The sequence below is a fragment of the Marmota flaviventris genome, chromosome 4 (genome assembly GCF_047511675.1).
Source record: "Marmota flaviventris isolate mMarFla1 chromosome 4, mMarFla1.hap1, whole genome shotgun sequence".
NCBI lineage: Eukaryota > Metazoa > Chordata > Mammalia > Rodentia > Sciuridae > Marmota > Marmota flaviventris.
Window position 1 is genome coordinate 24257797 of NC_092501.1, and position 121896 is coordinate 24379692.

The 121896-nt window shown below is 40.7% G+C and overlaps 2 protein-coding genes across 2 annotated transcripts; one reads left to right on the forward strand and one right to left on the reverse strand.

The window, feature by feature from the left end:
* The first annotated feature begins 12492 nt into the window (after positions 1 to 12492).
* Col17a1 (collagen type XVII alpha 1 chain) lies at positions 12493 to 58050 on the forward strand. The gene is made up of 56 exons (XM_071611703.1): positions 12493 to 12523; positions 15555 to 15617; positions 17154 to 17198; positions 18145 to 18249; positions 19199 to 19330; positions 21558 to 21605; positions 22580 to 22615; positions 23118 to 23165; positions 24615 to 24758; positions 26034 to 26192; positions 26828 to 26899; positions 28733 to 28810; positions 29588 to 29659; positions 30802 to 30963; positions 31350 to 31430; positions 32769 to 32813; positions 33752 to 33937; positions 34521 to 34742; positions 35083 to 35112; positions 35475 to 35501; positions 36306 to 36332; positions 36444 to 36506; positions 37147 to 37251; positions 38106 to 38168; positions 38857 to 38892; positions 39504 to 39557; positions 39797 to 39832; positions 40329 to 40364; positions 41015 to 41077; positions 42202 to 42237; positions 42506 to 42577; positions 43691 to 43717; positions 44575 to 44610; positions 45429 to 45464; positions 45749 to 45829; positions 46891 to 46926; positions 47449 to 47526; positions 48440 to 48493; positions 48605 to 48646; positions 48828 to 48881; positions 49466 to 49525; positions 49847 to 49873; positions 50282 to 50347; positions 50577 to 50627; positions 51101 to 51223; positions 51668 to 51805; positions 52230 to 52298; positions 52692 to 52832; positions 53338 to 53427; positions 53522 to 53632; positions 54143 to 54289; positions 54581 to 54946; positions 55521 to 55658; positions 55905 to 55967; positions 56108 to 56188; positions 56530 to 58050. Exons 1-56 carry the CDS (start codon positions 12493 to 12495, stop codon positions 56580 to 56582), a joined length of 4545 nt encoding a protein of 1514 aa, XP_071467804.1. The 3' UTR covers positions 56583 to 58050.
* A 754-nt stretch (positions 58051 to 58804) lies between these two features.
* On the reverse strand, positions 58805 to 120046 carry Slk (STE20 like kinase). The gene is made up of 18 exons (XM_027930077.2): positions 119322 to 120046; positions 93680 to 93844; positions 91772 to 91820; positions 91118 to 91267; positions 88264 to 88336; positions 87893 to 88087; positions 86764 to 86845; positions 84901 to 85029; positions 83205 to 84593; positions 80936 to 81066; positions 80696 to 80819; positions 78965 to 79144; positions 69504 to 69633; positions 68253 to 68377; positions 67565 to 67753; positions 66894 to 67019; positions 65799 to 65912; positions 58805 to 62385 (listed from the first exon to the last, which is right to left on the reverse strand). The coding sequence occupies exons 1-18, from the start codon at positions 119469 to 119471 to the stop codon at positions 62239 to 62241; spliced, it is 3648 nt and encodes a 1215-aa protein (XP_027785878.2). The 5' UTR covers positions 119472 to 120046; the 3' UTR covers positions 58805 to 62238.
* Positions 120047 to 121896: the final 1850 nt, after the last annotated feature.

Below are 121896 nucleotides of genomic sequence, written 5' to 3' on the forward strand. Positions count from 1 at the left end.
ATAGGGGTGAATCACAGGAATTAGTGATTACCCATTAACTCAGTGAGATTCAGATGTTTATATCTCTTATTCGTAGAGGGATGTGGGAATGTAGGTAGTTTTGAGGGATAGTAAATGATTATTAGGGGAACAACTGCCCTAAGAGGCGGAAACCAACTTGTAAAACGATTCTCTCTGGAATTTGAATGAGACCAAGGGGCAGACAATATCTTGTGACAAAGTCCATCAAGGTGTGGTGGCACTCCTCAGTACTCTTTTCTGTAAGACATACTAAGATTTCAAGGTGAAGATGGAATTCAACTCTGAGCTCTGTGGCAGTCTGGTGGGCTTCATTCAGATGAGCAGAGGTCAGAGTTATAATAAAGTTTTCCCAGATGAGAGCACGTGCACACGCGAGAAAGAGAAAGAGAGAGAGAGAGAGAGAGATGGGGTGGGGAGTGGTAGAGACCTTGATTCTGAGACTATTTTTCCAACTCAGCATGCCAAAGCACTGTTCTTTGGGTCATTGTTTTCTGTCCCCCAACAGTACAAACACTTCAGAAAACAGTTTGCCAGGTTCTTATTGTTAGACCAGGACGCAAGAAAAGACCATTGACTCCAATTAAAATCAAATTAAAGCAAGCTTATTATTTCGACCGGCCGGGGCTGCCTTTCCCTCCCAAAACAGCGGGAATAAGACAGCAGCCGCAGCTTTCCTGAAGCCCAGCTTTATAGCCCAGAAAGTTACACAAAGGGGTGTTACAGATAACAGAACTCTGACAAGCCACACTAATGGTAGTTTACATTTTTTGCTGGCCCCAACATCAGAATTTATGAGGACCATTAGAGCCTCAGAGAGGGTCGTTGTCTGGCCAGGGAAGGCCGATATTTATGAGGTGTCACTAAAGTTTCAGAGAGGGCTGCTGTCTGGTCAGAGAGCCAGGCATGGGTGAGTTCAAGGCACAGGCAGGCATTCCAAGCAGGTTCAGAATTTGCAGTAATTTATAGTAAAGCCGAAATTATCTTTTCATGGCTTTGGGCGAGATGGCTCCCAATTTTAAGAAAAGATCAGGTTGGGTCTATCACTTATAAAGTTAAATATGTATTTACCTAGGCCATCGTTCCTCTCCTGGGTACTTACACAAGAGAAATGAAAACTTGTGCTCACAGAAAAACTGTATGTGAGTGTTTATAGCAGTTTTATTTATAATCAGCAAAAATGGGAAACAACCCAAATGTCCATCAACATACAAACATAGGAGAAGTATATACCATAGAGTGGAATGCTACTCCGTAACAAAACCAGACAAGTTAATGATGCACCCAGCATGGCTGAATCTCATATACTAAGTTGAAAAACCCAGACACATATACATGCTTCCATGTATATGACATTCTGGAAAAGGCAAAACTACTGATGCAGAAATCAGACAGATCAGTAGTTGTCAGGGGCTAGAGATAGGAGTGGACTAGAATGGAGCAGAAGGAAATTTGGGGATGTAAGGATTGTTCTAACTTGAATATAGTGGTGTTTGTACAACTATACTCATTTGTTAAACTCCCAGGGGCTGGGGGTGTATCTCAGTGATACAGCACGTATTTAGCATGCACGAGGAACTGGGATCAATGCCCAGTACCAAAAACAAACAACAAATGAACTCCTAGGGGAAAAAAAAGGGTAAGTTTTATTGCATAAAAAAGATCTGATTTGCATCTCATTCTGGTGAATGGTTAAAACACGGGGGTCCTCACAATTCGAGTGGGAAACCACTGGCAGAACATCAGTACAGAAACTTGTAGACCAATGCTATAATCAGTGGAATGTGAGTCGATGAGTCTGTCAGGCCACGAGACCTGATGTTCAGTTTGAGTCTGTGTACTGGAGATATACCCCTGAGGAATATTCTGGCAACCACAAACCAGATAATAGGGTGCGGCCTTCATGTTAATGAAGACAGTCTTTGTGGGAACATGCTTTGTGGAAACCAAGCCCATCCCCTGAATCATGGCTTCCAGCACAAGGGAATGTTCTTCACCTGACGCAGATCTTACAGCTCTGGGGCCCCAAAGCCTTTCAAATCCAGTAATAAATCCAGCTGTCAGATAGCTTCCTGCTGTTTTGTTGGACTGTTTTTTCAACTCCTCAATAGGAATCAAGCCTAACACAAGCTTGAAACAACTGATCTACTTTTGTAAAATAATGCATTTACGAAAGCTCAGCTTTTTTGTAAGCAGTATTGAACTTTTCCTCTCCTCCTTGCTTCTGATGTCCCTCCTCTGGCATTTATGAACAAATCATGTGCAGATGACTTGCTTGCCCAAGTTGTTGGAGAGGCTCAACTCTGCTGGGGTGAGCAGGCACACATTGTCAGGAATAAGGTTAGGAATGACCTTCCACCCCAACAGGAGGATTTTTATTTCTTCTGCTAAGAGGGGGAATCTTTGGTCACCCAAGGGATATTTTTTACCTTATTATGAAAATGGTCTTGGTCTGTTTTGTGCTGGTATAACAGAATACCAGAAACTGCATAACTTATAAGGAAAAAGAGTTAGTTTCTCTGGAGGCTGGGAAGTTCAAGATTGAGGGACCAGCATCTGGTAAGGGCCTTCTTACTGAGTCATAACATGGCAGGACACATCACATGGGTGAGAGAGAGGAGGGGGCCAAACTCACCCTTACATAAGGGTTTCCTCCTTCCTCCAAGGACTGAACCAAGAAATGTTTACCACTGAGCTACAACATCCCCAAACACCACCCCCCTCCCAACCCCTTTTTTAAATTTTGAGACAGGTTCTCAGAAAGTTGCCCAGGCTTGGCTCAAACTTGTGACTCTCCTATCTCAGCCTTCTGAGAAGCTGGGATTATGGGTGTGCACCACTGCACCCAGCCTCAGCCTTTTATAAGGAAGCTACTCCAACAATAATGAGCCTGGCATTAATCCCCCATCTCCATTAGAGAGATCTAATCATCTCATACAGGTCCCACCTCCCAACACTTTTGCGTTGGGGATTAAGTTTCTAACACATGAACTTGCTGGAAAACCTTCCAACCACAGGAAGGAAGGAGTGAATGCTAGAGCTCATGCTTCATCTATTTTCCTTGAGCATTGTTGTCTTTTGATAAAGTTGATTTATAAATGCTAAGCAATTAGAAATAGGTTCAGATAATTTAGTAAGGTACATGTTAGAAATCACATATGGTGGCCAGAAACAGTGGCACACACCTATATTCAAGAGACTGAAGCAGGAGGATCACCAGTTTGTAGCCAGATTCAGTAACATAGTGAGACCCTGTCTCAAAATCAAAAACAAAACAAAACAAAAATGACTGGGTATGTAGCTCAGTGGTAGAGTGGCCTTGGGCTCAAGCCCCAGTACCCGAAAGAAAGAGAGAGAGAAAGAGGGAAGGAGGGAGGGGAATGACGGCAATGTTGTTTTTGGATGAATTAAATGTTTCACCCATGGGTGACATGTTCTGATATTTTTCTATGTCTTAAAATCTAAATTCTTTTTTTTTTTAATTTTTTATTGTTGGTTGTTCAAAACATTACAAATTTCTTGACATATCATATTCCACACTTTGATTCAAGTGGGTTATGAACTCCCACCTTCACCCCATACACAGATTGCAGAATCACATCAGTTACACATCCATTGATTTACATATTGCCATACTAGTGTCTGTTGTGCTCCGCTGCCTTTCCCATCCTCCACCCTCCCCCCTCCCCACCTCTCCCCTCCCCTCCCCTCCTCTCTCTCTACCTCCTCCACTGTATAACCCTGAGGGTCTCCTTCCATTTCCATGCAATTTCCCTTCTCTCTCCCTTTCCCTCCCACCTCTCATCCCTGTTAAATGTTAAAATCTAAATTCTTAAGAGAGAAAAAGGAACCATTATTTAAAGTCTCCCACTTATAATACGTTAGGGATTGAACATCAAGTAAAATGGGAGCAGGGAGGAGTCTTGCTGTTTTTGGATCGTCCACTGGAATGAAGCTTAACACATGGACTTTTGAGAAAAGCAACTTGGCAGGAAGGGGAAATTGCTGTGGTCAGTGGTTGGCTTGGAAAAATCTCAGCAGGTCTTAGGCTGAGTCTCTCGGCCTACCAGCAAACACTGAATGTCCTTGTCTCCGGCCAGACTCGCTGGCACAGCCCCCTCGGTTCCTTTTTCTTTCCCGTCTTCCCCTTGCTGAGGAGCAGGCCCTGCACAACTATAGCTCCTGTGTTTTCACAGACTCACTGCCTGGTCTCTGTGTCCTGCTCCACTCTCTGTATTGTCACCACAATGATCCTTTTCTAGAACAGCTCTCATTTCACTTTTCCAAACTTCAATAAGTCCCCCACCTTTGGGTGATGGAGACACCCTGGGTCTGGCACTTCGGATTCCCCACGACTGGCCCGGCCCCATCTGCTCCTTGCTCACAGGATGTTCCACCCTCTGTACCCAAGCCCTGCTCTTTCCTATGTCTGTGCCTCTCATGCTGAAACCTGTACTTGAAATTCCATCTCCACCCTTGGCTTCTCAATGCCACCCATCCTCTACGGCCCAACTCAAAGGACGTTTATGGCTGGGAGTGACTTTTCCATAGTCCTTAACTCTCTTATGTTTTAAGGTTTCGTTTTATGTTGTAATTATTTGCATATGTATTCAATATATCCATATCCATATTGTAAATTCCTGGAAGTCAGGTTTTTTCCATCTCAACTTCAACTGTGTAAATGTCTTGCTCACAGTGGACACTCAGGAGGTGGGGGCTTACACCCTCAATAAGTATGCTTTATTTTTGAATGAATAAATGAATGAATAGAACTGAAGTTAGAGATGGAAGAAAGGAAGCCAGGTGTTCTGCTAATATAATGAAGGCAGCAAGGAACCCAGCAGGGAACAATTTAAGCAGACAGAGACCTTGAAGGGAAGGAGTTGATACTGTTTCTCAGCTACATCCTCCCAAAAGCCGAACTGCTCCAGGAACTGTGACATATGTCATTGTCATAGTTGTTTATAGAGATGTTTTTGTTATCCAGGAGCATGTGCTGAACAGAGACAGTCAGGCAGAATTAGGGTCTTCTAATCATAGAACAATAGTAGCAAACTATGGCAAATGATTATGGTATTATTTTTGTTTTAATATGTGCAAATTTGTTTTTTCCAAAGAAATCAGTAGATTTACTATCCAATAAAAGAGGTGAATCAACAATTATAGGTTCTAGGATTCTCTCATAAAATACAAAAGTATTTTGTCTCATCTCCCTCTTGATTAACTTTATTTCTTATTGTATCTTGAGGATAGAGGGCAGATGTGTCCCAAAAACTTAGGCTCCTTAGAGAAAAGTGCCAAAGGATATCCTATCAGTACGTTGTGATGTTCTATAAGGGAGGAAAGCCTCAGAATATGTAGAAATCTGTGTCCAGAACCCACCCATTTCAAGCCAGAGAAAGAAAACGTGTGCTTACAAAGATCATTGAGACAGTGACCTTTGATAAAAGCCCTTGCCCAGGTCACCAAGAACTGGCTTTACCCATTGTCTTTCAGAACCCATCAGCCACTCAAAAGTCCCTCTGTATTCATACCACTCAGCAGGTGAAGAGGCCTATCTGAGCCACACGTGAGCAGAAAGGTCCACCCAGACTTCTTTGAAGTGAACAGATAATTTTGGAAAGACGACTATTTTTCCGGTTGCCTTTTAAGGAACTTTTACTTCTTAGTCAATCAAAAATTCATCAATGTGACTCATTAACATAGCTCCAAATGCAGTCAGGAAGCAAGAAACACCTTTCCCGTGTCTTAGTCACTTCTATTTCCTAATATTTCCTTTATTTTAGCAAGAATTTTATTGTTTTCTGGTTAATTTAAAATATTTAAAAGTTAATTCCCTTAGTACCAAGCATACAGTAGGGATTTAATATATGAATATTGAATGAACATAAGGTTTCTTTCACTCCATGTGTCAAGAAGCTTGAGAAACTAGAATGTGAATATTTGAATGCTTTTCATTTTCTTCTCCCCCCAAAGTGCCTAGTACAAGGCTCTGTGTGATGTAAAATATGTGTGATTTGCACATGAATATAGGTGCAAAGGTAGGCTCCTGTGCGCCACACACACTGGGTCATTGACTGATGAGTTAGCTTACAGACTCCTCAATCAATTAACTTCTGGGGTTATCTATTATGAATCTATGAATATTCCATGAATGTGGAGAACCCCAATACTATTATGAGAATCCAAAGGGAGAGGAAAAAACCCACACTTACCCTGATGGCTGCTTAACACATTTGAGTTAATATAGTTGTAGTTGAATAGTTGGTTGTCTTAGCAAGCATGTTTCTATCTAATCTTTTATTATCAGTAAATTATACCAGCAACATAGGGCTGTTAACTGAAAACATCCCTCCATTCAGATAGTTTTAGATCTTATTAGGTTGTCATTTGTACTATCCCTATCTGTTTTCATATTGCCTATTTTCTCTCTGTTCAAAGCCACTGGTGCCCTTAAATTCTGGTAATGCCCAGCAGTGGGGAATGAGGATTTGAGAGTTGAAAGGAATACAGGCTCTGCTGCTTATGATAGAAGACCTTTGGCCTAGTCACTCACCCTCTTGGACCTTCACTTTTCCCAGCTATAAAATGAAGGTAATAATAGTACACACCTTTTAGAGTTGCTGTAGGGATTTTGTGAGATAATGTACATAAAATATCTGGCACATAATAGGCCTTAGAAAACATGACAGTTTCCTTCTTCCCCAGGATTAATAATCTAGACACCCACACATACTCATAAAGACTGTCAATTTAAGAATATTTGCTAAGTCTCAAAAACACTTCCCCACTGGGAAAACACTTCCCCACTGTGACCTGTGAGGCTCCAAGCAAGGTAGTCCTGCCTACCTTACCAGCTTCTCTTCCCCTGCCACCCTTGCTTCACGCCAAGTCCTTGAACACATTGGCTCATCCCGGTTCCTCTGCTCACCATGCTTCCCCTGCTGCAAAGCCTGCTCAACTGCTCTCCCCCTGTCCAGGCTCTAGAATGCTCTAGATCCTCCCTTCATCTGTGTAATGTCTACTCAACCTTCATCTATCAGTTTAAATGTCACTGATTTAGCAGGACTTTCCCTAACACTGTCCTCGTAAGAATGCACCCTTTTATGTGTCCTCATGTAGCATTCAGGACTCTTTCTTTGTAACAGTTTCACATTCTTTGTTTACTTGTTTCACAATGCTGGGGATCAAACCCAGGGCCTCTGCATGTTCCGCAAGTAAGTGCTCTACCACTGAGCTACATCCCCAGGCCTTCACATTCCTAACTATATAGTTTTATATATTTGTTTGTTATAGACTGACATGTGTCCCCCACCAAATTCCTATGTGAAGACTCAACCCCAGACCTCAGAATGTGACTCTATTTGCAGATGGGGCCTTTAAAGAAGAAATTAAGTTAAAATGAGGCCATTACAGTTGGCCCTAATCCAATCTGACTGGTGACCTTCTAAAAAGAGATTGGGACACACAAAGAGGGACATACAAAAGAGACCAGAGATTCGTGTACCCAGAGAAAGCCCACATGAGGACACAGCAAGAAGGTAGCCATCTGCAAGTCAAGAGAAGGGTCTCAGGAGAAATCGAGCCTGATGACTTGGGCTTCCAGCCTCCAGGACTGTGAGGAAGTAAATTTCTGTTCTTGAAGCCAACTAGATTGTGGCATTTTGTTATGGTAGCATGAGCTGATCAGTAGGTACTTAAGGCCTGTCTCCCTGTACTAAACTATGATTTCCATAAAGACAGAAAATTTGACTATATTTCACCACTGAACTTTCAGCATGTATTTCAGTGTTTTGCCCCAACCAGGAGCCATTAACATTTTGTTTAATTCATGAAAAAAAAAGAACAAATGAATGAATAATGCCAGGTATTTCAATTTTATGTTAAAAGCTCTGTCTTCTGGATTTTTCTATGAGACTGACAGCAGACATCTTGAATAAGTATTTATTTAAGGAAGCCAAGAACATCCCAGAAAGTGTCAAAACTTAGCTTTCTGAAAGTGTTCTCAAATACAGAATATGGGTGACTTATGGGCAAGAGCCCTGCAGTTGGTTCCTAGTGGCCTGCTGCCCTTGCATGGGTGTGAGATCCTGTAGCAGATCACAGATGTACACCAGGGCTATGCTGCAGAGATCCCTCATCTCCCCTCCTTAGGGTGATGCCTCAAAACTGGGAATCCAGAGCTGATAATGGGTCCTGTGGATATGCTATGGCCCCAAAGGACTGCATAGGCAAATTCCAGTTCAGACTCCACCTGTTACTAACACCACAAGTCTCAAGCTAGTCTTTGGGGGTCCTAGAAAGCCAGGTATTCTGTGAACACCCATCTCAGGATTGGTGCAAATTGGCCCTCTAGGGAAGCTTAAAGGCCCCATGTGAGGTAATTGGAGTTGTAGAGCATCTGGGGGTCCACATATGACCTTCGGTGCATGGAGACTCTGTGGTCACCATCTGAAGGATAACAGTGTCCTTACTCCTCCCCAATAGCATCTCCCTCCATTATTAGGTGACTAAATGCCTAAAGTCCCATCCCAACATGCCACACTTTTAGGTTAGCACTATGTATCTGGTTACCTCTTTTTAAAAATGAACCCCCACCCCTCAATTGCTCAACCTGTTCAGACATGAACATCTTTTCTTCCTCTTTTTTTATTTCCTTTTTCTTCTTTTCTTTCAGTACTGGGAGTTGAATCCAGGACCTTGCATATACTAAGCAAGTGCTCTGTCATAGAGCTACATCCCCAGCCCTTTTCATTTTACCATGAGACAGGGTCTTGCTAAGTTGCCCAGGCTGGCCTTGAACTTGCAATTCTCTCTCTTCAGCCTCCCAAGTGGCAGGATTAAAGACATATGCCACCATGTCTGGCCGTGAGCATTTTCTTAGGCATTAGTTGACTATCTTCTCTGGATGAGCTTGGCTTGGCTTGAGTCAGAATGGGAGAGGGAGGTCAAAGGTGTAGAAAGGGGAAATAAATCTTGAATATAAGTTCTTAGCAGTTTTTCTAGGGCTCAAGCACTTTGACTATAGCCCCCATGTGCCTAGATACCACTGGGACTCTATATCCCACAGCACCAAGGAAGAGGGATTCCAGTTGTGGTAGCTGTCTGGCCACAGAAGCTAAGAAGTTGTAGAGGGCATTTCCAGTTGCTGGCTCTTTGTTCAGGTTTCCCCATGAGTCTATAAATGGTTAATTACCTAAACTGGTAGGAGAAGCTTTCTGCCTCCTGTAAAGTTTGATTCCTGGAGGCAGACTTTTTTTTTTTTTTTTTTTATCCAGCAAGTGTCAGATAATTGGAAGGGTGGAGTAACGCAGTAAACCACGACACACCTTTGTCAGGACTTGTTTGGAAGCAAAGCGTTGAAAGAAACAAGGGGGGAGAAGGAGAAGCAAACATTTTTGAAAGATCACTCAGCTTTAACACACCTTGGCTGGGTCTGGATAAAAAAAAGTGGGCATCGCAAATCTCTAGAGGAAAACATCAGGGGAAGAAAGAGAGAGGGGGGATTCAGACAAAGCTGGTTCTAGTTCCTTCAAAATTGCAAGCCAGGTGAGTAAGAGGAAGACTGAACTTTCTCCCTTTTTTTCTGAGACTTTGATTTAAGTTTTGCTGTTTAGAAATTAAATGCTTGTTGGAGAAAATAAATACGACAAAGTCCTTTGGTTTCTAGAGTTCTGGGTGAAGTGATTAGCTGGTTGTAAATGATGACTTTGGTATATGTGTTCTGCTTAATTCAGGTCTTTGAAAAGAACACCAAGAAAGATCTGTGAGTGGGCAGGAGCAGGCCAGCTAAGATATGCTGGACTCTAGTAGCAGAATGTTTCTGTATTATTGCCAGTATTGTAAAGGGATGTGACAAGCTGATTATTTAGAATAGGATAAGGGTTAGTAATCCCTTCTCTCTCAGCCTCAATTTCCTCTCTCACCAGCTGGTTCTCCCCCTCCCTCTGTCTCCCTCTTCCTGCCAGACAGTACAGAATAGCTCAGAGGTGAAGTTGGAGTGCAGGTAAGTGGGGGCTTCCTAGAAGCAGCCCCTGTGCCGCCCAGGACTCTGTGCTGCCAGGTTCCAATTAAGCTCCAGGAAGTGGGCAAATATTGCTGTGTGTCATGTTGTAGAATTGCTGCTGCCCTGAGTCTAAAGTGAAATGTTGGCAATGGTCTAGTTGGAGGAAGAAAAATTAGGAAAATGTTGTCTGGGTATAGATTCTCAGTGGCCAACGTGGCTCCCCTCCTCCCCACAATCACTTTGGGGTGAGAATTACCAGTTTAGGTATCTAGCAGGACCACAGTAACTGCTAACTGACAAATTACCAGTTTGCTTTCTGAAGTGGAGGCGAACCTCTGGCACACCACTTCTTTTGAGAAGCAGCTAATATTGAATCTAATAATTGAATGTATTATGTCTGCAAAATGTTTTGAGATTTTAAGAAGGTATCTGTTCAAAAAGCGGAATTGTTTCTTCTCACCTCGGTGTGTTCTCTCTTGGAACTAATGCACAGATCTGAGGCAGAACTAACCTAAAATACAGCTTTAGCTGCTGATGGAGGCCCTTGAAGTAAGTGTCTGGGATCTGTTTCACCTTTGGGACCTGCAAAACCCACACATGAATCTAATCAGAATTTACCTGGGACAGTTAAAGTGAACAGCCCAGCTTCAAATATGCATAGAAACTCCTCCAATTGGCGAAACTGATTAGACTTAAGAATTAATCACATTCTTAGATTAGGACTGACCAAAAGAAGTCTGCCTTTGCAGGGTGTTGTTCATTTGCCCTTATTAATGATAACGGCCACAATGGTAAACGAGCATAAGTGAAAAGTGGGTGCCATATCCCGCCCAGCCCAGGGCATGGAAATCAGGGTGACCTGAACAAGCAAGTGGCAAACTCCTCTCTGGGTGTGGTAGAGACCAAACCTCTGAGGTGTCTACCTCGGGGCACTGGTTTTCCTGGCAGCCAACTGGCTTAGCTCATATGTGTGATCAGGTCACTAGGATGCACACTTCAGCACTTTTGCTGTTTGGTTCTATAATTTAAAGTGTATGGAGACCACAGTAATAGAAATTATAAAAATACTTGTGATTCCTTAGCAGAGTATAGGAATGTTTTGTTTCTAAGATAAAAGGAAAAATTAGAAAAAATTAGCTTTTTCATTGCTTTCATTAGGGACAAATGTTTCAAGTGTCTTTAGATTAAGATAAGGTCACTGTGATGGTTTGCTATTGCTAACAGTGGTTGGCCCTTGTGTGTGTGTTAGACCACATCATTGTCTGAATAGTTTTAAGTGGATACAGCATCGTTTAAATGAAGTGGAAAGGGAAAAACTCATAAAAGAAGAAAACTGATTTCAAATTATGTATTCCTGCATAAGAAAATGACATGGGAAGGTGGGTGCAGTATCACATGCCTGTGAACCCCGAGACTTGAGAGACTGAGGCAGGAGGATCGCAAGTTGGAAGCCAGCCTGGGCAATTTAGTGTCATCCTGCCTCAAAATTTAAAATAATAATAATAAAAGGGCTGGGGATGTAGCTTAGTGCGTAAGTACCCCTTGGTTCAATCTCCATTATTGAAAAAATTAAAAAAGGGAGAGAGAGAGACAGACGTGGGATCGCGGGATCATTTTTACACTTTCAAAAGAGCATTAGCTATGAAATAATCACAAAGCAGTCCCTTAGAACCAGAGGTGGGCATGTTCTCACTCATTTGCGGAAGCTATGTAAGTTGATCTAAGAAAAAGTAGAGAGAAGAATAGTGATTGAAAGAAGCTAGGAAGGATGGGAGGAAGTGGGAGAGGTTGAATAATATGTACCCAAATACAGTTAGACAGGAGGAATGCGTTCTATTGTTCCACAGTACAGTGGGTGTCTGTCATTTACAATAGCTTGCTATGTATTTTATAAGAAGGTTAAAAAAAAAAAGGAGTTTGTAGGCTCAGAACACTAAAAAATGATAAATCCTTTAAGGAGACAGAAATGGTAATTACCCTGATTTGATCACTACGTGTGCACATGTATCAAAAAACCACACTAGAGACCATAAATATGTATGATTGTTATGTGTCTATTAAAAATTCATTTTCCTGAGTCTGATGGCACATGCCTGTAATCCCAGCTACTTGGGAAGCTGAGGCAGGAGAATCACAAGTTGGAGGCCAGGTTTGGCAACGTAGCAAGACTCTGTCTCAAAATAAACTAAAATATAAAAAGGGGCTAGGGATGTAACTTAGTGGTTACATAAGCATCCCTGGGCTCAATCTCTGGTACAGCAGAAAATAAATAAAAATAAACAAATTAAAATGAAATTAAATAAATGAATCAATTTAACAAAAGAATTATGGATGGAAGTGAGTCTAATTTTGAAATTGAAAACTTGAATGATCCCCTCATTCTTAGTGCTAGTGAAGTGATCCAAACGTCCAAGAATTTAAAGCTTATGCTATTTGACAGAGCTTCCATTAAGTGGTGCTTTCGGAAGATGGGTGCACAGGTGAAGCCTGCCATGAAAGGCAGGCTCAGGCATGAACCCGGGCAAACCTTTCTTTTCCTTATGCTGCACTTTAAAAAATTACCAGCACTTCAACTGTTCTAAACAGAATGCTGTAGTTCCCATAGGATGATCCTAGTCCAGATTTGTGCCTCAACCCATCACTTTCTACTAAATAACTCTGAGATATTCCTTGTACATTTGGTTTAACGGGATCCATCTCCCAATTGTCTGGCAGAGAATTCTGTATGATCATGGGACACACGGCCATTTTTCACTTCAGACTGAAAGATAGGCACCTACCTGAAAACTACCTCAGCAGGCTCTATCCACACGGTGCCTTCCACTGAGGCATCCCAGGCCCTGAAGGGGCTTCTGATTTCTTAGCAGGCTGTCTCTTTGTGCCTTCTGAAAATTGGGGAACCCTTGGATTTTTGTTATAGAAATTGAGGCTTTGTCAATGAAATTTAGAGAATAGATGCCTGAGGTTTTTTTCTTTTTTTTTTTTTTTGCTTGTCTATTTGTTTTTTTGTTTTTTTCTGGATATGGAAAGAACAAGCGGAATTTATCAAGTTAGCTGTCTGGAGGCTAAACACTCACCACGCAGAGCTTCATGCATCTGCCTTAATGGCTGCAAGTGGAAACAAAGCCAGCCCATCCCAGTAGTAAATTTCAATGAAGGATCAAAATTAAACAATAACTTGTGGGTAGTAAATCTTTCTATTAATTGTTATAAATAGTTCCTTTCATGGTAATATTTCCTATCAACCTAAATGCCATCTTGGAGTTAGTCACCTCCCAACTGGCAACCAGATATATTTAAATGTTCAGTCTCCCCAGATGCCTTCTAGTCCACAGCTAATGACCAATTGGAGGAGGAAAAAAAAAAAAAAAGTCAGAGAGAGGCTTCATAGTTCCCAAAGGTGATTAATGCTTAAACTAAGGATGTAAATAAAAGAGGGTATCCAGTTGCACATAGGTTTGCATGAAATGGTTATATAGGTGGTAGTCACAGTGTGAACATAGTCACAGGCCAGGTGTGGCCCTTAATGAGTCCAGACACCTTTATTAAACTGTTTATGGAGCCCTTTCTCTTAGCTCCAGGAAACATACCTATAAAGACATCCTGTGGCATCTTAGATTCAGCTAGAATTTTTTCCATGATACTTCATTCCTTGCCTAGAGCTACATTTAAAAGACACCAATGAGCAAGAAGTTGGCACATCTGACCAGGCCCTGAAGCTAACTGTGCCAGTCTCTGTTAATTTCACCACAGAGTGGACCAGCTGGTTTCATGAAGTCTTGGTTTTCAACTGGGAAGTCCCCCAGAGATACATGATGACTTTCATGGGCCCTACACACTTTAGCTTTCATGGGCCTCTTATACAATAAAAGAAAAAATAACTTTTTTTTTTTCTTTTTCTTACTGGGGATTGAACCAGCTTCATCCCTAGTCCTTTTTACTTTTTCTTTTGAGACAGGACCTCACTTAGTTTCCTAGGCTGGATTCAAACTTGTGATCCTCCTGCCTCTGACTCCCAAGAAACTGGGATTATAGGCATGTGCATTGTGTCTGGTGAAAAAATAACTTTCAAAAATTATATTTTACAGGCTAGGGTTGTAGCTCAGTGGTAGAGCACTTGCCTAGCACACGTGAGGTACTGAATTTGAGCCTCGGCACCACATTAAAAAAAATAAATATATTGTGTCTACCAACAGCTAAAATTTTTTTAAATTATATTTTACAACTGCATTGTCATCGAGAAGAATATAATCAATGTTAGGGTGTGACCCATTTTAAGAAATTTTTTTATTTGTTCTAATTGTTTATACATGACAGTAGAATACATTTATGCATTTTGATATATCATACATAAATGGAGTATAATTTCTCATTTTTCTGATTGTACATGTTTCAGTCATTCTACAACCAGGTACAATCAGAAATTGATTTTTAAAAAATTTAAAACATTTTTGTGGATTCTACCCCTCCCAACCCCCACAAACACGTAGTGGCTCTCAGCACTGTGTCCACTGTGCCCAAAGTGGTTAGGCAGACAGAGGGTGAGCAGAGAGCTTCAAGCAAGGGGCATCTAGGATTTCAACCCTGGAATCCAATCTGAATCACAACAAGAATGGATTAGGGCAGGACAAGAAGATTAGGGCAGGGAAAAGAACTACCAGTAAGGGAATCTTCTGGAACTCGAGACTGGGCACCATGGCAAGAAGAGCCCAGATGGGATGCAGGTCCTTTCTGTGCATTCCTGTGTTTAGGCCTTGAGCTCCCAGCCACACTCCTCCCCATCAGCCCTACCTCATATCACCCATGCTTTCCTTTTCAGAAGCAGAAAGAATGGAGGAAGAGCACAGAATGCTGCAGAAGTGTATCTATCTACCCACACATTGCCATAGATTGCACACATATTTTCTTCATCTATTTTTTCCTACTTTGCATATAAGCCTCTGAGAGCTGGTGTGTTATGAAGAGAAAATTCACCTCTGCAAAGGGTGAAATTCTATGCACATAGAACAATTAAAATGATTTTCATGCTGATTTAAGTCCATCAAGCACCATGCTCACATCCAAACTCTAAATGGTACAGCATGATATATCCCTGAAGCTCCTTAGAGAACATCAAACACTATGGAATACATCAACATGAATTTGCTAATAACACACTAAGTGTCTTGAAAATTATCCTTCAATTATTTACTACTTTGGCAGAGAATAGAGGTTTATAGTCAGACAAGGATCAGGGTACCAAGACTACCATATAAGCTCTTTGATGCTCAGCAGAGAGCAGTCTGATCTATTAGATTTCAAAAAATAAGATCCCAGTACAAAGGAATAGAATCCAAAGCGGGACTATAAAATTCAGTTACAACTAATGGCAAGAAATCAGAATGATTCTTGTAAAAAAAAAAGATGCACAAGAAAGAAATCCAGTTTGAATTCTAAAAATCAAGTTCTCCGCTTGACCAGCAGCAACCTATACTTGCTAAAAGCAATGGTTAGAGACATGGCTGTTCATGGTTTCTGGCTTTTCCAGCAGGTGGCTATGGGATGGATGTGACGAAGAAAAACAAACGAGATGGCACTGAAGTCACTGAAAGAAGTAAGAGCATCTGAATTTTTTAAATTTATGATTGTTTCACTATAAAAGTAAAAAAAAAATAGAAACAGAAAAAATAACATTTATAATTCTACCACAACCACTGTAGAACTTACAAACATGTTCCTAAAGGAATAAAATTCCTTTCCTGAAGAGGGCTCTTATTGGTTTTGATTTGAACACATGTATGCAAAATAGGTCCTGGCTTTTCTTCCAAGATGAAAATTGCCATTTCCAGAGCTGGGGATGTGGCTCAGTGGTAAGCACTTGCTTAGCTTGTGTGAGGCCCTGTATTCAAACCTCACCACTACAAAAAGAAAAGAAAATTTCCATTTCCATGGATAGTTTTTGTAATGACCAGTAATTTTAATGACTGCATAATATTCTGTTAAATAAATCCACTAATTTATTTGACCATTTCCTTGTTTAGGGATATAAGGCAACAAAAATCTTAAAGTATAATATCCCAGTTATTTCAGGGCTAAGTTGAAATAACACTGGTGTCACAGTTGAAATCTACACTAAGGATTGAAAACAGATACATTTATTTTGTGAAACTGCCCAAATGATGAATTCAGAGACATTTAAACTGTCCCCCCTAGCAACTCTAAATTAGGGAGGCTTTTCACTTATTCTGTGACTTTCATTTATTTCCACTAAAAAGCTCCTGGGTCCGTAGACTTGGAACTTTAGGTTAGGAAATAATTTCTTTTGATGTGTCAACGAATCCCAAAGGTCTGTACAATGAGAGGTTTAGTGAAAGCTCAAGGACTATTATTCAAACCAAACTGCCACTTGCTCTGAAAAACCATTCCCTTTTATGCTTTGAATGCTGTTTCTGCTACATTCACTCGTGGTCCTGGTAGGTCAACCGAACTAATCAGGAAAATGCAGCATGAAGATAGACGGGCAAATGAGACGGAGCAGGTGCCAACAGCACAGCCTCCAGTGGCACAGAATGACCCTGTGCCATCTCCTTCCTCTCTTCTCCATTCACACCTCTACCCAGATGCCTGTGTGCCTGCACACCCACATACATACATGTGCACACGCACACACAAGGGAAGTCGGCTCTTAAAGACCACGCCCTTGAAACGCTTCCAACTTCTTCACGAGGCACCTAGTGACATCATCCAGGGTGTTGGTCCTGCCTGCCTGGGGCACTTTGGAAGGGAGGGCAGGAAGACAATGTTCCTTGAGACAAGAGGGCCTGACCCTTCTTCCAAGTCAAACCCAAGACTGGACTGGATCTCACTGTCAATGAAGAGACCTTGACACCTAGACAACTCATTTCTCAAATCAGTGCATAACGGCTTTGGGTTCCAAAGAGATATGAACTTATTTTCCAGGCACCCTGAAATCCATTGCTATTGCTCATGTTTTCACGCACAATGGATCAGATCACACACTTTAAGCCACAAATATGCAAAAACTATGTTGAACCAAATTTAATACGCTTAGCTCATGACAGAAAACAGGCCTTGCCAAAATACACAGATGTCAGTACATCCCCTAAAACCTCTTCTTTGTCTTTTCCAGTTATCACTGAAACAGTAACTACAAGACTTACCTCCTTACCACCAAGTAAGTAACTATCTCATAGCTTTCTTCTCAGCAGGTCATGTGGGAAGGCCCCGTATGGTAACCTTGAACCTGGAAGCTCACTCTTCAATGAACATATCCCGAATATCTAAGAATTTTCCCCCCTTAACAGCTATATTAATGTTGATATGTGGACCACAAAACCAATCAGTTTGAAGTGTGTGGTTCACCAGCCGTTAGTATATTTACAGAGTTGTGCAGCCATTGCTACAGTCTAATTTTAGAACATTTCCATCACGCTCCAATAAAAACCCTCATGACCATTAGCAGTCACTCCCCATTCTCCTCCTCTTCTCTTCTAGCTCCCAGAAACCACAAATCAACTTTTGGTCTCTACAGAGTTGCCTGCTATAGACAATAAAATATCAGAAATCCCATCTACCTGAGCATTGAGTAGCTTGACACCTCTCAAACTTCCATTGGACTTTTCTTTTTTCCCAGGAGCTCCTTGGGTTTAGTAGATTCTGTAATAGAGATAGGGCCCCAAGCTAGCCGGGATGGGGAGAGGCTGCCCCTCAGCAGGGGAGGCCAGAGCAAAGATGGGCTGCCAGATGGAACTGAGCGCTGCCATATGTCCCTCCAGCACTTCTGGCAGCCGCTCTGTCTGGACCTCGACCAGGCATTTGAAAAGAGCAAGCCCAACCAGGGCCTGGGCTCAAGGAGCCTGTCCTCCTCAGCTGCTTTGTCCTACTGAGAAACTTGCTGTGCTCCATCCAGAAAGCTTTACTTTCACATTCTGAGGAACATGCATTGCAGCTTTTGGTACCCAAACAAGCTGGAGCTGGGTAGCTTGCACCTTGTGGTGTAGGTGGGAGAAGAACTCAGCCAGGAGGGTGCTGGTGAGGTGCAAGGGAAGGCTTCCAGAGGGCAGGGATGCTGGCACCCTGACTCCACCCTGAAACTCTCATCTGGTTTTTGGTTCCGGCAGAAGGGGGAACCAGCAATGGCTACACCAAAACAGGCTCTCTGGGTGGAGGGAGCCGGCTGGAGAAGCAAAGCCTGACCCATGGCAGCAGTGGCTACATAAACTCAAGTAAGTGCCTGCAGGTGCCAGGGCTGGGGGAAGAGCAGGGGACAGGGACAGGGAGGGGGCCACCAACAAAGACCAATGAAGGAGTCAGGCAGATGGGATTCTGAATCAGTCCATGAGAGGGACAATTACAGCTACTTTTCATCCATTCCAAATGTCCCAAAGAGTTATCCAAATGACCCAGGACCCAGGGAAGTTGCCACATTTATATCATCCGCATTCAAAGCCCACTTAAACTGGATCCATTTGAATAAAGTCCCAATATAAATAACTATAATTAATTCAGAAGACTTTGGAGATAGGTGGCTGTTTTCTTAATCAGTCACTTTAAGCCACCTCTTTGAGGGAAGGTGTGCACATCCAGGGTTCACAATTTGAGTTACCAACAGCAACAACCAGAGAAACTCCATGATTGGGTTAGTGAGCTAAGAGAATCCGGTGACATGTAATTCCACACTGTGCAAGGTCCCCCTGGGCAAGCATCCAACACAGGCCCATTGTTCCCTGTGAAGCTCTCTTTCAAAGGAAAGCAAAACAAAGCAGAGCAAGGCAAAATAAAACAAAAAGGAGTGCACACAACCCTTGAAGCACTGAAGATATCCTATAGTGAAACTACAAAGGAAAACCCAAGGTAAAGAACCCGCCCTACCTGAGGACGGTCGCTCCACCGTGGAGAACATTCTAAGCCATCATGCAGGGCTCCTCGATTAAACATCAGGTGCTAGTCCTGGCCGTTTCTGTGCACTGTCATTAGTCCCACGAGGGAAAGGCAGTGGCAATGATCCTGCCTTCCCACTTCTGAGCAGCCCCCTCTCTCACCTGTGGTCTGCTGGGGTCCCCTGTGCCTCCTGCAGGGCCCTCCCTTAGTTGTGAGCTCCTGAGTGCTCCTGGCTAACGTCAGCTCATCTCTGCCGAAGGCCCATGAGGACCTACCCTTGTCCCCCGATTGCAGGTGGAAGCCTCAGGGGCAATGCCTCTACCTCCAGTTACAGGAGGGCACATTCGCCTGCCTCCACTCTGCCCAACTCACCAGGCTCCACCTTCGAGAGGAAAACTCACATCACCCGCCATGGGACATACGAAGGTATCAGCCCCCAGACTGCAGGAGAGAACCTCCTTCCTGCCTGTGACACCTCGCTTGTCCTCTGAAGATGCGTGGATGGGCCCCTGGCTTCCCCTGTGTCTGCACCCCACCCCTCCTTTCTCCTACTCCTTCCTCCTTGGTTTCCTTTGTAGACTCCCATTACTTGGCCCACCTGGTCACTTTTTCAACTAGCACCTGATCATGTATTTAGCATTGTGTGGAGCGCCTTTGTGGGTGTTCAGATGAATCAGACACGGATCTTGTCTTCAAGGAGTCTACATTCTGATAGATAAGATGACAGACTAAAAAGCTATATGGTGCAGAGTAGGAGGCAATTATCATCTTCAGCTGAGGAAATCAGGGAAGACTTTATGGAGGAGGTGACATCTGATTTGGGCCTGATGTGTAAGATTTTGGCCTCCAGAGATGGACAGCGGGGCAACCCAGGCAGAGGGAGCAGCGGCATAAGCACAGACAGGCAGGAGCATCCAAGGCTGACAGAGAAAGTGGCAGAGGCACTTATGAGAAGAAGAACAGGGCACCCGATTCAATGCTAGGATAAGATATTTAGACTCTATTCACACACAATGGGGAACCACGGAGGTTTTTATTTATTTATTTATTTATATTTTTATTTTATTATTTAGCACTAGGGATTTGACCCAGAGGTGCTTTACCACTGAGTTACATCCCCAACCTTTTTATTTTGAGACAGGGTCTTGTTAAGTTGCTAAGGCTGACCTCTCACTTGCAATCCTCCTGCCCCAGTCTCCCAAGTTCCTGGGATCACAAGTATGCACCGCCACACCTGGCTCCACATAGGTTTTTAAGCCAAATATTTGAGTTTTTCAGTCCATCATATTTGAGGTCCAAGACTAGAATTCTGTAAGAAATGTTGCAGAAAGAATTGGCAAGAAAGGGCTGAACACAGGTGACAGATTAAAAGGAAAGCCACAATAGTCCAGTGGAGGGAAATGTGCAATTAGGTTGGTAACAGTGGGGGAAGGAGGTGACATGTATTAGACGTAGAATCGACAGGTTTGGCAGTTGATCAAACATAAGGAGAATAGAAGGCAGCAATGTTGTTAGTGTTCCAAGCACAAGTTGGGCTAATGGTGGTGCCAACAACTGAGACAGGGGAGTCCAGTGGAGGACCATCCTTGAGTGAATTCAGTTACTTGGTCTTAAAGAGGGCAGCAAGTAGGCAGTGGGCCTGGGACCTGAGCTCGGGGAAGAAGTCAGAGCCAGATACCCAGTCAGGAGGCATTCTCACAAAGAGGTTGGTGGAAGCTGGAAGACCGAAGGGTTTGCCAAGGAAGGGAGTATCAGAGCAGGAGGGAGCCGTGGAAGATAAAGCTGGAGGAAGAAGGCTGAGAGAGGAGGAAGAGTCGTGGACTCTAGTGGAGAGGCCAAGAACTTGCAGCAGCGCTGAAGAAATGCTCAGTGCTCAGCTCAGGGAGGAGTGTGGAAGAAGCTACCCGGGCTCCATGATAAGGCCGTTGGAGTCCTGGTCATCTGCAGGAACAGCTTCAGTGGGAAACCAACAAGCCAGTTGGGTTTAATAGTGAGAGCAGAGAGGTACCAGTGATGGAGAAGCAGGATTAAGGGACTGGGTATCCTAGTAAGTGATAGAAGTGGGCTGACACCCCAAACTGGGAGAAGTTGTGCCTCTGGATGGAGCATGAGAGCTGCAGGAGGGCGTTGGGAAGCCCCTCATCAGACACAGTGACTTGCATAGCCCAGTGCTTACTGATCCAGGGCCTGAGCAGGGGCTTTTACTGTGCATTTGTGTAACAGGGTGTGCATTTCTTCACAAGTTCAGAGAGTTCTCTGGTGCTAAAGAATGTTTGCTTAATCAGAGGCAGGTCACTTGCTCTAGCATTGATACCAGGGCAGACTAAGTCATGCCATGATGACGTGACCAAAAAAAAAAAAAATGGAAAGGGAAGGGAAGGCAGGCCTACTTTCCTGTGTTCATACCCTCCCCCTTCTGAGTAGATCAGTGACCAGAGTATAGTGCTATGACCAAGTCCATGAGGGTCGTGTTCCGAATCATGGGCCTGCTCCGTTTATCATGGGAAATGACTGCTGAAGAGCACAGCCCACTCCCCTCTGGAGCACCCTTGGCTATCGAGGTTCAGGAAGGAGTGGATGGCACCACCCACTCTCTGGGAAGCCTTAAGTGACCAAGTGGCTACTTTTACCAAGTCTTTCATCCCCTCTTTAGGGAGCTCCAGCGGCAACTCTTCTCCAGAGTACCCCCGGAAGGAATTTGGTATGTTCTCTCCTTATTTTCAAAAGAAATGTTCAAGAGGGCAAATGCCCAGGAGACAGGGTGGGAGCAGAGGACATCATGAACTAAACGACTTCTTCTAAAGGAGTTGACCTCTGCTGACCTGTTGTTCCCTTGTTCTTCATCCTGAAGCACCTTTAGAGGACTATTAGTCACATTACTTGCTGTCATAAGCATTTGCTCCTGACACTGTTAAAGTGTTTATACAAGGTTCATGGTTGGACAGATACTCCCTGAGGCCAAGCAGTAATTGTAGGGATTCTTCCTTCCATTAGAGGCACAGAAAACTGCCAGCAGAGAGGAGCAGTGGTTACCATGCCCAATGCCCAACATCCCAGCCCCTCCATGACAGCCTAGTTCAAAGGGCCACATCACATGCCTAGTGACAACCTAGGCTGCACATATTCACTTGGCCTTGAGTCTTGGTTCATGTTCATGATATCTTATTGTGCAGTGAATTAGTGATATAAGCATTGATGATTCAGTGATTATCATTTTATTTATTTATTTACACTGGGGAAACAAAGGCAAGCTTTAGTGAGCAACTTAAAGGGACAATATGGCAGCCTCTTAAAACATTTAATTGGTACAAGTGGATCATGCTCCCAGATAGAGTGACTTAGCTAACAACAGCTAATAGCTAATGGTAGTTAGTGTCAACTAACTCTAATTTTGTGTGTGTATTGGCGGGGGCAAGAGGTACCAGAGATGGAACCCAGGATCTCATATATGTTAGGCAAGCACTTTCCCACTAATCTACATCCCCAGACCTCATTCAGTGACTTCAACACCCTAAATGTGCTAGGGCGTCACAAAATGTCCTCACCTATTGAGCATTCACTATCCGGAAGAGCCCCTGCAGGATATTAGACACACTATGAAACTACCTCCATGACAAAAGTATTCTGCATGCCACTCCTTACATATGCCTAAGATGACATTTCTCTGTTTCTCAGCATCATCTTCAACTCGAGGACGGAGCCAAACACGAGGTGAGTGCTATCCCTGGCTTCAGTTCATTTATTCGAGGAGCTTTTTCTGAGCAGCTAACATGGGCTAGCCTGGAGCCAGGCAGGGTGAGGCAAACAGGAGAATAAGGGATGGTTTCTGCTGTCCAGTTAACACCGTAGGTTTTAGATTTCTCTCACCAATGCCTGAGAGACCACAGAGAAAGGAGGGAAGCTTGGTCTGGCCATTGCGAAATGGAGAGGGGGAAGGGCATGGTTGGCGCTGAGTGCAACAGAGCTTGCTTGCTTAGACAGCGGTCTCTGGAGGAGGTCTCCAGGTGCCTGGGGGTGTGCATTTGGCAGGTGAAGTGAGTAGAGGGATGTCCCCTTTTTAGCAGCATTCTTTTTGGGAAACTTAGGTTTCCCAATCCCAAGACTTAGAAATCTCACAATAGCCCACAGATGCACCCACTGCTCAGAGCTCAGCTTCAGGGCCTATGATCCTGGCTCCTTCCCTCACAGCCTCTCCGTCTCTTCTCTTGTACAGAGAGTGAGATTCGAGTTCGACTGCAGAGTGCATCCCCATCTACCAGATGTAAGTGACACTATCTTGCTGCAAAGGATCCAGGAAGCCTTGAAATTCAATTACATGTGAATTTAGCATAATGTCACAGTGTGGGCTAGTGCTGAATGTGTGTGTGTGTGCTCATGAGCATGCCCTCAATCATAAAACATCTGTAAAGGCCTTCTGGGGGTTGGGCTCTGGGCCAGGTATTGGGGTTAAGTTGCTAAGTAAATTATGGTCCCTGCTGTTTAGTTGTTCGCAGACTAAAGGGGACATAGTAGACCAGCCAGTCATCACTGCTCAGTGTGGCCAGGGAGCAGGGAAGAGCTGCTCCACATCAGCCCAGGGGGCAGGCACGGGTGCCAGCAGCCAGAGAGGACTTCCTGGGTTAAGTGTCCCTTAAGGGAGACTAAAGTGGATCAGAGTTAAGATTAGAGGATGGGGCCAGCATGAGACATCCAAGGAACATCTCAGTCTGGTGACATAATGGCAGAGAAGTTCAGGTTAGGGAAGGGTCAGAAGTATATGGGCTTGAACTTCATCTCAAAGATCAGACATTCCCCACTCTCTGCATTGGGTCATTAGACTCCTGTGGCTGTTGCTAGAGGGTATTTGACAACATTTTGAAATGAACCCAACTTTTAGGGCAGGAGCCAAATACAAGGAATAAAAGAAGGAAGAGCTGAGATGATGGTTTAGGTCACAGACAGGGGGGTTGCCCGCAGAGTTTAGCAGCTGGGGTCAGGGGCACTAACTCCAGGCCTGATGCTTTGTCACAAATCCTTCCAGGCATGGGGTGTTGAGCTGAAAGGATGAAACTTTCCAGGCCAGGGAGGGAGGCTGGGCCCCAGCACCTATTGTCTCCTCCTATGCGCTACCTTTGTGTGATGTCTCCCTTCTCTCCTGTCTTCCACTTTGGGAGGAGGTCAGAGGAGCTGGCTCCATTGGTTTACCTTGCTACAAAAAACATCATCCAGACAGACTTGAAATTAGGTCACACATAAATGCAGCACAATGTTTTAAGATTTCTGGGCCACAAATTCCTTTTGACACTCCCAGACATACAAGGTCAGGACCTGACATCTGAGGTATCTTGAGCAGAGGAGGGAATTACTGTTTGTTTCAAAGGAACGATCTAATTAAGGGTAGAACAATCTGATCTGATCTAAAGTTCTCTATCTGCCTGATCCAAGATGACCATGTCCTCCAGCTACAGAGTCACCCCGAGGTGTCCGATGAGGTCTAATTAGAAAATATCTCCCCAGGATGCTGATCTCTTATGAGAGGCACTGTATTTATGAGATTATTGATATTACAAATGGCCAGGTTGATAAATCCTGTAAATTGGGAATATGCAAAAATTATAAAGCTAACCCAAGTCCTAGTGTGTGAAGCAGATGTCCTCAAAGTTCCTCCCACTGCAGTTGGACACAGGAAAGAATCCTGGGCCTAAGGATTGACTTTGGGATTCTTGTCCAGGGACAGAATTGGATGATGTGAAGCGTTTGCTCAAGGGGAGCCGATCAGCAAGTGTCAGTCCCACCCGCAACTCCTCCAACACTCTTCCCATCCCCAAGAAAGGCACCGTGGAAACCAAAATGGTGACAGCAAGCTCCCAGTCAGGTAAGCATGACAGCCCCCAGGCTGCCATGAGGGATGGGAACATGGCAGCAGGTTCATTCTGGCTGGAGAATTTCACTGTGCTCTGGCTCAGACTTTTCTGACATTTCCAAAAACCCGGCTCGTCCAGCCGTGTGAATTTGTGGGCCACACATTTCTTACCAGACTGTTCAGCCATCCCACAGTCACCCAGTGGCCCAGTTCTAGATCCTAGAGATTGTCCCCCAGAAGGTTTCCACATTGAATGTGTTGACCAGGTTCCCCCAGTGAAGAGAACTGGGGAAAGTTGCAGTGTCTTCATTCATTCTCTAGTGACAACTTATTATATGCCTCCTCTGTGCCAAGTGCCAGGCATTGAGGAAAAGCACGAAATGAGAGAGACATAGCCACTGTCCTTGTGGAGATGAAAGTCTCTTGGGGAAGTCAAAGAGGAAACAAGCTGTCCCCAAGTGTTTACCAAGGAGTGCAAGGGAGGTTCTACAGGTAACAGGGAGACAAATGAGCAGGTCTTTGGAGGGAGGTGAGGAAAGAAGCCAAGTCAGCTCCAACGGGAAGCTTTCCTCTCATTTACTCCTGGGCAATAAAAGCCTGGAGACCCTGACCTTGCTCAGATTTTTCCTAAAGGAGCAAGCCTCGGGTACTCCATGACCTGGCTGACTAGCTCGCTCTCAAAGAATGATGAGGCAGAACCGGCATCAAATTTAAAGAAACAGAAAAAGGCTTATCAGGGCCAGTACTTGCAGATCTGGTTTGCACACAGGAATATATAAGGAGAATTTGACCAGAGAAGTTCACTACCTTGCAGTGTGTCCTCAGACCTGAGGGCTCCCCGGCCAGACATACTGCACCCTTGCCGTGGTGCCTGGAGGTCTACTGAGATTAGCTTTGAGGGTCTTATTTTTTGCTCCTAAGGGAATGGCTCCCTGCCATCTTTGAAGATGAAGGAGCCAGCAAAGGACCGATAGGCAGATCATTGGTGCAGACAGCCCACCAGGAGGTGAGGAACAGGGTTTAGGAGAAAGGAGTAGACCCCAAGGAAAAATCAATCTTCATATTTCACTAAGAGCTGGCAAGAATTTCTAATCAAAAAGACCAAGTTTTTATCAACTTTGAGATTTCAGTCAAAAGTAGCCCCAGACTGCTCTGAACTGAGGGAGCTCCTATGGGACCCTCAGTGCTAAACCCAGGAAAGTCCCAGGAAGCAGAGCCAGCTAAGTCCCACGGTAGGGAAATATTTATTTGTCTGTCACTGGAGCAAGTGTGTTTTTTTGCTCCCAGTGTCAGGGACCTACGACACAACGATCCTGGATGCCAACCTTCCTTCCCATATGTGGTCCTCTACTTTGCCTGCGGGGTCCTCCATGGGGACCTACCACAACAACATGACAACCCAGAGCTCATCTCTCCTCAACACCAATGCCTACTCAGCAGGATCAGGTAAGTGGCAGCTGTGCTCACTGCTCTCATCCACAAAAATCACAATCGTCCCACCTCTACCCTGGAGCTGAATGACTCCTCGGGTATCTGCCATCCTAGGGCTCCTGAGAGGTTTCTAGAACCAAGTGTCTCAAGAGTTTCTCACTGGAACTTAAGTTCAATTCAGTCTAGAAGGTATTTCTCCTGCTGAGCCCCTAGTAGAGAGGAATATACAGTATAAGATATCAGAAAAAATATATAAGGATAAAGGATATAAAAAATGGATGCAGGAGAATTGCATCACTCCATGCAAATTGACTCTGGGATCTTGAGCAGTCATTTAACTTCTTTGAGTTTCAGAGACCTTCTCTGTAAGATTGGGTCACTAACAGGAAAGACTTTGGCTGAATCCACTGTCCACTACTGACTGATCACCTGTTGACTAGAACCCAACAAACACCATAGGCTAATGTTTGGTTCTCTGCTGGAAGGCAAGAGAACTGAATATTAAAGTTTTTCCTAAAAACAAAAATGTATACCGAAATATAAAAATCCAATCCTGGCATTTCTGCTGGTATTGCCACAGTATCCAAGTCTCTGCCTCTGCTCTGGGTTGAACATCCCTCTCCCCCCACCTCTCCCTCTCCCCATTACAGTCTTTGGAGTTCCAAATAACATGACATCCTGCTCTTCCACCCTGCACCCAGGACTCAGCACCTGCTCCTCAGGTCAGTGTCACCATCTTTTTTTTTTTTAAAACATCAGAAATTTATTAGTTGCTCAAAACATTACATTGATCTTGACATATCATATATCTTACATTTGTTTCAAATGGGGTATGATTTCTTATTATTCCCAGGAGTACAGATTGCAGGATCACATTGATTATACAGCCACATTTATACATACTGCCATACTAGTGTCTGTAGTGTCACCATCTTGAATCACCTTTTCCTGGCTATTGACTTTAAAATATAAGAATGTTCTTTCCTGAGGAAAGTAGAACAATTTCTAGAGAGGATGTCCTTTCTGCCCATGAGCACAAAGGACTTTTCTCCATGCATTCTGTGACCCATAGCAGAGACCGCAGCTGCTTTTAGAAGCTCAATTGCAGATAAAGCTCAGGATCCCAAGGAGAAGTTCTAAGGGAAGGGGGCCCAAGTCCATGCGGATGTGCTTATTCTGTGCTGATCCTTTATTTTCTGGGAGAGTTGGTGAAATGGAAAAAAAATGGACTTAGTGAGTCATAGCTTCGGACATTTTCAGGGTGAAAAGCATTGTTAATTTAGAGGATCTTATTTTAGATCTTTTAAAAAATATGGTAGTTCAGGGCTGGGATTGTGGCTCAATGGTAGAGCTCTCGCCTAACACGTGTGAGGCTTTGGGTTCAATCATGTGCCACATAAAAATAAACAAATAAAAAAAAGATATAAAAAAAAACTTTAAAAGATATGGTAGTACATCAGAAGAACCACACTATGGTAAATAATGTTACTACTTAGTTTCCAATGCAAGCATATGACAATTTTAAAGAAACATTTGTTTTCACATGTATCATAATAATCCATATGGTAATAAGTTGCCAGTCTTACCTTTTTGAAAACAATCTGCCTTCTTCCTGTGATATTGCTGCTAATAAACATAATGACAGGTCTTCTTTACTTACTTAGCTGGTATAGCTACAAGTGCAAATTTAACGATCAGATTTCCAATAACTCCAGTTGACTGGAATCCCTCCAAAGTCAGAAGACCCCAGTTTCATGCTTCCCCCCCCCCTTTTCTACCTTTGTATTTTGTTTTCCAAACACTTGACTGAGCCAGGCCCCCAGGTAATATTGGATCCATGATCCTGAGCCCCAAACTCTAGATAGGATGAAGGAACAGAAGCTATGACTAGGGAGGAGTGGGCTTCTGGACATTGGCCTTGGAAGTCCTAATGCAGGTGAGAGGAGTTCCATGGGTTTGAGTCAGGAAAAGAAAGAGCTGAAGGGAAAATGAAGAGCCTTTCACATAGTGTCTCTCAGCACCACTGTCTGCATCCCATGTCCTCGGCATCCCACACTGTGTACCACGTCACCCCAGGGTGCTACAGGGAACAGAAAACCCTAGGAATATTTTAGGATTTTGAGAAACACAGCAACATTGAACCCTGTGTGAACTACTACTGTTAAATTGTGTGGACCTAAGTACTCAGCAAATGGGACTGTAGCGAAATTTGCCTTGGAGTGGGGAGGTGGGAATATTAAAAAAAAAAAAATACTGTCACTAAGAATAAGGTGAGGGATTCAAGAAAGTTTGAGAATCTGTCATCTGCAAAGGTAAGTGTCTTGAAAATGTTTGGGGGCTGGCATTGTGGCTCAGTGTAGAGCACTCACCTAGCACGGGTGAGGCACTGGATTTGATCCTCAGCACCACATAAAAATGAATAAATAAAATAAAGGTATTGTGTCCATCTATATATAAAAAAGAAAAGAAACTGTTTGGGGGGTTCCAGGAGGCTGCCGCAGCGGGGGACATCCTCTGTGCACTCTGGTCTGACCTGTTCTCAATCCCTCTCACAGTGTTTGGCATGCAGAACAATCTGGGCCCCAGTTCGTCTGCTCTGTCCCACAGCACGGCCACTGCCACCACTTCCACAGGTTCGTAGTAGCTGAGGCTTGGAGCTCAGGGGTGGGGTCATGACATCTCTTTAAGGCTACAGTTCACATATCCCTTTTCAAAAACTGAATTTGAAGGACCAAAGGGCCTCTGCAAAGCAACTGACCTTTCCCCAAATGGCCCCTCCCCAACTTAGAGTTGTCAATCTTGCTCATTTACTGGCTGAGACATGAGTTCAACATACAGGGCAGCCTACCCTGTGACATGTCACCTGTATACCCCGTGTATCTCACAGCCCAGTGGGTCAGGTCCCTGCTCCCTGCCCACTCCTTGGCAGTCCACTGTCCCTACAAATCAATCAGCTAGTTTATTTTATGGTGCACCCCCCAGGTTGCTGACCCTGTGCAAACCTGCAGGGAGGGAGTAAAAACAAAAATGATGTAAGGCTCAGCCTTGATTTCAACTTGCCTGCTGTTCAGTTAGAGTGGAAAGTTCAGCACACGGGAAAGGAAAGGGGGATCCTGTAAACACCAGGAACTAAGTAATGTACAGCACAAAATAGGGGTGCAGAAGGAAAGAGGCAGAGGACTTCCTGGAGGAAGTGGCCTTTAAAACACCCTAGAAGGATAAGGAAGATTGTACCCAGGAACATTCCATCTAAACCCTCCTTGCTTCTCTGTGGCTGGAGAGGGTTGATTTCACAGCTGCTGATCTCCCTGGGGAGGCTGCCTCTCTGCCAGGGCTGATCAGGCTGCTCTAGAGTAGCAGGACCCACCCTCCCACGCTGGCCCAGATCATCAGTGGTCCCTTTTTTGCAGCATATGGTGTGAAGAAAAACGTGCCCCAGAGCCCTGCCGTCGTGAGCACCGGTGTATCCACCACCTCTACAGGTGAGAGCTGTTTCTAGCTGCCACAGGTCAGGCTGGCACATGGAGAGAACTGCCCAACTGTGACATGCAACGTATAATACAAGAGGATAGAGTCCCTGGGTGTCCTGAGGTCCACAAACACAACCCCCCATGGATGTTTCCATGAGATTCAGATTCAGAGATGAGCATTCCTGCGTTTGACTGGGGCTGCCTGTCCCAGGAACAGGAAGCTCCGTGCTCCACAGCTGCTTAGGGTCTGTCATCACCCTTGCCCGGAAGCCCTTGGCCTTTTCCTGTTACCTGTAACCATCATAAGACCCAGGAGCCCCTCGGAAGCTGCCAGCATCCTCTCCACTTCCTCTAGAACCGTTATCAACATGGGCTCCCACCATTGTTGTGGTCCTGGTGCATCTCCTCCCATTCAGAAACCCAGAACTGCACACATGCTAGGCGAGCGCTCTACCACTGAGCTACATCCACAGCCTTCGTTATTATCTTTTGAGACTGGGTCTCGCTAAGTTGCTGAGGCTGGCCTTAAACATGCTATCCTTTTGCCTCAGCCTCCTGAGTAGCTGGGGTTATAGGCATGTGCCACCACACCTGGCTAACATTCTTTTTAAAAAAAAAAAAAAATTATTTATTGAGCACCTCCTTTGTTTCAGACAGACACTATACTAGGTGCTGGGAGAGACAGTAAGCTGGCAACTTTGGTGGAGTGAACAGATGACAAACACAAAGACAAAGTATACAAGATAATTGGAGAAAATGACACAGATTTTAAGAAAACAATGAGTCACGTGGGAGAGATGGTGAGGGTGGAATGCTTTAGATGCAGTGGTAATGAAAAGCCTCCCTAGGAGGGTAAGACAAGCCTTCCATGCTTGTTAAGGAAGGACCTGCCTGACAAGGGGGACTGTATGGTGAGGCAGCTGCATTGACCAGTCACCCAGTACTTCTGTCATTGACCCAACCTCCTGATGGCCAGGCCCAGCCAGGCAGGGAGGGGTGCTTTGGTCCCAGAATGCTTCATAGCACCACAGTCAGTGAGATCGGGAGGCTCTACGTGCACTTGCTGATCTCTTTCTTCTGCTGCCTTCTTCTTTCCTCCTCCCTCCCTCGATCGCTTCTTTCTTCTCCTTTCTCCTGGCTTCTTCCCTCCCCAGCCTCTACCACCAATGTCCAGAGCGATGACCTCTTGCACAAGGACTGCAAGTTCCTGATCCTGGAGAAAGACAATGTGCCTGCCAAGAAGGAGATGGAGCTGCTGATCATGACCAAGGACAGCGGGAAGGTCTTCACGGCCTCCCCTGCCAGCATCGCAGCAAGTACGCCAGGGACCCCCACCCCCCACGACTGGGGCTACAGGAGAAAGGCAAATGGTGTAGGAAATGGTGTCCTAGCAAGGTGGTTTCAGACAGTGTAATCATGAAGCCACGGTTTTCCCATTCTAATGAAAAATGTCTGCCTGAATGGAGCCTCCCAGGGTCTCCTTGAATGCCAACCAATGAGCCAGGAAAACTCAGGCAGAGCTCCCAGAGGGGTCCTTGGACCACTTCAACTCTCACAAGCACGAATGGGGGAAGTTAGCCCCAGGAAAGCTGGGCTCTCTTCACCAGGGTACCCTTGACCTCCCCAAGCAGCAAGGAGATGTGCAACAGGCCGGGAGGGGTGGAGAGAGAATACTCCAGATTGTCAGGGTTTGTGCGCACAGCTTCTTTTTCAGAAGACACCCTGAAAAAGGAAAAGCAGGCTGCCTACGCTGCTGACACTTGCCTGAAAGCAGAAACTAATGGTAAGAACCAACCTGACTGCTGTTCCCATTGACTTCAGTCAAGCCACAGTTCATTTTTCTTAGTCTTCTGTGACTTTGATACTCAAAAGGGGGCTCCAGGAACCAGCAATTGGCAGTACCTGGGAACATGTTAGAAATACAAGTAAGACCTTGATACTCAAAGTGTGGATGTTGGAAATGCAAGTGAGACCTTGATACTCAAAGTGTGGTCTGGGGACCAGCAATACCTGGGAGCACGTTAGAAATGCAAAATCAAGCTCCGCCCCCTGCACTGTGTGGGAAGCTGCATATTAACGAGTTCCCCAGGTGGTATATATGTGACATTGAAGAAAAGCCCTTCCCTGGCTTGTTACATGGGTATTTTTTCTCACCTTATTAGTTCTCCCATGATTTTCAGAACTGATCAAAAAATGCTTTGTAAAGCCTTGGTTATCATCTTCTCCTCTTTCACGTTCTCCTTCTTCCTTCCCTAATATCTGAATTCTTTCTTGGGTCTCCACATTTCTTCTCAAAGTCCTGTAAAATCTCTCCAAACCACTGATTTTAGGGAATTCAGCAAAGAAAGGGAAAGTTAAGCCATGGAGCATTTTAAAATTTTTATTTTATTTAGCCATAGAGCATTTTAAAATAAAGTAAAATAAGACAGCTACCATCCCAACAGGGCAGGAGACTAACCTGACTCAGTCAGCAAGGTTAGTAATTCCTCATTTTTTTAAGGGTGGAGCTAGGCTGTGAAGCCAAAAGACCCTTTCCAGAATCTGATGAAAACTATGCGCAAATTCCCAGGAAATTCCACACATGCTCACAGTAACAACAGAGACTCACACACAACCTTCCTCCAAGCCTGTCCTTGCTGGATTTCCCAGTTCACACTCCAACGTCCCAACCTGTGCACCTGTGCTCAGAGTCCCTTAGCCAAGATATCAGAGTAGGGATGGGGGTGTAGCTCAGTGGTAGAGTACATGCTTAACAGAGTCCTGAGTTCAAGCTCCAGCACCAAAAAGAAAAAGAAATCAGTCATGTCCCATGAGCACATTTATTTTTTTTTTGAATAAACAATGATCTTCCAAAAAATGTGTTGAGGTTTAGGGTTTAAGGTTGTAAGAGAGTTAAACACTATCCATTCTTCCATTACGTGCTTGGCCAAGCCATGCCTTCATCAGTATATTTTTGTAAATATCAGCCTCCTGAGGACTGAGTTGCTAGATGTCCATAACGTTGCTGTTCTGCGAGGTGCCTGAGTGGCCAATTGACCTAACGTCCTAAACCTCACAATGGGCAGCCTATGGGCTCCTCCAGTTTAAAAGCTCAGGTCTGAACTTGTGTTTGTCTTTTTAGGAGACTTGAAGACCATATCCACAAAGGGCAAGGGCACCTCCGCAGGTGGGTGAGAGTTGGGGACCCTGCAGGGACAGGATCCAAGGGCTGGTTATACTTGGTCAAACAGATTATGGCCCTTGCCTGGAGCCAACACACACTTGAGCCACCCAACTCAGGCTCCCTGTGGGCACAGAAGGGCAGGAATAGGGTAAAGGTGGGAGTGGGCAGGCTGTGGGCTGGTGGTGGCCTCAGAAGGAATGTAGCCCAGGGGATGTTGCTTTGCGGACCCCACCACCCCTAACTGGCAGCCACTATAAGACCTAAGGTCCAGGGTCTCCAACCAGGGCAGGAGCAACATGATGGGGCTACTCTGGGTTTCTCCAGAACCTCCCATGTGGGCCCAGGAGGACACTAAGCCAAGCACACTCCTGCCCCCTACCATTTTTTTTACCTCCTATCCTCACCTTATGTAGGAGCACACTGAGTCTTACCTCCCCAGAAGTTAGAGAACTATAAACCCTGAAAAAAATGTTTAGGTTTACTGGACTGAATGTAACTCTAGGCACTGTGGAGATCACAAAGAGCGGGCTGTGTCCAGTGGTCCTGGAGATGGGGGAGCTTTAGATTCAGGCCTAATAAGATGCAGGAGGTTGTGGCTTTGAGCTGCATCTCTGCTAATTTTTTTTTTTCTGATTTCTTTTTGACCCTTATCTCATCTTACTCAACAACTGTCTGATGAAGTAGGGAATCTTTTAACTCCATTTTATAAAGAGGAAACAGAAAGGTTAAGTGACCTTCTCAGGGTCACACAGCTCTAGCCCAGCATTGTCAGACTTCCGCTCCTCACCAGCCATGGCCCTGTGTTAACATGGAGTTGCCCAGGAACTTTGAAGTCCCTACTCCCACTCAGGCCCACAGGAAGTCACCAAAAGCTAGAGAATTTTGAGGGAAAACAACAGGAGCTGCCTGCATTCACCCCACCTTCCCTGTCTCTTCCACAGATCTCCATGGCTATGACCGAGGCGGCGGTGTTGGTGGAGGTGGAGGCGGTGGTGGCGGGGGACTGTGGGGGGGTGCACCTGCCTGGTGCCCCTGCGGTTCCTGCTGCAGCTGGTGGAAATGGCTGCTGGGCCTGCTGCTCACCTGGCTGCTGCTCCTGGGACTACTCTTTGGCCTCATTGCTCTGGGTATGTGCAAAGGCCTAGGGGCAGGATGCAGGGTGGCCCCCAAGTCCCGCCACCCCTTCAGAAGGACAAGCATCAGAGAGTGGCCCTGAGTGTCAGGACCAAGAGGCTTGAGATCATAGGCACAGACCTGGTGTTCCTGCAGATGAGGACACTGAGCCCCAGGAGGCACCTGGCCATGGTCATGTGGCCAGTGAGCTCCTGGTCCCTCCCCACCCTCCCTGGACCCGTGGCAGCCTGCTGTGTGCATTTGGCTGCCCCTCACAATAAGGTCATGTCTTCGCATTGCCACCTTTTCCCAGCACCTATGGCTGTGTTCCTGCCATCTCTCACTCCCCCTCACAGGAGAAGAGAGGGCAAGCTTTGGCACCCAGCTCAGGCGACAGGCCAGGTTTCTGTACGGCTCCGGGAGGATGCTGAGGAGCTCATCCTCCTGTGGCCTCCACAGATTGTCTCTGCATAAGTAGTTCAGCAACTTGTGCCTAGCAGAATAAAGCAGCCCGTGGCTGGCTCCCCATGCGGAGGCTCAGCGAGGCAGGCACTGGGGAGAGCCCTGGCTGATGTCACCTGTGTCTGTCCCTTCCAGCGGAGGAGGTGAGGAAGCTGAAAGCCCGTGTGGACGAGCTGGAGAGGACCAGGACCGGCGTGCTCTATTATGAGGACAAGATGGACAGGAGCAACAAGGACCGCCTGCAGGGAGCCGCGCCCGACCTGGGTACGGGCATAGACAAAGCAGGACTGGACATCCCCAGCCAGGAGGCACTCTGGCTCTTCGTGAGGAACAAGCTGATGATTGAGCAGGAAAATGGTGAGAGTTCAGCCAGTGCAGGGCCAGCTCAGCTGAGTCTCTTGCTGCTTTGTGTGGGTGTGGGGGGGGCCCGGGGCTACCACTCAGCAGGCTCTCAGTCTCTCTCTCCCCACACCTCTCCATATCGCTAAGAGGCAGGTAGTACCAGGACTGGGATCCCATCTTACAGATGGAAAAACTGAGTCCTAAAGAGGAGAATTGACCGAGATCACTAAACCCCGTGTTAATTCTGACTCCTCAGCTAGCTTTGGTTTCTTCCCGCCGCCCATGACCCCCTCTTATGTGCAAATGAAGGACACAGGAGATGTGACACTCACTCAGGATTTACTTTCTCTCGTAGGAAACCTCCGAGGAAGCCCTGGCCCTAAAGGTATTGCAGTGGACCCAGCCTTTCCCTGCTCTCATTCCTGCAGGTGGATTCTCTGGGTGGATTATTTTGTCCTTTTTCCAAACATGAAGACGAGGTGCTGACCCCCTTGTGGTTCCGTTGGGAGGGCTGAGAACTGTCTTTAGAGTCAGAAGATCTTAGCGTGGGAAGCGACCTGCGCAGCCTGTAGGAGAGTTCTGGCAGTGTACCAAGGGACACAGATGGAGACGGAGGGACAGATGGAGACTGCCATCCCATTGCCTTGACATATGGCTTCCATATTGTCAAACGGCTGTGAAGTACCAGGGAGAGAATGGCCCTTGGTCCCTACCGATCTCACAGTTTTCATGCCTTTCTCGTTTTAGGCGACATGGGAAGTCAAGGCCCTAAAGGTAAATCTCACATGGACATTTTCACCTTTATTATTAGTGAGGGTTAATGGTTTAAAGCAATCAGCATGGGTCAGAAAACCCCCTTCATAACGAGAAAAGTGACTGACATTCCATGGGACAGCTGCACAGTGAGGAGGAGGAGGTTTCCAATGCGGGTGACCCTCACAGGGTAGAGTAGCTTTCCTTGATCCTCTGACTGGGGCTGCTACACTTCTGTGTGTTTGGGAATTGCCACAAGATTGCTGGCCCCACTCCCAGAGTCTTAGCAGGTGTGGATGGGGTGAGCAGTCTTCAGTCTGCAGCCAGGGGTGCAGTCAATGCTGAGGACCACCACTCAAGAGGACAGGGTCACCCTTTGTCCCCAGATCAATCTTGCTTCCCAATAGACCTGAGTGCAGGAATGGGGTCCCTCCACTTAGTAGCCCTCTCCCTCTCCCTACCCCCTCGTGACTCCCTGCCCGCCCTCCCCATATACCCTGGCTCCCCCGCCCCCTTTCCCCAGCCTATAGTCCAACCCTGATGGGGATAAGTGGGGACTGGTGGTTCCAGAGCCCCTCAACCTGCAATGACCAGGTAAAACACTGGACTCCAGGTACATTTGAAGTGCAGATAAATGATAATTTTTTACTCAAAGTGTGTCCCGTGGATCTTAAGGGACATACTAGCACTAAAACTTTATATGTTGTTTATCTGCAATTCAAGCAGAACTAGACATCTGTACTTACATTTGCTAACTTTGGCAATTCCACCTGAATGCTCCTTTCAGGTCCTCTGACTGACATCCCTTTACCTTTGTTTCTGCAGGAGATCGAGGTCTCCCTGGGACTCCAGGTGTGTAACCTTCCGTGACCTCCCTCTGGCCCTGGTGGTGTTAGTGCTGCTATCTCCCAGCTGCCTGCTTCCAAAGGACATGGGGGCTGAGGTCTTCTTGTGTATCCACAGGTATCCCTGGGCTCTTGGGCCACCCAGGTCCAGAAGGACCAAAGGGACAAAAAGGCAGCGTGGGTAAGAGCCTCTTTTTCTATTCATTCATTTGGGAAACATTCATTAAATGCCTGCTGTGTTCCTGGCCCAGTTTCAGGGAACATCAGTTAACACAGAAGAGAGGCCCCTGCGGCTGTGTCACTTCCATTTGGGTGGGGGGAGATAATTAGCAGGGTAGGGGGCCAGTGTGAAGTGGGAAAGACTGAACTGGAGGACGCTGGGAGTCAGGGCTGAGGGTGAGTTACATAGGGAGGTCAGGGAGCAAAGACTTGAAGAGAGAGGGAACCAGGCGCCAGATCTGGGGAAGCATGTCAGGCAGGGGACAGCCAAGGCCAGTCCCAAGGGCAAGTTCAAGGAGCAGTTCAAAGAGCTCCAGGAGGCCAAAGAGATGTTGAGAAGAGTGGGCCGTTGGGGCCCTGAGACCAGCATAAGATGCCAGTCTTTCCCGGAGCGAGCTGAGAAGCCATGTGCAGGTTTGGGGCAGAGCTGGAACATAATCTACTCACATTTTAAAAGGTCACTCTGGCTTCTGGATTGAGCCAAGACTGCAGGGGCTAGTGGGGATCAGGGGCCAGGGAAGAGGCTCCAGGCCAGAGTTCTGTCAGTGAGAGGTGCCTCTGGGACCCACCCTAACTGTGACACTGGCCATTCCTATCTTTAGGAGATCCTGGCATGGAAGGACCCATGGGCCAGAGAGGGCGAGAGGGCCCCATGGGACCTCGTGGTGAACCAGGGCCTCCTGGGTTTGGAGAGAAAGGGGACAGAGGTAAGAGGCCATTCCTTCACGGGGAGGTTTCTGGTTTTGTTTGTTTGTAGTGGCTGGGGATAGAAACCAGGGCCTCAGGAGTGCCGGGCAAACATACCACAGCTAAGCCACACCCTCAGCCCCGGTCCTCCTTCTTTCCATCTGTCCCCTTTCCTCCTCCCTTCAGTTGAGCACTCTCCTTGAGCTGGGCCTGTGCCAGGCCCTCTGGAGACAGAAGACTAATCACGGGGCTTGAGAGAGGATATGGTCCAGGCCTAGGGCCTAGGAACAGCTGTGATTCCTGGAACCCAAAGAGGCCTCAGTGAAATGTCCTTCCAAGAGCAGGGTGGAGGGAGGAGGGAGGTCACGGTGGACAGCTGAGGGCAGGCTGGGCTTGTCAGACAGCACAGGGGGGTGGGGTTCAGCCCTGTCAGGGCTGGAACTCAGCAGGACAGAGGGCAGGAAAGCCCCAGGCATAGGCCCAGCACTGGGGGGGGGGCTCCCCGGGGAGCTTTTGTGATTTAGATCCTGAAACCTGAAGCTGTATTGATGTGGGGAAACCAAGACAGACCCTAGAAATCCTCTAATGCCCAAAGGCTAAGCAGGAAGACGTATTTTTTGTTTCACTCTCTCTTAAAAATGTTTCTCAACCAGACAAAGCCAATATTTTTGGAGTGCCTCCCAGGTGCCAGACTTCATGGAAAATTAAGGCTTGGGGGTAGAAACGGAAGGCATTTATTCTGATTAGTGGCCTCAAAGAGGCACCAAATGGATCCTGGACAAATGGCAGGGAGGGAAGAGACACTGTGGACTGGGGGAGCAGCCGCCTTGGAGGAGGACTCTCTCAAAGTTCTTCTTCCTCCTTTTCTCCTCAGGAGCTACTGGTGAAGCTGGTCCTCAGGGCCCTCCTGGTGTCCCGGGTTCTGTGGGTCCAAAAGGTATGTCCGGTGCCCAGGACAGGATCCAAGCCAGGCCAGGGAGGAGCCACATCTAAGAGGATCACAGAGAAGCAGGCCCAGGGGTACCAGACAGAACTGGCCCCTGCCTAAGGCCAAAAAAAAAAAAAAAAGAAAGAAAAAGAGAGAGATGACAGAGTCCCTGAGGGTCAAGACTGGGCCTATAACTTTAGCCCCATAATGGGGTTGGAGCCACATTTTCTTCTCTCCAGTGGCCACCTTATGTGGTCCTTAAGCGGTAGATGGACGATGCAGGAAATCAGAAGTCGATTTTGTCCACTGACTGGGGCCCAGCTACACACATCAGAAACAGCACATCTGGACGACCCAGGGAGAATGGGCCCCTTCTCACAGTGTGATGCCTATCTGGCCACCTGCCCTCTAACTTTTGTCCCAGTTTAAATTTCTTACTCTGACCAGGAAGGAGCAAGGGTCCCTTGACACTCTCCACCCTGCCCACCTGCAGCCTCCTCCTAAGAAGGAGATTGCACTGGGATCCCTCCTGTACTGTCTCACGTGGGTCCTGGCAAGGACCCCTCTGGGCGGGCAACACATACCCACACAGCCCTCAGCTGGAGATGAGCTCCCTCCACACCCACCTGCCCTTCACCATGAGTCAGGAGCCCCTGCCTGCATCTGACTCTGCTGATTGTCTCGTCCTTCTTCTCAGGTTCCAGTGGCTCTCCTGGACCCCATGGCCCCCCAGGTCAGTGTGCTGCTTCTTGTAAATTGATGCTATTTATGGGCAAAAGGCGGGGTGGTGGTGTTAAAAGGAAAACTAAACATTTTTCAAATAAAAGAAGCAATTACAGGGTTGGGGTTCAAGCCTCCTGAAGACACAAAACTCAAGTCTAGGCATGTGTCTCCTGCAGCTGAGCTCAGGGGCCCTCATGAGCTCTGTCCAGGTCTGGTCTGAGACCTGGCATGGGTCTCAGACTCACCAGCAGCTTTGGCAATGGGAGATTCCCATCCTCCTTTCACCTGAGCCAGTGCCTAGGCCCCACCCTGCTTCCACCCCTGAGAGCCAAAGAGCTCTTCCTGCTGTCCTGAGGATCTCAAGCTGCAGCCAATGTCTGTGCCTGGGTCCTGTGAGGTGTTCCTATGCCCAGGGCCTGATCAGCAGGGTCAAGAAAGTTGGGCCAGTTTAGCAGGGACATGGGGAGGAGCGCAGGGAAAGCAGCCGTAGACTTGATTCTAGGGTGTGTGGACCTGGGTGGTGTACACAACTGTAGCATGCATGTGCACAAACACACGTGTGCATCCATCCTTTCCAAAGATGGGACACTCATCCACCTGTATGCCTTCCTCCGCTGGCAGGTTCTATAGGTCCCCAAGGGCTCCGAGGTGAAGTGGGACTCCCTGGTGTCAAAGGTAAGCTGGGGGAAGAGTACATCATCCTGGGATCAAGAAGGAGGTCTGGGAGGACAGGGGACGGGAGGTAGGGGTTGGGTCTGATGGACAGGTGACGCCCACAGCAAGTGCAGCTGACATATGGGAGAGTGGGGGTGATGAGGTCAGCATGGAGGAAAAGCTGTCTTCAGAGATAGACATTGACCCTTCTTGGTTGTCCCTGTGAGGCCCTTTAAACAAGATGTCCATTTCCTTTTCAGGCGACAAAGGACCTATGGGACCACCAGGACCCAAAGGTGTATGCTGTTTCCACTGCTGCTCAGTCATTACCATAGTCTTCTCTACTCCTGGGCACTCAGATGTGACCCCTGGTGAAGGGTTTGAGAACCCATAGGACTCTGGCTCCTGGACCCTGGAACTGAGAAGGAATGAGAGTGTCCTCTTATCCAGCCCCTTGGGGAAACTGAGGCACAAAGAGGGGAAACAAAGTACCATCACCACATGTCCATGTGTAGTGAGGATGCCCATTCTGAGGTGTCTGTCCTCTGGTCTGGTCCTCCTTGTGCCCAGGGCACCGTGTGTGCTCCAGCAGGGACTGGGAGTCTGTTTGTGGGTGGGACCTGACCCGACAAGAGCTCAAACCTGCTCCTGCAACTTCACCAACGCCACATTCCTACCAGTATCCTGCTGGTGGGAGCCTACAAGTGTAAGAAGAGCCCATGGGTCCCTGTGACTGGGGAGATTGTTTTCCTTGTTCACAACTAATGACGTCCTCACCTTGTTTTGTTTTAGGTGACCAGGGTGAGAAAGGACCTCGAGGCCTCACAGGTCAGTCCTCTATAGGAATCTACTTTAGTTCATTCATGACTTTTAAGTCTATTGTTCAGTGGAGATGGAAAAAAATACAGAAGGAGACAGAATGTCTCTCAAGACTTTCAGGAAACTTGCCTTCTAGAAAAAGCCGAGAAGATAGAATAAGGCCATAAATGGGGGTCAAACACTCTTCAAAATGCACAGTCCCAACAATAGATACTTGGTACAAAAGGGGGGGTATCTACTCATCTGTGACCCTCTGGACGAATCCAGTTGGGAAAATTAATAAGCAAATTCCAAAGTGGAAGAAAATGTGTGCCACTGCACCTGCTCAGCCACTTACCGCCTGCCAACTGGCATCATTAAAAAGGACATTGATGGTAATGATAATTTGACCACAAAGGTTAGCTTTCTGTTTCCAAGGAAATTGGGTTCATACACAAGTCCCTTCAGATCAAGTGTGGATTCTGGGTCAATCTGTGCCTACTTCCAGGGGGAGCAGGGGTCTTTGGCCTTGGAATCAAAGCAGCAATTGCTTCCCACCTCCTCTATGTGGAGAGGAGGCAGGCATCTTGGGCTGTGGGAGGAAGTGGGCTCGTGCTACCATGTTCAAAGCACACATTAGCTTGCCAGCCTCCAACCAGCTGGTCCTCTGTCCTGTGCAGGCGAGCCTGGAGTGAGAGGTTTGCCTGGAGCGGTGGGTGAGCCAGGAGCTAAAGGAGCAATGGGTAAGTGTCCCAAAGAGTGTCTGCCTATTCCAGAGCTCATCACGGCCCTGTAGAAATTCTTCTTCTAGAGCTGCCGCTGCAGCTCTCTTTCCCCTGCCCACCCTTGGGCAAGTCCCCCTCTTTGGTCATTTCTGGGTCTGAGGATTCCTCTGGGGCTCAGCAAGCTGCAGTTCTCTGTGGGTTTCTCACTGCTCTAGGTCAGGCTTGGCAGGGTGTGGCCCATCATCCTGGCTCCTGCCTGGAAGCCAAGGCAAAGACAATTGAGGTCCCTTGGGACTCCCAGTGTCCCACCCCAGGATGAGCTTCACAACCAGATCCAGGTGGCCACCCTGTGGCTACCCTTTGCTGCCTGACAGCCAGGGCATACAAGCTGGCTGAGGACCTGCAGAGGACCAGGCTGGCTGAGAACCATGGTGTCTCGAGGCTTATGCCCCCCTCCCCCACTAAGGACGCACCACCTTCACTTGTTCATTTCACTAGCTCTTGGCAAGCACTGACTGTTGGCAGGACAAGTAAGACACTTTGCTCCCTCAAGAGGAGATAAAGCTTACAAGAAGGGACAGGGGCCAATGAAAGGCCCCAAATACTATGGTTAGATAATGGAGGAAGAGATTTCTCCCAACCAGAAGGATGGAGGAGATGGCATTTCAGATGGTTCTAAAAACTTAGGAAGATTTTCATCCTGATCAGCGTGGAAAATAATCCATGCAGACACAACACGAGTAAAGACAGAGAGTAGAGGCACAGTCCCGAAGTACACCATCTCAGATGGGGTTAGGATAGCAGATAACTGGAGCAGAAAGCAGAGGAGACAAGAACTGGAAGACCTTGACTTCCAGGACCTCAGGGAAATGAGGTAAACACTTATGAGCCCTCAGCCCTCGCAGTGGGATGGGAGCCCTGGACCACTCTCAGCAGGCACATAGACCGTGGCTGGCTTAGGAGAAGCCTATCTCCAGAAGGTGGGACAAAGCAGGCTCTCCTGCAGTCAACACCATAGAGAGGGTTTGGAAGGCTCCCACCTGGGAGACCTCAAGCTCTGAGGCTACTGGGACAGGAAGGAAGTCACAGAAATAGCTCCAGGGGTCCATGGACTGATGAACTTTGCTTTTCTGCTTGCTCAGGTCCTGCTGGCCCTGATGGACAACAAGGCCCAAGAGGTTGGTTACTGATTTCCTGTCTTCACTCGCACCTGCCCATGTCTCCCATTCCCTGCCCTACCTATGTCCCTGCATGGGTCCCCAGTTCCCTTCTTCATAATGCCACATGCATTTGGCATGTGGAAATGTGCCTGTCCAGTTCTTGTTCCCCTCCTCCTTCCTGCCCACCAGCAGGACAGTCAGGAAAATCCCAGAGGCCTTGGCTCTGAGGCACTGGTGGTCAGCTCTCCTCAGGGAAACCCTTTCTCATTGCCCATGCTCTCTCCAGGTGAGCAAGGCATGACGGGGATGCCTGGAACCCGTGGCCTACCAGGACCTGCTGGAGATCCAGGAAAGCCAGGTAACAGGGCAGGAAGAGGGAGCTCCACCCTGCTGGTTTTCAGGTGGAGATGTGCAGAGGTGTGTGGGCATCTGTTTAGGGGTGTCATGGGATCACATGTTGTGTGTATGTACATGAGTGTATACCAGTGCACCCTCACATGCCTTATCCCCTTTACCTCCAACAGCTCAGCAGAAAACTCACACAGCAGGTGGTGCTGTGCGTGGTGACTGCAGGGCCCTGGCCACTTAGAGCCACCAAGTGTGGCACTTGGGAGAGAGGGATTAACAACTGAAAGCAAGGAATTCTAGAAAAGGGCAAGGATACTTAAAATTGCACACTCGCATGCTGCCAGCTTGATATCTTGCTCCTTTGGGCCTTTCCCATTCTGTCCTGCTTTCCTGGGGCCATACCTGGTCCCTACCAGTCAGAGGAGAAAAGCCCTCATTAGAGTTTCCACTAAGGGCCAAGCAAGAGCAGGATCCTTAAGGTGGCAAGAAGAACAGATCAAAAAGAGCCCAGAGCCTGGTGTCGTGGCCCAGGCCTATAATCCCTGCAAATCTTAAGGCTGAGGCAGGAGGACCATAAGTTCAAAACCAGCCTCAGCAACTTAGCAATGCCCTAAGCAACTCAGTGAGACCCTGTCTCTAAAAAACATTCAAAAAGGGCTGGGATGTGGCTCAGTGATTAAGAACCCTGGGGTTCAATCCCTGGTACCGCCCCCCCCCCAAAAAAAAAGCCAAGAAAGTTGTGTGGTTACAGCAGGTGGCCATTCATCAGGGGTCACGGAGGGCAGGGGGACACCTAGCTGGTATGTGCAAGTGTAGCGCTAAGGGAGGGAACCTGGGGCAGTATTTGGGGGTCTGTCAGTATGTGTTCTGGGTCCTTGGCTCTCAGATTTCATAAGATTTGTGGACCCAAAGAAGTTTAGAATCAGTGCCTGAGGAAGCACTGGCTTGCTTCACTGAAAAATTGAAAGAATTGCTCTCTGTCCAGTGCTGGAGGGCCCTGGACACCCTAGTGTGAGGCTTGTCCTGTACCCACTTACCCCTCCACTGCCATGTCCACCTGCCCCTGCAGCTGAGGACAGCCTCTAGCACCTCAACTCTCACCCCTGTGTCTTGTTTTCTGCAGGTCTCACAGGACCCCAGGGACCTCAGGGTGAGTCACGGGGTCAATCCCATTTCTTTCCAGGATAGCCACTTTGGCCAGCACTTTTCTCCAATCACCTGAGAGTGTCCTCCCCTTTCCCCAATCCCCCTTCCACAAGGAGACTTGAGAAGAGAAAGAAAAACATACACAGAACAGCCTAAAACACCATTCTGGTAACGATGAGGTTGGATGGTGTGCGCTGCTCTGTCTGACTGGTCTGTCTCTCCCGGTGCAGGAATGCTCCAGAGCAGCTCTGTGGGGGCTGCTGCTGGGCAGGAGCTCTGGCTCACGTTCCTCACTAGCATGGAGGGAGTGGCCATCATCCCCACCTTGTTTCAAGTTCTCGTTTTTTGTTCAAGTCCATCCTATAATTATCCATCTGGATTTGAGAAATCATCTCCACACTCAGCCCTTCATTTCCTAAAGGAAATTAGGCAAGGATTTCAAATGAAACCACACAGCAGGGTCCCAGACACTACATGCTCAGTGACATCCTCAGATGCTCAAAAGCAAGCAGGAGCACTGCAGGCCAGCCCCAGCCTGGGGGAACAGGGGGGCTATGGCTGCTTTGCAGGTACCAGGAGCTCACAACCCAGTGGGACTGGAATCCCCCAGAGCAGAGCTCATGGGCTCAGCCTACCTCAAGCCCAGCTTTTGCCCAATTTCCCAGAGAGGGACGGGCCTCAGGGCAAGAGGCTCCCTCAGGGGCTGCCTGGGCTAACGCTGAGGGCCAGGTCGTATTTCTCAGGGCTTCAGCCAGCAGCCAGTGTGGCTGTGCTGAGTGACAGAGAGCGTGGTACTGCCCCAGGCTGTCTGGAATGTTGGGACCTTAATTATCCTGACTGACATGTTTTTAATCACCTTAGGACTTCCTGGGACCCCTGGCCCTCCGGGGACTAAAGGTAAGTGATTTTCCAAATGAGATGTGCTTTCTTTTCACTAGTCATTTTTGCAAAAGGGAGGCCCCTCTCTGGCCAGAGCCTGGACCAACAGTGGCATCTAGTGGCTCCAGCAAATGCTGAGAGATGGGAGCCCCATGGTCCATGCTGAGCAACCAGGCCCTAGGTCCTTAGGCCTCCTCCTCCACTCCACCTCCTCACCCCACACCAGAGCCTCACTGTTGGTTCCAGTCAGTCATGGCAGGAAGATCAGGAAGGGAGATGCCCACCTCCAAAACTTCTTATTCCCTGATTTTCTTCTAAATGCCCCATTCATGCCTCCTCCCCCTTGCTTAGGCTTAGTCCCCAATAATGTGACTCTTAACCAGGCTGGAAGACATGGTTGGTCTTGTTCTTCACACAGGCCTCAGTGTGACTAGGTCCACCAGGTCCTCCTGAGAGGTGGCTCTGTGAGAGTGTTAGAATGCTATTCAAATGGTAAATGCCCCGCAGACAAGCCTTGAGCAAGCCCAGAGATACACAGTGTTCCTTCTGTCCCTGTGACCCAGCTCCTGAATCCTGATGCTCTATAGCTGTACTCTGTCATGAGCCACTGTCACCCCTGGTGGGACCCTCAAAACAACCATTTTCCAGAAACTACTTCCGACAACTGATTGGGCCAAGGAGTTCTTACAGGATAAATAAATGTAACCCTAAAATAATGACAGCCAAGGTCATCTACCCCAGACATACCTGAGTCCATAGATTTATTAGTGAATGGATGAAAATGATTTGGTGAGCCCCTAATTACCCTCCTGTCCAATCTTCCTTGTCCTCCCCAGGTGAACCTGGCACTCCAGGCAAGATAGTGACTTCAGGTAGGAAGGTCTGGGAGGGCCCTCCTTATGGTGTCTTTCTCTTTCCTGTGTGGTGCACCTGCCCTGGCTCTGCCTTTGTGTCCTCCAAGAAGCACTGGTTGGGAAGCATGGCGCTTGGGGTGGGATGTGGCTGTGAGGTCTTTGGGCCAGCAGGCAGGCAAGGGGGGGAGTTCAGAGGTGAAGAGAGGCACAAGTGCGAGTCTGCCTGGCCCACAACCTGCTAGGGTTGCCAGAGCCTCAGAGCCAGAAAGTGGGGCTCAGGGTTCATGTGCCTCTGTTTCCAGGTGGATCATCAACAATCACTGTCCCAGGCCCCCCAGGGCCTCCTGGAGCGATGGGACCCCCAGGGCCCCCAGGTACCCCAGGTCAGTCTGTTTTCTTGCTTTGCCCAATCAGCAGCATGCTGTGGTTGCATTTGACTCTAGCCATGCTTGCTCAAATCCTGAAACCCAGGGGAGGAGCCTGGGAAAGAGAGTGAGGAGGGCTGAGAGACAGACCCTGGTGTTCATGGTCAAGGAGGCAGATCAGCTATCCTGCCTCACAGGAGAGGAGGCCAAATAGCATTTGTAGATGGGAAGGCTGAGGCTCAGAGCAGGTAAATGATGCACCTAAGGTCACACAGCCAAGAAGCAGCAGGCCAGAACATTCTGCCTCTAAAGTTTAAGAGCAGTTAGAACTAGATCAGTGAGCCCATAGTTTTTTCTTTGAAAATGGGCATCAAGGGCAACACAAATGCTAGTGATTATCAGCAGGAAATATCCCAAACCTTCCACTCACATGGGATGGTTACAAAACCATGAAGACTTTTGGAGAAAGTTGTCAGGAGTTATTGGTAAGCATTTAAAAGAACTTGATATGTGCTTTGTGGTTACAACTATAATTTTGAAAGATGCAAAACAATTGATGGAAGGAAATAAAATGCTCAGAAGCTAAAGAATAATGGATGGTTTTTTCCTTCCAAAATTCCCATTATCTTGTCACATATTTTTAGTTGCTTAAAATATTTATGAAGGGCTGAGGATGTGGCTCAGAGGTAGAGCATGTGCTTAGCATGTGTGAGGCCCTGGCTTCAGCCACCACCATCACAAATAAATAAATATTTGTGAAGTACATAACTTAATACAAATAATGCAAGTATGTACCAGCCTTCCCTCCTGATGAGCTCCAGTGAGAGGAGGTCAGTGGGGACATGTGTAAGTCCCTAACCACTGAGAACAGCCCTGACTACCCTCAGGATTCCTGGCACCTGTCAGAGAGGTCTCTGGACTGGCCTCAAATTGCTTATTGCTCTCAAAATAAACAAGTCACCCCCTCTGGGCCACTGGGCCACACCTTGTGAGGGTTACACATGGACCTGGGTACCTCCCCTTTCTTCCTGTGACCTAGAGGTGTGATTTAGCCTTTTCTTCCCTGACCCCATCTCCAGGTCCTGCTGGCCCCGCTGGTCTCCCAGGACAGCAAGGTATGTCACACCCTGAAAGACTTCAGACTGTGGCTCTGGTCAGGGGACTCTCTTCCCAGGTGGGGCTTGGACCCCTGTACTTGGGAGGAAAGGAGCAGGAGGGTGGGTGGGGCTCTTCCCCTGGGGCCTTGCGAGGCCTGAGCTGCAAAGAGAACTACCCGCTCTCACCTCCTTCCACGTTTCTCAGAAATTCGGGATCCTCAGGACGGGGGATTAAAGCTCTTTGGCCCCCTGCTCAAGGTTGAACTCTGGCTAGACCCTGATAATCATGCGGCTGTCAAGAGATTTATCCAAATATCCAAAAATAGCCAGGTTTAGGGAAAGCTGGCCCTAGGCCTCCTGGGGAGTTTTGGCTTCAGAAGGAATTGTCCTTTATCAGCACACTGGCCCTGCTCACTTGCCCTTGGCACTGCCCTCCCTCAGCTCTGCCCCACCTTGGCTCTGGCCCCTGTGACCACTGCAAAGGGAAAGCAGTGGCCGGTCACTGCCAGGGGTGCCCACCTAACTCTGTACCCCCAACAGGTCCACGAGGGGAGCCAGGACTTGCGGGTGAATCCTTCATCAGTTCTAGCAGCTCCATCTCCGAAGTCCTCTCTGCTCGTGAGTGCCACCATTCTCTAGGGCAGGTGACATTGCGGGCAGGAGTAGGAGAGATGGCAGCTGCATCAGTGAGTCATCCGCATCCCCGAGGGCCCGATGTGAGGATGACCACATCTTGCGCAATGCAGTGAGAGCTCAGAAGAACAGCAGGGCTTGTCTGGTGTGGAGGCTCAGTCACTGGGGATGCAGCAGTTGTCAGAGGCTCTGGGATTTCAGAAGGCCCAGGGTCAGGCCAGGCCTTGGGAGCGAGTATGGCTGGCGGGAGTAGCACATCCCCCACTCAGAGAGGGCAGCGGCTAGGCTCTGTGATTCTCAGCCACAGGCCCAGGCTGGCACGGCTGGCTCTTGCAGCCGCCTGTCTACGAAGTCCTTTCCAGAGCCCAGGTGGAGTTACAGGTGCCTTCCACCTGGACACCGGACATGACATGCCAAGCTATAAAACAACACCCCCACCCTGGTCAGGCCCTCATCGTGTGCTTGAGTTGTGTTGGGGACTTAGCATTCAGTGGCATTTTATGCTAAGATGCCACCGTAATGTAAGTTGGCTGTGGTTCACAGGGAGGAAATCAAGGCTGAACTTGCCCAGAGTCACCAGCCGCATATGCAGGATAAAGATTTGATCCCTGCTTTCTAGGGGAAGGCCAAGAGGCATCAAAACCCAAGCTTTTACCCAACTCCCTACTTACTTTTAGTTGCCAGGAAGTTTGACTGCAGCCCCACCCTGCCCCTGAGGGAAAGGCACCATCAGCAAATGGGGTCCCAGAGGGTCCTGTGCCAAGACCCACGGCCTGGTCCCTGGGGCATGAATGTAACCTGGCCTCCTGAGGCTGACCATGCTGGTGGGCAGTCAGGAGCAGGGCAGAGAACAGCCTGGCCACTGCTTTCTCTCAATTCTGTTTTCTTCTCTCTACAGAAGGTCTTGATTTACGAGGTCCCCCAGGCCCACCTGGGCCACGTGGGCCACCAGGTGAGCAACTCAGGGATCTTGAAGGCACTTAGTAAGGAAGCCTAGATCCTGCTCTCGGGGTGAATTGGCCCCCTGAGCTCACTGCTTCCTCTTACTCACTCTTTTTTGCAGGGCCTGCCATCCCCGGCCCTCCAGGACCCCGAGGACCTCCAGGTGAGAGCTAGGCTCCCTGCAGGAGTGGGGAAGGGAGGTAACAGGGAAGGGAGGTAACAAGAAAGGGGGTGCCCTCCAGCCTGGTTTTTAGGAAAGAGCTCCCTGTCTCCTCTTCCTCTCAGGCAGAGGGCCCCTGTCCCACCTCTTGGCACTAATGCATTTTGGGGGCTCCTCTTTCTAGGAGAAGGCTTGCCAGGCCCACCAGGCCCACCAGGATCTTTCCTGGCTGACTCAGGTAATGTTGTGGCATTGAGTCACACCTGTCCCTGCCCTAGCCCTGGCATGATCCAGGGTCACAGCCTCATGACCTTCCAGACCTGTTGGCCAGGCATCCTCCTTCTGCCTCTCCATGGGGGTTGTGTCTGCATAATTTTCCTGCTTCTGGCTGCACAAGGGGAGATTAAACCATGCCAGCCCAACCACCCTGGCCTGAGGGAGCAGCAGCTCTGCCCCAGGGGAGTTCCTGAAGTGACTGGGGAGGCCTGGGTCTCGTCCTCAAGGATCCTAGGTCTGAAAAAGTAACAGGACACATGCACATGAAATAAATGCTAACAGTTTAGCAAAGGAACTTATGGAAATAAACTTGGAGCAAAGATCAGGCCAGAACTCGTCCCTTGTGGATGATCCATCCATCCATTCATCTTATCACTCATTCATTTTTATACCCAACCTCTCAACCATACAAACATGCAAACACCCATCCTTATAGCCATCTGTCAAGTGTTGACTGAACATCTACACCATGCCAGGTGCTGTGCTGTGCGCTGCTTCCTCAGCACACCACTGTGTCTGCACTCAAACTGCTTCTTTCCTCTACAGAAAACTTCTTCTCTGGCCCTCCAGGCCCACCTGGCCCCCCAGGCCCCAAGGGAGACCCAGGTGAGAGCAGTGTCCCAGGGAGACCAGGAGCCAGTATGAATCCCCTGCTTACCCACCTGGTGGCTAGGAGAGTTTAGATGAGGCTGCCTGAGCATGGAGGGGCATTTCCTCATCCTCCTGCCAGGTCCCTTTAGGGGCTCAGGAGCCTGCAGCAGGGGGCGGGAGTGTGGGGAGGAGTCAGAACCTCTGTAAAGAAATTCCCCGCCTCCTCCTCCTTTGACCTGGTGGAGCCCCAGGTTCTGCATCTGCTGCAGCACTGGTGCCCCCATCTCCTCCTCCATGTTAGTCGGTGTCTCACAGCTTTCTGCCTCCTTCCCTCAGGTCCCCCAGGCCCCCGAAGACATCAAGGTACAGTAGAGCTGGCATCAAACACAACCAGGAATAGGGGTGGGGTGGCAAGAGCTTTGAGCTTACAGGAAGTACAATTGGTTCATGTGAGTCAGAGTAGATCCCAGTGCCTCCAGGGGTGGCTGAGTATTTGCATTTGTGCAGGCAGCTCAGGTGCACGCAAGTGTGCAGCCAGCACTGACTGCCCAAAGTGGAAGTCGGCCCAGCAGTCATGGATCTTGGGGGCTTCCAACATGGGGTGGGATTGGGAGGAGAGTGAACCAACTGTCCCCTCTTGGAGTGTCCCTCAGGCGAGCAGGGTCTCTGGGCATTCTTAGCCTCAGTTAAGTGCTGTGCATCGCCCCTTCCAGCTCTGCCCAGGGACTCTCCCAACCCTGGCTGACTGTACTGTGTGTTCATGGCTTTCAGGTTCCAGTTCCCTGGCATTTGACCTACAGGGACCACCAGGCCCACCTGGCCCACAGGGACCCAAAGGTAACAAAGGTCATTGAGGGTGTAGTCAAGAAGGTGGTGAGGAGGTAGAAGAGAGGACAGGTGGAGGGAGATAGAGACAAGGACGTAGAGGACAGTCTCTGCCCAAACAGAGCTCATGGCATCATTACAGTAATAAGACCAAGAACCATACACTAAGTGTAGTTGGGTTCAAGCAGGGAAGTCTACCCGGAGGAGGGGACACAAACAAGGCTTCACTTTTGGATTGCAGGTGATCCCGGTGTCCCAGGGGCTCCTGGCATCCCCGGAGTTCCCTCTCAAGGTAAGAACAAAAGGTGACCCAAGTCCCTCTCCCTACTTCAAGTGAGACTGATCATTCCAATGAGGACATTGATCTATTTGTTCGTTAACTTAGCCATGATTCAGTACTGAGTCAGTGCCTCCTCGTGGGTGAGGATCAAGTGCTGACTTTCACGCTACAAGCTGGTGGGATGAGAGGGAAGCACAGGTTCTGCTAAAGACATCTAAAGATAACTAACAATGCCAGGTGACAAATGGCCCCTTGTGTTATGGGTGATCAGAGAGAAGGGAAATTCTGTGAGGTGGTGAACAGGTTGCTGTAAGAAATGGGAATTTAGCCTGGGACAACTCCCATCTCTATGCCCCTCAAAGAGGTGGCCCTTCTCTTGGCCACTGTCCTATTTCTCCCACTGAGAAAGTCCCTCCCTCCTCAGGGAGCCTGGGTCTGACCCTAGGGCCAAGAAACCAAGTCAGGACACTTTCTCTTCCCTGCAGGGGGATCATCAAGCACCATGTATGTGCCAGGCCCACCTGGACCACCAGGGCCCCCTGGGCCTCCAGGCTCCCTCAGCAGCTCCGGCCAGGAGATTCAGCAGTACATCTCTGAATACATGCAGAGTAAGTGGCCGGCATCCCATGCCAGGGGTCTGAATAAGGCAGCAGTGGCCAGGGGGTTGGGGACGGGTTATGTGGGACACAGGGAGCACCCATGGAGCCTGTCCTGTAGGTCAGTGAGTGCCCCAACCCCTGTCCACACATGCAGCCTCATCCTCTCCCCACCTGGAGGTCCAAATGCACACACAGCACACTTATGTGTGTGCATTACTCTGCATCCCGGTACGTGGGTGGTTCACCAAGTGGGTGGCCAATGGAGTCATATTGGTCCACAGCCCTTACGGGCCACCCGACCCAACACAGGCCTCAGTTTCTCTATCAGTATCAAAGGAGCCTAAGCTCCCTGCAGGCCCTGCTTTGAGCTCGTGTGTGGGGTGGCCCCCACACACTGCAGTTCTCCTCCATGGAGAGAACCAGCTTGACTTTATATCATTCCTTTGTTGGCAGGTGACAGCATTAGGTCTTATCTATCTGGAGTACAGGGTCCCCCAGGCCCACGAGGTCCTCCGGGGCCTGTCACCACCATTACAGGAGAGACTTTTGACTACGCAGAGCTGGCAAGCCACGTTGTGAAGTACTTGCAGAGTAAGCCTGGTCCCACCCCTGGCTCGGTCATCTTCTTCCCAAGGGTCCACTCCTGTTCCCGGAGTCTCATCTCTTAATTCTCTGTTTGCTTAGCCCTTGTGAGCATCTGGCCAGTGTGTTCCTAATCACAGGCCTTTCTTGTCTAGCTCATAAAAAGGAATCCTTCATATTGGCAGTATCTGGAAGGAGTGAGACTAGATCTCATAGTGGAAAACAAACCACATTTCTTACCAAAATAATAATAACAACACTGAGAACCACCATTTGGGGCTTTTCTAAATGGGTGCTTTCTAAATGCCTGTAATGCCCCCCATTCATTCATTTCGCTCAAAGAGAAGTGACTGGTTGGGCAGGTATTTCAGGTCTGGATACACAGGATCTGCTTTAGGACCAGAGTAGGTCACCTGACGTCTTTCTTCTGCAGCTTCAGGGTACAGTATCACCTCTTCCTCGTCCTCCATCTCCTCCGAAGACATCCTGGCTGTGCTGCAGCGTGAGTCACCTGTGGGGGATGAGAGGGTGGGACCCTCCTTGCTGTCTCCAGACTCCACCTGTCATACACACCTTGTGAGGGCTTCAAACAGGAAGCAGTCCTTTGGAACAAGGAGCTGCTAACTCACTGCTCACTCTGCTTACTGAGACACAAACAAGCTGGAAAGTGCGAGGCAAATCTCCCCTCTCCAGACAATGCCAAGCAAGCAGGCAGGGGCCCCTCCAGGTGCCTGGAAGCTTGCTGACCCCCCTCTGAACCCCCCCCCACACACACACACACACAGTGTGGGCCTGACAACCCAGAACTCACAACTGTCACTGGGAGCCAGACTGTGGCTGAGGAACCCCATGGCTGGGTGGGTCCTCACTAACTAGCACATCCTCTCCCTTCCAGGTGATGAAGTGCGTCAATACCTGCGTCAGTACCTGATGGGCCCTCGGGGTCCCCCAGGGCCACCAGGAGCTAGTGGAGATGGGTCCCTCCTGTCTTTGGACTATGCAGAGCTGAGCAATCGCATCATCAGCTACATGTCGAGTGAGTGTCTGCCCTCCTGGCCTGCCCTCTGCAGGCAGGGTGGTCAGGAAGGGCCTGCAATGAGGACCAGATATTGAACTTTGCTGAGATGCCCCAACTGACACCTCCTGCCAGGCTGCAGCAAACCCAGTAGGGGGAGCAGCTTTCACAGCTGTTCAAACCTGTAGCCCTAGAGCAAGTCAAAGAGTGTGGTGAGGGAGGCAAGATGAGCATGGAGTTTGCACTGGGCATGGCATACATGCTTGCACATCCCTATAACCCAGCAGGAGGATGACACTGGACAGATGCTGACCTGCCTCTCCTCCATGCCTCCTCTGGTGGCATTGCACAGGAGTGTTTCCACATCAGTCCTCTCTGCCTCTCTTTCTGCCACCTCTTCCTTCCCTTCTTGGACTCCACATCTGTCCAGATCTCTGTGTGTCTGAACTCCTCTCCGACAGGGCATTTGCATTTGCCTTCCTTTGATTGATCTGAGCCCATCACAACTTGGGACTTTGTTCCCCAGGTTCTGGGATCGGCATTGGGCTTCCGGGCCCCCCAGGTCCCCCTGGCCTCCCAGGAACTTCCTATGAGGAGCTCCTCTCCTTGCTCCGAGGTAAGGCCAAGTAGGGGCATCTGTCCATGTGGTTTGGGATGGAGGCACAGCCCTTGGTCCCAGCTGTGACTGATTGCTTCACTCTGTGTCTCAGGGTCTGAATATAGAGGCATCATTGGACCCCCAGGTCCTCCAGGGCCACCAGGGATCCCAGGCAATGCATGGTCCAGCATCAGCATGGAGGACCTCTCTTCTTACTTGCACAGTAGGGTACTGGGAGCAGGGAGGAAGAGGGCAGAGGACTGCAGCCTGACCTTAGGGTACCCATGGGTCTTAGCAAAGGCAGCCATGGACAACTGAATCAATTCACTATCACCAAGGGCCCTGGGGTCGTTGGTCTCTTATTGTGAGGGCCCCTGAGCCTTGTCAGGGGGAGAAGTAGAGGAAGTCAGGAGGGACAGAGTTCCCAATTCATGAGCCGGCCTGGGTGCTCCAATGCTCAGTAGTGAGGGGCTGGGAAGAGGGGCACAATCTGGGTTGAAGAAGGAGGCTCAGAATTACAGGTGGAAGGGCCAGGCAGGAGCAGCCATTCCTGGATGGTGCCAGGACAGGGGCTGCCCTACGCCTCCTGTTGTTCCCTCTTCCCCGCATCCAGGAGGCCCAGCCTCACCTTCCCACATTTCAGAGGGAGTCCACAGCAGGTTGAGAGGCCAGGCTGAGAATCAGCTTTCTCCATACAGGACTATGACCTTTCTCTTCCTTTCTTCCCCCTCAGGTGCAGGCTTGTCATTCACCACAGGCCCTCCAGGCCCTCCTGGGCCCCCAGGTCCTCGAGGGCCCCCAGGTGTCTCAGGAGCTCTGGTAAACTATGCAGCTGAAAACAGTGACAACTTCCGGAGTGAGCTGATTAGCTACCTCACAAGTATGTGTCCTGACTTGGGTGTGCCCCCACAGCCCTTCCCCAGACCTTGCTTTTCCCTGTAAGTGGAGTGGCAGGTGGTTGAAGGAGCCTAGGAGGCAAACACCAGGGAGCCCCCAGGCAGGGAAAACCCACTTTCTTTCCTTCCAGCGTCCTCCCACTGGTGTGCAAGGACCTTGAAGTTCCCTTCAGGTCACTAAAGGGTATTCATACCCCAAGAGAGAATATCTAGCTCCCAACTCTTTCAGCCCATAAGGAGTTGAGCTCCTGCTCAGGCAGCTTCCTACCCCGCAGGTCCTGATGTGCGCAGCTTCATCGTTGGGCCCCCAGGCCCTCCTGGGCCACAGGGACCACCAGGAGACAGCCGTTTGGTGTCACGGGATAACTCCTACAGTTGGGGTCACAGCTCTTCCTCCAGTCGGGGCACGTCCTACAGTTCTTCAGGTGTTGGAGGAACCAATGGAGGCTCCCTGGGTGAAGGTGGAGCCTTTGGCACAGGAGATGGGGGTCCCTATGGCACTGACATCAGCAGAGGTGGAGGCTATGGGGCAGCATCAGAAGGCGGCGTGTATGGTGGCAATGGCGAATCGTTCCGAGCTGGCTTCGCTGGAGACCTGGATTACAATGAGCTGGCTGTGAGGGTGTCAGAGAGCTTGCAACGTAAGTAGGGACATGGGCCTTGGTGCAGGGGGAGCTTGTGAGCATCTTAGCATCTAGGCCCCAGAGACCAGCTCTCTTGTTTTTAAGCACTCAGGCTGTGAAGACGGTAATTCTGGAATCAGATGGGCAGGGACAGAAGACAGGAGGCCCCATTCCTAATTTTCAGCCAGCTCGGTGCACGGGGGCCCCAGAAATAGAACCTAAGCCATGGGAAGCAGAGCACACTGGGCTCTCAGTACTTTGCTTTCCCAACACCTAACCTGTCCTGGGTCTCTAAGGACCATGATGACTTTCTGGTGGGGCTGAGTGGAGGTGGATGGCTAAGAGGCCCTTTCTCCTTGTAGTTGATCAGCACAGATATAGTTGGGCAGTCCAAAGTCCTTTGGGAATGCCCGTACAGGCAGAGACCTGTGCCAGTCACACAGGAGGGTACAGTGGAAGTCTACAGGGTTTGTCCCTTGGGATAGCTTCATTTAGCTTAACTGCTTTGGGACTTATCTGTGAGCAATGTGCTCCTGCTGAAGACCGTGGTGAGTGATCCCAACCTCCCGCGCCATGCTCTGGTGTTTTCCAGGTCAGGGCCTGCTACAGGGAATGGCCTACACTGTCCAGGGCCCACCAGGGCAGCCTGGGCCCCAGGGTCCCCCTGGCATCAGCAAGGTCTTCTCTGCCTACAGCAATGTAACTGAAGACCTCATGGACTTCTTCCGAAGTAAGGCCATCCTCATTGCCTTCCCGGCACCCACCCCATGGCAGTGTCTCACATGGGGTCTGCTCCATAGACACCAACTCATGAAAACCTTGAGATGCTGAAAATCGGATAATTTTTAAACTTTGCTTCCTCTTCCAAATGCAGACTCCTTTGCTACCAATTTGTATTACTTTGAATAAATCACCTGACCTCCCCAGCTTCAGGCAATCTCTAGCCTAAGGCCAGTATTCCCCCTCCCCCATACAGCTTATGGAGCCATTCCAGGACCCCCTGGACAGAAGGGAGAAATGGGCATCCCAGGACCCAAAGGTAAGTGGTGGCAGGAAAACAGCCACCAGAGGCTGTGTAATGACAACCTCTTGCTGAGAAGCAGCCCCCACAATGGGTACACCTTGACCCCAAGCCCTCCACACTCTTTATTAATGCCATGCTCCCTTCTACCCTTTTAGGTGACAGAGGCCCTCCTGGATCACGAGGCCTTCCTGGGCCACCTGGCCCTCAAGGGCACAAGGGAGAAAAAGGAGACAAAGGTAAATACTGGTGCTGATGTTCTGAGTTTCTGGAGGTTGGTGCTCAACAGAGCAAGCTTGAGACATTCACGAAAATGCCAAGGCAGCACCATCAAGCACACAATTGGCAATAATAATCGCATTACAGCTGGGGAGACAGGAAGGGGAGTTATATTTGCAGGGAGGAAAAGGAGAGCCAAGCTAGTAATGATATAGCATAAATGATATAAATGAATTCAAAGTATCACAAGAGTTCTTCTTTTAACCATCATTGTGGAAGTCACAGTCACCATATTGCCCAAGTTAAGGTCCCCATAAACCACAGATAATTTTTAACTTCTTCCTCACCTCCTAACTTACAGGTGACCAAGTCTACGTTGGGCGGAGGAAGAGAAGTATTGCCATCAAACCATGAACTGGACTTGGCAGAGCAGCCCCCTGGACACAGTCACCTAGGAACCCTTGTTTTAGTCTGAAAAGAAAAAAAATTCAGGCAAAGATACACAACCTGAAACAACTTCACTGGATGGACCTTAAGAATAGCTGCAACATTTTAGCATGAGACTTACTTCCCTGCTGTCTAGATCCAAGCTCCTTGGCTTCTTTAACATTTAGTTCAAGCTCCTACCTAGGAAAGTCAGTTACATAAGCATTGGCTTGCAAGTCTTGGAGCTTTGCCTAAAAAATGAGCCCCAAAATTAAAGATAGGGATGGGGTGCCTCATGGAGGCAACACTTGATGGGGGTATCTTGATTATTGTTGCAAAGTTGTGCTATCAGCTCCTTCCTCCTGTTTACTACATTCTCAAGTCATGGAGAGTTAGCTAAGAAGAGACTTGCAATTGAAAAATTAAAAAATCTTCTTCCCCTGTGGGAGATCACAAGGTTTCTAATAGTTATATGTGCATATATATGCAGATCAGATCCCCACTTGCTTAGGAAGTATGATTATAGCTATGATCTGCATCCACAGCCCCCTGCTAGGATGTATAGATATGTTATACTCAACTAGACCGCAGCAAATAGGACAAGAGGGACAATGGGCAAGGAAGGGCAAGAAGATGAGGGCGGAAATAGAATACCTGAAGCTGGAGGATGGCTTCCGCTCACAAATGTCACCCTCTGTTCTGCTCTTAGGAAATGGGATGGGGGCTTGGTGCAGTCAGTTTTTAAGCACTTTTCACGGTCTAAAAACATTTGTATGTGGTCTATAAGATGAAAAGGCATTTCAATGTAAAATTTCCAATTAAAGTTTTTTTTTCTTTTTTTAATATCATGTCTAATATGACCCATCTAAGCAAACAATTTTTTAAAAAATAAAATATTCTGGGTTAATTGGGTCTCACAGCTTATTATAAACACAAGAAAACAAAATTAATTGTACTTTGGGACAGAGCTAACATTTTATTAAATTATTAAGCTCCTTTAAAGACAGAACTTCATCTGCAACTATTAACTCAATCTGGGCATATTATAAAGTACCTGAAAGTTTTCCTTAAACATGGATTACTTGAAATAGACACATATGCACCAAAGAGCAACAGTATTTGCAATTAATGTAGTGATTTATCCTGGTGCAAAGGAATTATGATTCCAAGCCAGAAATAGAATATCAAAACACCGATTAAGGGAAGATATGCAAATATCAAATACTCCAAGAAAATGCACCTAAAATCAGATATTCAAATTCCATAGAGACTGTACTTGGCCAACTTGTGAATTTGTTACAAGCTCTGAGTTCTGACTACTGGATAATTAAACATGGGGTTAAATTAAATCTACTTAACCTCTGCTCTTCTAAATGACTGAAATATAGCCTCCAAGTATTAATATATATTAATAGAGATTCTTGACTTATCAGACTTAGGACTTTTTATATTATTAGTAGACTTACTTTACTAAGGTATCAAAAAGTCTTCATAGAATTCTATGCCCAAGTCCAACCTTGGTACTTTCTCTAGACAAAACCCAGAAGAAAGATGGGCAGACATGAGAAACAACCACCATTGGACAGCAACAGAGCTGAGCCTCTTTTGTCTTTTTTTTTTTTTTAAGTCAAGATTGAGCTCAATAGTGCAATAGTACTCCTAGATTAGAAAATGACAAGCTATGCCTTCCTGCAGCTAAGCTGAAGACTTGCCAAATTACGCTGCCTAGTGTCTACTGAATCTTGTATGACAGTGTATCAGTGTATAATCTTGTATCAGTTACGAATGACAGAAAGAGGTTATTTTAGCAGAATTGAGGTCATATGATTTGTAATGCTCAGAAAAATAATTGATCCTAAGGCAGGAAAAAGGCAAGTAAAAATATGTGTATATACATGTTGATGGGAATATTTTAAGCACCTCCCAAATGAGGGGTTTGCATGCTAAAGACACCTACCAGCAAGTTACCAGTAAAACTTACATTTGTTAATGTGTGTGTTTGTATGTGTATGTGTGTTGTGTGTGTATATCACAGATTGCCAGGAGCTCTAATAAATCTGGAAGGTCAAAAGACCCAGAGATGGCAAACTTGAAAATATGACTAGGACCAAAGAAAGAAAAGCTACAACATGTTCTCACACAGGACAACTAGTTTCAAAGAACCTCAAAGAAAAAAAACAAAACAAAACTAAACAAACTGCTTCCCAAAATAGATTAAGAAATAACTTTATTTTTCATTTGTCAATCCCATGATTGAAAAGACATGTTGATCCCAAATAGATAGGAGGCATAATCTAAAACTTCTTTCTGGAAATTCAGCTTATGAGCTTATTACACTGCAAAAGATCACAGAAAGCCGCAGCCAACATTTAAAATTGATAAAACACTCTATTCCAAGCCTTGCAGCAGAAATTCTAAAGCGTTATCAAAACCATGTCAGCCATAGTACAGCAACAATAGAGGCATTAACTGTTGCGCCTTCAATGTAAAAAAAGCACTTAAAATATCATCCCATTTCCTACAAAAGATCATTTCCCAGAAAAGAATTGATTTACTTAATCAGAAGACAACTGGAACTCTCTTCTTTACCCTGGATTCTAGGTTTTGCATTAGTCACCAATATCCCTAGCTAATAATTTGACCGAATTTGGCTTCTTAAAAGAGTCTTTGTCATGTGAACAGTATGGAATGAGAAAAAGTGTATAGGTACAAAATAACTGGAAGAATACAAAAAACAGTCACTTCTGAAACTTGCTGATGCTCAAGAAATCAGAGCCCCTCAATTAAAGAGGGTCTCATATGCCTGAGAGCTTTGTGCTTAAGGAAACACTACTTAGAGGTAGCTCTGGTTCTGGTTTATGTTTAATTACAATTTGCTATATCCTGTCATAGGAAGGTTCCAATATTTTCAAAAGTACTCTAAATGTCCTTCTTACCCACCCTAGAGCTTCCCCATAGAAAGGGTAAGAAAAAGCTTAATGTGACTCCAACTAGAATAGCAGCTAATTCAGCAATCCATAACCTATGGACTGACAGGACTAGGAAAAGCAGCCCAATGCTCCACACTACAGGAGCTGGGCCTGCAGAAGTGTGGAGGTGTGGTGTTTCCACAGTACGCAGAGACAAGGGGAGGAGGCGACTGTTCAGGGTGCACATATGGAGAATTATTTTTATGTATTTCATAGCACATTTGACCTCAGCAATAAAACAAGGCAGGGATGGATTTGACTGCACTCTGATTTCAAAAAAGTCTGTGCCCCTGACCCACTCCTCTACCCTTCATGCAAGAAAGAAAGATCACTATTATCTATTTAAGGCCTTAACAAAAAGTGGGCAGGTATGCGTACAAATATCATGTTCTATAACAAAACACTTTGTAAAGATTTCTATAACCTGAAGTATTAAAATGAATGTTTCTTCTCTACATACATATCACTGTATAGTCCTGAACCCACACAAAGATGGTCATGTATGAAAGAGAACTCAGTATGAGTACAAAGGGCAGGTTTAAAGGAGATAAAGGGCTGCACATGAACTACCCAGCTCCACTCTGAGCCTCTCTCTGGATTCAATACTCTGAAATTCAGGGGGAAAGGAATAGAAAGACTCAAATATTCAGATAAAATGATACCTTAAATTATTTGATACTGAAAAAATGATAAAAAAAAAAAATACTGAAAAAATGTCCATTGCCTGAAGTATTTCTTTGTAAAAAGCCAATTAACTGAAAATTTCAAAGGTGAAAGTGAGAGAGCTTTTCTCCCATCTCTCATTTCACAAAAGTCATTAAATACACTGCGCAATATTATACCATTATTTTTATCATAACAATATAAACAATTTCCATCATCACCCTGAATATTACTTTATAAAGATATATATTTTTAAAGGCTTTCAAAAGTTTCCAACCCAACATGAGAATAAAGCATTAAAAGTTTTGTATACAGTAACATATTCATATGATAAGCGTATGAATTTACAACCATACATAATATATACGTGTGTGTATACATATATTTATATTTATATAAAAAAACAAACTTGGCCAGAAGTTAAGGCTACCTATAGTTTTGTCCAAGTAAATTATGTCTTTCAAAACAGTTACAAAATTAAAATTCCACATGCATTTTTAAATCACCTAAACCACTGACAAAATAAAGTTCAGCATCCAAAGTTTTCAAATAAACTGCAAGAAAGTGCTACAGACATTTTACATTTTCTTAATATGAATCAGTGTTCCCAAATGTTACATTTAAATGTTTCACCAGCCTCAAAAGTATCTAACTAAAAAGTGAAATGTTTACAATTTGGTACCTAGCACTCTTAAAACAGAATAGGTTGCAAATGGCAGGCAGAGAGCATCATTTATAAATGTGCTGTCTCACACACCAGAGGACAATTCATAATACTGTTTGACCTGACACATGGTAGAAATTCTAGGCCTCAAAAGGGACCAAGACTGTACATTTCATCAATAACTACACATATCAGCAACCACATGATAGAGGGGCTTTCCCCACTCAAAGTAAATAATTTAAACATGGAACAAAATAAAACCAAAATGTAAGTAACCTCATTTCAAAACAACAAAAAGTAATTTCTGATGTGTGCCTAAATATTTAACACAAATCCTTTTTAAAAAATTACTTTGAACAAATACTTTTAAAATTAATTTCAGAAAATATATTTATAAATACAACCCAGAGCCTACAGGCCTCTCAGAGTTTTAAATGAACAGAATTTGCTAAGATGTAAAGCATTAACCAGCTCATGTTTTATTTTTGGAAATAAACTAGGACAATTAAATCTGTATTTCAATGCAGTTTTATATTTCCAATTTGCACATTTAACAGCCACGTTTTTTAATCTTTCTATACTTTGTACCACATATATTTCAAGATAAAATTTTCTATTAAATGGTAATATGAGCAAGATTTTTAAATGATAATGTTCAATGCTAAGGGTGTCTTGTCCCTGTTGATCAAAAAGATTTTTTAGGTGATTGAAATTTAGTGTTTTAGGCACTATTTTAATAAAACTAGCACCTTGATTAATAGTTCCCACCTAAATAGGCAAATTTTATTGGAAGAAATTTTTTTAAGTTTGTTCATGTTTGATGATAAAATGTATTTATTTACTAAGTCAACAGCATATTTTGATCAACTTGTAGCTTTTTCATGAGAGCTGATTCACCAAAAGAAAATTATTCTAACTCTCTATAGTAGAGTTCCAACTCTAGAATACAGGCATCACTGAGAAGTTAGGTCAGGTAAAAAGATATTTATTAATACTTAGTGATGTAACAGGTTTTTTCTTTTTAATAACTTTAAACATTATTTCTCTTAACAGTTTTTCAGTAACAGTGTCTAAAGAATACAATATTTAAGGGATATACAAAATCACCTTAGGGAATTACTGCAAGATGCTACTTTGCCAACGTGGCCTAGCATCTGTCTTAGTTCGTTTTCCCTTCATCTTTGCTTTAAAAAAGCAAACAAACAACAACAACATAAACCACCTAGGAGGTGAGGCAGGTGATTGTCTTCATGAGCTATATTTGATATACAGAATGTGACAGAAGATGAAAAAGAAAAAAAATGACATATATAAAAAGCTAAACCCAACCACAGAATGCTTCCCATTGTTATGATCCAGTGGAATGCAAGCTAGGAATAGGATAGAACTTGGAAATCCGGCTCTGTGTTGATGGGTTAAGGCATTCCGACTCCCCAGTCATTTTAAAGAATACTTCCTGTTCCTGCAGTTTCCTGGCAAACTCTTCTTCCAGTGTCTTAAAAAGGAAGGAATAAAGAAATTATGTGTTGGTGTACCATATTGTATATAGAATTTACTCTGACAGCCAAGATAAAACTGCTTTTCCAAAACACTTTCTCTGCATACTAAGGAAAACATGACTGTTTAATAATCATAAAATCATAAGCTCAGCACAGCCCCATGTTTAAGACTCAGTCACATGAATGGAAACTTGGATTAATGGCTTAACTTCTCAAAATTACTGAATCATTTGCTATACAATACCACCTACCCTACTGTATATGAAGATTAAATGTGATAATGATGTACTTAACACGTACTGAGCACTCTAATAGATGACACCTATTATTAATTATTATCTGTCTCTCTCATATGCACTTACCACTCCCTACTTTTTGTGGTATTGATGTGAATGTTTTCCTTTCCCACTGGATTATAAACTGTTTAAAGGTAATATCTAAATCAGACTTATCTTTACATCCCCATAATAAAGCATAAACAATAAGTGTTTGATAATGTCTGAATTCATTGTAACTTAATCCCACATGTGATGTTTATTAGGAGTTTAGGACTTTGGGAGGTGACTATGTCATAAGGGTGGAGCTTACAAGGGGCTGAAGAGAGTTTAGAGGATACAATGAGAAGCAGCACTCTGCAACCCAGAAGAGGTCCCTCACCAAAACCTGACTCTGCTGGCACCCTGACCTTGGACTTCCCAGTTTTGTGATATTTTGTTATAGTGACCTGATGGACTAAGACAGGTATCAGTGACTACCAACAAGTGATTTAGAGAAAAGTGCTGTGTTCAGGCCAAAAAAAGTACAGGAAAAATATGAAAGGATTCAAGGAGGTTTCTCAGAAGAGGTAAAACACGAGCTTAGTCACGAAGGAATGGTTAGAAGCTGATAGGCAGGACCAGGAAGGCATGCCAAACAGGTGAAGCTAAAACAATGGCACAAAGTCAGGAAACTATGGCACTGGTGTGAGGAATGGTGATTCTACCCATGCTGGAGCATGTATGGGGAACAAAATGGCTAATGGGACAAAAACTAGAAAGGTCCAAGTGTGACACTATGAAGGCTTCAAAGTAAAAATGAGGCATTTATATTATACTATGATGGAACTAATGATTAATCAGCACCACTATGACAGTTTTGGAGTTGTTCTTGAGGATACACACTCTGATGACTGCATGCTAGTAGGAAGAAAGGAAAGTGAACTAGAGGGCAGAGGGCCCATGAGGATACTACTAAACAATTTCCATAAGCAGTGGGAAAGAGAAGGAGAAATATTATAAAAACAGTCAAAATTAACTGGCATCTGATTGAATGTGGAGTATTACAGAAATGAAATTAGTTTAGGTTTCTAGCTTGAATGTCAAGAGGAAGGAATGTAGGGAATGTAGGAAGAATGGCTGGAGTTGAAGGGAGGAGGGAAAGGTAAGACATGTGAAAGAGGAAAAAGGATGCAAAGTTTGGTTTGATATCTGCTGACTACTTGTCTGCTGACTACATTCTTTAGCCCATTTTGCAAGGTATGTACTGATCATTTACAACATGCCAGGAACTACTCTATTCTAGTAGCTCAGTATGTATTAGTGAATGAAGAGATGATGTCACAGCTTTTAAGGAGCTTATATTCTCCTAGAAAACACAACAGACAAATTTAAAGATGAATGTTATAAAGAAAAATAAAGAAGTGATCAAAAATAGGACTCACTGATGATACTTGAACAGAGGCCTGAATAAAGTGAGGAGAAACAAAATATCCAGATAGAAAATGGCAGCATGATGCTCAAACTGATTATAAAACCAATGAACAACAACATATTACTTCTTTTAGCTTTCTTAATAACCCTAATTAGGTAGATAGTATCACCCTTATTTTTCACATAAGGAAAACTGGACCTAGAAATTTTAAATGATAAAATTTTTCAGTGTCAGCACTGAGATTTGAACACGTACCTGTATGATTTTAAGAGTTCATCCTGCCCAACTCTACTATTTTAGTTTTGTAACTGTCCTTAAATATGCAACAGCTAAGACCATGACATACAATATCATCCAGGGAAAGAACAGAAATGGTAAAACTCAGACACATCTATGTTTTAGGAGATTAGAAGACACATAAAAGGTAAAAAAGAAAAGCAAAAAATGGACAGAATTGTCACAAAGGCAGGGTGAGAAGAAAATTTTTTAAAATAACATTTTTGATGACAACAAATACAGTCAGGGAATTTAATTAGCAACTCACTCGTGACCCTGTCAACAAGGCCTATGAGGCAGAAGCCAGACTGTAAGGAATTAAAAGTGAAACTGGAGACAAAGTATTTATTACTGTTTGCTCTTCTATCCCCTTAGAGCTCTGAACCAGTTGAATGTTATTACTTTTTCAAAAAACTTAAAAATAAATAAAACTTAAAAACTATACTCTGGGGCTGGGATTGTGGCTCAGCGGTAGAGTGCTCGTCAGGCACATGCAAGGCCCTGGGTTCGATCCTCAGCATCACATAAAAATAAATAAAGGTATTATGTTCAACTACTTCTAAAAAATAAATATTAAAAAAAAAACTATACTCTTAACTGATTCTGTAAACCTTGGGCACATAGTAGGGGCTAAATATACATTTCCTTGACTGACTGATCAGAAGAATGGAACAAAGGACTGGCTGACATACAGCAAGCTGGAAGGGCATGAGAAAATAAGTTCAAGTTTGAAGGTTAACAAAGAGAAAGGCTCACAGCAAGGTAACCAAACAGAGTTGAAATAGTTAGCCAGTGAGACCAAGGACATAGAGTACAAACAAGAAAAATGGAGGGAGGAAAAGAGGGAGGAAGAAGAGAAGCCATTCCTATTTTCCTAGATTTTAAATTTACACAGCTTACAAGGGCTTAGTCAATCTGAACCTGTCCAGACTCAGTGTCATCATTTCCTTTCTTTCTCCCTCCCTAATGCCCCCACACAGGAATCCCTGGCCCCCACATCCTCTAATGATAGGGAACTACTTGCAATTCTCTGAATATATCATTTTTATTCATTCTCTTTTTTCTACTTAAACTGTCCCATTCCACTCCAATCTGCCTATCCACCCTGCAAGCTCTTACTCACCCTTTAAGACTCACTTGTCTTATAAGATACTTCCTCTCTCTACAGCTTTCCCTGACGTCTCCAGGAAAATTTAAGCATTCCTCTTCCTTTGCTTGTGCATTCTGCTCCCTTCCCTTGTACCCTGTACTTACCTCCTTCAGACAATGATTCCCACCAATTTAAAATTGCCTGTCACTGAAGTCTTTTAGGGATAAGGACTTTGTCTTTTCATCTCCATCTCTTGTCCCTGACACTGTTCCTGACACACAGTAGGCAAAGAGCCAATAGCTGGGTAATGGATGAGTAAAAACATAACATTTTAAGTAAAGCTTTTAAAGTCACCTTTTTCCTAGGTCTCAATTTCTCTCTCCATTCCTTTAATTCTTGGCTATGTTCTTCATCTAACTCCTTGAGTTTCTGGGTCTCATGCTCAACCAACAGGTGGCATTTTTCATTCTGAAAATAAAGTTTGGATTTAAAAAATGTTAGATCAACCAAGTAATTTTACACAAATACCATCGTCTTCCAAAATAATAAATTATTCATCATCAACCTATTACTGAAGTACAAATTTTCCTCTAAAAACCAATAGCCAAAAACTATGAAATAAGTAGACATACTTTTATAAGTTTAGAAATTAGATTGGTTCACATACTATCTAAAAAGAACTTAACAGAAAGAATTAGTTTGGGTCTTTGCTTTTTTTCCTTTTCACCAGCTGGTACCAGGAAGTGGAATTAGGATGTATTCTATTCCAGTATATTATAAGCAAATGTAGAGTAATCCACAAGGTTGATACTACTATGAAACTTTAAACATTTTAGATTATATATTAGCAGGGCTGCACACTTCATGCGAGGTCCAAACACAGCCCTCTCTATAAAGAAACCTTTACATATCTTAGGAAGAAAATTCCCATATATTTAAATTACCTTCCCCCCCACAAAAAAAAAAAAATAGAAAAAAATCAATTTTAAAAGGAAAATAAATTTTAAGTTCAGAATCTAACAAAAAAATTACCTTCATCATTTTGAAAGATTCACATCATCTTGCAAAATATACTAAAAATCATACTCAAAATTGTTTCTGAAAGATTCCACTTCTTAGGCTATAATTTAGCTTCATGATCACATTAATCATGTTATATAAAATATAAACAAATACCTATGATACTAAATTGATCCTCATTTGGGTCTTCGCAGGAAAGACAACCTTTCAATCCCAGCATTTTTAGAAATAACATGCGGTTTACTTTTGTTAGCTATTATTTTCTCTGAACCATCCACTTGAGCTGCCTAGTTCTGTTGTCATGCTTCTGCCTCTAAACTGCAGTTGGGGGCTAGGAATGTAGCTTAGTGGCAAAGCATTCACCTAGCATATGCCAAGCCCTGGGTTCAATTCCCAGTACTGCAATCAATCAATCAATCAATCAATAACCTGCAGTTGGTGCAATTCTCGGACATTGGCTTCACACTGCAACTGAAGATCCCGCATTTGATTTTCATGTTTTTGATGTTGAGCCATTCTCTCATTTTTCTGCCTCTTTTCTTCTTGTGCAGCAAACTACAAAGAAAAACCAAAGATAAATTACAATTAACAATCAATATAATTTCTACACATTTTAAAGGTGTAATTAAGAAATTTAACAAAACTTAGAATACAATAAACTAAAGATGCAAGAAATAATATGCTATGACTCAGAATTGGAGTCTACATGATGACCTGGGTAGGGGCATATTCTAGAAATAGAACAACTTCTGATTAAAAATCTTGATTCTAACTGCTTAGTGAACTCATTTAATTTGTGTGAGATTTGTGATTGCAAGTATTATAGTGAAGACATGTTTTGACTTAAAAAGTTATTCATGTCATCTCATTCCCAGGACCCAAGCTCTGTTGTGCAGCATGGGAAGGAAGGCTTTGCCCTCTAGGGTCACCACCCTGGAACAACTAAGTTACTACATATCATGCGCCTAGCTCAAGGTCTTAAAGTGAATATTGACAATTCCAAGGTAGGACTAAATGTTTACAACCAATTATGTAGCATTTCTAAAGGGCACTCATATTTTCAAAACCTAAAAATGAAGAGAATAATTTGCTTAATTTACCTGTTTAATTTTGTCTCGGTCCTGGTCTGGTGTGGCTGTTGAGTTAATTCTCAAACTCTTTTTAAACATGGCCATTCGAGTCTTGGCTTCACTACGCTGAATCTTGGGCAGCCTCGCTCTTTCTTGAGTCTGTCTGTTTTTCAATTCCTCAATAAGTCGTTGATTGTAACGCTGCATTTGTTCTGTTTCCTAAAAATGTTTTAAACAGAATCCAGTAAAGTAAATATTATTTAATACATAGTTCCCACACATATGTTCAAAGATTTCACTTGTTTTTCCCATATCTCCCTTTACTATCTCCCTTATTGTACTGTGACCAGCAAGATATTGGGCAAAAAATAACTTGTAAGAAAAGTAATTAGTGGTAAGAGAGTCTTATACTGAAATTCTTTTACTAAGTACAGGGAACCTACATTTTTTACTTGAACCACAACAGGAACCAAAATATCTACTTCTGAGATACAAAATGTAGATTACAACATAGAGGTCATTAGACATTGTAATTAATTATCATCCTTGTATTTATAATAATGACCAAGATATAATTACTTCAAACTTCATTAAATAAATCAGAATAAGAGAAAAAGAAATAGAAATGCATTCTTTAAGAAATAGAAGCTTCAAAATGAAATAGCTTCATAAACTTTAAAAAAGAACCAAAAAATTAAGGAATTTTCCTTTCATTAACCTTTTCATGGCGCTTCAGTAGCTGATGTCTTTGCATGAAATACTGATCTTTAAGTTGCTGTTTCAGCAGCTGGTGTTTTTCTTGTAAGTGCCGTTCTTCAAGCTCCCAAATTGCAGCTTCTCGAGCTAGAAGAAAATAATTTTCAAAAAGTCACTTTGCTCTTTTTACTAATATACTTTGATCTTCATTTTAATATTTACATAAAAGTTTTATCTATATACTAACTTATATACACAAATGGATACTATGAGCTATAAATAAAATATTATCAATGTGAATATCCATTATCATTCTTAATTCTGTTTTAATATCCTATAAACTGAGAATATTCCACTATAAAAAAACAAATTCTTGGGGCTGGGGTTTTGGCTCAGCAGTAGAGAGCTTGCCTAGCATGTGTGGGGCCTTGGGTTCAATCCTTAGCACCACATACAAATAAAATAAAGGTATTGTGTCCAACTACAACTAAAAAATAAATATTTAAATAAATAAATAAAATGAATGAATGAATGAATAAGAACCAAAATTTCTCTAAAAAGAAAGAAAAGAAAATCTAAGGTAACTTGTTAGGGAAAATAAGTTCTTAAAATTCCATCCTATTACATAACTACTGACTGTACCAACAATTACAAGGCATAATAAATACTCAAAATTATTGAGATATATTTGTAGCATTATCTGTACAGAAAAACATTTTTTCCATTTTTTTTTTGTTTGTTTTGTTTTGGGTTTTTGTGTGTGTGTGTGTGTGTGGTGCTAGGAATGGAACTCAGGTCCTATCACATGCTAAGCATGAGGTTTTACACACTGAGCATCAGCCCCTAAATTATTTTATGCTGTCTCTTTTTTATCCTGAGGTACTGAGGATTGAACCTGAGGGTGCTTTACCACTCAATTACATAACCTAGTCCTTTTTTAAAATTCAATTTTGAGACAGGGTCTCCCCAAGTTGCCAAGGCTGGCCTGAGTTCTGGAGCAGCTGGGGGTTATAGATGTGTACCACCATGCCCTGAGCCAGCCTTGTTTTAAGTGTTTATAGTCACTTCTACTTTCATAAAGGAAGTCTATATCTTGTAGTATTTCTTAATTTTAAAAGACTTTTTTCTCATTTACTAAAGAAAGATAGCTTTCTTTAACTTTCCCTTTATTGCCCTAGCAAAGTAAAACATTTAAATATTTCCAAGGTATACCTCGACAATGTTTCTGAGATACCATTTTATGTATACACACTTGCTGTAAAACTTCATATACCTCTCATGAGCTGCTGTTTGTTATTCAGGCACTCTCTCTCGATATTAGCCAACTCTGCCTTCTGCTGTTGGATGATCTTTTTCAAAGAGCCATCTAATTCTTGTTGTTGCTTCTGAACAAATTCTTGTTCCTATTAGACAGTTAACCGTCAGTTAATAAGTGTCTACAGAACTAAATATCCATTTATTTATATGACTGTATATATTAGTAATTAACAAGATTTCTTTTTATCTTTCGGAGGTGCTGGGAATAGAATCCAAGATCTTGAGCATCCCAGGTGAGCACTCTACTACCACTGTTAATCTTATTAACTTCCCCAGCAGTTAACAAGATCTCTAAACCAAGTTTACAAAGTTAGCCAGATTTTAAAATCACCCAAATTATATAGTGCATATGTAGTATACATGTATTAGTCATCCAATTCAACTTTGAAAAAAAATTAGAATGCATAATATTCTAAATTCACTATTAAGAATGACACACATTCATAATTAAAATGCCCTATTACACTAGCAGCTTTTGGAAAACAATAAGTTTACAGCTTCTAAAACTGACTATTCCCTCTAATATGGAGCAACTCCTTCTAATATGGAATGACACGAACAAAAATATATAAGAAATGTCTTTTAGGAAGAAAGGCAATGAAAGAGCTGAAAAGTAAAACAAATGTCAGAATTTTAAACTTTATTTTTCTAAGAAATAGAGTAAGTGAAAAATACTAAGCCTGCACAACAAAGAAATACAGTTTCTATTTTCTATAGCCTATTACAAAAGAAGAACAATAGTTTCAAAACTTAATAGAATGTATGACTAAAGAAATATAAACTAGGATTAGAAAAGAGAGTTACATATAAATATATAAATAAAATTCTTATAATCACAAGATTCTACCAACATGTTTGGGGTTTACTAATTCATTCAACAAGTATTTGCTGAGTACATATGACATGCCAAATTTATGCTTTAAAAAAAGTAAATTTGGATCTCTATCCCTCGCTTGGCAATGATAGCAACTGGTGATTAACTCAAGGGATATGCTGATCAATTTAACTGTGGATTTAGGGTTGAAGCAGCACTTTACCATAATCCCCCCTCCTGTATATATAAGAGAAGATCAAACCCCAAAATCTATTTTGGAACCATTTGTTGGGTTTTGGACAGTCTGACAAGGTCTGAATCACTACTAACCTGGTCCTGAGTGTACATAGTAGTCTAGCAAGTTCTTCAAAATATTTGCCTTACAATAATGTCTCTGGAAGTGATCAGTTCAGGCTGTTTCTTCAAAGTAATTTAAGTCATAAGTGTTGCTGTTTCAGCATCATTTGTATTTTAGCATGAATACAAACATACAGTAGCAGAAAAAAAAGACTAATGGGTTGCCTCTTCAAAATACAATTATCTGCTTATCTATACAGTTACCTATACAACTTTATCATAGGCAAAATTTTTCAATGAATACTTAAATTCAATAGGACTAAAGAAGTGTGCCCTGAAGCAGCTAATACATAGAAGGTAAAGGGCTAAAATGGTTATATACAACCAGGTAGAACTAATGGTATGCTGCTACAAAGGTAAAAATCTAGAATATGGAGTTTTAATTTTATTAAACAAATGCAAAATCTCCATGCTTATCTTTCACACAATTACCACAAAGAGAGTTCAAGATTCTTATTTTCTAGCCAGGCATGATGGCACATACCTATAATCTCAGCAGCTCAGAGGCTTAAGCAGGAGGATCACAAGTTCAAAGCTGGCCTCTGCCACTTAGTGAGGCCCTAAGCAATTTATCAAGACCCTGTTCCCTGTCTCAAAATAAAAACTAAAACCAGGCTGGGGATGTGGCTCAGTGGTAAAGCACCTCTGAGTTTAATCTCTGGTACCAAAAAAAAAAAAAAAAAAAAAAAAAGATTGTTTTCCCCTACAATAAATATTTGTAATAAAAATTGTTTCTCTAACTTCAATTACAGAATTTCTATATGCAACTTGTTTAATAAACTTATAACCTGCAGATATATTAAAGGGTTTCTTTTGTTTAACATTTTTAGTGTTGGTTTGCAAAAAGGATTTTTAAAAGATGCCTGCATGAGGAAAGATGATAGAATGAGATGGACATTATCACCCTAGGCACATGTTGGCTGCACATATGGTGCGACTCTACATCGTGTACAACCAGAGAAGTGAAAAGTTGTGCTCCATTTGTGTACAATAAATCAAAATGCATTCTGCTGTCATGTATAACTAATTAGAACAAATTAAAAAAAGAAAAAGAAAAAATACCTCTATGGATAGAATCAATGGTCTAACTTAACTAGTATATACATATGAAGACTTGAAGTCAAATGCAAAGGTATAGAATGGAGTCAGTAAATGTGCAATTTCTTATCTATGCAATTTTGGGACATATTACTATAATACATTTATATGTATAGATTACACAAAGAGGTCAGGTCCAAAGAAAACCTTCATTCAGCATTCTGTAAACGCTGGACATTGCACTAAAGTTATAGACTATTAAAATTAATAAAAGACAGTTTTGCCTTCAAGGAGCTTCTACTCTACTGGTCCCAACTACCCCTAGTCTTGGATTGTCAGTTCCTTCCCTTAGTATCATACTTTCAAAAGTTCAAAATTAAACCACAGAAAACTCAAAGCTGGAGATAAAGAGTCCAGAAGCCATGCCCTACAATGAATAACAGTACTACAGAAGTGTACCCTAAAGCAGCTAAAACATAAAGGGTAAAGACAGTTACATAGAAGCAGGCAGAATTTTTACCTTCAGGTGCTCCAGAAGGTAAAATAAGGATCACCAAATAAAAATTAAGGTAGGCAGTTACAAATCCAATAAACAGATGCAGTTTCTAACAATCAGAGTTAGCAAAGAACCCAGGTGCCTCGGAGTTGAATAAGCAAGCAGGATCTGAACAATGATGTAGTCAGGTATAATACACAAATAATTTTTTATGTTAAAGCTAAAAATTATCTGACAATGTCCTTCATACACAAATTAATAAATGAAATATCATCACCTCAAAAAATGAAATTCTACATTATAATACATTCATTAAATTTTCTAACATCAAAGTCCAAGTACAATACATTCACAATGGAATTTACAATTAGAAATTACTCTTAAGAACTTCTAAGAGAAATTAAACATTTCAAAAATATTGCACAAATTACCTTTTAAAAAAAGATGTTTAAATCACTAGAAATAACAAATAAAAGACAACAAAATAACTCAAAACTATTAAGACCAAAAGTCACTTTTTAAAATGGGTACATAAATTATAAAATGAGTGTCCTTTAAAAGTACACGTTTAAATTCTATTAGGGAGTTTTATAATTAATTAAATAACTATAAGCATTAAAACTACAACTTTGGGTTCTAGAAAACTATAAGAAAGAAATATGATATACCGGACTATTTGATCATTTTAACTCAGATTTGCTCAAAAATGGTAATGATCAGAAAAGTGATCGTAATTCATAATTTCTCCCTCGTTAAAAAAATATTTTGCTTACTCTTTTAGAAGATGATAATAAGACTTGGACATCTGCCAGTAATTTAAAAAAGAAAGTCTAATTTTGAGAGGGGGGAAAAGGAAGGGTTGAAATCAAGCTGTATTCTCTCTACTCCAGTTGTATATATCAAACCACAAATAAAAATTAAAATTTTAGATGAACTAGTCTTCCCTATGGAAACTGTGAGAAAGAATACAGCCTAAAATTCCAGACTTAATTTACAACTATAAAGAATAGCAACTCACTATTCATTATTAAGAATTTGAACAAATGAAAACTAGAGTTAAATCTAAAATCACTACTTTTACTATGGCTTTTCTGACCATATCCATAATTAAAACATCTCCATAAACATATGCAATCAAAAGGTCACTTCACACAAAGATAAAAATCTGATCACAGCATTCAATTTCTCACATGTGCAAAGCTTATAAAATACTATTGCAAAGATATTTTACTTCTTTAAAAAGATGAAGATTTCAAATTAAAATTTGTGGTGGAATAGATAGAAAAAAAGAACACTGTATTAGAAGTGTTCTAGTTCCAGCTCTTCCATTAATTTCTTATGTGACTTTAGGCCAATCATTTAGTCTTCTGTGACTCAATTTCTTCATCTGTATAATAGATACATTCCATCCCATTTTAGGATAGTGGCAGTGATAATCAGATGTGAAAACTCTCTGAAGAATAAAGTTCATGTCAGGCTATTATTGCCAATACTGACATTATCATCTATCAGTCTTCTAGATTTTAGCAAATGAAGTCAACAATGAAAAGGCACATGTGAGTCAAAGAAAGAGTGGGTAAAACAGGAGAAGGCATCCTCCCACAAGCACGCGGGACTTACGTCCTGCATTTGGGCGTTGAAGACTGCACAAGAGGACAACTGAAAAGACTGAATCATGACCTGAGCAACACCCTGTGGATCAGAATACAATGCACCTCCCAGATGAGAATATATCTGAATGACTTTCATAAATGGAATGAGTAATTACACAAATGTTAATTTCTCGGAGCCTAGATCAACTCAATTGACAGAGGGGCCTCTTTCTCATGCCTTGAATAAAGTTTTTGAACTAGACCAGTGGTTTCCAGACTCTAGTGTGTTGCCATTGTTTTTTTTAAACCACTAGTATTCCCTTTTCAAAAACTCATCAAAAAAAATCTATTTATAAACAGATTTAAAAAGTGGTGCTACTTTAGTTGAGATAGAATCAGGGACCCACAGACCCAACATTCCTTGACTTTTGAAGAGCTCTTGGGAGAACAGACTGAAAACCACTGGACTAGGTGATTAAATATGTTCTAGCTCCATAAGAATATAGCTAATATATCTTAATTCTAAAAAAAAAAAAAGTTTAAAATAGACTGTAGAGTTATCAAGTTTTAGAAACTTTGTCAAAGGAATAAATACTTTTGAAACCTGTTAGATTTTAAACACTTCATTAAGTTTACAGAAAGAATTTACTATTATTTTCAGCTTTAGTTGGAAAATATAAAAAGCCCACAAAATTCAATGAAAAATCACCAAGAAGACTTATTAAAGCAAAGAATCACCTAATTCATTCTACACTAAATTCTCAGATTCAACTCTACAGTTTAATATATTACCTTTTAGAATTTAAATGAACTTAGAATTTAAATAGTCTACATTATGTTATAAGGCAAGCTATATTGTTATTTATTATATGGTTTGAAATTCAAATTAAGCAAAAGTAGGTATGTGGCCATCAAGGAATTCATCTTTACTTTAGTCACAAGAAATGGCTAATAACCACTGTACCAAGTAGATGAGAGTTTAGATGAAGCACAGAGTGAGAGTGAGTAGCTTAAATCAGAGGTAATATGGTATGTTGTACGGAGATTCAATATATGAAATATGCATATAAGTCCCCCCTTTTCTGGATGAAAATATTGGCTCAACCAGTAATCAGATGTGTGATCCTGAGAGTCACTCAACATTTCTGTTTGGTTACCTTACCTCTAAAATGGGAGTAATGTTTATTCTGAGATTGAATTCAAATATTTAAAATTTAGAACAGTGCTTGGCACATAGTAAATGGCTAAGCATTACCTTAAACTAGTAATCCTTACACCAGGCCAAGATGAAATCTTTCACTGCCTCATAGCAAGCAAAAAAAAGGGCAAACTAATTCTACTCAAGTAAGTTAGCGGTACTAAAATCTTAATTCTAAGATTTTATTTTCCTTAACATTATAATATTCTCTCCTCTGAAATGATAGCAACAAGTAAATGGCAAATTTAAAATATCTTTACTTGGCACAAAAAACATTAATGGAAATCCATGTCACTGCCTCCACTAGTTTTTGTTGATTCTGTTTCTTTTTATGGGGTCTATAAAATCTAAAAATTTGTGAGTCACTTTTTGAATCACATAAAACCATATTAAATGGATAAGTCAAAGCAACAATTAATATGAATCCATATCTCTTCTTTGTTTAACTGACATATGCAAACTTAAAATTGAATTTATTTCTCTTTCCCTTCAGGCTTAATATGAATTTAAAGATTCTTAGTATAAGAACTTTGTAAAGCTACATGCAGTGGAAAATTCTGTTAAAAATACTAATTTATTGGGCTGGAGATGTGGCTCAAGAGTGAAATGCTTACTTTGCATGGGTTCAATCCCCATATTACAAAATAGAAAAAAAAACTAAAACTAATATATCTAGTTTTGTAAATAATGTCCACATGTTAAGATAAAGCCTTATCATAACCTAGAATCAAGTTTATTTAACTCCATATAGGTAAAAATTGTCTATTTAATTTCTCGATTTTGAATCAAAGAGATAAACAATATACTTAACATTTAAAATCTGAATTTAAAATTGTTTATGTGGTCAAGCTTAGAAGTAATAAATGTTTGATCTACCATTTAACATTAGCAATTTCCATTTTTCTTCTAACTTTGAGCTTTATAGAAATAATGGCCTTTTATTTCCATAAATAATGGCAATCTTTTCCTAAGCACAATGCTTATATACTCACCCTCTATTTTTCTGTTCTAAAAGTCTGCTATCAAACATAGGCATTACTACATAAAATTTAAGATTCCATCATAATTAAAATTTGGATAACAGTGGATTTTGCATATATTTGTTTCTTTCATCTTAAGTCAACTTTCTAAACATTCCACTTGATCATATCAGCAATTTAAATGTCACCAATAGTGTGAACTTAGCACTATGAAAAGAAGCTGGGAATCTATGGATGCGGAGAAGTGCGACTTAATGATTACAGTTGAAGTCTTCCCTTTCAATCACAGTTTACTGAACTGAGAAAATGCTGCTTTCTGTTTTTAGTAGCATTAAGCTGCTGCTGTTACCTGAGCATGCTGGCTTTGTGCAAGCTCCTCTTTCCTGCGTTTCATGAGCTCTTTTCTCAGCTCTTTGGGTGCTTTCTCCACTTCATTTATAACCTACAGTGTATAAGCATGCAGGAGGTGGAGATATAATGCTTTCTCCACAGCAAGCATTTATGTGAGCAGATAAGCTATAGGTCAAATATTCAAGTTGTTAGAAAGTTTCTTTCAACATGCATTAGCATAAGTGTTAGTTTGGTGAAAAAGAATAAAAGGATAGAACATGCTTGATCTCAGTGCAGAAAGGTACACTGTACCATACAAAGGTTAATTAGTTGCTTAATTATCCCTATATATCATTTTCTCTCTTAAAAAGACCCAAAGACAATCAGTGAAGAATTACTCAGAACACTAATGCTGAAGTAAAGGTGATAAGCTCAACTGACCTTGAAAGATCATAAAATTGCAAATGTTTTCTATTGACATTGTTTGAAATACTGGACATAAGAAAAGTTAATGCCATTTATAAAAGTGCAAATTTTCATAACTGGCTTCATAATACCAAAGAAATAACTCTAAATGAAATCCACATAATGAGACTGAAAAAAAGAAAAGAAAAAGCAAATCTTACAGTATACAAAGGAGAAATAAATGGATAATAAAATACACCTTTTTATACGTGGTGAGATTAAATGAACATAACTGATGACTTTGTGGAATTAGAACAACATTCTCCTTTGCTGACAATTTATTAAGCTTGTCAACTTTAAAATCAGTAACATGAGTACTCTAAAATAAGTTTAATAAACTATGATTTATTATAGTTTATCATATATTAATAATATCAAATATACTTATTAATATATTAATAGTATAGTAATACTATTATAATTACTATACTAATAGTAATTAGTCTATTTATTAATATAAAATATATTATAAAATGAAGTATATTTTAGAGTTCCTTCTTTAAAACATTTCAAAATCCTAGATATGAATTCCATCTACCAATATAGATCTGTAATCTAACATGAAAAGCAATCATAAATTTATAAGTAGAAGCACCAAAGAAACCAGATTCCAAATCACCACATGCCATTGATGGTCCAAGAAAGAGACTGATTTTGATGTAATAGTGCACTTAAAATTTCCCATCAGTAATCCCTCATGAAACCAAATCACCAATAAAAGGAAGAGACGCCCCAAATGCAAGAAGTTTAGCAATAAGGGAAAAATACATAATATAGTTATTTAAAATATGCAATCATGATCTCAAATATGTTCACCAGCTAAAGTTCTACCTCAAAACAATAACTAAAGGCTTATTTATTTAGGATTAAGTTATATATTTACCCATAAAATATTTTTAATCTGATACAAAGAATAGCCTCTTAATCAAACTACCCATGGTTTCAAGAAAAATTGCAAATACCCTCATCATGGAATATACAGCAGTTCTATATAAAACATATAATAAACAGTAATAAAATTAATTTTTAGAAATGGTAGCTTCATCTACAAACCATTTTATTCATCTTTACCTAAAGAAATCATACACACACTATATTTATGAATCTTCAATTCTATCCCATTTTAAGCACATCCTTAAGATTTAGAAGCATTGTTTGAATTTCTTCATAATTTAAATATTAAAGTTGATAAATCTCAGTATTTAAGAAGTATAAAAAAAAGAGAAAAAGCATTCACTAGTTGAGATTTTTTTTTTTTCCCTGGTCCTAATAGAATTCATTATAATTATTTCCCTGGGGTCTTTTAAATCATGAAAAGGTTAACTCCTCCTCCTACTGAAGATGCAGAATTAATCATAAAATTATCTCTGAAAATTACTTAGGACACAAAGGTCTTGTGGTTTTAATTTGAGGACAGACAGACACAACAATATATGGAAATCCTTCTTACAAACTGATGACACTCTTTTATAATAAATAATACTACAAATAAATTCTACAACAATATGGAAAGATTTCAGGAAAGATGGAAAAACTCATTCTAGTCAAATGACTTTACATATATTTTGCAGTTTTGACTTTTCAAACTACGTTGCAATTTGATAAACTTAGATATTATTTTTTAAATTTCAAGTTATTCAATTGTTTGGGACAATGTCTAAGAAAATCAATAAAGCTAATCAAGAAAAACTGTGCTAAAAGTATGAATTAAAGATGACACGCAAATAATTAATAAATAATAAAATGAATTATAGTTGTTTCAGGGAAAATAACAACAAAATAAGCTTTCTTCGAAAAAAAGTCCTATGTAAGTAAGGTCTTAAGTGTTGCATTAATAAAAGAGGAATGGTAGATTAGAACAAGGACTAGATTTTATTTAAACATTCAGTTCAAGGTTTAGCCAGACATTTAGTGTCAGTCTGTGAACCTGATTAGGCCACTAAAACCTCTTTAACTCTAGTTTTCTTGGCAGTAAAATAGGGATTACATCTAACTTTACTGCTACCATCCCGCATCACTGTTGCAAAGACAGGCCTAAAGAAAGACAGCACTATTTGACTCTCATTTATTACTCCTAATTCCTCAGACAGCATTAAATTTACACTTTAAAAATAGATTTAAAAATGAAAAACAGTAGTTACACTTACCTCCTTCTTTCGGTTCTTCAGCATATTCTGAAATTTGGATAGCTCTTTTTCTTGTTCTCCTTTAATGCGTTTGGCTTCATCTCGTAGGCGATTTGTGTGTTCTTGTTCTAGTCGTTCAATAGTCTGTTTCTGCTGCTTTTCTAGATTCTCAATTTCCTGGTCATATTGTCGCTTTTTACCCTGTAAAACAATGTACTGTAATGTAAGATCATTTAATTCTATCACCCATATTAACTCATTAGTAAGTACAGTGAATATGTTTACTAAGAGCACATAACTAGTATTTAAATTTAGTAATATGATATAACTTTTGCCATGATGAACAAATGAAATGAACTAAAACAGTTTACAAATTTTTTCAAAAAAATGAATAACATTTATAACATGTTAAATATTTTTACTTCTACTATAGAGGTAGCACAGTTTTTAAAATTTTTAGAGAACCCAGAAGAATACCCAGTTGCTTTGAATTTACTCAAGTAAACTAGAATAATATCAGTATTCATTCAATAAATTTGTGTTTTTGTTAATCAAAGGGTTCATTTGAAGTCATTTTAATAACATCATTTGTCATTTTTAGATTTACTTTTCTTCATTATGACTCTTAACATTCTATTCTATTGAAACAAAATTAGAATTATATATCTACTCTTTCAACAAAAGACTCATGTAATATTTGAATAATAATGCAATTTTGAATAATAGGTATGGTTAAAATATTTGTAAAGGACATTTTCTTTTTCAAAGAAACTTGAAAACAAAACATTTTGGAAAAGAGAATATAACCAGTATTCAATGAGGAAAAAAAACTTCATTATTTTCTTAGGAATTTGTATTAACAATCTAATACAAGTAATCAACAATGCCACACTTCACACTAAACAATCCTTACCACTTAAAATTACAACACAGAAAAAGGACTATATTTAAAACTTGAATACTATTTCGAATGATTTTTTTCTAACCTACCTTAAGCCATACATTCAATATAAAGTTATCAAAATTTTGTATCACATTAATAATTCCTTTTCTGGGGTTGGGACTGTGGCTCAGCGGTAGAGCACTTGCTTAGCACATGTGAGGCCCTGGGTTCCATCCTCAGCATCACATTTAAAAAAAAATAAAATAAAGATATTGTGTTTAACTACAACTAAAAAAAATAAATATTAAAAAATAATAATAATTTCTTTTCCAATTCTGGATACAAATAAAAAACAATTACCCTTGACTATTCAGCAATGTTTTCTTTAGCTGCAATAATAAGGAAATGGAAGCTTAACTATGGGAGCCAGTGAAACAAGTGAAGTTTGAAAAGGGTCCCCATAGGTTCTAACACTCTGCCAGCTTTGAAGAAACTGCTCTAGAAGGGTTAAAATTTTGGATTCTACACTGAAAGGTTGAATTGAAACACTGAAAAATTATCTGGCAGTAGATACATCTAAGAACTTCATAAACCATCTATTGGTTTCATGATTCTAAGTTTTCATGACAGATTTTATCTGGGAAAAAAATCATCACACGATACATCAGTAAAAAGATTGGGATTCTTTAAAAAAATAATAATAATTTTTTTAAAACAGGCATCCAGAACACCAAAGCAATGAAGGCCAAAAATACATACAAGACCAAGAACATCTAATAATCAGAGAACAAATTCTGAAACCTGCTGGTGGGTTTTATTAAAAGCATTAAATTTCATTAATAAAATGGCACAAAAATCTAAGACTTTACCATCATTTCTTGCTCAAAGCGCCGGAATATTTGTTCTCGTTGTTGCTGCAGCTTGCTATTGAGCTGTTGCTGGGCTCTTTGCTCTTCTTTCTGAAGAAATCTTAACTCTCGAAGTTCCTGACGTCTGTGACAAAAAATAATAATTAACAACAGAGAGGAAGACAGAAAAAAATCACACCTATGAAATAACATTTTTTAAGACCCAATTTTTAAATGAAAAAGAATATGTTGTCTACTCACCTGAGAAACCTCAATTCCTCAGTTTTGGAGTCACTGTCTGTAACTATCTTCGATGTTGTTACACTCACTTCTACACCATCGACAATAAATTTGCGTGTTTTCTTCAATGTTTTCTTTTGTCTTCTTGTTTCCTGAGTGAGATTTTTACTTTAGTTAGGTTTTATGTAAGGAATACTGAAGAAATGAAACATTTTTTTCTTCAAAAATAAAAATAGGGCTGGGGATGTGGCTCAAGCGGTGGCACACTCGCCTGGCATGCACGGAATGCTGGGTTCGATCCTCAACACCATATTAAAAAAAAAATAGAATAAAGATATTGTGTCCACCTAAAACTAAAAAATAAATATTAAAAAAAGTTAAAAATAAAAACAGATGCACAGCCCTGACAATTATACATGTGAAATAAGAATATAAAGCAGGGAGACTAGCCTCTAACCCTTAAACTTTGACCTCCGAACTCCACCTCCTTTATGGATAAATTCAATTTTTTTAAAAAGTAAAATTGGGCATTTTGATTACATACATACATAACTTCTCTGACACTACATAATTAGGAACAAGTGAATGTTTTACATAAATGGATAATTAGTATAACTTACATATCAACCACTTTTTCTTCATCTTTTCATTTTTGTGATTTCTCAGATACCTCTGCCTTTTTACTGACAAAACACTTCAAAATGAATTCCTGGGACTTATCCCTTAAAATATCTAAATCTATAAATCTGAGGGCAGCTGGCAATTTTTTTTGAAAAGGTTCTCTGGTAAGTTTAAACGCTGTCAGGACAGGGAATCAAAATCTATTTAACCAACAGCAATAATGCCAAAAGCACTCCTCCACTAGGGCCAGGGTTGGATGTGTGATTTTATAATTACTAGAAAGACAGTGCCTCTACTATACCCCAAAGCACCTGACCTGCCTACTAGCTACTACCTAAAAACTCTTTATCAAGACCTTTTTAAAAATTCTGTTAATTGCTCAACGGGCACCCAAAATCTTTTAAATGTGTACAGAAATAACAGAAATCTAAAACTCCTACAAACACATTTTGATAAACCCAAATGTGTAAAGAGCATACTTGGTTTCAATATGGAGAAGGAGGTTATAGCAGAAAGAGCAAAAGTAAAAACACTAAACTCAAAATGCATTAGCATTTTACAGTTTGCCTCTGGCACCTTTTGATCACCTTTCTGAAAATTCTCTTACTCTTTCATCCTCCAGGACCCACAATCTTCATGCTCCTCTCCCTAGCCCTGGGAAGCTACTACTGGACTACAGTAGCCTCCCCAGACTCCCTCTAAAATTGAACACTGGCATGCTCCAAAAAACTAATCTGCCTCCCTTAATCTCCAACTTTCACATTTCTTCAGTTTCTCCTAAAGTATCCACAATTACTATCTCCATAATTCTCATAGAAGAATTTGTATTTTTAAAAGAGGCTACTAGGTCAGTGAATGAATTTTGGATTGGTGGAATTTCAGTTGGCAAAACAAAACAAACTGAAGAAAGAAGAAAATCCAGGCCAAGTAACACTTTGGAGTAGACAAGTAGGACAATCAGTCGTTCTGTGGAGGTCTGTCCCTATGGTCAGTTTTCCTACGTTGCTTATGCTTGTCAATCTCCTCTTATTTATCAACCCAAAATCTCTAAGAAGTATTTTCCAAAGGGTAATTCATAGCTCAACCTATTGGAAACCCACAGGATCCTTTGTTACAGATACTGATTATCAGGACCCTTCCTAGATTTCTACATAGCTCCCCTCATAATTCCTAAGCACACCAAAGACTTGAGAATTATGCTCTAAAAGCTCCAAATGTTCTAGGTTTTAGTTTTGTTTGTTTTCCCACCTGTATAAGCCAATGGTAAGTGGAGGATTGTTTACCTCCTAAATGTGCTTAAAAATAGATCATTCTTTCAATTTCTCAGTTCTTTCATATATTAGTCATCATTCCTCAAATCGCACCTAGATATGTACAATAAAAGACTGTAAATCAAACTAAGCGACCATATACTGTAATTATCTACATTAGGTGTACAAAAATAAGTAGGTCCTACCAAAAGACTAAAAGAATATAATCAAAATCTCTCTTCCTGGTTCTTTTTAATTGATTGCCTTAATGACCAAGAAAGAACTCAGAAGGTTAGTATTATTACTCTGATTTAATGCTGCTTTATTTTCAAGACATCAATGAACTCTAAAATTGCCAAAATGACAAAAACAAAAACAAACAAACAAAAAAACCCAACCAAGGACCCACATGTACTTACTTGTAAAGATATTGACCCACTGTCTTTAGTTTTACTTAGGAAGCTAGAGATGGATAAATTCAAGTCAATGCTGCTATTATCAGCAGTGGAACCAGTGCCTGAATCAGTATCATTTTCCTTCTGATTCTCAGATTCTGGTAGCAGTATGGTTTCAGTTTTTGATAAAGCACCTATTTCTCCTTTATTTTCTGCATCTTCAGAGTTGATATTAATACTGGGTATTGAAACAGGCTGAGGTTCACTGGGCTGTGAAGTTGCAGGAACTTGAGGTTCTATTTCAATTGGCACTTCACGTGGAATTTCTTTCTTCTCTGTCTCTATCTGAGCAGTGGCTTCCTGAGCATCCTGAGTTTCACTTCCTACAGCCTTTTGTTCAGTATCAATCACTGCACTTCTGACCTCTATTTCTTCAGTGCCACTTAACTCACTAACTTCCTCAACTTCATTTGTCTCTGGTTCTTCATTGGTCTCCAATATGTTCTCTGAACTGTTGACTAGTTGTTCTTCACTTTTAACTTCTACAGATCTTTCATCTACATCTTTAGTCTCAACTATTTCTTTAGTAGGAGGAACCTCCTTAGTACCACAAACCTCAGGACCTTCCATGGGCTTATCTATTACTTTCTGGGCTACTTCAACCACTTCTTTCCCATCATTAGTCTGAACAACCTCAATATTGTTTTCAACTGCCTTCTCAGCAACATTTGTTGCCTCATTTGTCACTTTGCTACTATCTATCACCTTGCTACTATCATTGATCATATCATTTTGAGTTCTGTCATCTTTTTCCAATTTCTCTGGGGTGTCCTCCTTTGTAAGCCCAACTTCATTGTCAACTACCAGAATATCTGCCTCTTTTTCTCCAGTCTCTTGAGAAACTAAATCAACTGTCTGAATAGTAGAATCTTTCATTTCTTCAGATTTTATAAATTTATTTTCAAGTATCTGTTGTTTATCCTGATCCTTTTCTCCCTCCTGTTTCCAATTATGTTTGTTATTTGTTTCTAAAGTTACTGTTACATTATTCTCTTCTCCTTCATTGACTGAATTAATGCCCACAGCTGCCTGATCTTCTGTGTCAGGCAGATTTTCCAACTTGAGTCTCTTGTCTCTCTCACTGTCCTGGATTACTGTTGGTCTATCATGGTATTCAGACACAGCTTCTAAATGAGCATCATTTGTATCTTCGTTAATACCCTCCACAGCCTTTTCAGCTTCATCAGTGGTGAGTTTTTCATTAAGAACTTTGCTGCTAAAATTATCCCCAGAAGAATTGCGTTCTGTTTTTTCTGAGACGGACTCCAAAATACAAGCATTTTGTGAAAGTTTATCTTCTTCCGAACTGGCAATACTAAGGTCAGAGGAGGCACGCTTACTTGCAGGTATTGGCTAAAAAAGATTTTATACATTTTTAATGTTAAAACAGGATTCAAGATGGTGATCAAAACAATGTTTACAATGGTTTAATATCTATATTCAATAGAAGTTATTGAAGTTATAATTTAAGGAATTAACAGTTCTTCAACAATAAATATGAGAAAAATAAGTAGTAAGAAGCAATCGTTATTAACTTCACTTTTAAAATTAAAGATTTTATACTCCCAGCCATCAGTTTTATTCCTTAGATGTAGGTACAATCCCCCACCTCAAAGCACAACTCTAAAAACTAAATAAAATTTCCTTTCTAAATACTGACCAGAGAATTTTCTGTTTCCTCATCATCATCTTCCTCTTTGCCATCTTCAACTTCTTCTGTTACTTCAGCCTTTGCTTCTGCTATCAATTCTCGGATTGGTTTATTGGAATCAACAGTAACAAAGGGATGCTGTTGAGCATTAAAAAGAGCATATTCAGTAACAACTGAAATACCTGCCTGTAAAGGAAGTTTCAAACATAAAGCACACATACTAACAGGGTAAAAATATGAGTAGGAAAAACATAAACAACTGTGCAGAATATTACATTTAGTAAAGTAAGGAGGGGAGGAGGTTAACCAAAAAAAAAAAAAGAGAGAGAGAGAGAGCTTTTGGTCAAAAAATCCACAACTGGATTTTTTGGGGTTTTTTTTTAAACAAATTGAAGTAGGCCAGGCACTCTCCTATAATCCTAGCAGCTCAGGAGGCTGAGGCAGTAGGATCCTAAGTTCAAAGTCAGCCTCAGCAATGTAGCAAGACACTGTCTCAAAATAAATAATAAAAGGGGCTGGGGATATGGCTCAATGGTTAAGTCCCCCTGGGTTCAATTCCTGGTACCAAAAAAAAAAAAAGATTTGAAGTAATTTTTATCAAAAATGGAAAGATCTGTTATATATGGGTCCTAGAAACATATTGTTTCTGTATATTTAAAAATTTATCATTAAAAGTTTTAAATTAAAATGTAAAGCTAGTTTCAAGTCAGTACAAGTCACTTCTTAAAAAAGTAATAGCTATTAAGCTATTAAATCCTCAATAAAGCTGGGTATGGTGGCACATGCCTGTAATCCCAGCTTCAGAAGGCTGAGACAAGAGAATCACAATGTCAAGGCCAGCCTGAACAACTTAGCAAGACCCTGTCTCAAAATAAAAAGGACTGGAGATGTAGCACAACAACAGAGCACTTGCCTAGCATGCACAAGGTCCAGGGTTTAAAAAAACCTCAACAATGAAATTACAAAAAGCTTTACAGTTCTATCTAAAGTATCTATAATCACCTATTTTGTTTCTGAGATGGTTTTAATATTCTTAAAAGAAAACATTCATCTCTGTATACTCAACACTTAACAGTGTCTGTCACAGACTAAAACTTTCAAAGTAGTAAAATAATATTAGAAAGTGTATACTAGGGATATGCTTGTTGCACACAGCAAGGCAATTTTTTCCTGCTTTCCTCCCAACCCTCAAATAAATAGGTCAGGACTAGTACAATGTAGGAGTTACACAAATCATTCTAACAGATTTGTCATTCTGTTTATTTATCTATAATATTAATTATTTGATAAGCTTTTATTTCAAATATTACAAGGAGATCCCACTAACCAAAATTAAATTATCTGATCACTTTAAAATCATTTTTTAAAAGCCAACAATATTTACTACTGAACACAATAATAAAAAAAAATTAAAAATTAATTAGTTCGTGGTCCCTGTCCATAAGGAGCTTGCTTTCTAGTAATTAGAGAAATATAATGGAAATAACTAACAAAAAGAAAAGAATGTAATTAAACTGAATCAAAAAAACACAAGAAAGGGCTGGAGATAGAACTCAGTTGGTAGAGTGCTTGCCTTGCATGCACAATGTGCTGGGTTCAATCCCCAGAACCACAAACAAAACAAAACAAACAAACAAAAAAAAAACCCATAAGAGAAATGGCTTATAAGAAAAAATGGCTTAATTTCTCTTAGTAATGGCAGCACATGTTGGTAAAAAGCAAATGTTGACTACTATACCATGTATTTCATCTTTCCACAGAGAAACTCAAGTGGGAAAAAAAATAACCACAATAAGTGAATTTGAAATTGCATTATTTTTAAGAGATGTTAAAACAATACAATTTGCTATTATCACACTATCCCTATTTTACCTGCAGTAGTTGAGATGTAGTCCACCTGGCATCCACATTCTTTTCCAAGCATTTCTTTAGAAAGTCCTTAAAATTTGAAGACCTTCAAAATAAAATTTTAACAATGACATTCTATTTTACTTTCTTGTTATTAAAATCAAACAAAATTCCTTAATAAACTATGCTTAAGTTTAATTATGTATGAAATCTTATTCATTCACCATTAAGAAACCTAGTTGGGCTGAGGCTGTGGCTCAGTGCTAGTGCACTTGCCAGGCATGTGTGAGGCACTAGGTTCGATTCTCAGCACCACATATAAATAAATAAATAAAATAAAGGACTATCTATAACTAAAAAAAATATTAAAAAAAAAAAAAGAAAACTGGGGCTGGGGATATGGCTCAATTAGTAGCGTGCTTGCCTGGCATGCGTGAGGCACTGGGTTCGATCCTCAGAACCACATAAAAATTTAAAAAAAAAAAAAAAGAAAACCAGTTAATGAGTATAAAATGTTATAAAATTTATTCTTCTATAAATATATATTAGACATATATTAAGAAGGTACATAGTTGATCACTGAGATACAGCTATATATTTACAAGTATGCCAAAAAATCACAAAGATTATCCTATTATACTAAATTTCAAAAGGATATATCAACCACATATATACGTTACTTTCTTACACCACAGAAAATACCTTTTCATGCAGAACTCACTCAGGTTTTTCTCCTGTGTGGTGTAAGAAAGTAACATACATATTTTTTTCCTTTTTTTTTTTTTTTTTTTTTTGGTATAAGGATTGAACCAAGGGCACTTAACAGCTGAACCACATTCTCAACCCTTTTTTATTTTCAGACAGGGTCTCACTAAGTTGCTCATGGTCTTGTTAAGTAGCTAGGGCTGGCTTTGAACTTGTGATCTTCCTGCCTCAGCCTTTAGAGACACTGAGATTACAGGCATATGCCACCATGCCTGGCTGATATAATTTTTTTTTGTATGGTCATTAAGTCTTGAAAATATAACCAAAATCAATTTTCTGATTCATGTAGTTTTTGTACCACATAACCAAACTTAAATGCCCTTGGAAAATTAGAAAAAAAAAAACGTTAAGTTTTGCTTCCTGAAAATCTTTCTTTAGAATAATTTACCATCGTGATGGCTGTGCTAATGTAGGAGGTTCAGATTTTGCTATTTTTAGCAGCACTCGCATTGGATTTAACTCATGATGAGGTGGTTCTATCTCAGCCATTTCTATTAAAGTGATACCCAGGGACCAAACATCAGCTTTATAGTCATAGGGTCTGTCCTTCGACGTCTCACACATGACTACTTCAGGAGCCATCCTATGAAGACAGAGAATTTGAAAGTTGTTAGGATGTTTAATTTAAGAACTGTTATTAAAAAAAAAAAATAACTGGTATTTCAAACCATACAGACAATATAATAATTATTATTTATTATTATTATTGAATTATAACTACTGACATGACTAATACTGTAAATTCATAAAAATACCTACCAATATGGAGTGCCAATAAAAGAATCCCTTCTTTGAATTGTCCTTGTGTTTTTAGCTGATACTCCAAAATCCGCTTAAAATAAATAAGCATACATTAGCATTAATGATAGCTTTTAAGCACAGTTAATTGTACTCAATGGGGCAGAGAAGGGGAATATTACAAGAGTGAATAAGGACACTCTTATTAAAGGGTAAATAAAATAGAAATAATTTCTCTACCATTCTAATCTTGACTATATAGTACCACTTTTCAAAAGCACTGCCAAAGTTTACATCCTCAACACACTAATACCACCATCTTCACATCTTCAGATGTTAAATTCTTCAAAATTGAAAACAAAAAATAGTAACTTCCAAATAGAAGAGTTTATCCACTTCAAAGCAAACATCAACTAAATCAACATTTTTTCCTATGGTGTAAAAAAACAGAAATTCTACCAAAGGAATCTTTATGACAGCATTATGATTTGCAAACATCCTTGTAACGGTATCAGAAAAGAATTGGAAACTTTGTGTTTTCTGATTCAAATTATAAAAATAGCAACATTGTAGCTTTATCAGTTATCAATTCCATCTCTTCATCTCAGAGCTCAGATAACCACTAAAGAACCAATTCATTGTTTTGAAAACTAAATAAATAAAAAGAATAAAGCATTTTCCTATCTTTTAATATGAACTATAGTTCTAAATAGTCAAATAGTTAAAGAAAAGTATCATCTTATTAAAAAAGATTGACAATTCATTTTGCCACCCAAATCAAAGAAGAAATCTAGGTATGAAGCATCTAAACACCAATAGCTGCTAACATCAGAAAAGAACAAAGGGAAACACTGCATGTCTCTTGATGAAATAATGCAAAACCACCTGTTTGTTTTACCAAAGGATCAGACTTGAGACTCATCAAGATTTTGGATTCAGTTACCAATTTGAAGGAAATATAAAAAGGAAATTATTGAAATCATCATTAAAATGCAATCAGCAAAAAGCAGTTGGAGGGAAATGATATAGGTCAAACAGCCCAGGTCCTTTGGGCAATGTTTTCCACCTTGCTTTCATTATTATTTCACTGAAGGACTCTTTTAAGACAAGTTTTCCTAATCTCCCCAGCCCACATAAAAATTTAATACCACACATACACTGTATGTATGTTCATGTATTCTGGATCTTTGAGGGAATCACAAACCACTATAATATCTAATATTCTTTGCCCCAAATATACTAATTATTGTTCCCTGGATAGAGACATTATTGACTCCATAAGAATGCACACTATCATGTTAAGAAAGAGATATAGGGGGCTGGGATTGTGGCTCAGCGGTACAGCACTCGACTAGCAAGTGTGAGGCCCTGGGTTTGATCCTCAGCACCACATATAAATAAATTAAATAAAGGTATTGTGTCCACCTACAACTAAGAAATATATATAATTTTTTAAAAGAAAGAGATATAGGGGATTCTGCAAATTAAAGGAGACTTAAAAAGAAAAATTTATATATGGGCAAGTTTAAATTTTTATAGAGATGAATAATGGGTGACGGAACCATTAAGAAATGCAAGGAAGTCACTGCTATAAAAATCAGGATGAAGCGTGGAGAGAGGAGGGACAGTGACTGAGATAGACAAGTAGAAGAACCTCTGGGATGTCTAACAAAGTTTAATTTTTTTTACCTAGATGATAATTTCAAAAAACTTTTGCCTAAAAAGCTACAAAGTAACTAAGCTAGATGGTTTTTTGTGTGGTTTTCTATATCTGTGTTATGTCACATTAAAAAAGAAAAAAATAATAATATTGCATATATGTAGATGTCATGACAAAATAAAATAGGTAAAAAAAATTTATAATAGTTGCATGTATTTTGTCCTTTTAATATCCTTCCAAAATGTGCAAATTAAGACTCCATCACTATATATTTTTTTTTACAATTTCATATCTTATATGGGATGGGTTCTATCTTCCATTTGAATAATGGATGAAATAATCTCTAATCTAAAATCTACATCTAATTCTTACAAAGTTCATTACTTATTCCTTCAGTGTAAAAAAACAAAATTAAAATACTAGTACTTACACTTACTTTAGGTATCCTTTTCAAACCTAATGTTACTTTGTTAGTTTATCTAGGGTACTATATTAATAACATAGAGTATAAAACTAAACATGAAAAAAAGAAACCTGCTAGATTTAAGTTTTGGAAATAAAGATAAAATTGAGTTAGTGGTACTATACTATATTTATTCTAAATGTAAAATATTAACATGTATTAAATCTATTCACAAAAATTGAAGGGAAAAAAACGTATCTTTTAAAAGTTTGTCCTTTTGAAAATAAAAAAAAAAAAAACTATACTTATGGGCTGGGGTTGTAACTCAGTGGTAGAGAACTTGCCCAGCACGTGTGAGGCACTGAGTTTAATCCTCAGTAGCACATAAAAATAAATAAATAAAAATAATGGTTTTGTGTCCATCTACAACTAAAAAAAAAAAAAAATTTTTAGGGCTGGTATTGTGGCTCAGTGGTAGAGCGCTCACCTAGCACGTGCAAGGCCCTGGATTCGATCCTCTGCACCACATAAAAATAAATAAAGGTTTTGTGTCCATCTACAACTAAAAAATAAATTTAAAAAAATTTTTTTAAACTAACCTTTCTTACTTTTTTTTTAAAGAATTATATTAAAAACCTATAGGAACTCTGGAAGCTAATGCATATTTATCTAAGGAACTATTTAAAAAAAACTAGTAAGGAGTAATTCTTCATATGTCACCTATTTGAGCAATAAAATAATATTAAGAAACATACACACAGTGTGTATCTCAGAACACAAATACAAATGTTTTATTTAAATGAATAACTTACCCAATTTAATATCTCCATCTAAGGTAAAAAGAATGTTGCCAGCTTTTAGATCTCTATGGATGATTTTATTATCATGTAAGTAGTTCAATGCCTCTAAAGTCTGCTTGCAAACTACTTGTATTTGGGACTCAGTTAATGGTCTCTCAAGTTCTACAGAAAGTAAAAACAAATTTTTTTAATTTTAAAAATCTGCATTTTTATACAATGAAAACATAGCAGTGAGCTATATCCCTTTTGGTATATACCATCACTGTGAACTTGTCAAAGATCATATAGAGTAAATTTATTTTACAAGAACTATATATCTACAAAATAACTTTCCAGATATATTATTCAACATTTCATTTTAGAACTACAATTATCCAAGAATATGAAAACACAATTAGGGGCCAGGATTGTGACCCAGTGGTAAAGCACTCGCCTAGCACGTGCAAGGTGCTGGGTTGTATCCTCAGCACCACATAAAAATACAATAAAGGTATTGTGTTCAACTACACTAAAACAAAATTTTTTAAAAATACAACTAAATTGATTTTTTAATTCACTGAACTTCACTCAATAATTATATTACACATACATATATATAAATGGTTGAAATCCTTTACTCTTAAGTGTAATTTAAGAGGTAAACATAAAGAATAAAAAGGTATTTACCAAGCATCACAGCATCTACTGCTCCACCTGCACAAAATTCAATGAGGATCTGCATGCAAATAAAAAAGCACATGTCTAAAACTACATTGAGTTTCAGAATTTCTTCTTCAATTTAGCAAAAACGATAAAGAAATAGATAACTGAACAATCTGGGTTATATAAACAATATTATGGTAAACATGAAGATTTTCTTTGTCAAAAGAGTTATAATTCTTAAGTAATATACATTTAAGAAAGCACAAAGAAATCACATTATGAAAGGAAGTGAGTTGTTGTTAAAATTCTCTAAAATTACCAGGTACAGAGTTTTTATTCTATTAAATGTTCACTTTTTTCATCATGGAAAGATTTCATTACTCCCATTTTAAGATAACTATTGTGGAATTATGTAATCAATTATCTTCATTTTTTAAATATATTAAGACTAAATCATAAAAATAAACATACAGATTTCTTTCAGCCTAAAAAAGTAGAATAGATAGACAGATAGAATGTATATGTGTATACACACACACACACACACACACACACACACAGCAAAAGTCCCTGCTTTTTTCTCTCTCTACAATACTTAATTTTTTCAGGTGTTTGCCAATTATATATTTTCAATGTCATTATATTCTGTAAAAAATAATTTAGAAGGTATATCATTATTCATCCTCTAGATGAGTAAACAGATTTACAAAGGTTAAGTGATTTATACAAGCTTCAAACTGATAAGACTAGGATCAAAAGTATAAGACTTCTGCAAGAAGTGGTGGCACATGCCTGTAAACCCAGAGACTCCCAAGGCTGAGACAGAAGGATCACAAGTTCATGTGCTATGCAAGTGCTCTACTACTGAGCCATAACCCCAGCCCCTGGATCACAAGTTCAAAGCCAGCCTTAGCAACTTAGTGAGGCACTAAGTAACTTAGTGAGACTCTATCTCAAAATTAAAAAAAAAAGGAGAGGGGCAAGGGCTAGGATGTAGCTCAGTGTTTACGCACTCCTGGGTACAATTTACAGTTCCAAATAAATAAATGTGTGTGTGTGTGTGTGTGTGTGTGTGTAAAAAGCCATTTGAGGGTGCTGGGGCTGCAGCTCAGTTGTAGAATGCTTGCCTAGCATGTGTGAGGCACTGGTTCAATCCTCAGCACCACATAAAAAATAAATTAATGAACAAAGATATTGTGTATCCATCTACCGCTAAAAAAATATTTTTTAAAAAATTTAGATTTCCAATCAATAATTCTTTATGTTGCTTACTCTTCTCCCCTAACACTTTGCTTCTTTCTTCAAGGAAAAAAGCTAAAACTCCATTTTAAAATCTCTCTTGATTAAACTATGCTAGAACAGAACAAGTAACTGACTAGTTATCATAATGAATATTAACATTTTACTTTTGTATCTGTGCCTATTTTCTTAAAAGTGAACAAAATTTATATCTACAACCTTAGCCACTATATACTGCACTGAAATTGAGCCTGGTAATATATTAAGATATTTAACATTTACAATAAGCATTTTATACTTTATACATGATTTACAAAAATTTTTAGGATAAAAATTTATAAGCAACTTCTAGGAAAACAAAGAAAATTTAACAAATTTAAAATAAATACTTAAACTACAATAAGGACATCTAATTTCATACTTTGGGAAATTCAATATTCTTAACCAAGTTTTTCTACCTGGATCCAATGTCAAACAATTAGGATGAAACTGGTATAACTGGAAACTTAAATCTGAACATCTGTTGAAGCTGTGGGTAATTGTGTTATTAATGACTCGCTCATCCACAGATCAATTCTCATTCAAGTAATATAAGTAAAATATAGAAGAGGTAATACATAAAATAGGTTTCACTCTCTCTTTAGGACAATTATCTCATTTAAGCCATTCCATAGATCAGTAAGAAATACTTACCCAAAGATTGTTTTCATAATAGAAAGCATCTAGAAGCTTGACTATGTTTGGGTGATCACAAGATGCTAATATATCAATCTCAACCATATAATCTTCAAGTTCTTCTTCAGATTTAGTGTCAATCACCTTTGCAGCTGCTAAAACATTGGTCTCTTTATTCTGTGCCTAAAAATGAAAGTACCAGAAGTGTCACACTTCAAATGTATACTTTTTAAAATTTATTTTAGAGCAGTTTCAGGTTCACAGCAAACTTAGCAGAAAACAGAATTCCTTTACACCCCCCACTTCCTCCCTCACACACAAAACCTTCCCCACTACCAAGTCTGCACCAGGGTGATAAATTTGCTACAACTGATAAACCGACATTAACACATCATTATCATTCAAGCCATAGTTTACATTAGGGTTCACTCTTGGGGCTGCTCATTATCTATTACTTTCAGCAAATAAACAAATGGCATGTATCCACCATTATAACATAACAAAAAAGTTTAGTGTGCCCTAAAAATCTTCTGGCTATTCCCTTCTCTCTTCTCACCAACTTCTGGCAACCCCTGATCTTTTTATTGCCTCCTTAGTTTTGCCTTTTCTAGAATGTCATAGTTAGGACCTTACCATCTGTAGACCTTTCATATTAGCTTCTCTCCCTTAGGAATATGTAAAGTTCCTCCAGGTCTTTTCATGGTTTGATAAATCGTTTTTGGTTTTTTTTTTTGTTTTTTTTTTTTTTAAAGTACTCAATTATATTCCAGTTCAGCTGTGCCAGTTTATTTATCCATTCATCAGATAAAGTATATACTGATTGTTACCAAGTTTTGGCAAATATGAATAAAGTTGCTATAAAAATGCATGTGTAGATTACTATGTGGACATAAGTTTTTACCTCATTTGGATAAATACCAAAGAATGCAAGTGTTGGATCCTATAGTTTGTTTAGTTTTGTAAGAAACTGCCAAACTATCTTCCAATGTGGATGTATCATTTTGAAGCAACGAATGTGAATTACTGTTGCTTCAAATCATCAGCATCATTTAGTATTATCAGTGTGGATTTTCACCAAATAGGTGTGTAGTAGTATCCTATTGTTTCAACTTCCAATTCCCTAATGATATGAGATATGGAGCACCTTTTTCTTTATTAGCCAAGTTTATATCTTTGGTGAGGTATCTGTCCAAATTTTGGTGAGGTATCTGCTCATTTTCTAATTGTTGAAGTTTTGGTGGGTTTTTTGTTGTTGTCTTTCTTTCTTTCGTTCTGTTCGGGTTTTCAGTGCTGGGGACTGAACCGAGGACATGGCACATGCTACGCAATTGCTCTACCACTGAGCTTCATCCCCTGTATTTTTTTTTTTTTTTTTTTGAGAGAGAGAGAGAGAGAGAGAGAATTTTCAACATCTATTTTCTAGTTTTCAGCGGACACAACATCTTTGTTTGTATGTGGTGCTGAGGATCAAACCTGGGCCACATGCATGCCAGGCGAGCGCGCTACCGCTTGAGCCACATCCCCAGCCCCATCCCCCTTACTTTTTAAAATTTTATTTTGAGACAGGATCTCACTAAGTTGCCCAGCTAGCCTCAAACTTACGGATACTCCTGCCGGAGCCTCCAAGTCGTTGGAATCACAGACATGCAACACCTGGCCAATTTATTGGTTTTTTTGTATTGGGCGCTTGGGGATTTGAATCCAGGGTCTTATGCATACCTGGCAAGCACTTTACCACTGAGCCATATCCCCAGCCCCAATTTATTGTTGAGGTCTTTGCATATTTTGGATAACATTCCTTTATCTGATTTGTGCTTTGAAAATAGTTTTCCCCCACATGTGGCTTGTCTTCTCATTCACTTGACATACTATTTTTAAAGATAAATAGTAACTACAACTTGCTATGCGTACTGCTAAGTGCTTTATATGCAGAAGAGTTAGTGCTTTAAATCATCCCACTGAGTGGGTCAGAGCGCTAAGGATTCAAATTGTGGTTTTGCCACTTATTAGCATGTTGCTTGGGGCAACTTTAAAAAAACTGTGTGTGTGTGTGTGTGTGTGTGTATTCAATACAATGTTTGGCACATATAGTAAGGATTAAAAAATATTAGCTGTAATTATAACTACTAATTAATTTTAACAATACCACCATGATACTTTATTATACCTACTTCAAAGGAGGATATATATAAACTTGGGCAGGTAAAAAAGGTTTCCCCAGGTCATGTAGCTAATAAGAGGCAAAGAGTTTTTATATTCAAGTCTGCTTCCAAAGTGCACCCCCCCCCTTTTTTTTTTTTAACCTTTATCATCATCCTTAAAGAGTATACACCCATTTTGATATAAGGATTACTTTGAGGTAAAAGCACTTGAAAAAACAAATGCAAGAAGAAGATTCTTACAAAGTTTCCCCATTCTCTTCCTGAAAAAAGATTAAAAAAAAAAAAGAATCCTACTCTGTGTACCAAAAGAAAAATGCTTCAAAGAGAGTCATAACAGAACATTCTGTACAAATAGACCTTATTAAAACAATTCTTATTTTCATTTAGTCTCTCCAATTTACCAACTTTTCTGCAACAGTCTCTTTCTTTATTCAACCTAATACAAAAAGCATGTAGGTTTTGCCTTTCCTTTGCCACATAAAACTTTTATTAAATTTTATGCTTTTCTTCTGCTAATCTATGCCAATTTAATTCTCAGGTCCAAAGGGCAAAGGTCAAGTTTTTGCCTCCCCTACACCATTTCCAGTCTTTCTGTCTTTCTATCAATTTGGTCATTTTTCCTTGCTCTAATTAATTTAACTTTTCTATTTTCTTTCTTTGGGTGAATAACTTCTCACCAAATGGAAAGTTTCAAATATGTGATAGAGCCGAGATTATTTTTTTAGAAATCAGATTTTAAAATACGAATCAGGTTGTTTTAAAAGACATTTCAGTATTATATGTTATCATCACTTCAACAAAACTGCATTATTATCTTAAAAAAATATTAAACTTTAATATTTTTTAAAATATTAATTTAAAAAAATATTAAAGTTAATAACAGCATTTGAATCAAATGTATGATATGTCAAGATCATTGTAATGTTTTGAGCAACTAATAAAAAAATTTTAAAAAAATAAAATAAAATAAAAATTAAAAAAAAAAGTTAATAACAGGGGCTGGGGTTGCAACTCAGTGGGAGAGCGCTTACCTAACATACATGAGCACTGGGTTCGATTCTCAGCACCACATACAAATAAATAAAAAAAAATAAAGATCCATCAACAACTAAAAAATATTTTTTAAGAAAAGTAAATAACAAATGTTTCAATACATAAATATCCAAATCCCACTTTTAAGAACTTATCATAAAGATATAATTTCATAAAATAAAAATATGCCTGCATAAAAATATGATCGAAGCAATAATGCTAGAAAAATTGAATCAGCCTAAATGTCCATTAACAGGAACTTCCTTAAATCATGTAGTATAGTTCTACAATGGAAAATTACAGTCTTTAATCAATTGACTAATCAATTAATATTTCTTAAGATGGAATAGTAGCCACAACACATCAATGACTGAGAGAAAACAAGCATGAAAGGTATGCAATTTCCCTAAAAATTACACATGAGTTTTCACATATTGATGGCTACATACATGGGGTTTCTACACTTATAAATTTCTGTATTTCTCACACTATTTTAATTTTTAATGGATTTGCATTCTTTTCACAGAATGCAGAAGAAATAAAGTACTAAAAAATAAGCATATAAGAAATTTCTGAGATCTATTATCTAATCTTGGAGATAATAAAAAGAATAAATGAAGCAGGTATCAGGCTTGCACATGGACATTGCCTAAGTAGATTATTGCTAAATTTTAAATTTTGGGGGGGGAAAAATAGAGGTAAAGAGAATACTACTGTTTGGGGTTCAGAGAATATCCTTCAGATATTAAAAACAATTTCCTTACCACTCTAAAAAAAACATTCTAATCCACTACATCATCAAATCTGGAATGCCTTTTTAAATTAGCTATTATTTCTTAGTCCACTAAGGATAAAAGCACTTGGTAATTAAACTATGACAATTCATCATTTAGAATTTTTCTTTTCTTTTCTTTTTTTTTTTTTTTTTTTGAGAGAGAGAGAGGGAATATCTTTTTTGTAGATGGACACAACACAATGCCTTTATTTTTATATGGTGCTGAGACTGAGAATCGAACCCGGGTCCCGCCCATGCTAGGCGAGCGTTCTACTGCTGAGCCACAATCCCAGCCCCATCATTTAGAATTTCTATTATGCTTTTTGAACGGGTTCTTTTGGACATATTTTAAAACAAGCTGTTATCGCATAACTATTATATAAAAAGCTAAATAATTCTTCCTATTCAAGTTTGACTCTTCCAATAACTATTTTTTCCAGTTATATAATGTCTGTGTTTTCCCACACAAAACTGTCCTCTGGCCATTAAAAGCTGTGGTGATGTGGCTTTCTTAAGAGCATCCCACCAGTGTCTCCAAGGTTTTCTTGGAAGCCAATGAATCCTGTTTTATAGGTTATAATGCTGGTACGTTCTTGATCTTACCACAGGCACTAAATGAAGATTTCTGGAGAAGAACCAAGACTCACACAGACTCTTCAAAAGATCCTCAAATAGTTTACTGATTGAAATATTAAGGGTTTGCAACAGAATGATACCAGAATACATGTAAGTTCACAATACACAGGAATGACTGCTGTATCACGACCATTACCTGGCCAAGAATAATGACAAGATGGTGTCAAACAAAAACAAAACAAAAAGACATTTCAGACTTTCCCAGTTTCAGAAATGTTAAAAAAAAAAAAAAAAAGACCTGTTGTAACTGGTAAAATATGGCATTAAATTTGTCTCCCTCAGAAAGAGACTTAGAATTGAGTCAATAATTAGAACTCACCCTCCCCTGAAGCAGATGGAATAAACCAGTTAGAGATGAACCCTTCTCTTTACCATTTTAATTTAAATTTGGAAGAAAAAAATCAGAAAGAACATATCCTTAGAGAAGAATACTATAAAATATAGGCCCTAGTAGAAAACCAAGAATATTGGGAGTGGAGCTACAAGTCATCCTGCTTCTGCATGCTATATAATCTGCATCTCTAAGATGTCCTAAGAAACAGTAAAGATGTATTTTTTACTTGCAAATGAAATAGGATGAAGGGGAAAAAGCAACTGACACTACATAACCTCTAAAGTTCTAGTAACAGATTCTTTATTTTACTGTCTTGTATATTATATCAACAATGGTATCATTTGGTTTAATATAAGTTATAAATAAAAGTTACATTAGAAATTACAGTGCCTCCAGGAGCTATGAATATATTTAACCTTTTGAGATGTCCAGAGTTCAATCCCCAGGGAGGGAAGGAGGAAGGGAGGAAGGGAAGGAGAGAGGGAGAGAGGGAAAGAAGGAAGGTGGAAAAGCACAATGCCTCTTATGTTATTGCTTGAAAATAATTTGATTACTCATAAGAATCTGGTTCTAAAGACCTCTAAAACAATAAAACTGAAATAAACACTGCTATTGTATGACACTAATCTTCAAACAAATATAAACAGACTAAAAATAATTCTTAAGTGTCATCTATGTAATATCAAAAGGCATGAAAATGCTTCAAATAAGACAAAGGTTTTTTTAGTGTTTTATTTATTTATTTTGCTTTTTTTATATTGTTCTGGGGACAGAACCCAGGGCCTTGGATATGCTAAGCACATGCTCTACCACTGGGCTACAAATAAAGATTTAATGAAATAAGCCAGGTATAGTGGCGCATGCCTACAATCCCAGCAACTCGGGAGTGCATATGCTAAGCACATGCTCTATCACTGGGCTACAAATAAAGATTTAATGAAATAAGCCAGGTACAGTGGCGCATGCCTACAATCCCAGCAACTCGGGAGGCTGAGGCAGGAGGATTCCGAGTTCATAAGCCAGCCTCAGCAAATCAGCAAGTCCCTAGGCAACTTAGTGAGACCCTGTCTCCAAATAAATATAAAAACAGCTGGGGATGTGGTTCAGTAGTGAAACACACCTGGGTTCAACCCCTGATACCAAAAATATACATATACTTAATGAAATAACTAAAGATTAATAAAATAATGGAATAACAAATTCCAGATATTAATTTAAAATATAATTTCTGTTGCTTTAAAAGATTTCTAAAGCTTAGTCATGAACATTCAAAATCACTGTTTTTACTTTCATGACTGATCAATACAGCTTGGTCACTTTACATAAATAAATAAGGAGCTGAAGGAAAGCATATCTTACCTGAATTTTCTGTACTGGTTTTATGCACTGAAAAAAGGTGGGTAAAAATTTTTCAATAGTTATTATGTCCTGGGTGATGAGTAATTTTTAAATCCTCATTTATTTTCTTTCTAGAATTCTACATTTTCTAAGCCTATAAATTTTTGTAATGAGAAATATATTTTAATTTAATATTTATTTTTTAGTTGTAGTTGGTTGCCCATGCTAGGTGCACACTCTACCGCTGAGCCACAACCCCAGCCCTGAGAAATATATTTTAATAAATTCTCAGCTGGACCCAGGCATGTGACACATGCTTGTAATCCTAGCAACTCAGAAGGCTGAAGCAAGAGGACTGCAAGTTTAAAGCTAGCCTTGGCAACTTAGCAAGACCTTGTCTCAAAAATATAAAATCAAAAGGGCTGGGGATATAGCTCAGTGGTAGAAAGCCCCTGGATCAATTCCCAGCACCAAAAAACTAAACAATTTTTATTGTTATTCTTATTATTCTCAGCAGAAATTAAAAGATCAGAAAAAAAAAATAGAGATGATTTCAGTCCCAAAGAGGTTATTAGTCAATCTAAAGGGAAAGTCAAAAAAACATGTAGAATAAATACAAAAGGAACATTAAAAAAAGAATAAAGAATTCAATCACTTCAATAATCACTGGGGTTGATTCTGTTAATATGGATGATTTGATCTCAAGATTGAAAACTAAAAGGCATCCTTTATCCCACCCACCAAAATAAGAGGTAAAATAAGAAGTATGAGGATATTCAATCATAACAAAATATAAAAACTAAACAAACCAAACCTCAGATCAGGATCATCTACTATATTCAAGGCATTGCTCAGGGCCGAGGAAAACAAAAAGACAACACACCTTAGTGAGCTGGGTGCAGTGGACCATGTCTGTAATCCCAACAGCTTGGATGGCTGAAGTAGGACAGGATGGTGAATTCAAAGCTAGCCTCAGCAATTTAGCAAGGCCCAAAGCAACTCATCAAGACCCTGTCTCTAAATAAAATACAAAAAGGGCTAGGATGTGGCTCAGTGGTTAAGTGCCCCTGGGTTCAATCCCAGGTACCAAAAAGAAAAAAAAAAAAAAAAACACTGTAGTGACATCTGTTGCAGGAATAAAAGAATAAAATGCAATATAAAAATATACTGAAGTATGGTCAAGTGTTGATCTGCTAAAATCAATTCATTCTTTTTTAAATGTTTTTATTTGTTCTTTTTAATTATACGTAACAGTGGAATGTATTTGACCTATCATACATACATGGAATATAACTTCCCTTTCTTGTGATTGTATATGATGTGGAGTTTTACTGATTGTATATTCATTTATGAACATAGAAAAGTTATGCCCAATTCATAGTGTTTTTCATATTCCCATGCTCCCTCCCTGATATCATCCACATATCAGAGAGAGCATTCAGCCTTTGATTTGGGGGGGGATTGGATTTTTTCACTTAGCATGATGGTCTCCAGTTCCATCCATTTACCAGCAAATGCCATAATTTCATTCTTCTTTATGGCTGAGTAATACTCCATTGTGTAAATGTACCACTCGATTCATTCTTTCAACAAATATTATGTGCCTTCTATGTCAGGCACTGTTTCAGCTGCTGACAAAATAGCTCTTATCTTATGGCACTTATAATTACAGGAAATGAACAGTTGATAGGACAACAAATAAAATAGTATACAGGGAGTAGCACTTTGGAAAAATTAAGATAATAAGAAAAATAAGGAAATGGGGAAATGGGAGCACACAGGGAAGAGATTTCAATGTAAATAGGGAGATTAGGCCTAAAAGAGAAAATAAATGAGTATATAAATATCGATAAAATTCAATGATTTTATTTTAATGCTTTCTGAGCACTAAATTTAAATTTTCAGCATTCTGCAAAAAATAGGGTAAAAAATTTTCAAATTATTTTAAGTATGAAGTCTCCTTCTCCTCCTCTTTGCAGCCTCTCTCTAGTGCCCTCTATCTGTGAAACTTAAAAGTAAGCAGCTGACAGGGCAGAAATGTGACCCGCAGTCTTAGAAGCAGCATCACAAAGCAGAAAATAGAAGGGTTATGTTTGTAGGTGAGAGGAAATCGTTTAATAACTAGCATGATCATTCTAAAATCTATGAGGATTGCAGATGGGAGAACTAAGACACGAGCAGTACCATGCATTTGGATAATAATAAATTTCCAAAGTTCCAAAGACTTAAGCAACAAGAGGGATGACAGTAAAAAGAAAACAAATACTTTAAGACTGTTGTTACCTGTTTTAAATTATACATTAATTCTGGTGATCTTTTCATAGTCTTGGTAAGATTTTGGTAGGAACAAGTGTCAATATTAAATAAGAATAAAATTATTCATCAGGGCTGGTGGCTAAATGGTGGAGCATTTGCCCATTAAGTACAAAGCCCTGGGTTCAATCCCTAGACTATGCCCCGTGCCCCCCCCCAAAAAAAACACTGTTTTAGTCAGCTATTTCACTGCTGTGAATAAAAGATCTGACCAGAACAATTGTAGAGGAGGAAAAATTTATTTGAGGGCTCACAGTTTCAGAGGTTTTAGTCCATAGAAGGCCAGCTCCATTCCTCAGGGCTCAAGGTGAGGCAGAACATTATGATGTAAGAGTGTAGCAGAGGGAAACAGCTCACATGGTGATCAGAAAACAGAGAGAGAGGCTCCACTCGCCAGATACAAAATATATACCCCAAAGCCAAGCCCCAGTTCCCACCTCCTCCAGCCACATCCTACCATTTCAGTTACCACTCAGTTAATCCCTATCAGGGGATCAAATCACTGATTGGGTTAAGATTCTTACAAGCCAATCATTTCTCCTCTGAATCTTCTTGCATTGTCACACATGTGAGCTTTTGGGGGACATCCAAACCATAACCACCACTTAAGACATAGTTAATTATTGGTGAAAGCTATGTTCTATAAATTTGCTATAAGCATTCACAAATCATAGGGAAAATATATACATAAAATGTGTATGAGTACATCTGGAGGGGCATACACACATACACACACAGCTCACATAGGTTATAATCATAAATACTAAAAATGATTGATTCTAGTAGGTTCTTTCTTTTACAAAAGAGAAATGAAGTTCAGGAGTGACAAATGACTGACCTGATGCCATCTCAATAATATATGCCAGAGTTGGGATTCAAACCTCATCCAACTGGCCCCAGGGCTAGAGGTTCTTGCTCTATACTACAGAATCCCAGAATATCTCCATCCACTGATGATCCTCTTTTGAGAATTGACACAACAAGGCAAAGTGTTAACTTGCTCAACTTTAGCTGGAAAAGTGCTGAGGATACTATGATTTGAACGTCCCTTCTAAAACTTATGCTTAAATTTAATTGCCATTAAGAAGTGGGACCTTTAGGAGGTAATTAAGCCATGAAAGTTCCATCCTCAAGAGTAGGCTGGGGTTGTGGCTCAGTGGTAGAGCACTTGCCTAGCATGTGTGAGGCACTGGGTTTGATTCTCAGTACCACATAAAAAAAAATAAATAAAATAAAGGCATTGTGTCCATCTATAACTAATAAAAATATTTTTTTAAAGAAGAGTAGGATTGGCACCATTATAAAAGGCCGAGTTCACCCTTCTCTTACTCTCTTGTCCTTCCACCTTCTGGCAAGGGATAATGTAAGTAGGCCCTCATTAGATGCCAGCCCCTTAATCTTAGACTTCTCAGCCTCCAGAATTATAAGAAAATTAATTTCTGTTCTTTAAATTATCCGGTCTACAGTATTCTGCTATAATAGCAAAAATGTACTAATACAGAAGATATAATTTTTTCATAGCTCTAATACAATGTAAGCACTGCTAAGTATAAGGTTAGGAAATGTGCAAATACAGATTTTGTAAATAATGAAGGTCTTTCCAAATTTCTGCAAAATATTACATAAATTCTTTTTCTAGAAAGTATTTTCATGTCATTTCCTGAATTATGCAAAAGAAATATGCTTTATAGTCTCTTTATATTCCCAAACACTATTTTTAATTTTGATGTTCTGGTTATTTATTTAAAACATAAGTCATTGGTTAGTCAAGATAAATCAATAACAACATGATGTCAGTAATAATTTAACTTTGGCTAACTGCAGTTTCCAAAATACTTTACCAATTCTCAGATCACACAGATTTCCCACTTATTTCCTACTTATTTCAATATGAATTTGCTGAAAGAAGCACAATTAATAGATAACCTAAGAAATACATAGATTAGTGGAGCTGGGGTTGTAGCTCAGTGTTAGAGGCCTTGCCCAGCACATGTGAAGTACTGGGTTCAATTCTCAGCACCACATATAAATAAATAAACTAATTTAATAAAGGTCCATCAACAACTTAAAAAATATTTTAAAAAAAGAAATACATAGATTACATAGTTGAACAAAAAAAACTGAGAACATAAGAGACAGGAGATTTTTTAATATTTAAAAATAAGACAAAGATGTACCATTTTTAGAAATTAATTCAAGAAAAATCATGGTTTTTAAGTATAAGAAAACCAATTTCATTTATAATAGCATTGAAAAGAATAAAACACTTCTGAATTAATCAAAAAGATGAAAAAAAAATAAAAACAAAACACCACTAAAAGAAATAAAATATAAAAAAGCATATCACATGTTGCTAAATTTTGCTAAAATATTGCTAAAATTTCAATAACTACCAAAGCAACCTACAAATTGCATGCAAACCCTATCAAAATTCCAACATATTTTTGCAGAAAGCTATCCTAAAATTCATATGAAATCTCAAGTGTCAGCAAATAGTGAAAATAATCTTAAGAAGAGCAAAGCTCAAGGAATCACACTTCCTAATTTCAAAACTTACCATATAGTTGAAATAATCAAAACAATGTAGTACTGGCAACAAAGACAGACATACAGAATGCAATAGAGAGCCTAAAAGAAATCCTGGCATATATGGTCATGATTTTGACAAGGGTGTGACCATCCACTGGGGAAAGAACAGTGTTTTCAACAACTCATGCCAGGAAAACTGGTATCCACATGGAAAAGAATGAATATGGACTCTAATGTCACATACAAAATATAAGCCTAAACTTCAGACCTAAAACTATAAAACTCTTTGAGGAAAACATAAGGCATAAGCTCTGGGTTTGGAAATGACTTATTGGCTGTGACGCAGGCAACAAAAGAAAAAACAAAGTAGACTTCATTAAAATTTTTAACTTTTGTACAACAAAAGAAAATTAAAAATTTTGTACAGCAAAAGAAAATAACAATGTAAAAAAGTAACCTACAGAATGAGACAAAATATTTGCAAATCAGATACCTGATAAGAATGAATATCTAGAATATAGAGAATTCCTCAAACTCAACAACAAAAAGACAACCCCATTTGAAAACAGGCAAAGGACTTGAATATTTCTCCAAAGAAGATACACGAGTGGCCAATAAACATATGAAAAGATGCTAACCATCAGAAAAATGCAAGTCAAAAACTATAACATATAATGGCTAACATCACCAAAAAATAAAATAAAATAATAAGTGTTGGCAAGAATGTGAAGAAAATGGAATCGTTATGCACAGTTATTAAGAATGTGAAATGGGGGCTGGGGATGTGGCTCAAGCGGTAGCGCGCTCGCCTGGCATGCGTGCGGCCCGGGTTCAATCCTCAGCACCACATACAAACAAAGATGGTGTGTCCGCCGAAAACTAAAAAATAAATATTAAAAAATGCTCGCTCGCTCTCTCTTAAAAAAAAAAAAAAAGAATGTGAAGTGAAATGGCACATAGCACTATGTAAAACACTACAGTAGTTCCTCAAAAAATTAAAAATAGATAAATATCTGATTCAACAATTCTATTTCTGGATATATGCCCTAAAGATTTGAAAGCACGGTTTCAAAGCAGAGTTTCCATGTTAGATAGCTAAAATGTGGAATCAATCCATTGTAAACAACAAGTGAATAAATAAGCAAAATATGGCACATGTACATAATGGAATAGGTACTCAATCTTAAAAAAGAAGAAAATTCTAACATAAGCTTTAACCCAGATGAATCTTAAGGATATCATGCTAAGTGAAACAAGTAGTAACAAAATGATAAATACTATTTGATCATACTCATATGCGGTATTTCGAGTAATCAAAATCATAGAAAGAAGAATGGTGGTAGCCACGGATTAGAGGGAGGGAGGAACAGGACATTATTTTTCAATGGGAGTTTCAGATTTTCAAAATAAAAAGAACCATGGAGATGGATGGTGGTGATGATCATATAATATTATGACTGTTTTTAATACGAATGTAAAGTACACTTAAAGAGTGTCCAGACAGCCAGGCGCAATGGCACACACCTGTGATCCCAGAAACTTGGGAGGCTGAGACAGGAGGATCATGAGTTCAAAGACAGCCTCAGCAACAGTGAGGCACTAAGCAACTCAGTGAGACCCTTCCTCTAAATAAAATACAAAACAGGACCGGGAATGTGGCTCAGTGGTCAAATGCCCCTGAGTTCAATCCTCGGTACAAAAAAAAAGAGTCTAGATAGTAATTATTCTGGGCTTAATCCACAGCACTGCAAAAAAAAAAAAAAAGTTTTTAAGATGGTAAGTTATATGTGTATTGTCACAACAAATAAATAGAAAAACTAACTTTTTAAAAAAAAAGTTAATAAATTTGCCCAACTTTTCTGGAGTAATTTCACAGTAGGAATTGATAAATAATAATTTCTTCTGCCCTAATAGTTCTTTTGTAAGATTTTTTTTTCTTTAGTGGTAGTTGAACACAATGTCTTTATTTATTTATTTTTATGTGGTGCTGAGAATCAAACCCAGGACCTCACACGTGCAAGGAGAGCATTCTACCTCTGAGCCACAACCCTAGTCCCAGAAAAAAAAATTTCTACATTTTTTATTGGTGTATTGTAATCATACATAATAACTGGATTTCTTTCTAGGAGTTTATCCTAAAGAAATAATAAAATGTCACAGAACTATACCATAGACAAACATCTAATAAAGAATGAAGGCAATGCAAAGCAATAAGGAAAGGATGGTCCTTCACAGAAAATGGCATTGGGACAACTGGCTATCTACATAGAAAAATTAAAACTGGATCCCTATCTTACACTGTAAACAAAAATCAACACCAATTTAATTACAGACCTAGTATAGATGTCAACACTATAAAGCTTTATACAGATACAGGAGAACATCTTCATACCCTTGGGTAGGAAAGAATTTCTCAAGACAAAAAGCATTAATCAGGGCTGGGGCTGTAGCTCAGTGGCAAAGTGCTTGTCCAGCATGTGTGAGGCACTGGGTTCAATCCTTAGCACCACATAAAAAATACATAAAATAAAGGCATTCTGTCCACCTACGACTACAAAAAAAAATTAAGTATTAATCATGTAGGAAAAAGTTAACAAATTGGGCTGGGGCTGGTGCTCAGTGGCAGAGCACTTGCCTGGCATGTGTGAGGCACTGAGTTTGATCCTCAGCACCACATATTAAAAAAAAATAAAAAGGTACATCAACAACTTTTAAAAAATTAAAAAAAGAAAAGAAAAAGTTAACAAATTGGATGTCAAAATATAAAATGTCTATACCAAAAAAACAAAACAAAACAAAAAAACCATACAGTGAGAGGACAAACCACAAGCAAAAGAAAATGTGCTCATCAAACAAATAACAATGGATTAGTACGTAGAATTTATAGACTCCCATAAATCATTGAGGGAAAAAAGAGAACGCAAAAGACTTTAACAAGTACTTCAGATGAGATTGGGCCGTTCAGGGTGGTATGGCCATAGACTTTAACAAGTACTTCAGAGAACAATTTAGCAAGACTCTGTCTCAAAATATCAAATTTTAAAAAGCTGGAATATACTTCAGTGGTAAAGCATCCCAGGGAGAAAAAGGGGACGTGGAGAATACTACTTTTGAAAATGATTCATCATTAGGAAAGAAAAAGAAATTATTCACTGGGATTCAGAATAGTGTTTTCCATTAAAATCTGTTCTGAAACTCCAAAACAATTCTTATTCTCAGTACAAAAAAGTACAGACCTTTACAATTTCACGAGACTTTAAAAAGCTCACACCTAGATATAAAATAGATATGCTTAAAGTGCAAAAGTAAAACAACATATCTTGTTTTCTAGTATAGTTCTTCAAATTTGAGATGTAAAAAGACAATGTACAAAGAAAAATGAAATTTATTAACTTTGTTTACCCTTCTGAAGTCATGATATTAAAGAAGCAAGGGAGAGAAGAAAGATTGACTCAAATACTTTTCCTCCCCCACCCCAAAAAAAAGCACTCTTATTAACTAGTATTTAAGCACTAATTTACAGGAAGTAGTGTGATCATATAAACTAGAAAAGTTAACCATCTTATAAAATAATGACAAGAATAAGAAACGACTATTCTGTTTTTATTCTCTATATGTACACTCATTGATTTTATCCTTGCAAATAAAAACAAATGGCTAGTAAGAAACACAGGGATATAAAGCAACTATCTTGGTTTTGACATTTTTCTTTACATAACCTTGAGATAAGATCACCCACTTAAAAACTATTTTGTGGCTGGGCATGGTGGTGCAAGCCTATAATCCCAGCAGCTCAGGAGGCTGAGGCAGGATAATTACAAGTTCAAAGTCAGCCTCAGCAATATAGTGAAGCCCCAAGAAACTAGTGAGATCCTGTCTCAGAATAAAATTCAAAAAAAGGGCTAGGGATGTAGTTCAGTGGTTAAGCGCCCCTGGTTCAATCCCCGGTGGGGGAGGTGTCTTTTTAGTAGAGGGACAGGTACACTCATACAATCCCAGCAATGTGGGAGGTTGAGGCAAGAAGGATTAGAAGTACAAGATCATTGTGTTCTACAATTCATTAATAAAAAAATATAAATAATTTTTTTAAATGGGCAAAAGATGAAGTAATATTTTTATTAAAAAGATCCAACATTTTCAGTAACAACAGCAGCATCTTAAATTCAAAAAGCAGTACACCTTGGCATAGAGACTCCACTGTGACAAAATAAGAATGAATACTGGAAGGCAAGCACGGTGGCACACACTTCTAATCCCATTGACTTGGGAGGCTACGACAGAAGGATCACAAGTCTGAGGCCAGCCTCAGCAAATTAGCAAGACCTTGTCTCAATATAAACTACATTTTTAAAAAGTGGGGCTCGTGACTTAGTAGTTAAGCGTCCCTGAGTTCAACTCTCAGTACCAAAATAAGATAATAAATAAATAATGAACTGCTTCTGTTACTAAACTGGGAAAAGATCTGGATAAACTTAAAATGGAGTTACAAAGAAAAAATGGAAATACAGTAACATTTCACTTATCTGTATATCTGTCAGCATATAAACAGTAACTCTTTAGTTAAAAACAGAAAGCTAACAATGTTTAAAGGCTTAAACTTCTGCTAAAAAAGTTTAAAAGTTTAAAAGCTAAAAATATACTATAAAATAATTCACTAAATAGCATTTCCAGCATCAGATTATTTAAAATTGTTCAGGAAAGATGAATCAGCACAATTATGTAAGTGAAAGAAAAAAGAAGTATAAATAATTGAAAGAGGAAAAAAAAACTCAAAAGGAAAAAGAGAAACAAGAAATGAATGGATAAATGGACGGGCAGACATGTAATAAAGCAAATACAACAAATATGAAAAACTATAGAATCTAGGCACTGGAAATGTATATGCACAACTCTTTTAAACTTTCTGTAAGACTGAAATTTTCATAAAGAATGTTGAGAGAAAAATAAATAAGATAATTCAATAAGGTGAAGAAACTACAGAAATAATAATAGCTTTCCTACATTCAAACATTAATTGCAAAATCTAATGAAAGAAATATCCCATTCAAAATGGCAACTGAAAACTTAAAATATCAAGGCAAAATTTAACAAGATAATACAGAACTTATACACACACACACACACACACACACACACACTAAAACTTTAAGAGAAAATAATTTTTAGTGAGGCTTTAGAGCAAGCACAATTAGTGTTTGTTCAATTTGTCATAAAACCTGGAAGTTCTTTTTTCTTTTTCCTTTTTTAGTTGTAGGTAGACACAATACTTTTATTTTATTTATTTATCTTTATGTGGTGCTGAGGATTGAACCCAGTGCCTCACACATACCAGGCAAGCACTCTACCACTGAGCCACGACTCCAGCCCCTGGAAGTTGTTTTTTAATAAATTCATTTTCTATTTTTTAAAACCTCTAGAAGTCAGAAAATGAGTTAAATAAATGAAATCAATCCACATAACAGAAAAAGGACTTGTGTTCTACAATTCATTAATAAAAAAATATAAATAATTTTTTTAAATGGGCAAAAGATGAACCCCACAAATACTGCACTCAACCAATGATGCTAAACTAGAGATGATTCTGCATTCCAGAAGACATCTGGCAAGATCTAGAGAAATTCTGGATTGTCACATGGTGCGGGGAGGGTGCTTCTGTCATCTAGCAAGTAGAGAACAAGAATGCTACTGAATATCCTACAATATACAGTTTAGGTCTCCACAAAAAAAAGAATTCTCTGGTCCTAAATGTCCATAGCACCAAGATTTAAAGAAATCTGATGCTAAATGAGAAAAGTCACACATATAAGATCACATATTGGGTAGAACATTTGCCTAGCATGCATGAGGTCCTGCATTTTGTCCCCAGTATGGTCAAAATATATATTGTATGTTTCCTTTGGTCTGATATCGCTAGAAAAGGCAAAATTTTACAGACAAAAAGCAAATCTGGTTGGTTGGTTGTCTTAGGCTGAGTACAAATAGGAACAGGGATTGACTACAAAATGTGTACAAGGAAACTTCTTGGGGGTGACTGAAGGTTCTGAAACTTGAGTATATTATACCATACTAATTTACTAAAATATACTAATTTATTAAAACTCATAAAATGGGTGAATTTTGTAGTTTATAAATTATATGTCAATAAAGCTACTTTTTTCTTTCCTGGGATTTGAACCCAGGGCCTCATTATATGCTTTTGCAGGCAAGCATTCTACCACTAAGCTACACTCCCTGCCCTTTTTATGTTTATTATTTTTTTTTAATTTTGACACAGGGTCTAAGTTACCCGAAGCTTGTCTCAAATTGAGATCCTCCTCCTCCTCAGCCTCCCAAGTTGCTGGGATTATAGGCATGGGCCACTGTACCCAGCTCAATAAAGCCACTTTTTTAAATGGGCAAATGACTCAATAAGAAATTTCACAAATATTAGAGACACTCAATTTCATGGGTCATCAGGAAATGTAAATAAAACCAACCACTCACCCTCAACATAATGGCTAATGTAAATATTCAGTATAATATTAATAATAATATCAAATGTGAGTGAGGATATTAGGGTAACTGGGAAAAATATGTTTTGAACATGTCCCCCAAATTTCATGTTTTAGAAACTTAATCTCCAAATTCATATATTAATGGTATTTGAAGTTGGGACTTTGAAAGGTAACTGGATCATGAGGGCAAAGCCCTCCACTAATCCATTTATAGATCAAGACTTATTGAAAGTGTGGCTTTCTTATAAAAGCAAATTCTCCCTGGCATGCTTGCTGTCTCACCATGTGATAATCCCTCATCATACTATGATGCAACAAGAAGGCCCTCATCAGATATTGAGCAGATGTTGGCATTATGCTCTTAGATGAGTCAGCTTCCAGAACCATAAGCCAACAAAAACTTCCATTCTTTATAAGTTATCCAAGTCTATGGTATACAGTTAGAGCAATAGAAAATGGATGAAAACACTCCCATATCCTACTGAAGGGAACACAAACTGGTATAACCACTTTGGGAGACAGGCAGTGTCTTCTAAAGTTGAAATACATAAACTGTATAACCTAGAAAATCCTTTTCCAAGTGTATATCCAACAGAAATGAATACATATATGCACCAAAACAAATGAGTGAGAATATTAACGAGTCTTTCCCTCTTTTCTTCTCCCAGCACTGGGTAATAAACACAAGGGCACTTTACTACTGAGCTACATCCCTGATCCCCCTTTTTCAATTTGAGACAAGAGTCTCATTAAATTGCCAAGGCTAGCCTCCCACTTGAATTCTCCTGCTTTAGCTTCCTGAGTCACTGGGATTACAGGTATGTACTAAGTGTCCAGCTATATTATTTTTAATACACAAAAATTAAAAAACATGCCTACCAACAGAAGAATACTAAAGAATGAGGACAACCATCAAATGACTACTACATCCAACAAAATGGATGCATCTCTCTAATACAAAAGAGCTTAACTCAAAAGAACACAGGTATGATTACATTTATATCAAGCCAAATAAGAATCACAATGGTCTATGTAAGAGAGAACAGCAGTTTTGACTAGTATAGTGACAGTGAAACAAGAAAGGAGGAAAAATTAATTCTAGATTTAGATTCAGAGTTTGATTGCATTTGGTGTATAAGGCAGTAGGAGGTATTAAAAATGATCACTGGTCGTAGCAGGTGGTAGATGGAGATGGTAATCCCTAAATGGGAACACAGGAACAAATTGGGGGCTGACCCCATGAATTGAATTAGTTCATGTTCTAGACTTGTTTAAGGTATCTATGAGACAACCAAGTGGAAATTTCTAATTGACAGCTGGATATGCGAATCTATAGTTCAAAGAGGAGGTCTTTGGGTAGAGACATAAATTATAGTTCAGTGGTAATTAAAGCTATGGGAAAAGATGGGTTCTCATAAGAAAAAAAAAAAAAAAAGCCCTATAGAATACCAACACTTAAGAAAGAAGAGAAGCTAACAAAGGAGTCTGACTAGACAGAGAAGTTGAAGGAAAATCAAGAGTACAGAGCCCTAAAAGTAAAAAGATGAGCTTTTTAAAGGAAAAAAAAACCAGCCAAGTGTCTCAAACTTTCCTAAGAGATCAAGTAAGATAGTAAGTGCTGATTGAATTTGGAAACATGGAGAATCTAAAACCATGGTGAGAGCTTTTAACTGGGGGCTGGGAGGGGCAGAAATTGTCAAATAAATAATACAGGAAAATGTCACAGAACTAAAGGACTAAGTTTTTGAGCTTAAAGGACTTATCAAGAAACCAGCAAATTAAAAAGGGGTGAGGGGAGATGTACATTAAATTATATCACCACAAACAGGGAATAAAAGAAAAAAGTTAAAAGCCATCAAGAGAAAAAGATTACAAAGAATCAGGAAACAAAATGGCATCATATTTTCAATAGCAACACTGGAAGCAAAAAGGCAAAGAATGGAACAAAGTCTTAAAAATTCTAAAAAAAGTGTATTTTTGAACTAGAATCTTATATATCAAGTATGGCATTATAATAAAAACATATTCAGATAGGCAAGACCTTTAAAAGTGCACTTTTCTTTTCTTTTTTTTTTTTAAAGAAAGAGTGGGAGAGAGAGAGAGAGAGAGAGAGAGAGAGAATTTTTTAATATTTATTTTTCAGTTCTCGGCGGATACAACATCTTTGTATGTGGTGCTGAGGATCGAACCCGGGCCGCATGCATGCCAGGCGAGCGCGCTACCGCTTGAGCCACATCCCCAGCCCCAAAAGTGCACTTTTCATGAATCCTTTCTAAGCTACTAAAAGTTGCACACAATAAAAACAAGAAGGAAACTCTAATAGGAAAAACAAAGATATGAGGCTGGGGTTGTGGCTCAGCGGCAGAGCACTTGCCTCACATATGTGAGGCTCTGGGTTCGATCCCCAGCACCACAAAAAAAATAAATAAACAAAATAAAAGTATTTTAAAAACAAATAAAGATACCCTTGATGTAGTTTGTGATCCCTAGATTTCCAGGGAAAAAAATTATAACCTATTATTGAGAAAGACTAAAAAGACCTAAATACTGACAAAATATATGCACAGATGGGAAGATTCAGTATCACAGAATTATTAGTTTTCCCAAATTTGATTTATAAATTCAATAAAATACTTCCCAAAAAAAAAAAGAGCACACTATATGGAACTTCACCAAGCTAAATCTAAAATGTACAATGAAGTTTGCTAAGACCCAAGAATATACTACACACTATTGAAGAATAAAAACAAGAAGTCGTCTTACTATAGCAAGAGATTTATTTTAATGCTTTCCTAATTAAGATAGTTAGATACTGGTATAGGAATACACAAATAGTTTGACAAAGAGAATAAAAAGTGCAGGAACAGACAAATGTTACAGCAGAGTAGTAAGGAGAAACCCCACCCCATCCCCACTCATTATTAATTCTGGGACAATTGGGTGTGCATATGGGGTAAAAAATAAAATTGGACCCCTAACCTACACCATAAACAAAAATGTATTCTAGGTGAACAGTAGACCTACCTGATAAAGGCAAAATCAAAAAGCTTTTTGAACCAAAGGCCAAATGTATGTTTGTTCTCTCTCTCTCTCTCTCTCTCTCTCTCTCTCTCTCTCTCTCCCCCTCCCTCCCTCCCTCCCCCTCCCCCTCCCTCCCTCCCTCTTCCTCTCCCTCCCTCCCTCCCTCCCTCCCTCTCTCTCTCTCTCTGGAATAGAAGCTCACTGGATTAGACAAAGGGAAATGAAGAGAAAGGAGGGGGAATGGGAATAGAAAAGACAATAGAATGTCAGACATAACTTTCCTGTGTTCATATATGAATACATGACCAGTGTAACTCCACATCATGTACAACAACAAGAATGGGAAGTTATAGTCCATGTATGTATAACACATCAAAATATACTATCATATATACCTAAAAAGAACAAATTAAATGAAAAGCTTTCTTTTTTTAGGGCTGGAGGTACCAGGGATTGAACTCAGGGGCACTGAGCCACACCCCTAGCCGTATTTCGTGTTTTATTTAGAGACAGGGTCTCACTGAATTGCTTAGTGCCTCACTTTTGCTAAGGCTGGCTTTGAACTCTCATTCGCCTGCCTCAGCCTTCCCAACTACTAGGATTACAGGCTTGCGCCACCAAGCCCGGCTTAAATAAAAAGCTTTTTAAAGGTGAACCAGGAAATTATCTTCATGAACTTGGGTTAGGAAACAATGCCTTAAATGTAACATAAAAACCACTGGCTATAAAGAAAAAAATTGATAAACAGAACTACATTAAAATCAAGAATTCTATTAAAAGGAAGACACTATAATGAAAATGAGAACAAGTTACAGAATGAGAATATATTTGCAATAACAATAACCAGCAAGTGGTCAAAACTCAAAATATACATATCTGTGTGTGTATGTATACACAAAAATAAACAAAAAAAAAGGTTATCAATAGAAAAATGAACAAAAAAAGAACACAAAAGAATCTCAAGTTACCAATAAACATACAAAAAGAATTACTTATTCGTTATCAGAGAAAGGTAAATAAAAACACATCATCAGATTGTCACAACTAAAAATTCCGACAATACCAAACATTGGTGAGAATGCAAAGCAAGGACATTCTCATACACTACCAGAGGGAAGTAAACTTGTATAATTAGTTTGGCATCATCTAGTAAAATTAAAGCTACACTGCTCTATAAACCCAACAATTCCACTCTTGGATTATGCCTTAGTGAAGCTCAAGCATTACATGCACCATTGTGTGTAATAGCCAAAAACTGAAAACAACTAATATGCCCATTAACAGTATAATGATAAATAATTGATGATATAATCACATAATGGGATACTATGCAACGATGAAAAGGAACTAACCATAGCTTTAAGTGATAATAAAGATAAATGTAACAAATGTAATACTGATTTTGAAAGAGACAAGACACAACCAAATACACTTAATATGATCCCATTCTTACAAAGTTCAAGTGCATACAAAACTAAATTTATAATATTTAGGGGTAGACACCTAGGTAGTAAGCAATAAAGGAAAGCAAACAAATGAATAACTTAAAGATAGGATAGTGGTTTCCTTTAGGGAGAAGGGATCAGATTCAGAAAGGAGGCAGGAGGGAATCTGGGGTGTTAGCAGAATCCCTTGACCCTAATGTCATTAATATAAAATCACAAAATTATTTGCTAAATGTACAAATGTTTCTATACTTTTCATTACAAAGATTAAATGTTTCAGCCAGGTGCAGTGGCACATTCCTGTAATCCCAGCAGCTTGAGAGGCTGATGCAGGAGGATGGCAAGTTCAAGGCCAGCCTCAACAACTTAGTGAGGCTCTATCTCAAATAAAAAATAAAAATGTCTGTGGATGTGGCTCAGTGGTAAAGAACCTCTAGGTTTAATCCCTGGTACAAAAAATTAATTAAGTAAGTAAGTAACTAACTAACTAACTAAATAAATGTTTCGCTAGTTTTTAAAGGCACACACCTATCGTTTGTCAAAAAGAATCATCCAGCACACAACCACATGTCAGCTTCAATTGGTTTCACATATAAAACAGCTTTCTAGAACTGTAATTCAGTAAACAATTTTATTATTTCTTTTTTTCCTGTTTAATAAAACAAAAATCCAAAGAGAAAGTATTGTAAAGAATATTATATACCTTCATTTTATATCAATAACATCTTAATAAGAGAAAATAGCCAGGTGTAACAGCCCACACCTATAATCCCAGCGGCTCAGGAGACTGAAGCAGGAAGATAACAAGTTCAAAGCCAGCCTCAGCAACTTACTGAGGCTCTAAGCAACTCTCTAAATAAGATATTAAAAAGGGTCATGGATGTGGCTCAGTGGTTAAGCACCTTTGGGTTCAATCCCTGATACCAGAGAAAAAATATATTTAAAATAGTGAAGATTTTTCAGGACAGGAAATAACTTTATTAGAGTTATACAAAGCTTGATATAGCTGAACTAACTATATGATGGAAAGATCATTCAGATAAACTAAACACACAACATGATTTCCAAGTTACAATTTAATTTTTGTTAACAGTTACCATTTCCATAAGCAAATAATAGCTAGATCAGGTTTAGAAATAATTTTCTACTGCACTCTACTACATAAAATATTAAGGCTTGAAAATTTACAATTTCTCTCATATAATTTACAATTTCTAGAAATCTTGAAAAACAAAAACTTTTAGGAAAAAAGGGCCAAAAAGGTCTGATAAGTTTAAATTTAAAATTTTTCTTTAAGAAAAAAAAAAAAAAAGAATATCCTGGCTCCTCAAAAACAAAGTAGTGAAATTAAAAAAAAAAAAATTGCAAAGTATTTGAAGTATTGTACTAAAACATAATCAAGCCCACAGAAATTACCCTGGCCACAGTTTTATAGTTTTAGCTGCAAGGATTAAGTCACTAATTTTTCAGAAATTTTTCAACTTATGTCTCACTATAAGAAGAGACATTAACTTTGCTGAAAGTCACTACACCTGAAACAACACAATCTGCCTGTACCATGGGAAACCAAGAAAATGGCTTATAGTCTTCTTAGTCTATTTTTCTGTCCTATCCAGGTATTTTGATTCTTTGAGTTCTAAATGTAGTAACAGTAATTTGTATCATTTACTGAACCCTTTCTAGTGTTCCTCTAATCCTCACATACTGAGTAGGCCTTACTGAAGAGGAAAGTCAGGTACAGAATAAGTAATTTGCCCAAGGTCATATAGACTGCTACTCAGAAAGGGAGTCGAGAAATATTCCCCTTCAGAGTCCGTGCTCTTAATACTATACTGTTTATATTCAATAAAACAAACTTTACACCATGAAAACTGCCTATGATCACCGAGCACCTTCTCTACAAGATTCCAGATGTCTTGAAGGTTTATTTCTGTCTTTCCTAGTTAACTGCATACTCACAGAATCTTAATAGAAGGGATCTTAAAAAAAACACTTAGGAAAATCTTTGATTTTACAGCTAAGATTATGAAGTCTAGAGAAGTTAAATGTTTTGTCCAAGACCACAAAGCTGGCTTGGGACCACCAGCACCAAAACATTACTCTTAACTACCAGAAATAACCTTCCCACCACACTAGAAGTCCTTCCTTCCTGTCATGCATATTATACCCTAAGCTCTTGCTATTACCATACTCTACCTCCATACAAACACTGAAGTTCACTTTGCCAGCTTTCAATAGCATTCACATATAGGTTACATATTCTTTCATTTCAACAAATACAAAGTGAAATGCATGTGCTAAGGCAATGGCTGGACCCAAATGCATAACTTTGGCCCCTAATTTTATTATAGAAACCTGAACATATTAACTATGTGACAAGTGCAATAGTAGTCATGTTTTGAAAGCATACAGAAAGGAGTGGATATTCAGGCTGGGTAAAGAGTGAAGACTGAGGTTCTAACAAGATGTATTCAAGGCATGGCAAAGCAGAAGTCTAACAGTGCTTAGCAATAAGGAAAAGGCTATCACTTTTACCTATAGGTAATAAAGTTAAAAAAAAAAAAAAAACACACTACAAATGACTGTGACTGTGAACAATTTCTTACTATCAGTATACTCACCCATGAAATGTGGACACTACTACTGACCTGCCTACTTTCCAGGATTTGTATGGGGGCCAAATTATGTGAAACAGTTTAAAAACTGCAAAGTTCTGTATAAGTTATTTACTGTTTTCATTTCTAGGCAACCCGGTGGGTTCTTCCCCTAAACTGTGTCTCATAAAAACCTCACCCTTCAGGATGAAAATATTCCTATGACATCATTCATATGCTCCTTAGGAGAGTGTAAACAGTTCACATTAATGCCTTCAGGTTGAAATGCCAAACCCCTCCACTGAAATAAATAAACATACATATGTAGAGTGGTTTTTTTTTTTTTTTTTTTTAACTTCTCAAGTGCTGGTATCGACTTCTAGTTAATGCTTATTATATTTAAAAACTAGTACCAGATGCAAATTTTATTCTGGAAATTTTTTACCAGAAACTTCATTCCATTTTATAGTATGTGGTCCAAGCAGCTAACTCAAGAACTGACTGCAAGTGGCAATCACTTTGTTCTGATCCTAAGAGACGGGTTATGTTTTAGCAATGGATACTATCAAATATATGCCCTGGTCTCCAAAAAAGAAACCGTTTTAGTACAGCACGCATGCACGTGCAGTTGTTACACAAACATACACTGAAAGGTGTAATGAGTTTCCGATTTTAAAATATTTGAGGGCCACAACCCGACCCCTCCCATAAATTAAAGAACATTAATCTCAAGTTTGACAGAGTAGACTGAACAACCCTGCAACCTCAGCAATCACTCTAACTACATTCAAGCCCCATTGTGTTCAGACCAACTGTTTAAGCTACTGCTTGGATGATAAGCTAAATAAAGTTCCAACGCAAATTACAAAGCCAAAGGACGGGGCAAGAGACAGGAAAGGGACTGGGAGAGCGGAGAAGTCCTCGCGCCACTCCGGGCTAGTGGCAGTTTCATCTCCCAAGTGCAACTTCCCGTTTTCTCCCTCTTACCTTGTACACTTTCCCAAAGGCTCCGTCGCCTAGTTCTCCTATAATTTCCCAAAACTCCTCGGGGTTCAGGTCCCTCTTCACATGTTCATATTGCTTCTTCTTCTTCTCGCTCCCCAACTTGAAGATCTTACGGAAATTGAAGAAGGACATTTTTCCTCCGAACAGAGTTCCTTGCACTTAAGGACTAGAAACAACAATAAAAGGCAAAGTTTCTCCTCCCAGCTCTCCCGCGCGAGCCCGGCGGGCGGCGGCGGGCGCGGGGTCTCTGGCTGCTGGGGCCGGGCGGTCCCAAGAAGGCGGGGCGGGACTCGGCTCCGGCCCGCCGTGGGGGGGCGCGGGCAGGCGGCCGCTCCGGAGAGCCCGGCCGCGAGCCGCGCGGGTCGTCGCCTCACCCCCGCCGGCCCTCGGGGGCTGCACCTGCCCGAACGCTCGTCCCACCGCCCCGGCCCGACGGGTCAGAGCGGCCCGGACGCCCGCGGTCGCCGAGACTGAGGCCCGTGTCACGGCGAGTCTCAAGGGGCGGCGGCCACCCCGGGCCAGGGAAGCGGCCGGCGCCTCCGAGACGGGCCGTCGACAAGCCGAGCTCTCCCGCCCGGGGTCAGAGTCTCCTCCACAGCCGTCTGCTCCTGCGACGCGAGGCCCGTGCGTCCCCTCAGCTCTGGGGCACAGCCGCCGCCTCGCTCTCTCTGGAGCCCACACAGCCTCGTCCTGGAGCGCGCGCGGACGCCGACGCCGACTCCGCAGCGCGCCCGCGCGCTCCCGGCCGCGCCCGCGCGCTTGTGGTGGGGGGGGGGCGTCCCCTCTGGCCCCGCGCACGCGCGTTAGGTCCCACTGGCTCGCAGCCCCAGCGGCTTACAGGCTCTCCGCACTTGGTTGGTGGTGGGTGCTTAAGCTCTTCAGTGCCGGACCCTGGTTCCCGGCCAAGCCTCAAATCCAAGTCAGTCCCGGCTTTAGTGGAGCAGCCCCTGAGGGCATGACCCGGTTGATTGTGCTATAGTTTGTTGCCTCCATTCAGGATCTGGGGGAAGCTGTAAAGCGAAAAAGCTAAGCTGTCCAGGTTGGGCCCAAAAGTTGACTTTTTCACTCTTTATGTCACAAAATACAGTGAGAGGAGCAGACACGTGGTGGCTGTGAGCTTTGGCTCTGGAGCCAGGGGTCTGTAACCTTGGGCAGGTAACCTCTACAGGCCTGTTTCCTCATTGTGAAGTGAAGATCCTAATAGTCCCTACCTTCAGGTTGCGGCGAGGGAACCCATGGTGCCTGCACCAGCAAAAGCTTCGTTCTCACTGTTGTTTCAGTGTGCAAGTAAGACAGACAAAAACTGTTTAGCGCAATTCGAAAGTGATGACCGCGACACTCCCTTGAAGGTGACCTAACCTCTCAGCCACCTCCACAGCCATAAACCTGGTGCCGCCTTTGGTGACTCCATCTGAACCAAGGCCCTTGCTTCCTGATCTGCTGGGGTTGTGTGGGCGTTGACTGGAACCCGTCAGATGGTGACCTACCGTTTCCCTCCTCCACCTGATGACTGGCGGGGGCCAGTCATTCATCATAGTATCAAGTACCTGGCAATATTCCTGGCATGGAATAGGAAGGCAAACCTGATGAATGAAGACTGGAGTTAACTGAAGCAAGGCAATGCTGCTATTTACATAATGTCATACTCCACCCCCAACCATTTTGTCCTCCAGCCCTAAAATGTTGACACAAAAATCCTTCTTCCAGCAAGAGGCTTCAAATTATTGGGTTTCTCAAGATCCTTCTATGTTTTAAGCAGTTTTATTGAAATATAACTTCAATAAAATATACTTATAAACTGTACATATTTAAAGCATGCACTTTAATATATTTTGACAAAGGTATATGGTCATGAAAATACCATAATCTGGGGCTGGGGTTGTAGCTCAGTGGTAGAACGCTTTCCTAGCATTATGAAGCACTGGGTTCGATTCTCAGAACCGCATGTAAATGAATAAAATAAAAGTCCATTGACAACTAAAAAATATTTTTTAAAAATGCCATAATCTATTTTTTAATTAGTCATTTATGGAGAAAATGAGGCAGTGCACAAAGCAGAAAATAAAAAGTAGTGGAATTTCACCAGCCAAACATAACCATTGATAAGTTTATTGTATTTCAAAACATTATTTTTTGATTATGCATTACCTTTTTTTTTTACATGGATAAGATTACACTTCATATAAAGGTTTGCATCCAGCACTTTTCAGATTCTGGTACAATTAATCATTTTTTTTCTCCATCATAAGATATTTAGATTATGTACTATTTTTTCTATTTTAAATAAAATGTTGGTAAATATCTTTGAACACAAATCCTTTCCCACATATTTTTTTCCTAGTACAAATCACCAGCAACAGATTTGGGTCAAAGGTATATGTCTGTTTCCTTTTTTCTTCCTTCCTTCCTTCTGTCAGGCCTTCCTTTCTTCCTTCCTTCCTTTTTGTTATTGTTCTTTTCAAAATAGTAAAGCCTTTACTGTTTTCTCAAATTAAAAGAAAATATTTATGTCCTTGTTAAAATAATTCAAATGCAGGAATTATAAATTAGAAAGCTG

What these genes read in the sequence shown, in the direction of transcription:
- Col17a1 (XM_071611703.1), top strand. Translation starts at nt 12,493, where the DNA reads ATGGGTGCACAGGTGAAGCCTGCCATGAAAG. An exon ending in TGCCTACTCAGCAGGATCAG is followed by an intron (nt 26,193 to 26,827) that starts GTAAGTGGCAGC and finishes TCCCCATTACAG; the next exon opens with TCTTTGGAGTTCCAAATAAC. An exon ending in AGGACCTCGAGGCCTCACAG is followed by an intron (nt 40,365 to 41,014) that starts GTCAGTCCTCTA and finishes TGTCCTGTGCAG; the next exon opens with GCGAGCCTGGAGTGAGAGGT.
- Slk (XM_027930077.2), bottom strand. Translation starts at nt 119,471, where the DNA reads ATGTCCTTCTTCAATTTCCGTAAGATCTTCAAGTTGGGGAGCGAGAAG. An exon ending in TTAGCACAGCCATCACGATG is followed by an intron (nt 86,846 to 87,892) that starts GTAAATTATTCT and finishes TTTATTTTGAAG; the next exon opens with GTCTTCAAATTTTAAGGACT. An exon ending in CAAACAGCAGCTCATGAGAG is followed by an intron (nt 68,378 to 69,503) that starts GTATATGAAGTT and finishes ATTTTCTTCTAG; the next exon opens with CTCGAGAAGCTGCAATTTGG.